We start from the raw sequence: 141,074 nt of genomic DNA, 5'->3' as shown, positions 1-141,074 counted from the left end.
CAGCCGGTACCGACAGCCGGACGCCGCGGCGTGCTTTCGAGACGAAGTTTGTGTTTTGCGTGAGTTCAGCCGGTGTCGTTTAGAGGCTGAAACTTGGTGCCAAGTTCGCTACGGAGGAGCGGGCAAGCGGGCAAGCGGGCTGGCATCTCCGTGGTTGGCGGTGCGAGCTGGAGACACGGGGAACACGGTGACACGGAGTGATTTAAACCCTCAATTAGCGAGCGAGGAGGTCACTGCGGAGCCAGTGGCAGCCATATTAGCGTCATAAAGTGTTATATTAACGTGACGTGATGCGGCGAAGCCACCTGCTTTGACAAAAGAGTTGAGGAACTTAAATTTGAGTCACCAGACAGAGACGGTGCTGATAATACAGCCTCCCACCCCCATCACACACACGCACACACACACACACACACACACACACACACACACACACACACACACACACACACACACAGTGGGATGAGGGTCAGCCCCCATGTGCAGCCTGAGCTCATTATGGTTTAATCAAAGAGTGGGCAGTTTACTGTCTCCACCCAGAACCACGCAAGTTTGTGCCCACTGATTCTCGTGCAGCAGCAGCAACCAGAAGAGCCAGAGCTCTGGGGTTTGGGATCCAGCTTGGACTGAAAACTCGGCTCTGATCTGCCCTCAGTTCAGAACCCAGGAAGGCATAATGAATGGGATGATGTGATCCAGCAAAATGTTAGTTTCTTTCTTTTTATGTCGGATATCGTGCAAAACTATGCACAATTCCAATAGATGTATGCACCATAGCTGGTTGCTGCACACTACCCGTTAGCTGGCTGAAAGGCACCTACGTTAGCTGTGGTCAGTGCCAGGGATAACTTAAAAAAATATTATTCTACAATCTAGAGCAGATAGCCTGACTAATTTCAAGGTTTCCACCAGAAAACTTACTAAGCCAGATGGTTAAAGCACTGGGCAGTCATTCATCCAGCGGCCTGCCGTGTTTTTGAGTAAAAAAATGTTTAATGTTGACAGGAAATTTTAAAATATCACTTATGCATTATTGGAAATTAATATCTAAACACAAACTATAAAGTCTTAAAAAATACAAACATTAAAAAAAAAAACTTAAGTAAATAAGCCATGCTTATCCTGGTGGGGGCACAAGTAAAGCCTGGTGACCCGCCAGGCTTATAACACACTGGAGGAAACCCTGAATTTATTAGTTACCAGCTCAATATGTAGCAAAGTGATCTAATATGCAGGCCGGGATGTGGTTTCAATTAACTATTTTCCCTTTTTAGTGTTTGTTTATGAAAAGTTGTTTTGAAAGTTCAATTCTAGCTGTATGTTGAAGTGATCGATATATGTAGAGGTGTTTAAATGTTGAGTGGGGGTGGGTGAATGTTACTGATTTTATTTTTGTTTTTCTAGGGACAAGGACAATAGGAGAAAAAAAAATCATAATCTTTAAATTTTTAGCCTAAACTATTTTCCAATGTTTGTCTGTAGTTGGGCTTTTGGATACATAAAAACGTAGAATAGTATGAAAACTTGAAAATGCAGAAATAAAATGGAATAAAAGTAAAAAAAAAAAAAAAGAGAGAAATGTTAAGAATCCTTCATCATATTCATCATGGTTTGATCAATGTAAATATGTAAACTAGAACTAGAGACGCAATCCACATCCCTTTAAAAACGCACAGAAACAGTCATTTTAATTTAGTCCAAAACTATTCATGCTACACTTGATGGGTGGTGAACCAAATAAAAAAAAAATGCAACAGCTTTTATATTTTAATTCCTTTACAAGTTCTGCTGCCAATCATGTAAGAGTTGAGCATCTTCTGTTTCACAGTTTCTGTTTGTGCCTCACAGGATCCTCCACTTGAGTGTTGCGGAGCGTTTCCTCTGCAGTCTGCAACGACCGCAGGCCTTTGCGTACTGTGCTTAGATAAATTTTGGTGAGGATTAGAAAAGTCACCCATATATTCTTTAGCATATTATTAATATCCTGCATATCGTCTTGTTGTTAACATGAGTCATCGTTTTGCTTCAAAGCTGTTAATGAATCCACGGGTTCAAGTTTAGGGGCAGAGACGGCTGTTTTCGTAGGTCTAGTTAAAGTCTGCTGCACATTTCAATGAGAGTTTTGACCTTCTGCTTGTTTTGAATGCAAAATAGATGTGCAAACCGTTTCAATTTATACAGACAAGTTGTACAGACTTTTTTTTCCTCCCGTTTCTTCCCTTTTTTCCCCCTTTTATTCGTACAAAAACATGCACTCATCACTGTTTCCATCCTCTCTTCATTACTCTACCTTTAGGTCAAAATTCTATTAAATATTGGACTGATGACAATATGCGACTGTTCCTCAACTTGAGCTGCACAGATTTAGTGAAGAAAGTCGCATATTCATACGTTTCCTGCTCATTAAAGGCTCCATCCCTAACCTGTGGAAGTCGCTAAAGAGGGAAGATGCCTATTTTCAGTTTGAGCAACATGTTTAAAAATGAATATAAAGCAAAAAAGACAACATGGCCTGCAAAATTTATAAGATCTCTTGAAAGAGTGATGAGCAGGACAGCAAGTTGCAAAGTGTATGTAGAATCCTATATTGACTTACACCAACCCTGAAAGAGTTTGCAAATGTTGCTTTTGCAAATGCAAAGAATCGTGAGATGAAGTAAGATTATCCAGCTGTTCTTTTGTCTTACTGTGAAACTTAATCACAAAACAATTTTAGCAACATAGTTACTTGTAGAGTCTGGGTAATCCTAAATCCTTGGATTAATTAACCTTTTTAAGGCATGGTTAATATTTTAGAAATCTTAACTTTATAAGATGTTTAGCAGAGATCTTCACAATCTTTCAATTTTTCAAGCATCTTGCAGAACATCAACATGTAAAGAAAACTTAGTTACTAACTGGTCAAGAAATTAGAAGTGACTAAACATCAGTTAATTTCATATTTGTTTATTTTACTAGCTCAGACACCAACTATAAGTTGATATGTAATTAAAGCGGACATTGGAAATGATATTTTTGCTACCACAGAAGCTAAAATCTACAGTCATTCTTATTGTCTCTCTTGCACGGCTAATCGCCATCAAGGAAAATGAATGGCTCTCCTGGATTGGTTGCTTTGGAAACCCCAGCCAATAGCATCACAAGTAGCAGAGCTCACATAGGTCAACTTCCCAAAATGCATTTCTTTCAAATAGTTTATGCTCTGTGGAAGAAATCCTAATAATTATAGACAAATTTCTGTGAATAATTTGAAGATACTCTCCACAGAAAAAGTCCACAAGTTGGTGAATTAGAGAATACCGAACCGTGACTAGGCAGTGGTCCACTACATCATGAAGACTGAGTCAGTATTTTGCCACAGGTATACTCAATAAACCATTAAAACATTTCCTTAGCAGTAAGAAACTTGAAACTCTTTATATAAATTGTTCTCGGATACTTTTTTTCTCTCGTTGGAGCTATTATAAGAAATATGTTGGAAATTGGGTAACATTATCTGGACATTAACACCAAAAATCTGAGAATTAGAAAAATCCTCTTGTTTTTTTCCTTTCCTATTGATTGAACATGTTGTTTTTAATAAAACAGCTCTAGGATTGCCTGATGTTTTACACTCAGTGAATGTTCACATTTGCTTTGCCTTCTCATGTTCTAAGGAAATGGGCTTTACTGCCCACCTGGTCAATAATTTGACCTTAGCCGTGTTGCTTTACTCACAGCTCAGTGTTGCTCTAGAGTCATTCTCTGCCAAAACACAATGCACATCTATGATGCACTTTTCTGCTGGCCAAGTCTTGTTCCTCCTTAGGGATTTGCTTCTAATTAGGCACTTTGTTCTGTTTATTACAGCCATTCATAACTCGGGTCTTGACACTTGATTTAGGTAGTGAGAAAATGCTGACTCAGAAGTGACCTAACTGTTGCCTTAACAACAAAACTGCACCTAATTTAAAAAGGTTAATTGAATGCATTTGACATTAAAAACGGATTGAGATTATTTGGAGGCATGAGATCCGATACTCCTCCGCTGTCCTCCTCATCATTCACAACGAGCTCCGTCACTTCCACCCCTACACTATTACCACTTGTCCAGGAATCTCCACTTTCACCAAGACAAGCTGCCCTTTAGCAAGGTACACATACTAATACACTTACCGCCACATAAGTGGCGCACGTGGAGGTAATATTGACTAAAGTGAGAACAAGCCGAGTGTCCCCAAGGAGCAATTTGTCCTTGATGCCAGGACGATAATAAGTATAATCTGTTTTCTACTCTCCGTCAGTGAGACGCGGTGTGTTGAATTTGCAAACCTAACTGAACGCGTCTAGAGGTTTCTCTCTTTAGGTTATAATAAGAACTCCTCTCTCGGTCTCTGGGGGTTAGGAGGCAGGAATCACAGTCGCTGTGTCAAGATGGGAGGCACGTTGGATCAGTTGGAGGATACTCTGATCATCATCACTCTTCTTACTGAGCTGAGGGAAACAGGGCCACGGTTATGTAAGCTTGTCATCACGTCTCCAATAAAAATTTAATTCGGTGGCTATACCTCTTCCATTTCATATTCGGTGCAGAAGAAATTCCCACTGCTGTGACGGGATTCTTGCCCCCCGCCCCCAATTTCCACCATTCAGTATGGCTCATAATTGGCTTTTTGCAGAAGGAAGTGGATCACTTGCTCCGTATTGTTTTGTTGTTTCAAGCTGGATTTAGGTTTGGCATTTCTGTGCATTCACTAGCTAAACAAACGTTGTTCTGTTAGTGTCATGGAGGTATTTGGCTTAACCCACTTGGCGAGGGACAAGCGAGATTACAGATCGGTTTACAGTCCACTACACTGGCATTTTACCATTTTTTTTTTCCATTTGTGGGGGGATGGAGGCATGTTCAACACTGTGTACTAAAGAAAGGAAATGAATATTTAAATGAACCTACCTTTAAATGCCAACGTACAAGTACATGAAAAATATAATGCATTAAAACGTATATGTGGCATAAAGCTTGAGCCGTAATCACATGAAATGCACGTAAAACATGAAGTAATAAAGCAGATTTTAGGTTTTATGGCAAAGCTGGCAGAAGTAATGTTTTCAGTCCTGATGCATATGCTGCTCCCTCTTCAGTTTCCAATTATCTGAGGGTTTAAATGGTTCAGACCAGGCCAGAAACTCTGAAATGTCTCTGTATGTCACAGCAAGTGCACCAGTTTTTTGAATATTCACAGTTTTTAACAAATATTTATTATATTGATTGTCTACCAATGGTGATAAAAATCAGTTACTTTTATTTTGACCAGCTCTGAACAGGTCAACTTTTGAAAAATCTGATTTTTTTTTCCTCTTCTTGTTGCAAACTGATTGGATAACTCTCTCTTTTAGCTCTATTATAAATGGATAAAAATATTTTCAACATATATTTTAAAAAAAAAAGTCCGGTAAAGGATGGATGCTCACTTTAAAACTGCTGCTACCTTCAAGGAACATGTAGCATACTTTTACTGATTAATGCCAGCTGTATTTAATTGTTCAATGAGTGCAAGTCTACAGAAATGGACCAAATTATTTGTCATAAGTTTTTAAAATTTCATTGAAGAAAGGAAATCTGTATGTGAACAAGTACAAGTTGGCCTTTTAAGACGAGGCCAGAGTTCTTGTTGCAAAGTGATTTAATGCCGACGGAGAAACTTTAATCGGAAAAACTAATTGCTAACATGAACATAATGCCCTTAACACCCTTTAAACACGCTTCTTTTTAACAGTTTTGCAATAATCAGAATATTTTCTAAAACCAGTTTCTCTGGCTTAAAACTTAATAGGTTCCAGAGATGTTTTGGGGTTTATAGCACCGACACAAAAATCAACAAACTGATGGTTTGAGAGGGTTTTACTGACCACTGTGCACCTGTTCTCAGTAAGATGAGATTTACATGTCTGGGTCAGTCTAAATCAGAAATGAGATCTGCATTAAAGGAATAACAATTTCACAGCTAAGTATTGTCACACTGGCACTGCTGTTCAATTTAGCTGAGCTTCGGCAAAGGTTTTGAAGACTTCCTCAGCAGATCAGTCCGAGAGAATACACAATATTAACATTTGTAATACCAACCGAAAGCGATTGCTACTGCTTTAAAAATAGGGATACTTGCACTTTGTGCAAGTATCCCTTTCAGGGAAATTTCCAGTGACTGTGCCAGTTTCTGAAGACCTGCTCCTTTGTAGATTGAGGTTGGTCAACGACTGAACTGTTTTTGGCAAAACAACAGAAGAATATTTGGAGTCTGTTCCCATCCGAGTGCAGCCGATTTCAATTTGCAGTGATGTGTTCCTCTTGACGGCTTGTTACAATTAGGGATTTAATGAAAGACTTGAAGTGTGTGATTGTTGCTCGATGCATTTTATTATGTTAATATTCTAATTCCTGTTTTTGTATTTAAAGCTGATGTTTCTCCTCAACGCGCTCCTGCCTCTCCTCTCCCTCAGCCTTCTTTTCTTCACTTAACGATGATGTCATCGTGTTAGCATATCACTTCCCTTCCTTCCCTTTTTTTCCCCCCTACCAGATGCAGTCTGTTCTCGTCATTTGGACTTTCCTCAGCGTAGCGTTGAGCTCCAACATTTCAGTCTTGCAGCATTTCTGCCTCGTGTAGGGAGCAGAGTGCATGGGTTGGTTATATTTGGACAAAAAACGTACACAAAGTCTGATTATAATTCCTGAATTCAGGTCAGTAGGAGGGAGACTTTTTTTTTTTTCAATTAGTCTTCATGTAAGCTGTGTGGTATTTGTTCTAACCCCCAATTCTTGCTTTGGTTAAGACGTTTTTACACTGATGCCAGAATATGTCAGAGGGTTCGGACTTTAACGTCAAAAATACACTTCTCCCTGATATTTTTGACTTTTCCTTTTCAAGTATTTAAAGTATTATATTGCAGTGGTTTTGGATGAGGTTTAGTGCTCGATTCAGTACTGAATGTTTTATCTACAGTCCAAGCTTTTCTTCTCGTCATTGACTGGACAACATGCATGCATGCACTAATTCACATAAGTTAGGTCTTTTATTATTATTTTTTTTATCATTTGTTCTCAGAGGAATGGTATGTCTTACAAATAAAAGTAAATCAATTTGTCTCTCTGATCCATATTTGAGATCTCAGGATTATTGCTTCAATGACCAGCACTTTATTTTGTTTTGTAGATGACTTTATAAAGATCTACCATTCCAAGTTTCAGCTGGTGTAGCTGGCTAAACTATAAATGAAAATGCTTCATATTGTTTTACGTTTGTGGAAAAAATACTTCAGAAGAATAGCCCAAAAGTTAATTTTTTTTATTATTTTGTTGTGCACTATGTCAAGGTGGTTTTTTTTCAGCCACAGCACAGATGACCTGAAGAAAGTCCCACTCAGGTGCCCATTACCAGTACAACGAAATGAGACCGTTGAGAAATTTGTGAGGAAACGTATTGTTGGAGAAAACTAAAAGTTTCTCATTCAGGATGAGTTATGCAGCTATAGTCATAAATGGGTTTTCACCAGTCCTGTTCATTTTTATCCCAGCAGGTAAGAACGTTTTTAATCGTAAACGAGGTGTATTGTGGCCGTTGCCTTTTAAATACTCTCATCTTTGGTGAAAGGAAAAAAAAAAAACGTACTGCAGCCTTTTCTGCTGCCATTTTCTAAGTCGGTGAAATATTACACTTTTTAGGGAACAAAAGAATAAATACTACCGCGGTCCTGCTAAGTTCTTGAAGTCTGTTCAAATAAATAAAATTTGCAGAAGTTTAAGACTTAATTGTCCAGGATTTGGGTATCCTGACATTAATCTGTTTCTGAGAGCTATTTGTTTATGCAAGGGTTAATCAATTTAAATAGTTTTTATCAAACTCTATGGATCGTCTTCCAAAACAAATGCATAAATCTAAGGGGAAGCTTTCAAATGTCAATAAAATTAAACGGTGAACTTTCATTTTGATTGAGGATGTGAAAAACACTTTACGAAATTCCTTCATGTTCTTTTAAAAAAAAAGTATATTCCTGAATTACGGTTAATAAAGTTTCTAAGCCTTTTGTGATGGACGTTGTTGCGGCTAACTTGCGTTTTGGGTCCTCTTGGCAGGTGCTGTGTGCAGTCAGGTGGTGGTGCCTCAGAGAGTGAGTGCCGTGCTGGGAAAGAATGTGACTTTAGACTGCCGGGTGGAGGTTGGCACAAACCTGACTCTGACTCAGAGTTCCTGGGAGCGCCGCCTGCCTTCGGGCTCCGTAACCGTGGCGGTGTACAACCCCGAGCTTGGCACCTTCATCCCGCCGGAGTACATCAACCGCTTGCATTTCCGGTCGCCGTCCTCTCGCGATGCCACCATCGTGCTGGAAAACGTGGGCTTCTCAGACGTGGGGATCTACACCTGTAAGGTGGCTACGTTTCCTCTGGGAAACACGCAGGCCTCTACCACCATCAGCGTGCTTGGTACGTATCGTAACGTTAAGTCCTATGTTCTGTAGACTCTTGTCACACGTGGCTGACACTCTTTATTAGCCGGTGCCGTATTGTTCCACATTCTATGAATAATTTAACGAACATAAACAGCAGCAGTTTGGGAAAGATTGCTTCACCACCTCTGTTAATTCTTGACTTTAGGATTTCCATTTTAACCCAATTTAATTTGGGTTTTGGACGTCTCGTTCCAATCCCAAATATGTGATTAAGTTCCTAATGCATTTTTAAATAGTTGGTATTGGAGTCGCTGACAAGCTCAACTCCTCATATCTGTAGTTGATGGAAAGTCATTTTTATGCCTGCTGCACCCTCGGTGAGCCCTGCAGTCAGCAGGTTTTAAAAATCACAGGAAAATCTCCTTTTCTTTTCTGCACAGCTTCCAGAACCGCATCCCATGCCGTGCTCTTAACTTTTGTAGTTTCCTAGGGAACAGACAAAAGTTATGTCAAGACTGATGCCAACTTTTAAACTGATTTTCCCTTAAGGACGCTCCAGTTCTCTAAAGAATAAAGATTGACGACTCAATGTGTAAATCTGAAAGGCTCCATTTGTTTTAAAAGAGGATATTTCCATGTAAATGTAACCAGTTCAGTGATGCACAAAGTTGTTGGCTTTATGGTTCAGTATTTAAGACAAAGTGAATCAAATGTTTACAATCTCAGTTTGAATCTTTGTGTGACTGAAACATTTCTGAATGTTTGGACTGCGGGATGAGGCCGCATTCATCCGATCAGAACTTTTCACAGTTGCTCTATAGAGAAAATGACGACCAGTGGACAAAATGACAGAACGGCTCAGGAATCCGCAAAATAACTGGGCGCCAAATTTCCACATTCCTCATGGAGTTACATCTGTACATGATGCCTGGCCAATCAGATTGACTCTCAAAGTGCTTGCACATTTTCAAGCACACAAGAGTTGACAAACGAGCAACAGAGGAGAAAAGAAACTAAGAGTTTCCTTTTATGCATGAAGTGGTAGATTTCTAAAAATCACAACAGTTGGAGCCAATTAAATGCATTTTAAGTAAAATCAGTTTTTAAATGGTTTGCATGGACTAGGGTTGACCTCTTTATGTAGCTTTCTTTTCAGGGCATATTTAGCAAGACATCTTCGGAGTAAGTCACCTACCTGTAAAACATTTTATTTTTTCCCATAACTCCTTGCTGCTAAGGGAAAATCTCAAGAGCAAAGACAGAGGAACAGAAATCCTGCCGCTCAGGAAGCTCCAGTTTAGTCGGGGTCTACTACCGATCCGTGCATCAGTCATTTGTTCAGATTGTGAGCAATAACAAGTTCAAGGGCTGTGTTTTCAATTTTGCTGAGGGGATTACCCATTTTTCATTTGGGCCAGAAGTTGTCACTGCACAGAGACGCCACGTGTGCATCCACCTTGTGCGTTTTTTTACCAAACGCATCATAAAGGGGGATGGAGACGCCTATTAAAGCTGTTATTGTTTTGTGTGGTGGAATGTATGAAGGATTGAAGTTGATAGTTCAGTAATGACAAAAGTAAAATAAACGGCACAATAAAGCCTTGATGCTGTTGGTAGAATTGGTTTTATTTAGTTTTTTCTCTGGCCGTGTGTTAAACAGTGGAGCCAAAGGTCTACGTTTCCGCCGGCTCGGCCGCTCTGATCGACGGGGGCAACGACACCGTGGTGGCCACCTGCATCGCCGAGCGAGCTCGGCCCCCTGCTGAGGTGTCTTGGGAGTCCAACCTTTTCGGCCAGTCAGAGGTGCAGCTGTTTGACGACGTCAACGGCACGACCAGCACACAGGTGCGCTACATCTGGCAGCCGACGCGCCACGTCCAGGGCCACGCGCTGACCTGCGTGGTGCGTCACCCGGCGCTCCAGAGCGACTTCAGGATCCCCTACCAGCTCAACGTGCATTGTAGGTTTCCATACAATCGTCTGGATTAAGACGGATACTATTAATGTAAAACTATCATTACTGGGTTGAGAAGCTACAATTCAGCAAGTACTGCAACAGCTTTGTTTTCCTTTTTTGCTTTCTAAGCAGTTTTTCTCTTTTTATCCTCACTGTTAATGTTGTCGGCATAATTTAAACTAGCAATTCATTAAGTCTAATATTTTGAATTTTTAGACACCTGGGCAAGATGACAACATTGTATAGAATGGAGCACCCAAACGGGGACTTTATGCTAATTTTGAATGGGAAAACCTCAGCAATCTCAGCTTCAGAGTTATCATCACAGCATATCAGAAATGGTTCTTATGTTTTAAAATTGATATCAAAACCATGCTAATATATTTTGCTCAAACTGGAAATTATTGAACAAAGTTGTGTTTTAAACATGTTTTCCTCTCGCTGCAGTTGCTCCTGATATATCCGTTGTGGGGTATGACGCGGACTGGTATGTGGGCCGAGAGAACGTTCAAATGACGTGCAAAGCCAACGCCAACCCACCGGCTCATCACTTCAGATGGATCAGGTGTGTGTTTCTGTTTAAACTCAATAAGCTTTTTTTTTTTAATTATTTTTCCTGGCCCAATGTAAGGAAATCTAAATCTTTCCATCTTTTAGCACAAGATTTAGTTGCACTTTGTGGCGTTTCTGCAAATGCTCTCAACTCTGCTGACAGTTTCCTTCTATACTCCTTTTAGTCCTGTATGCTTCATAAGCGTAACCTTAAATGTAGAGCCTTTGTAGGATGTTGAGGTTAAGTAAGTTGGTTCAAAATGACAGCCAACACAGGAAAGCATTCACTTACAAAGAGCAGAACGTCAGCTGTCGCATCAATTCCCATCTAAAGGCTTTACTGAAGAGTTTTGTATGAAAGTGTAGCATAAAAAAACGTCTTTTAGTTTTCAGACATCAAAGATGCCGTCTCAGACAGCGAATGGAGAAAATAAGTTTGAAATTTTGCACTTAAACTCTAACCTGTTTACAATCGTAAAGGAACAAATCTGTGTCTATTCTGACATAAATATTACCAGTTACTTTACCTGCAGTAGATAACTTTTGGGGTATAAAGCTGAAACCCAGCCACACAATTATGCTAAGAGTGAATTTAGTGATATTAATGTTGATTTTAAAGTTAGTATAGAATATTTAGAGTGAACTTTGGTGGCTGTCCAGACTTATTCCTGTTTGCAGAATGGACAGAAGAGATACTGGTTCCCAGTCTAAACAAAGTGGAAGGAAAACATTTTTAAAAATAACTGAATCCAGAAGTCTGTGTGCATTTACTGTATGCCTTCCTTTTACAATATCTGTGAATAAAATCTGGGATCTCTTGACGGGACCTGAACAGACATTGAGAGCAGAATGGATCTAAATCCAAATGGGAATCAATGTTCAGATGTAACAAACGGGATCTGAAGAGTATGCACTACGTTGTCCATCAAATAAAATCCCAGGAAGTTGTTTCTGGTTTTAATTTGATGTGGAAAAACTTCAAGTTGTCTGTTCTTTTGTGAATGGCCTCCTGGATGAGGCTCATGCTGCTGCTTGGAATCCTTACTATAGCGTGATTCAGATTTCCTGGTGGGGTGTAGATGAAAGCGGTGCTAAGGCTCAAAGTAACTTGCGTCTCCCTAAAAGTGAGCTCACTGTGTCTGACAACAAACAGAGCCTGGTTTCTATTCTTGGCAGGCCTCTGCTTACTGCAGGGAGGTGCCTCCAAAATGCATAAAAGCGATATAAAACTTCTCTTAAATGCAAACGACAGAAACATGCGTTCATGTTTTTTAATTAAATATGGTTATTGCGTGTCTTGTCTTCTCGTGGTGCCCTGGGCAACAGCCCTCGTGACTCGTATTAAAACCTGCCACTGCCTCAAAGCAAATTAAAGCTGCTGTACGTAACTTTTATTAAAAAAATAAGTTTTAACATGTTGAAACTATCCCCATGTCGTGATGGTATAATACGAGACAGATAATCTGTGAAAAGATCAATATACTCCACCTCCACCCTGTGCTGTCTGAAGAAATGCACCGCTCCCTGTCACAAACAGTCGGATCCAGGAGGACTGTCTCAGTGCTGTCAATCAACCTCATGAACTCGCTTCTCAATGTGCTAACGGCGGAGAAACAACTCGTCGTTACAGGAAAACTGCTTACGTCGGTGGCTACGCTAACTAGCTTGAGCATTTGTGACACTGACGCTGCTGATGGAGAGAAGCTGTAGCGTAGCAGAGAGGTGGGGTGTGAGCAGCGTGCACATTGTCATGATTGACAGCACTATGACTCTCCTCCTGGAAGAAGACAGAGGAGCCCCAGTTAATTTTTTTTTTCAGATTGTTTCATATTCTACAGTCACAACATAGTGTCAGTTTCAACAGATATGTAAAAAAAAAAAAATAGATTTTCCATAAAAGTTGCATAGTGCAGTTTTTACAAGCTACATAAACCTATAAAATGCTTCTTCAGATCAGCTGTTATTACTAGTTTCTGCTGGTGGTTTGTTTCCGGCTTGTCTCTGATGTTCTTCCCTTCTGTGTGCGTTTTGCAGATTGGACAGTGAAATGCCAGACGGCGTGGAAACGAGGAACAGCACGTTGCTTTTCCTGCGTCCCCTTCATCGGAATGACTCTGGCGTTTACAGGTGCGAGGTTGCCAACGACATTAACCTCCGCAGTCGAGATGTGCGCATCCTCATACAAGGTGAGCCGAGTTTATAGACGGGAACACAGCTGACTCCCAGGAAGCTCTGTGCATGCGTGTTCGTCATTGAGGGCATGACACTGACCTTGTCCTTCGAGCTGAAATGTGACACTGTGCCACTCTGAAGCTTTGTGTACAAACTGAACGTATGAAGCAGTCCGTGATGCGGTGTGCTGGAAATGATCTCAGATTTGGACCTAGCTGCATGCAGATTAGCCGTGATTCGCATGAGGCCTCCAGATGTTCAAACAGGGAGTCCCTAGGTCAAACAGCTGCCATTACTTAATTCCTCTTAAAGACCACAGTGCACTGCTTTTCTGCTCTGTCCTGTTGACTTGATGCTGAGGTATGTCATATCTCTGATGTGCATTGTGAGCATGCTCCTCTGGCCTCTCCAAGTCTCTCTCGCCTGTGGAAACTCTCGTCTTGAATGAATCTCAAAGCTGTGATTATTATGGGTTTTTTTTTCCTTTTTAAGTTTCTTTCCTTCTTGTGTTTCTTTTATTTCTGCATGTGTCATGCAAGTAAGAAGCAAAAGCCTGCAGCCTCACTGTGAGATGATGTCCCAGATTCATAAAACATTAACTAGTCCTTTTCAACTCTTATTTATTATTTATCATCCATATTTCATTTTCCTTTGAGAGGACCTGTACGTGCGTGTTTTGTGTGTGCACGTGTCGGTGTTCCCTTCGCTGTATGTGTCGTTGTGGGTTTGCTCGTCTCGTTGTAGAGTTTACGCTCTTGAATACAACAAACCTCTGGGTTCATGTTTCAGGTTTCTAAGCTGGGAGTCTTTGCCTCACATTTGGCCCTGCGCTGAAGTTACAGTATCAAAGTGATTTTTTTTTTCTTTCCATTACTTTAACTGCTTGTGATTATAGCCTTTGGGTTGCCTGTCTGTGGGTATAACCACTAACCCACTTTCCATAAGGAGAGTTTTCTCCGGTGTGGGGAAAGTATACACACAAAATAGGGGCTTGAAAATAATTACATGTGTGCGCTCATGATTAGATATCCAGGTGCAAGGGATGACCCTTACTAGCCTTTTTAAGTATAGTAAAAGTATTTTATTTTTAAATAATGTTTTTTGTGGTTTATTTTTTTGTAATACTCCTTTGTGTAACAGTTTGTAAATCTTAAAATTTCTCTAGTTTGTGACTCTTTGTCTCATAGTACCTCTAACCTGGAGCCAATGGTATTAGAGGGAGAGCAGCATTAATATAATGTTGTTAGAAAGGAACGTCGAATAAAGGGAATAACAGTTTGGTTTGCTTTTCTCTGCAGACGTAACCAGAATTTGGCCAGTGATCATTCAACTCATTTCCAGCTTGACTGGATCTGACTAGTGGCCAGCCGGTCAAAAAAAACGTAAAAATCCCAAAAAGTTTTGACGAGTCAGCACAATGCATTTACTAATAACACTCTTCAGTGTGAATGCTGTTCCTGAGTGAAGACTCAAACTCATGTTCAGAGTCTCTAAGGTTGCATGTAGGAAATTGGACTGGAAACGTAATTGTGTAAATTTAAAGCAGAACACTGCAATAATAGTGTTAATTACAATCAACCTACTTTTGTTTTTGACTCTTAACCACTCTTTTTTTTTTTTTTTATCTTTAGCATCTCAACCTCTAAAATTGTGCCTAAAATTTGAACCAAAAGGCGAAATACATTATTGGTTTGCATAATTTAACGGTCCAGGAAAACACTGGACGCCGGCAAGCAGCCGGTTGTGGTTGCGACGTCACACACATTGATATTGCAAAGCATATTGCCATTCGGTGTACTGTGCAGCCCGAGTAGGAAGCTATTTAAAACTGAACAGCATTTTCTATTTTCTGCTGTTCATTCAGAGCTAAACTTTAGCGAGCGCTGGTCATTTCGCTCCTTCATCATTTCATGCTTTTGCAGTTTTAGCAGTTCCCGTAAAGGAGCAGTCTACCATAGGACATAGATCCATACTTACCTAGGGGATGTTTTGTTGAATTGGCAAAAAAGCAATCTGAGCCACAGTCGACTTCAGGGGATATTAGAAAAGGCTGAATGCATTACAGTCTTTCTTTGGAGGGTTCGACCTCTGTTACGGGACATGCTGGGTTTAGAAATATTACCAAAGTTTTAGAAATATCAGGTCTGCATCATCTGGAAAGGGAATGCTGTACTAAACATGCTAACTATATAACTTTTGAAATAATCTTTTGGCTGTGCAGTGGCAGAGAGGTTAGTATGTCGTCTTGCATAAGAAGCTCCTGTGTTTGGATCCCGTTTCTGTTCTCTCTGCGGTTTCTCTCCTGGTACTCTAGCTTTCTTCTTACAGTTCAAAACCACGGATAGATATCTGTCTATGTAAATAGCTGGTTGTCAAGGCGACCTGCAGCACAGCACGCCAAATGATTTAACTGAAACTTTCAAGATTTATGGTTAAATAGTGTTATCAAACATTAGCTGTGACCTTCTTCCAGCAGCTGCTAGCAGCAGCAGCAGCATGTTCAGTACCTCCATGGAGACGCCAGGAGTTTTTGATTAACGGCTTAAGTAAGAGAAAGTGTTTTAGGAGAGAGCAGTTTCTTTCCTCTGTCGCTTTTTAATGCCTTTTAGTGAATAATCAGGCTGTGAAGAGCCTGAAATCAAAGCAATAGGATGTTTTATAACTCAGACTATTGTTTTAGAGGATGCAGGATTTATACGGGGAAAGTGCTCAAGCCGTTATATAAATAACATTCCCGCCTGCTGACAGTTCAGCAACAGATGACGAGGAATTTCCAGAGACGTCCGACACAGAAAATATGGCTTTAAAATGTGAATGTTTTTATTTGCGTGCTGAGCATCCACTTGATGGCCCTAAAGTTGACTGAGCTCTATATTGCAGGAAAAAGGAAATGGTGCTAGTCCTCCCTTTTTTTAAATTTATTTATTTTCTTTTGTGCAAAAGTCACATCCAAGCTCATTCATTCTTTTTTTGCGTGACAGGATAAAATGTTCTTTAAGACAACACATTTTAAAAACCATTAATTGTGAATTATTGTTGGAAGACAAAAGCTGCAACTCAACTGAACTGTGAATTTTGTGAACATTTCCACTCATGTAGAGAAAAATTTGTCCTTCAAACAGACCAAAGAGAAAGATGATGCGACAGCCACTGCTGGCATTTCAGGGTGTTGATGTTTTTAATTTTAGTGATGAAAATAACTTATGACTTTTCCATCATAAACTTGTTTTTTTTTAAGTACTTCTGAAAGGTTGCTGACTATAAACCAAAACTTTGCTGTACTCAATTCAATCTTCCTGTTATCTGCTAAAGTCGGATCGGGGGCGATGTTCACCAAAACGCCCCACTGCAAGATATAAATTTACATCCGGTGGCAGACGGCTACAAAACAACCAAAACGGAAATGTAGGGAATAGTGAAGGAGCAACATGACCAGCAATTCTTGTTCAGCTCGCTATTGAACATCCAAAAATGTTCCTTATTCTAAATGGCAGCTTTTTTTGGTTTTCTACAAATTTGTTAAAAAACCAACAAAAAAATGCACTGAAAGTAAAGTATGGTGCAATCAATAATTGGAAAAATCGATCTATTGATGCTGGCTGGTTAAGATAAGTTATTTTCAACACGGATCTACTAATTAGTTTTTTTACAACGACTTTCTTCATCTTCTCACAAAGTCGATGACCTTGATTTGAAGTAAAGCCCAGAAAACGAAGCTTAAGACAGAAGTACATCGTTTGGTGTCTCGTTGTTCCCAAACTCCTAACTTTCTCGCAGCTTTAGAAACCCGTGGCCACTATAAGCATATAGACCTTAGATTAGTTGATTATCTGTCCCTTCTTAGTGAAATGCTGATGTAGATGCCATTGACATTTTCTGCTTCTGTCTGTTCATCTCTCCCCTTTCGCCCTCCATCCCCCTCTCACCCTGTTCCCTTCCATTAGATCCTCCTACCATGCCTTCCACCATTACCGCTCCTGTCCTAACCGGCTCTTCCTCCTCCACCTTTGTGGTCGATAAGGGCCACGTCCTCCTGAGCTCCCCCACACTTGAAGCCCTGCCCGAAAGTAATCTTGGTTCCATAGTGGGTGGAGCTGTGGGCGGGGCCTTGTCCCTGCTTCTGGTGTTGTCTGTGGTCGGCGTGTGTTACCTACGGAAACCGCAGACTTTTCACGGCATCTACTACGCCAAGCAGAACCACGGCACTGCTGATCTGCAGAAGGCCGCCGGGCAACACGAACTGCGGCCCACGAAGGCTGGCAGCGGTGCTAGCACCCGGGATCATGACCGGGAGGAGTGGGGCGACCGCGAGCTCAAGCACGAACGAGACCAGCATCGCTATAACGAGTACAACGGGGAAAAGTATCCCGTTAACGGCTACACGAGGGCCATGAGGGAGAGCGGCCGCCTCAACCAGCAACAGACTCCCCGTCAGGAACACGCACAGTTTTCTAGTCCACAGCGGCCCAGGTGCGCCAGATACCCTCACCCACCTAAACGGCAGGGAAACGGCTCCCCCTACCTGTCGGATGACTGCTACGACAGCGGGGCCGACGGCGATTACGTGTCGCACACAGACGGCTCGCTCATCTCACGTAGAGAGTGGTACGTTTGATAAGCTGGATGGTTCTGCAGGAGCAGAAATGCAACTAAGGTTTTGTTTATGAAGAAAACACCTTATTGTACGTGTACACACACCTCAGTTCTAGTTCTCTGCAGCTGGTTTGTTTCCAACTCTTTGGGACTGGATGGTTTGGACTTGGAAACACTGGGAACTCTTCAGTCAGTGTAACATCTTGGTACCTTTATCTGTATAGAAATGAAGTGTGTGCTGTTGCTGCCTTACTACATGGACTGCCACAGTTGATTTAGCATGAATGTCTTTTGAGTTGAAGCCCTGGTGGCTCCTGATAGGTGGCTGCAACAACAATCAAATTATGTTTCAAGCTTTTTCCAGCTGATCATTTCATGCCAACTTTACCAGACTCTGTTGGTTAAAAATGACTCATTTGTTTTGTTAAAATTATCCCAAGAAAATGAGTTGCTTGCAAAGTTCTGTAGCTTCTTGTAAATACATTACTTTAAGTTTCATCTTTATGTTTTGCAAAGATGCTTGATTGAGATTGAAGTACAACATCAGTGAAGCCCTGTAGATAGCTGAACAGTCATTGCTAAAATGTTTCATTTGGTTTAAAATCATTTGGTTGCTGTGAAATTTTTAGTTACAAAATGTTTACTCAAATTAGGTTGTCATGTACTTTATGAGTATTTATGGAGGAGATTCAGAATTTTGCATGGCTCGCCAACCATTTGGTATCTCTTTCTGAGCTGAACGGGTCGGTTGAGCCGATGTGGGACGTACCTAACTTGTTAGCTTTGTCGTGTTTGCACCTGTTTACAAAACCACTAATATTTTCCCTCTGTTTTAAACCAACTTACAGGATTTAAGCAAATAATTTCCTGCACAGGAAGTTCGTTATGCACTAGATTTGTCTCCGTTAACGAATCTGATGGCTTTTGAACTTTAACAGCGATGAAGTGTATTGCACTGCCTGTCCCACAAAACTCAATGACTCATTACACTAATTAGTTTTCATTTGGTCTGCTCTTATGTAAATCACGAGGTAAAAATGTGGGACATAACATGGCTGTAAATGAACTTAAGGAACATTCATCCTGAACTGATGCAGGACAACTTTCGTTTTTCGTTGATCATTAATCCGATGCCATAAAACGAAATAGCAGGGAAATTACTTCCATGATATTTTTAGCTTTTCCTGGGAAAAGTTCCAGGTTAGTTATCCTCATCAGTTAGCCAAGCATGTTCACAGTATCCTGCCGCCTTTTTGTATAATGATGGCTCTGTTTAAGAGTTTGGTCGCTGGCATCAAAAGCATGCCATCAGCAGGATATTGTTTGAAGCAGGCTACTGCAAGGCAACCACCACACGCTGGCCTCCTCATCAAAAACTGCTTTGTTGCATAATTAATTTAGATTTTTCACATTTCATTTTTCTTTTTTTTTTGTCGTAACACTTTTCCACACAAACCACCAACAGTTTTCTTTTCTCCTGTCTGAGCAATTTTACATCATGTGTTGCAGATACAAGCAGAGGCAGTAATAGATGGTAGTTGTTCTCTAACATTCATTCATCCATAGAGCAGAAAAACTTAAACAATGTAGATGCATCAGGTCTGTTTCTCACCTGACTACCGGCACTTTTACTCTTTCACTGCACAGAGACGGAAAATAGTCAGTTGCACTCGTAAAACTGAAACTACAAAAAAATATAACGCTTGAAAATAACACTTTGTTTTTTGTAAATTTACTTGCCAGTTTATACTCTTGAACATGAGTACTGTGACTTATTTTTATTTTTTGTTTTGTTTTTGTACTTGTCAGTGTTATTGGGCTTCACAGCTCCAGTAGTTCAGGTCTCAAACATTCACAAATTAATGTGATGTAAAGTTTTTGTACGCAGAAGAAAAAGCAAAAAAACAAAACAAAAACGGTATCCTAGCACTTGTACCCATTTACTTGACCACATGGAGGAAATCCAAATATTTTTCTTTTCATGTACACTAATTATGAATAAATGCCAACTTTATTAGTATGATCACACCTTTACGGCGCGAGCTGCCAGATGCCGACTCTGTCGAACTTGTATTTAGAAGTAGGGAAGCATTGCCTCACATAAATAACAGTATCATCAGCGTATATAGATAAAATGTATCACTGTTGTGTACAGGGTAGACTAAAATAGAAGAGATGCTTTATTATCAGTAACGGTTGTTAAAATGGGGAAAAAAGTGTAATACAAATTACTTGTCTGGTTGTGAATTTTGTGCAGTGACTAGGCTGCTGAGAGAGAAAACGACCACTTACTGTTGTCAGCAAAGTAGTAGTATTACAATTTATAGAAAGAAGGTGCACACTTTCATAATACCAGAAAAAAACTTGATCTCTGCTTATATAAAAAAAAAAACTTGAGGTAAAAATTCCCATTAAGTTTGCTGCTGCTATGTTAAATCTATTTGAAATGGTTTTTTTTTTTTTTATTGATTTTTTGATAAATCAGTCCTTATCTTTCACAATTGTCCAACTAAACAGAAATGTATGCTGTAAAGACGATTTCAGCTGCCGGGTTAAACGGCCACTTCTTCTCCCTATTGGATTCGTATTGCGTACATGTGGAAAACAGGAAGCACGGCACTCTGAACCCTACTTGTGCTCGCTCCTATATGCACTGAGGAGGAGATTCCTTTAATCGATACGTTTTCAGCTCGGCTCCTCTGTTTCCAGCTCCACGCCTGGATCGATGAAGTTCTTTTGTAACCGAAGTTTTGTATCCAGATCATCAGTAACCTCACCTAAGTTGAGAAATACAACTAGTGCCTTAGATACTTTTTTTGTTTGTTTGGTTGTTTGTTGCTTATGATGGATGTGACGTATTTTCTCTGAATTGTATTTGATTTTGATTTCACTTAGTGCCAGGAGGAATTCTTAGTGCCATATTCACCCAGACGGAGGATGTTGGTTGTATATTTGCAAACCTAGAGGCATTAAAAAAAAAACACTCAGTAAAAGCTTTGAATGAATTTTCCTGTGAAATGAGAGATCTTTAAAGGGGGTTGGTTTATGTAATGTCACCATTGTTTAAAAAAAAAAAAATCTTCAGTGTCACATTAATTTAAAAGAAAAAACTTTTTTCTTTTTTGTATATACAGCAGAAAATGTAAGATTGTGGGAAGGAAAAAAAAAGTCAGTGAAAGCAGTGGAGCATTATTTTGTCAATCCTTTTGAGAAACTATTGTTCAATAAAGCACCTTAGCACCTGTGAGTTTCTTCTTCTCTCTGGAGTGTTTTCAGCTTGCCATTACTCAGACTGCTCAGACTCAGCCTCTTTGTTCATCTATAAATGACATCATCTCAAGCTCCCCAACGCATACTGCTGCATAACTCCCCCACCCCAGCCCCACCCCCTCCAAAAAAGAAAAAAAAGAGAGAAAAATCCAGCGTGTGTATTTGGGACGCTCCACATGATGTAATTCGGAAGCCTTTTTTTTTTTTCTTCTTCCTCCTCCTCCTCTCTCACTTCATCTACTTCATCTCATCTTTGTTTCTATTTAGGCTGAGGATTTATAGTTTTTCCTGTACTGCTGAGCTGTCGGTCTCTGGTATTTCTGTGGTCAGTGTAGACCCTCCTAACGCTCGCCCCTCTCCCCTCCATCAGTTCCCCGCTCGCTTCGTCTCAGGACAGGGAGGCCTTCGCTCCTCTCCTCTCCTCCGCCCCGCTGTCTTTCTCCCCGACGTCTGCCAGCTGGTAAAATTAAACGCTGAGTGTTTCCGACTGGCCCAAAGTCCCCACTCTCCAGCCCATTGACTGTCCCCATGGCAACAAGCTCATCTGGAGCTGCTGATGGAGGCTGTTGTCCGTACCTGGCCACAGAAAGCGGTGGGAGAGGGGCCTGCCGCGGAGCGGAGAGGTTAAATGGGGGGGACAAAAACTGGAGAGAATTAGATGCTCGTTGTGAAAATCTTCCATTTATTCCCCCCCGCCCGCCGCTCAGAGGGTAGAAACCACACCGCCGTGTGACCTTGACTCTTCAAAGGTCACACTTCAAAAGTCTTCATTTCAGCCGACCTGTCCTGCCGCGGAAGGGTTTCCATCTCGGCCGCGGCGGTCGTCACTCTGACCTCAAAGTAGGGCAGGCTCGCACTCCGTCTCGATCTGAAAATAAAATGCCGGAGCAGCTCGGTAACTGTAATGATGTCAGCCGGCGACGCTCTGAGTTTGTTTTGAGACACTTGTGTAGAAGATCAGCAGATTTGCTTTTCGCCTGCGACACAACAGTTTCCAAGGATACTTTTCACGACACACAAAGGGACTAAGCGAACGTCTCAGCCGGCACAGAGGGATGCAGCGCTGACAAGAGCGCGTGTGAGGGAGAGGCTTTGATATCATCTCCTCCCCCCCCAGCACCCTGAAAGAGGTGGGCGCAAATACGAACCCATTATTAAAACTTTCCGCCCCTATCTCCAGCCTCTGTCCCCTGGCCTGCTCATCGTAAGAGAAATAAAAACACGTTTACTCTTGCTTAGGCCTCTTTGGTTAATTCATAAGTCTGCTTCGCTGACCCTCCCCGAGCAACACTGTGCACTTCTGTTGGCCTCAGTGCTGCTGCTGCTTCGTTTTTCCTGTTGTTGCTGGAGAGGCATGCAAAGGACAGAAGGGAGCCAAATCCCAGTGTGGGCACAGTTGATCCACCAGTGATCCAAACCGCTCTCTGGGTGGATGGTGTTTAAAGCAAAACTGCTTGTAAAAAGTTAAACTGTTGTGACTTTTAAACAAAGACTACATAAGCTGTAAATGGACTTCAGGGAAGAGCAGGTCTATGTATGTGAAGGTGCATCTTTAAAATGAATACACACACTGAATTACAGGAATTAGTTTTTGATCGCCAACTCAAATTGTAGTTGGGTTCTATGAGATCTGAATATTTTATAAGACCAATAAGACAAAATTGTCCTAAATTTAGCGGCCTAATGTGCTGTTGGTTTCTGAGATTTTATTTTTTTAGCCTCCTTTATGTTGCCAGTCAGGTGGGCTCTAGATGGCGGTTTCTTGGTCATCAGGCCTGACAATAATTTAAAAAGAAAAGTGCTTCCTTTCTATCATCTTGGATGGATCATTTCCCTTAAGAAATAAAATAATTGCAAACATTATTTTTGGATTTACTCAAATTACCTTTGATACTATTAAAATCTGACAGAAAAAATACTTTTTTTTAATTCTGACTGGACTTTGATTCACAATCCCCCTCAAGCCTGTGGTTATCAGAGTTTCTTGTTCATATTTTTATCTTCCACTAAACTTCCCCTTAATGTTTTCTTGATGCAGCCCTCTGTGAACAGCCAGCTTCTTTTTTATAATTTGACATCCCAGTAGAGGATGTCTGTCTGGACAACTGTCACTTCACCTGTTGAAGTGTTTAAATCACTTACTTTTCTTGGAAACTGAATTCTGGGTTTTGTTTTGTTTGTAGCTAAATGAACAACTGAAATGCATCATTCCATTAGGAATAGCTTCATTATATTATCCTAATTTATTGAGGCCCTTTTTCTCTCCAAGCATGGCGACTTTAACCCAGTTGTGTCCTTCCTCTGTCTTTCTCTCTCTCTAAAAGTCAGCCTTAATGCCTGTGGACAGGCAATAAAGCAGACACCTTGATAAGGTACATTCTTAAAGTCAATTCGATCAACTCAAGAGGCCCTTTTTGTTGTAGTTCACCAGCCATCAAAGGTAATGAAAAGCTTATTAGCCGTTACAGGACGGCATGAAAAGAGGGAGCAAAGGAGGGAGGAAAAAAGTGACTTTCAGTGCAACTATTCAATCTGCATGGTAATTAAACTGTTATTTAAAATTCTCATCTCAGCACGTTATTGATTTTGCCCCCACCTTAGCGACCAAACTAAGTGGAATTGACCATTCCACGTTTTGCCTCCTTCTGTCCTTGTTTGTCCTCCACTTCTTCCTACAGTGGCCTATATTCACAAGCTTTGGGCCAATCGCATCTTATTTGGGCAAAGCCTTCATCTGCGTCTCTTTTAATACATCTTAATCGTGATTAATCCTAATCCTCTCAGTGGACAACATGCAGCATATGCAGACATATGGTCTAACAAAGCTAATTCGTCCAACAATGGAAAAGCACCCAAAACACCAATGGGGCCAAGAGAGGTAACGACTGTCCAAATCAAAATGAATTTGATTTAAACATAAGCAGCAGACACTGCTTCACACGCGGTGAAACAATTTAAACTGTTTGTCCAAAAGTAATAAAATCTACTTCTCAGCATCTTGAATGCTCAGCGGCAGGTTTTAGTCTGCAAGTTGTATTGAAAAGATTTTTAAAAAGTAATGTTTTGGGTCTTTTTTTTTTTTTTGTCTTTAGCTGCAGTTACTTAGTCACGCTTTCGTTTTCAGAAGACAGGTGTATAATTTTGTTCAATTAAGTGAGTAGTAAGTGATTTTAAGTGTTAAACTGTGACAACATGCACTTATTGAATCGCTGGTAAGGATATGCAAAAAGCGTGCAAATAAATTTATATTCCATTGCAGTAACTGGATCTTGCATATCTAAACGTATTTAGGAATCCAGTCTTTAATGCTCGTACATATATGAAGTGGGTAAAATCCCACATTGAGCAGGACTGGTAACAAAATCAGTATGATCCGACAGAGAAAGATGTTTTTGACTATTCCCAACATCATCAGGAGTCTTGGGTCGTCTTTTATGCCCTGATCACTTCAGTTCATCATAAAGGTTTTCTGTAGAAGTTTGTAAAAGACATTGACATTCATGAAATGATTCTATTTACCTGTGTGTTTTAGATCATTGTCCTCCCGAAATATCCTGTGATTTACCCATTTTCAGGTTCAAAATATTTACAATGTTCTCATATTTCTAGGAGTCAATGATGCCTTGTACGCTAACAAAGTTAGCATCACAAATCTTTCAGTGTACCCTTTTTTTTTTACATTTTCATGGTTTGTTTCAGACCAAACACACCTTAAGTGTTGCTGAAAACTTGAAAACTCATCTTTCATCAACTAAACCACGCAGTTCCTCTTAAAGTCCCACTAGGATTAAACTTTTAACTTTCATATTTGTTTGTCTTACTTTTTTTTTTTCTGACACTGCTACAAGCAAATAGCTGGCATGTAGATGATGAATTTAAATCATTTTGTAGAAGAAAAATCTCTCTTGAAAATGAGATTTATTCTGTAGAAATAAAGAAAAAATCATAAATAAAAATAGATAGTTGAAGACCCCAAACCTGAGTTTTTTTTATTATTTCTTTTTTTACTTCAGCTCACCATCCTGCTCACTGAGAGTGGCAGCAGAATAAATATGGCTCCCCATCCAATGTATTGGCCAGTGACAAAAAATTATGTTTTATTCCTTATTATATCCCAAAGAAATAAAGTAAGGGTTTCCGAATTAGAAGTTAGCAAAAATAACTTTAAAAGGTAAAGTGTGTGTGTGTGTGTGTGTGTGTGTGTGTGTGTATATATATATATATGTATATATATATATATATATATATATATATATATATATATATAATGTGTTCAAATTAAAGGCTTAACCTTTGCAAAGTTTTCAGGATTCAGTTATGCTGCCACAATAAAAACTAATTTTATTTTAAGGCTTTTTGAACGTATTTAACTATAAAGTTGTACACAGTTTTAACTTCTGCATAGTGCTCTCTCTGTGTTACTCACGTTTAGAGCATTATCTCTTTTTCATAAGCTTTCTTTTTTGTTTTTGAATATTTCTTGCTCCTTCATCAACACAACCTCAGGGAGACTTTTGATTAGTGCACAAAATATTCTTTTAAATGGTTTCCAAATGTTTATAAAGTGTACAGCTTTTGTGAAAGAGAAACATTAAATATGCTCTCTAGCTGCTTTAGTCTGTTTCAGGTCTGACAGAAGCTGTGTGTGTCTAGTTCGTTCTGATGCACTGGAAGCCTGTGTGTGCTCTGTCTCAGACCAGTCTCAAGCGGAGAGGTCCAACTCCATCGCCGTGGCCGGAGCTGTGATGGGCGCCGTCCTCGCTCTCTTCCTCATCGCTGTCTTCGTCATCGTGATTCTCACAGCTCGGAAAGCCCCTCCGACGGCCTATACCGACAAAGTGTAAGTCCAACAAATAATTCATGCTGGAGAATGTGCTTGGCTAGTTAAATAACGACATGGGACCTCTGGAGGGTTACTGGAGCCCACTGGTAGCTGTGGTTTACTTCTCGCTCCTGTGGAGAGCTCCGCGCCCCGGAGCAGGAAACACTGCGGGATCAGGTTGAAGGGCGGGAGATCGTCTTTGTCTTGGCACCAAGCCTTTGTCCTACTTTTGCTCCAAATGTGTCTGCAGTCCACCAGCTGCCACGTTTAATATAAGAGCAAAGAGGAACTTTAGGGTTAAATTATTTACACTCTGTCTCGGAGTAATGTGACTGATGTGAAACACTTTCTGAGTCAGTGCCATGTTTTTTTCTTATAGATAATAAAATCACAGGGAGCTTCTAGGTGGAAGGTGGACCTTCATTACTTTTTGCAGAAAGCAGGAACGTTTTTATTATGAAGACAGCATTAACTCGTGAACATTTTCTGAACAGCAGCGCTTACAATTAAGCTGAAGAGCTAAGCGCCTCACCTTATGTCACTTTTGAGATGATTCACTCCTTTCCATTACTTTAACACACTCCAGAGAAATCTCTGATTTAGGAGGGTAGATCATAATGATAAATACTTATGTAGGCCAGCTGTTGGAAAAATATTAACCTGTTCTCAGATATTATAAAACTGCCATTGTCCTGACTAACAACCACTGTATTGTGGTTCCGGTTCAGTCTCGATATTCCAGGTTCCTTAGTGAACAGAGGAACTGTCATTTTGGATCAGGAATGGCCGATCCAACACTGTAGGCAATTGTTATTGTTTTGGTATGCTGCAGCATTAGGAGAGAACCCCAAACCCTGAAAAACAGACTGACACCAGAAATAGCCTTCCACTTAGATTTGCCCTCTGCACAGTCAGGCAAGTACCGTTCTCCACAAAACCCAGAAAGATCCACACAGACAGGTCAACATATGGTTGCTTTAGAGTCCAGTGGCAGTACTTAGGTTTTACACCACTCCCTCTCATGGAAATTGAGTCGATAGAAGCGCTTTGTGACTTGTTCTTGAACTAAATTGAAGGCCGCAGTCTGTCTGTCTGTAGATTGCAGATTTTCGACACTGTTAGCCTTGCGCAAAGTGTCTCACTTTAGCTAACAGTTAGCTAACAGTTAACTGTCAAACTGTTGTTAGCTAACAGTTAGCTAACAGTTAACTATCAAACTGTCAAATTGTTAGCTAATAATTTGACAGTTTAACAGCTGTTAGCTAATAGCTAACTCTGTTAGCCTTGTCAAACGTAAAGCTAACAGTGTTGCCAGCTAAATGTTGCCTTTTGTATTAGGAATCAGACATTCATTATTTAGTCTTGAAAGTCTAAAAATGTTTAATAAATGGCTTTATAACCTTTCAGGTGTAAAGATTGACTGTTTCTCGATCTCTTTTTGAATTTCTCTAGATCAGGGGATGATAAGTTGCTTGACATTTTTCAGCCTACTTATTCATCACGACTATTCAAGTTATTTCTTTATTGTACAACGAAAATACACTAATTATTAAGGGACTTTCCACAGATTGGTTTAGATTGAATCTCCCTCTTCATATAACGGGGCAAAAAAAAGGGTTCTTATGCGTCATTTAAAGCTCAAAATAAAATGACATTCCTGCCAATTATGAGTGCATGTAATTTCATGTCAACCCAGAAACTTTTCGATGGGTATAAATATGGGACTGACAACCCACCCACTCCCCATTACATCTTCCTGTCCTCTGTTCATGTCTACATCATGTCAGTGACAACTCAAAGTGATTTAAAAGACGTCTCCGGTTCATGTCTGAGGCGGACCCGGCAGCATGGAGACCAGCTCAGCACCCCTGCATCACCGCGCTGACACTACAAAACGCTCGGTCCGGCCATGTGCCGCGCCGGGGTGGTCAATGCCACGACAAACTTAGCATCTTAAGTGTGACCGTGGTCGGAAGTCCCAGTGGAATGAGGTGGAAGTGGTGGGGGAGAGGAGAGGCGGGAGTGGACGCACGCCTCGTCTCTCTCCTTCATCACGCCCAGCCGTGAGTGTAGGACAGCAGGTCACGGAGAGCACCGACTGTAATCTGTGTACGAGAGGGGGGGAAAGCAGCGCTAGGCGACACACAGAGGTGGAAAAATTGATGCCTACCGTGACATCTTTTTTATGAATTGCCAAGGTCAGTTTCTAGGTTTTTGGTTTAGCGGAGGATGGGGATTTCAGGAAATAACGGAGCGACTGTAACGTCCACGTCACGTGGGAGTCCAGATGAACAGCTGTCGGAAATCTTCAGATTTACTGCCACGTGCAGGAGGAGTCCATCACCTTTAGCTTTATGGAGGCCGCTGTCCCTCTGACAGGGATACCTGAGCAATTTTATTGACTTACAACAAACTCTGGTAACTAATATCAGACAAGATTGCCTCTTACTCAACAGATTTGTTCAAGCTGCAGAAAACCTGAGCGTTATATTTCCCAAAACGCATCCAGCCTTGCCTAGAAAACGCTCACCTCTCTCTCACCTCTGGTTATTAATTTGTAACCTTAATAACATCGGCTTGATTAAAAACTTATTCCTGTAAGCAGCCATCCTGAACATGATTCAAAAGTTAATTTCCTTTATAAACACTCTCTGCTTTGACTGTTTTATTCATTCTGATTAAAAAGATCCTCTCCTTTCTGCCATGTCTCTTTTTTTCCTTTCTCTGCCAAGGATTGACCTTCCTCCGACTCACAAGCCGCCGCCTCCGTATTCGGAGAGAGCACCGGCTGTTCCTCTGGGAGTCCACGCATCACAAGTGGCCTGGCTGTGTCAGGTAAACCCCGCCACCTCGCTGCAGCCGACTCAGAGGCGTGTGTGAGGAGAGACCACTTTGTTTGCTCATGATGAGTCACAGCAAATAGTCAGAATAATAATAATTAAAACAACAACAACAAGACAAGTGGGTTGTGTCATTATCTGAGGTTTTTAAGTGCTGAGACCTAATGGCTTTCCTCATTTCATATAAAGCATGATTAATTTTTAATCTGTGTTCTTAGCATGTTCTTTTTTTAGACTCGCATGTGGAGTTGTTTTTGAGTCATACAAATCTAATTTACTCTTTTTCAGGAATTGCAAACTATTTCAATAATCTTGGTATCAAAATGAAGCTAGCATTTGGGAGGACTCAATCAAAAGTGTAAGCAGCTGCTACAGTTTCAGAGAAAATGAGCATAGAACATAAAATAATTTTGCTTGCATTATCCAGTATTCTAACTTTTTAAAAATATCATAAATGAGGCTGCAAGCTTTTGTAAATTATAGATTCACTTGTGGACATTACTGTGTAAGCACTGACGCATCTGTGGTGAACAACAGCAAATTTTAGAAATGTTTTTGTAAAAGCAAAAATAAAATATCTAGACAATTTGCACTTGGCACAGGCTGACACAAGTTGACACCGTCTACAAAACTGGGGATTTTCAGTGTTTTTACTTACTAAACGTAATACACTTAAGTTTACACGTTTAATATTGCTTATTTTTGAACCCTTTTTTAATATACACATCTGTTGTTTTTGTCCAGCTATAATTAAGCAATAAGAAATTGTTTTAGAAATCCAGTGTAAAAAAGAGAAGAAAAATAACAAATGTAGGCACATTTTACCCAAATTAAAAAAGAAAAACAAAACACCAAAATATATACTTTTTTGGCACTACCAGAGCTCCCTACAGTATCTTTTTGGTGAAGGTTCCTGGTCACTGATGTCTGTCCTGCAGCCCATGGGGATAAACTCAAACACTCAAATGCTTTTTATCAGCTTCTAGCCAAGACTCTGACGTTTCTGTTGATCCCAGAAATGTCTCTAGCTGAGCAGCAACGAGTGCAGGGAACAAAGTCAAAATCTGCTTGGGATGTTGTTTTTCAAACCCGCTTCATTCTGACTTGCAGGCTCGTAGAGCGGACCAGAGGTTTGAGCAGCGCCCGCCCGCAGCAGCGAGGCCCATACCACCGTCGGCCCAGCAGCGCCACTCCCGCCTGGAGTGGGTGTGCCATCAAAGCGGGACGGACCGGGTGTACATCAACCACCGTGAGCACTACGTGTGACAGATCTCCTACATGCAGTCCACTAATCACCCGAGCAGCAACCCAGCATATGTGCTTCACCTGATTCACCGAGCCATCAATCCGCAGGAGAGGAGAGGACAGGTGGCAGCGACGGAGGGAAATGTCTCACTGTGCAGGCAGCTTTTATTACATATTACTCCAAAAAAAAAAAAAAAAAAGTTAGGCATGTTGAGGGAACAGCCTGTTCTTGATGCGAGCCGTTTCCAGGCTCTCTCTGAAATAGGCTGTGCTGTGAATTTGTAGCTGTAGAAAGCCACGGATGGCACAGAACAAAAGTGAAATCAGGGGAACAGCCAGTACTGCTCCCTAAATGTCAGACTTTCTTTTCTCCAGCTTGGCTGTGTCAGACATTCAGCTTTTCTTTTTTTTTTAAACATTTTTTAAAAAAACAACCTCGCCTATAATACAATACAATGGATAATTATTTAAAATGGAAATCTGTGGCATTTTATTTATACTCAGACTCACAAACAGACCAAACCTCAGAGATCCAGCGAGATTCAATCTATGAGCTTTTGAATATGGATATAGAAAATATGTGTTAGAATGTGTAGGCTTTGGATAGATTTAACTTTTTCTAGTGCAATGAGAAAGTTTTCACACACAGTGAAATTTAATCGCATGTTCTCGGATTACAACCACGAACCTGAGTATATTTTATTGTGTTTCTACACCAAGTAGCTCATAATTGTGAAGACGAAGTGAATACATGGTTTTCAAAGCCTCTGGAAATGTGTCCAGCCACCTAGAGTCGATACTTTTACTGGATGTATTTTAGGATACATATCTACCAGCTCTGCATGTTGAGAAGACAATATTTTTGCCCCTTTTATTTATTTTTTTGCCCACATCAGTATCTTGTTGAATCTAAGATTCCAATCTGGACTTTGTCTATGCCAAACATGCTTCAGTCTAAATCGTTTTATTGTCATTTTTGCTGTTTATTTATGGGGGTTGGTTGTCTTGTTGGATCTCCACACCATTTTTCTTTATGTTGTTTTTTTGGGGGGATTCCTCCATATTCAGCTCTTAACTCTGACTGGCTTTCCGTTCCCCACCTTCTTCAAATCAGTGCTACAATCATGCTGGTTTGTGCAGCAAAAAATTTCGTTTGTGCTGCTGTCCTATTGAAATTAAGGTAATTTATTAGTCTCCCATAGGAGACATTTGTTTAGGAAGGAGAGGCAAAACTGCAATGCAACAATAAAAACAGCACATGCAAAAAGGAGAATAGCTATAAATACTTAAACATAAAAACACAAATGTCAGATTGTGTTTGGCTTTGAAGATAATGAGAATTTTAAAGGTAATTTTGATTTCATAAAAGTGGGGGAGGGGGAACTGGTTGACCTTTTGACCTTTAAACTTTCATTAATATCTTCAAAGCCAAAGCAGCACAAACAAAAAATGTTGCTGCACAAACATTTGATAGCAATTTTGTCTGATTTGAAGATGGTGTGGGGGTGGGAAACATCCCCACCCACATCCCCACATCTTGATACTACCACCACCGTGCATCACTGTAGTTCTAGATTGTAAATCAAAGTAAATCTGATATCTGGATAGAGAAAATGTCACTTGTCAAGATGACAACTGTCAGTTTCATTAGTGAAAAATAATAAAAAACCATGCATCACTTAAACTTTTATTTTTTAATAATTATGAGCTACTATCGTGTTTCACATAGAATCTCATTAAAATACATTAAAGTTTGTTGCAATGTGATAAAATGTGGTCCTTTTTCAAGGCACTGTAAACTTAACCCTTTACTTATCAGACACTAGAGGTGTGACATCAGCTGTGTAGGAATCTATAGTCAAAGTGAATCAGAGTTTGAGTTTTAATGTGCCGTTCTTCTAAATAACTAACCTGTCTAAGTGCCGTTTGGGGGTCTTACTGACCTCCACAACCCACTGTAACAATGACATAATCCACTGTGAAGAGCTGAATATAAGCTATGTTCCTGTGTGATGTATTTACATGTATTAAAATGCACATTTTCTACCAGCTGGGTCTCGGTGTGACGCACGAAAATTACAAACGCGGCACGTAAAGAGAGAAAACAGTCAAAAACGTGATTGATTTTGAACTGCTGTGAAACGTCAAGCGGCTCCACATGAGCGTGTTCAGTGAGCTTTTTAAGTAAATACTGACAAATGGAAGCTCTGAGTCACGATTTAAGGCAATAAGAGAAGCTGGCCTTGAAGATATGAAAGAGAGCGTGAATTGACGCTAGTTTTTTTTTTTTTCTTTTTTCCTCTTTTAAAAAGAAAAAGAATCTCAAGGTCACCAACACATTGCCGTGGCTCCCAGACAAAGATGTTTTTTTATTATTAAATACTGGGAACATTTTAAAAAGGGCCATTTACTAATAATGAGCTAGACGCTGCAATGAAATCATGTTGAAAGTGTTTGGTGTGTTATCTTAGATCACTCACAGCTCTGGCACAGTAGCACCTTTCCAAGATTGACACCTAGTGGTTAAATGTGCTTCTGCAGCTTTAAATGACGGTAAATTGTATGTTTTCTATTTTTTTTATTTTTGCATTAATAATTAAAGCTAGATTTATTCTCAGCTTGAGGTGCAATTCTTTTAAACACAGAAGTTGCAACAAAAAGCTGAGCTCCAGCGACCCATGTTGAATTTTTTTATAGGCACAACACACTTGTATAGCAAATACTTTTCTTTATTGGGGAACAACATTCCAGTAGGAAATAATACAAATGGTAAGTACCAATAGAAATATTGTAAACCAAAAACAAAAAAAAGTCACATCAGCGATGATATCTGCAGTGATTAAATTGTTAGAAAATCACGATTAAGTTTTACAGTGTATAATTGTACATGCTGTAAAACCAATTTAACACAAACAAACTTTCAGGACTTTCTATTTATTCCATGGCACCAAAAGTGAAGAAAATGCAGGTTGAATGGAAAGCACTGATGGAAAAACGAGACGAGTGAAAACACCGAGAGCCGAAATGTCGCAGATCTACATCCCCACATCACAAGAGATGACAGAAAGAAAAAAGAACATGTTAATGTAGTACATATGAATATGTAGATATATACTACACACTGTATGTATTTTAAGCTCATTAAGACACAATAGTTTGAGTGCAGCTTCGTTTTCACATTGATTTGATATGCATAAAGCAGGTTTCTGACGAGGAAATTGCACTGAAATACCCACACACTGGCTCAGTGTTGGCAGCTAGCTGTCAGTAAGAAAAGTCCCCACATTTACTAGATTTAAAAGTGAGTTTACAACTTAGAGGGGTGAAAATTTTCAGGTCACAAGCGTCGATGTGTTTTACAGTACATTAGAGATCAGTAGAAACTATAGTGCATTATTTTGAAGTGGAAGAAGGTTGTTAAAATAGACATCAACAAAGGAAACAAAATGTGAGCTTTTTTTTTTTTTGCTCAGCCAGATTGGACAAAAAAAAAAAAAAAACATGTTAACACAGATTCTCATTCTAACTCATGGATATGCTTTGATTTGAACAAATCCATTTTAGATTTCACCCTCGACTCCCACATCATTATGCTGCCACCAACATGCGTAACCCTTGAGATGGAGTTTACATTTTGCATTCAATGCTGGTCTCATGTGAGACCTTGTATGGTTTCCCTTCAACTTCACAATTATGCACTATTTGGTGTTGGTCTGTCTCTCAAAATCCTAATAAAACAAGCAGAAATCTCAGGTTGTAACGTGACAAAATGTGAAACAGTTCAAGATTTTAGTGTTTTGAGATCCAAGCTGGTATCCAGCTGAATCTGTGGGGTTCCAGTGGAGCGCCACAAATCCAGATGGTCGAGATCAGAAAGTATGAGTTCAGCTAACTGAAGCAGAAGTGTTGGTTATGAACAATAATAATAAAAAAACCTTAAACAATTTTAGTCCTTCTTCTGGAAGGTTTCTGTGGGATATTCATGGAAACGACCGCATTGGACGTATAAATATATTCACATGAAATAAAACGACCACATGAAGTGATCTTGCACCAGGAATTAGAGTTATATAAAATGTAAAGTCTTGTATAAGTGGATTTGTTTGTTTACTGAGATGTTCTCGACCGGCAGTTTTGTTTGTTGTTGTTTTTGCTCACGAAATTATTCGGTAAATCAGAGCTAGTCGATCTGACGGTCAGCATTGTTTTCAGCACTGCCTCCTGGTGTTCAAACGGTGAACTACAAGTTACAGCAGAAGCGATAAAGTTCACTTTTCTAAACAAAATAATTTAAACTAATCCCTCGGATTTAGTGCTTTAACTGAAAATCATTGTTTTACATGAACTCTTAAGATAAACGATTATGAAAGCAAGAAAAAAGAGCCTGATTAAAATAAATTTGCTAACTAAGCAAAGTGTGATTTGCTTTTTAAGTGTTTCCAAAGTTGTTTAAACTTAAGTTTAGAGCTTGATAATAAGCAACCTGTATATATGTATGTGAAGGTATATGTTGTCACCATTTGTAGAAATTGACAGTGCAAACTGGTAACATTAATGTTGCCCACAGAGAGCATCTCAGTAAATAACATTTCCCACTTCATCCTCTGCCCGTCCCTCTCTGTGTGTGAATGGCAACTTTGTTTTCTCTGTCGGCATCAATTAAATCTTGCTCCCATAAACAATCACAGTGGAGAGATGGAAATGAGCAGCCCCACCGGCGGCCCCACAGAGGACGAACGCTTTCTAAATCCCAAATTCCTTCAGTGTGCAACCAAAAAGTTACTTGGACTTGGGTTTCTGTTTGATGGCGGGAGCAGCTGGGGGTGCAGGCTTGGAGGCAGGGGCAGCAGAGGGTCTCACCATCTCATACAAACTGTCAAACCTGCAACGAGGCAATGCACAGTGAGAAAGATACCAGTAGCTTGGCATTATTGTCACAAAAACAACGTGTTTTATGTAGCGGGTCACTTACAGATTTCTGATTTTCTTCACAAACGCTCTGAACGCTCTGACAACCTTCCTTATCCGGACCTGGCAACAAAACGAGAAGTTAGTATCCCTAAAGCAAATCTAACTTTAACAAAAATAAATAAAATGCTTACCTGTTGTTTTTTGTATAACAGAGGAAGGGAGAAAACCGCAATCACAGCTGGAAGCAAAAACAAAACAGAATCAAGCTAAAACGCAAGGATGAATAAATCTTTTGTTACCAGATCAGGAGAGAGAGTTTAAAGTGTGAAGCAGGAGTTTGGAGTTGGTTTATTTAAATATTGGCTAATGTTTCTCACCAGCTATGATCAGAGTCAGCCCATTGGTGGCGATGCCCACGTACGTCAGCAGATAGAGGAGCAACACAAACTGAGGGACAGAAGATGAATCATTAGATCGTTAAGAAGATATTATGTAGCTGGAAGGTAAACAAGTGGATGTTCCAACACAAACCAAACAGTTTAATTTACAAAACCAGACCTGCACCAATCAGGTTCTTTCTGACTGAATTCAGATTTTGATTGATTTGTTTTTTGTTTTGTTGGGTTTTTTTCTTCTTCTTTTTTTTTAAATCTTATTTAGCATTGGCTGGAATATTTATACAGATTTTTTTTTTAATAAACTCAAAAACTGCACATCAGAGTACATGCTGTTAGTTGAGCTGTTTACAGACAGAAAATGAGGCCATTTTTTGAATAAAGGAGATCACATTTTTTGTATTGGAACTGCCCATTGATTGATTGGTGATCAGCTCTGATCCTGTAGTTTTAAAAGTACAGAAGTGTAATATACACCAACATCATAGATCATATTGTGGGAGGTTTTGCTCTTTTTTAGCATTTTTAAAAATAAATTGGCATTTATTTTAAAAATATAATATTTGCACTGTTTTTCTCTTTCTAACCTCGTTGCCAAGTTTAAATAAAAGTCGTACAGCGCCTTATACTGTATTTTGTAAACCCAGGTAACAATGTGTACAAAATGGTTGTTATGGAGACACTGAGATTTAACAGTTTTTTTATTTTCTTGCCATCCTTACTTTGTAGATGCTCTCATATTTTGATGCCATGTTTTCTTGTCTTTTGAATTCCATTTTGAATTCTAACTTAATGAATTATATTTCTATGTTAAAGCGTATTTATACATACGGAAACAGCTTTTAGGACTTTGAGAGTGTGTGAGATTATGCTCTTATAGTAAAATATATAGAGGCTAAAAATGTTTTTCTGCTACCACTAGAGGGTGCCAAACATTTTCAAATCCAACACCTTTGCTCGTGAATCTATCTTTTTAAAAGTATTTTAAAAGTATTCACAGATCGTTTTTTTTTATCACGTGACAACCACATCCTTTTTAGTTTTATTAAGATTTTATATAAAAGACCAACACAAAGTACCACATGGCTCTGATTTGGAAGTAAATTATACATAATAACCACTTTGTTTTTTTTAATAAAAGTCTAAAAATTGTGGTGTTTCACTTCAAATACTGATAAAGATCTTTTGGGATATGCCTCTACCCAATTTTCACATGTGCAGCCAGAAAGTGTTTTTCTGTTCTTCATTGCAAACTAGTTTGTGTTGGTCGGTTACATAATTAAAATACCTCAAAGGTTGATGTTATAACATGATAAAATGTGACAAAGTTCACTGTTCTAAAGCACTATACACATATAGCTATATACAGTGTGTATTATCATATGTTTGATTATTATCACTCTCAGACCTTAATAGAGTCTATCACGTTCTCGATGAAGAGAAGGCGTTTAATCTCTGTGACGGCAAAGGCGACCAGCAGCACCACCTCTTCGACCAGCATCACCGTCTCCTCATCGGTCAGAGAGCCGTCGTAATCCAGATACGACCTGGGCACAAAATCGCAAACGTGGAACGCAAGGAGGGCGTTAATCCTGACGCCTTTTCCCAAAATCAGGAGAAACGTGAACATTTCTGCAGTGGAGGAGGAGATCCAGTGAACATTCAAGAACGAATGAAGACCAACTCACTGGAAGGGGTGAACACCAGGGTTCCAGCGCAGCACTTCCAGTAGTTTGTAGTAAAGACGGAGCGTGGCAGTGGTGCACATGATGGCCAGGCACACGTGAGAGAGCACAGTGATGGCGCTCAGCTGGAAGAGGCTGGCCAGGCACATCACCAGCCCCGTAAATACCACACCGGTCCACCGCATGTTCCTCCAATACACCAGATCCATGACTGCAAAACACAGTTACCTGCAATCAGCTGCACTGTTCTAAGAAGTAGTCAAACTTAAATATTTCAGACCCTCAAACTAATATTATTTGTCAAAGAAAACTTGATTACAAGCAACATTTAGTTTTTTGGGGATTTTTAAAATGTTGATTTCATCAACATTTTGCATTCATGTTTTTATACAGCACTGCTTTATTTCTGCCACATTGGAGGGTCTGTTTAAAGTCCACATGACTTAATGTTGGAGAATTTCAAACATTAAGTTTGAAATTATATATATATATATATATATATATATATATATATATATACTGCCTGCAATATCTTTTATTGCAGGCAGATGTGAAATCTGCCTGCAATAAAAGATAAATAAGGCAGTCTATCGCTTTGCCCTGAGCCATACATCCCTGTGGTTGCATAACATAAATTAGAGAATAAACTGCAGTAAATGTCACACTAACAATATGATGGGACCGTAAAAATGACACAAAGTCAGAACAATACCAGAAGGAAATAGGGGAAATCACAGTTTTTATCTATTATGGTTTTTATTCCCTGGGATTGCACAACACAAATTTAACTTTCTCCATAATTGTTATCGTGTTTTATTCTAAATAAGAACTCAGATAAACAATGCATAAAAGCTCCAAAATATGTTTTTCTAATTTTGCTACAAAGCTGTAAAGCAAGAGTTTGCATTATTTTTATTGGTGTTCTGTTGAGAGAATATGAGAAGTCAGTATTTTACCAGTAGTAACATTGTCGCATCTCTTCTTTTACAAAACAAACACAGAGCTAGCTAGCACCTTGTCAGAGCTGGGCCAATAATACAGCTGCTTATTGTAGCTTGTTTCATTACTGACTCAATAATGAAACATGACAAACAAATAATGGCATGGCAGTTCAAATGGATGTTATTTTGTTAATTTTTGTATAGTCTTATTCTTCTTATTCCTACTTATTTATTTGATGGTTAATAAGTCTGAGAACACCATCCGAACTTTGCAGTAGCAAAGTTGCAGCATCATGTTGCAACTTTCTAGTTTGCCAGAGGAGTGATGGGTCACAAAATAGAGGAAAGAACATTATGTGGAAATGCTGATGCCACGTCTCAACTCATCTGCCAGGAAGTTAGTGTTTGGGTCTTCGAAATGGCTAATGGCTGAAAACATTCTAGCAAATTAGTCACAAAATGGCCACACAAAGTCCAACAAGGACTCTGGAGTGGCCGTCACAAAGCTCTGATCTAAAGTCCAAACCTGACTCAGTTACACCAGTTCTGTCAGGAGGAATGGGCCAAAACCCCAGCAAACTATTGTGAGAAAATTGTAGGAAGAAGCCCAAAACATTTGACCGAAGTTACACAGAAAATCTGCAAAATAAAAAGAAAATGCTTCAAAACATCTAAATCCAATGAAAGTTAAAAAATATATTTCTAATTGTTGTGTCATTCAGCAAATATGAATCATTCTGGTGATCCAAAACAAATTAAAACAGAAAAAGTTTAGTTCCATCTTGAAGTGAGAGAACAAGGTTATAAGCGTGTCTTTTTTTATACACTGTACACAAATGTTTCGGTTTCAATTATGTCCACTGTTGGTAAGATATTTACTACTCGCAACCTTTCAACAGAATCCCATTTAAGAAATTGAGCTATCCCTTTAAATGGAGCTGCCTTGTTTCGGATGATTCCAAAATGCTGTGTGACTCAGTCCTCTAGTGGCAGCGGTCCGCTATTCAGCCGCACCACTCAGATCAGGTTCATCTTCAAAACAAACTAAATGCGACGCGTATCATTATGTCTGCGACGGACCGGACCAGACCGTCACGCATGCAACCTACACTGGTTTTGTCAAGGAAAACAGAAAAATATTTAACAGTCATGAAAAATAAAACAATCTTCTGAATTTAAATTAAGAAATACAGCAGATTTAAGAAGAACAAAATAAAAATACAAATGTCTGGAGCTATTTATAATGTGTGATGATAGGCTCTGAATAAAGGTGTAAAATATTATCTAGGATCCTATATCAAATACTCAGCTTCCCAAAGATCTGACAACTACTTTAAAACTGGAGATCATTATCTTTCCTATAAAAAGAGTTGGGAATCTCACAGATTAGCGAGTTCAGCTTAAAGTCAAACAAGTTGCATTTCAAACAACGGGGGATGAAATACCACAACGTGCTCAAACGAGATAAAATGTAGCTATTTCATTGAATTTACACTCAGGACTGAGCCGACCCACTCTCACTTTAGCTGGAGCACCAATTAAGTTGTTTCCCACAGCGTGGCAAAGACACACCAAACTACACACTAATCCTAAAAACAAATGTAAGTAGCAAGTCAAACATCGTTGTCAATATCTTCTTCTTCAAAATGAATTGGGATAACCTGGGTCTCATTTAGACGAGTCCCTTTTCTGCCCACATGCTGGACTCTGAGTTCAACCTGGACCTCTTAAATCTGCCTAAAGGAGAAACGGAGAACCCGTCGCTTCCCTCCACCTCACAGCTGTTCTCCCGATTCTCTAAGCTTTTAGCTGCCGCTTGTTATTTCCTTACGTTTGGAGGCCATTTCGGCGGCGGTGCTGCTTGCTCCCCTCTCTTCCCTGAGCTTCCACCGTTGGCTTGCACCCCAGGCTTTTTTTGGCCTTCCCAGCTCCGTCAGCAGTATAAGGCTGCCCCGGCCTAATTTTATCCCATGCTGGATACACCCTATGACGACTCACTCACACACACACTGAAAACTGGGAACCTGAGACATGTCCCCTCAGCTTCCTGGGACCCTCCTGCCCTCTCGGTCAGCGTGTGAGAGGCCTCTGCGCCTGTCCAGAGCAGCCAGGAGCAGCTTCTGATGTGAAATTTATCACTGATCAGGATTCATGAGGGAACAGCCCAGGTCTGTAGGCACCAGCTGCACTCTGCAGCACTGATGACAAACTGATGAATTTCAGATTGAGGCTGACTCAAGCTGTAGATGGAAACGGCATCACAGGAGTTCAGGGTCTAAATGTAAATAGATTCGGCTGAGTCACTTTTAGGTTTGTGCTTTAAATTGTGTCTCTTTGAGCCAAATTTTAGTTTCTATTTCAATGTTCACACTGACTTGTTTGACTCCGTTTTGACGATACTTTCCCTTTAATAAAATTTTTAATATGAAAATTATTGCACCTTGAGGGAAATTTTTGGATATTGTGTGGGAAAGCATAATAAAATAATCAGGACATTATAGGCTCAAATATTTTTGAAATCTAAAGTATATTTTAAAAAAAATGCATGACAGGTTTTATTCAGACTTGCATTAATTATTTGAGAAAGGAAACCAAAATGGAAAAGCTGTAAGTGGAAAAACTGAGTACGCCCATGCTGCCTCCAAGGGATCTGCCACCGATTCGACCAACCAAAATAAAAGATATTTGACCCACAGCAAAAGTTGGGCAGAAACTGGTTAATTAACGCATTTCTCCAAACGGCAACAAATTTATTACAGAACAGCAGAAAGAAAAAATAACTTAAGTGTTGCTTTGGGTCAAAGTCCAGACCTCAGCTTGATTGAAAGCTTGTGCATACTAAAAACAAGGTGTACTTAGTTTTTTTTTTCTCACAGCTTTTTGTTCATACTTGGCTTTTGCTGAGGAAATATTGCCAATGTTGAAGTAAAGAGGCATTCATCCTCTTTACTCTGTAATGTCATGATTTTCTTTTGCCTTCTTCTTTGTTAGTTTTGTATCACATCAAAACTAACAAAATAACAACAAATAACATTTAAAAAATAGTCTTTAAGGCTAATTCCATAACATGCAACTGTTTCACTTAGATAACTTGCCATTTTTATCTAACTGTAATGTATTTTTGTCTCTTTTATGCCTGTATTTAACTATAATTCTTGTAACTGTGTTTGATACTTGCTGCTGCTCCTGGTATTTCTTGAAAAAAGATGTTTTGAAGCTCAATGGGATTTAAATAAACGTTAAATATGCAGATTATGAGTAGCACTAAAGCAACAAATGACTATTTAGAGGAAATCAAAACTCAGGTAATGGGTTATTTTCTTTGCTCTTCTGCAACCAGCAGCCTGTTGTAAATTACACATCCATCGTTGTCGAAGCACATCAAGCTACATGATTATTTACAGAGGGAGGCGCCGTCATTCTGGCTGACCCCACAGGTTTGAGCTGTTGTCTGAGAAACGCCACCAAGGAAAGCAGCTGTCAGTCACAGCAGGTTGCATAATCATGAGAAAACAAAATCTGTTCATTTAGATTAGAATAAACACAGAGGGGATTTTGGTCCTAAAGCTACAACAGCTTATTCCATTAAGTTCTTATATATTTTTCCCGTTTTTTTTTATTTTTATTTTTTTCAATGGAAAACTGATTCTCTGTGTAGTCAGAACCAAGCGATACCAACAAATGTATAATTTAATTTAAATCTCCAATCCACGAGCTTTGTAGCTTTCCAGAACCTCACAAGAGGATTCATCCCCTGAACCTGAACACATTTTGCAACATTGCATCAAATTTTTATATATTTTATTAGGGTTTTAAGTAGGAAATGTGATGCACAACTGTACCATGTGAAGAAACTTCTGGCACAAACTGGCATTCATCCTCTTTACTCTGACAAACCTAAATAAAATCCACTCACCCAACCAACAGAGTCCGTAAGTGGGTAATAAAATCTTGGAATCGAGATAGGGTTAGAGTTAGGGTACCCTAACCCCATTAACGCAGAATAATGTTATAAAATCCAGTAACTGAAACAATAATATGGTTGCTAATATCCTTTATGGCAATGAGGGCTGTTATTAAAACTTTCTTCTCCCCTTTCTGTGAGTCACTGAAATCTATATCAAGTCTGAGCATCAGGTTCGTTCAAAAGGCCGAATTCAGCAGGGCGCCTGCTGTTTCTTGCCAAATTAGCAATTTCCCAGCCAGCATGCCTGGGGCCTGCGGGTTCCACGATGGCCCCACATGGGTTTGCCCATGTAGGGCCACAGCCCACATGGGCCCTACATGGGCCCTAAATGGACAAACCCATGTGGGCCACCACCATATAGGGCCCATGTAGGGCCCATGTGGGCTGTGGCCTTACATGGGCAAACCCATGTGGGGCCATAGTGGAACCTGCGGACAAACCCATATGGGACCCATATGGCCTGCCCTCCTTTTCCCCACATAGGGCCCACCTAGGAATGCTGGCAGGGTTGTATAATAAAAACTGTCACTTTGTTGTGACATTATAGTGTAAAACAGCTAATGTGCGAAAAATTCCAGCACCTGGTTAGAAACAACCAATCAAAACCAAGGAGGAGGGTCTTAGCGCTGCCAATCACTCTGCTCACCACCTCCCCCTATGCTCTCTGCTGGGTTACAGCTGATTCACCACAATGGAGCGTGTCGAGAATGCTGTCATCTGACAATGATGGATAAATGGTTTTCCTGGAATGTTAAGTCGCTTCTTCACCATAAGCACATTTAGCAGAATGAACACAAGGTTTATTGGCAGCACTAAAACATTTGACCTGACTGGTTGGTTTTTAATGGGAGCGACAACAGTGTCACTGGGAGGAGGCGGAGGAGCTCAGTTTTTTCACAGATTATCTGTCTCGTGCTAAACTGTCACAATATAGTGACAGTTTTATCAAATATGTACAAAAAAAGATTTTTTTTTTTAAACAGAGGTTACAAACTGTAGCTTTAAGTTGGAGCAGCAGATCAAACAGAAGGTACTAATTACAGAAAATCACAGTGGGGTGAAAGCTCACCTTTCATGTTTTATCTGAAAACATAAAAGCCGTTCATTAGTCAGTTATGTGCTACCTTGTGTTGGTCTAACAAATCAAATTTTTATCGAATGCATTGCACTTTGTGGTTCTAACGTGATGGAAAATGTAAAGTTTCAGGGGTTTCATGTTTGTGAACTGGCACACAAAACAAGAAGAAGAAGCTCAGACAGATGCACGAAAAGCTATTATGCAAAAAAAAAAAACGTTAAACACCCACGAAGCAATAATGATTCAATTCTAGTTAAAGACTTGAGCTCGTCTTTACACATAATTACACAATGGCTGCAGCTTAAATTACAGGCTTTATTTTAGGGGGCACATGTGTCACCATGGCAAATGTTTTAAAAAAGGAAACAAAATAAAGTGTAATATCACTTTAAAGAGACCATCCACACCAGAGTCTCACCATCGAATCACAGGCTCCCTAAATGGCCGACAGCCCTTTAATCCACAAGCCTATAATCCCGGCCGATCAAAGGTTGAGATTACCATCATCATGGGAGGGCCAGAGCTGCAGATAGGAGGACATTGACAGAGGGAGAGCAACAGAGAAAGAGATTGGTGCACACAAATAGCCAGCCAATCACAGCGGAGGCAGGGAAAATAACAAGGCCGGGGGGGAGAGCTGGAGAAAGAGGGTAGAGCTATGAAAAAGCGAGGGAGAAGGTGAAATCACAGTCACACAGAGAAGACACCAAAAAACAAAGAAGAGAGAGGAAGGATGAGGGGAGGAGAGTGCGCTGATCAGTGAGGTCTCCAGAGGGGAAGACGAAAGGAGATGAGCAGCGAGAGGGAGGGGAGCAGAGCATCCATCAGCTGAGGCAGCCATGCTCTGAGCCCTGGAGCAGCAGGGCTACGCAGACACTGCACAGGCCCAGAGTCAGGCCCGAATCCCGGCCCTGCGTCCCATCCACAAGCACCAGAGCCGGGACAAGCGAAGATCACACCCTCACCAGCTGCGCATAGGAGCCATGAGGACGGCCAGGAAGGGCAACGTGGAGATGCCTGCATTCGTGCGGCAGCTGGTCAAAGAAACAGAGAAGAGGGTCAGCTCTTTCTTCAAAGGGGGCCGTGGGGGGGCGTCAGACGGGGAGCAGAGGGGGGAGGGGGAGAAGGAGGAGGTGATCCCCAGCCCATACCTGGACCGGCCGGTGTTGGACAAGCTGACCGAGGAGGGCTGCGCCCGCTGGGGCCTCACCTACGCCCTGGGGAGCATGCAGGGCTGGAGGGCCAATATGGAGGACTTCCACAACTGCGTGCCGCAGCTGGGAGGAGAGCTCGCCGAGTGGAGCTTCTTTGCCGTGTTCGACGGCCACGCTGGCAGCACGGTGGCCCAGTACTGCTCCCAGCACCTTCTGGGGCACATCATGGGCATAGGTAAGAGATTTCACACTGAACATGCGATGAAGGCTTGTACTGTTTTGGTTGTTTTTTTTTTTCAGTCTCAGTTTACACCCATTTGTGCGTACAGGTGGGGTCGGACCTGAGGACAACCCTGAAAAGGTGAAGGGGGCCATCATAGAGGGCTTCATGCAGACAGACAAACACCTGCACTCTGTGGCCCGGCGAGAAGGCTGGGAGAGAGGCGGCACCACCGTGGTGTCCACCCTCCTCTCCCCATACTACATCTACTTCGGCAACTGTGGCGACTCCAGGGCCGTGCTGTGCCGGTCGGGGCAGGTGTGTTTCTCCACCGAGGACCACAAACCGTACAGCCCTCTGGAGAAGGAGCGCATCGAAAGCGCCGGCGGGTCGGTGTCCCTTCAGAGGATCAACGGTTCCCTGGCTGTGTCCCGAGCTTTGGGGGACTTCAGCTACAAAGGGGCAGAAAACCGGACCCCCAGCCAGCAGATGGTCTCGCCAGAGCCAGAGGTGTGTGTGGTGGAGCGCTCGCCCATGGACGAGTTCCTGGTGCTGGCCTGCGACGGCGTGTGGGACACCATCAGCAACGAAGAGCTCTGCGCTTTCGTCCACAACCGGCTGCAGGTCTGCACTGACCTGAGGGATGTCTGCACTCAAGTCATCGACCTCTGTCTGTACAAGGTCAGAGTGACATCTGTGCATGTTGCTTCAGGTTTAGCATGGTCCTACTGTGATGAGAGCAACAGAGACTTTTAGTTACAGCACAAACCAAAACAAGAGGTTCATGTAAAGTTACGTTATTCTGTAGATTTTATCCCTGATCTAAAGGTTCTAAGTTCAGCTTAGAGCAACATTGTCAGTCGATGTTCAGACTGTGTCATGTTTAAAATAATCAATAACTGTTTAACAAGTTGACAGATTTTAATTTGACAGGCTAGTTGGCTCAGCAGGAACTTAAACATCTTGGATTTGATTTTTCCTGAAATAAAATCAAATGTCACTGTGCAAAGGGCATTAAGATTGTGTTTTTAAGAAATGTAATGCAATTTGAAAAACACAGGTAAAAAAAATACAAACAAAACTAATCAAAAATACTTGAATATATAGAAATAGTTTTGCAAACTCAGTAAAAGATTAGGTTTAAAAATCAACCTTTTTAAGCTTAATATAGTGTTATAATGTCATTCCCTTATCAAAACACACCTGGAGTGTTGCCTTCATTCTTCCATGCATGTTGAGAAATCCTTGAATCTCTCATGGCAGCCATTCTCACAAGTGCCTCCTCCACTCAGCTCCTTCAGACTAGCAGCAGCAGCAATTAGCAAACACCTGGTGGAACTGCACATCTGCTGCGCTCATTATACAACCTACTTCTCAGTGAAATGTTCCTAAGAACAATGTTAAATGTTTATAGAGGAATGTCGCTATGACAACATGCTTAAAGTGGAGCGTCGGAGAGAGCAGGAGTTTCTTAAAGAGACAGAGGCCTATTGTCAAGGCAAAGTCAAATTTCTTTTAAGTCATGTTTGATATGTAAAGCATTTTATAACAACTGAAGATAGCGTAGTTACTTGATTGTGGTTTAAAATGGTACTATTATGCCTGGAAAATAGATAATACTGTCTTTTTCAGACAAGCAATTAGAAGATGGATGCTTACAAAGACACATAATGCAATTATCAGAGTTTTGTGTTTTGGGCCAGTTCCAATTTTCTCATTAAGTCCTCCAATATCTGATGATGAAGCAATGACATTCAATTTTTTTTTCTGACCATGATTTCATTGGTTAATTATTAGCGTTAAGAGGAGAGGCAACTTCACACTGTGTGTGCTCTGCTCAACCTTCCTGCCTAAAGTCTTGCTCTCTCCCTCACTCTCTTGTGTCTTCATTAAATCCCAGGCATGCCAATAGTTTTTAATATCTATGTGCCTCCTCTGATTTAATTTAAACACTCCAGTGACTCTGACAGCAGCTGTCCAACTGAGTTTTCTTCACTGAGCAACAACGTCCACATTGCAGAGTGTTGCTGTGTGAGCAACCTGATTGGTTTTATTTATACAAGTTAATAGAAATATACCTATTTGTGTTGTTGCATTCTTGTGGACACTACTGAGAATCTCTGGTTTGGAAAGCCATGATACTGCCTGAAAATCCAGCGCTGATCTCTACTAAAGCTTCCAGTTCATTTACGCTGCAGCTGCTCTTCGTGGTACAATAGTCCACTCATCGCTTCTAAATAGACTGCAGGAGTGTCCGAAGATGTTACATTGATTTCTGCTGGATCCCCAGTCAAATGGATCCATTTCAGAAACTATCACTGATTACATCCTGAAAATCTTTAGGTATACAAGATTTGATCCTTTGTAGAAAGATATTCTCACAAATAAACACACATTCTTACTCCCATGATGCACCCTGCTGTCGGGACATCATGTCTCAGTTATGTAACACAGCTTCAGTTTGGATGTGCAGCACAACCTCAAAAATGCCATGCTCGGTTTACATTTTCCTGCTTCACTCCATCCGTGTGACAGAGGTGAAACTCACCCATCTCTAAAGTGACTCACGCAGGACGAGAGAGCGTCCTGTGTGCTGACATTTGTGAGGTCAGCCATCATTACCCGCCCCGTGCTGACGCTGCTTTGCTCTGCTTCACAGGGCAGCTTGGACAACATCAGCATCATCTTGCTCTGCTTCCCGGGCGCCCCCCAGCTGTCAGCAGAAGCATTACACCAGGAGGCCGAGCTGGAGGACCTGCTGGAATCCAAAGTGGCAGGTTTGTTGGGGGAGTAAACTTTATAATGCAAGAGTGGCTTACTCTGTTTTTTAACTTTAATTAATGTGCTTGTTCAAATTTAAACCCATGGTTTTCTCAAACCTTCCTACTACAACTACAATATCTACATTTATAAACCCAAACATAGATAAAATTGTGTATTGGCAATTATGTGCCACATTGATTATGATGCAGAGTTAAGAAGACCTTACCTTTGTCACAACTCCTTGATTGTATTGTACAGCTGCCTCCTGTTTCAGTGGAGCAGGAAGCTTTGGATAATTAAAGCTGTTGAGTATGTAACATGCACTGTTTAAAAAAATAAAGCGTTTCTAACTTTCGGTAACATACCAACAGCTGTGGTTGCTAGAATTTTACGCTGAAGTCCGTAGAATACGGTAAAATTCTATGGTAACCAGCTTCTTTTACTGTAAATTAGAGACATTTTATGTGTTTTTAGTGTGGACAGCTCTGGAGAGGCTAACGCATTTCTTTGACATGACGAAAAATTAAATGGCATAGGAATCACAACTCAGATGCCGCTTTTACAGTAGACTGAATATTTTTGACGTGAAGGTTTTTTTCACCTGTTTTGAAAAAAATAAAAATAAAAAATAAAAAAAAATCTACATTTATGTCGCACAATCTGTGAAGTTCTTGTCAAACAATGTTGTAATACATGTGCCATGCCAGCATGTGATGCTAAAGACCAATATAATGGCATCAAATTTCAAATGAAGAAGAGACAGACCTTTGCTGCTGGTTTGGCCTAAGGGGGATAAGTAACTTTTTGTGTTTTTGAGCACAAAAATTATCATAGGCATTCATAAGGTGGACCTTTACATTGTTGCTTTTGATTATCTCCACACTATGTTTAAAAATATCTATCCATTTAAAAGTTTAACAATACATGTAGATCCACTGCTATGGAATCAACATGTGCTATTCGTGTGTTCCAGGGATGATCTAATAACTTAATGTAATGCTAGACAATGCAAACAGCACTGATGGAAATTAGGGTGCGTTCACACTGCAGCCTGAAGTGACCCAATTCCGATTTTTTGGCAATTCCGATTTTTTTGCCAGGGCCGTTCACACTGCCAGTAATGGGCAAAGGACCTGAAAGTGTCCCGCATGCTCACTAGAGGGCGCAATAGCGTCAGTGTTCTCAATGTTCTGTCAACCGCCATAAAAAGAAGAAGTGCTCAGTGTTTGCGGAAGTAAACATGGAAGCTAACGGTGGAGCTTAGCTTACACATTTGAAGTTGTTGTCCGGCCGGAGCAGCATATTAACAACTTAATCCTCATATAGTCCGTCATTGTTGTTGTTTTTCTTCCCGGTTGCGCGTATCAGGATGCAGAATACTGAGATTTGTTGAGAATCAGTGACGTTCAGTTCGGATGAATGCCGCCTGGACGTTAGGTCGCATTTGAATCGGATACGTGTCGGATATGGGTCGCATTCGAAATAGAATCCGACCTGTGCTGTTCACACTGCCATGAAAAGATCGGATACAGGTCGCATTACGTCAAAAAATCGGAATTGGGTCACTTCAGGCTGCAGTGTGAACGCACCCTTATTCACCTCCTCGAAGTTGTTCCACCGGTTGACAGCTCGGCCTACTATTTTTTCCAATAGAAATAACATAAAAAATAAACACAAGAAATGGTATAATAAAATGAAAAAGCAGATACAAGATAACAATAATGTTGAATTGCAATTCATTAAAATGCTGCCCAATACAAAAGGTGATTCGCAACAAGCAAACTAAAGGAGCATAAATACAATTTTAAGGAAATGCCACACTAAAAGAGGAGGGCAGGGCTATAGGCATTCAGAAATACCCCAAAAGGCCTATTAAAAGGAAAGCCAACCATCATACTCTCCAACAAACGTACAACATTAATTGTTTTTCATAGAGTTCGGCGACTTACCTGGCAGAGTACTTCAAATAAAAAGTGCTAATAAGAATAGTGAGAAGACAACCAAACATAAGAAATTAAAGAGATGGTGTGATTTGAACGCACCACATCTCTTTAATTGTGATGTAGTTCTGTAGTACCAACAGAACTACAGAACAAAGCAGTTTACTTCAAAAGTGAAAGTGCACAAAGTATGGAGGCGTTTGCTGAAAGTGCTCACGCGAGTGTTTCTGTGTCCTGATGTCTGACAGAAATCTATGACGAGTTGTCTGCCTCCGGGGAGGAGCCTGACCTGCTGTCTGTCCTCACAGTCCTGGCGTCCACCGTCATTCCTGGCTTACCTCCAGGTGGAGGCATACAGAGCAAGTAAGGCAGCCCAAAATGTAACCTAAAGTGTCTACATGTAAAATCAAAGCTACACTTATACACTGGTTACAAAAAAAAAACATGTCATGTTTGTGTGTTACAGGAGAAACTGTATTATCTCTGCTTACTATCATCAAAGAGAGACACACAACCCTGCAGTACCAAATGTGAGTCCACACTAAACCGTTTTCTCACTGAAATCCATCTATTTTATTTTAATATGCAAAATATGCCTCTGTTTTCAACATTACTTGTCTTAACAGGCTCTGGGAAGTTCATGAGACCCTGAAGTGGATACTCTCTGACTCAGAGGGACTGTAATAAAATGTGAATATTAAACTGTTTCCTCATGTGTGCACTCTGACCATAAGGGGGATTCACGTGACCTGACAAAGGTGTTTGTTTACATCATGCTCGCAGGCGGCATCTTGTTAAAACAAATGCAATGCACAAAGAGATCTAATAAAGCCTAAAACTTTATATTTGTACCAGACGGATATTTTGTAAAACGTACTCGGACACAGAGCAAGGAATGAACCTATGCCTCTAATTCAGTGAACACACAGCACAGCTAATCAATTCAAAGGACAGATCAGTACAACCGGATTAAAAGCAACTGTGACACTGTACATTTTCATCGGATAAATAAAACAGGACTATTTGATACACATGACGTATTTTAAAGAAAATTTTAAAGTAAACATGTTTGGAATTGAACAGTTAATTGTCAACGCTAGTGAGCATGCAAATGGCCATTTGTTCCTACAGGAAATAGTAATAAAAGGGGGTCAGGGAACTCATTTATGTTTCTTATTGCTGGTGATAAGTAAATAATTACAAATATTTTATTATACATACATAAAGGAAAAAAATACATTTCACAAACCAGAAGATAATTTTTTTCTTTCTAAAGTGGTTAATAATAATGTCTGTATTTTTATTGTTACTGCAGAAAAAAACATTTGCTTATCAGGAAGTTTAGCCAGAACATATCCAGACAATGGCCTAAATCTGAATTTAATGACAACTCAAATTTCTACATGGCCATGTTCATGCATTTACCAACTTTCTAAAGATTTTGAAATTGTCTGTGAAATGTATTTTTTCAGTGAACTGATCATGTCCTGTGCTGCCTTATTCTTCTCTCATATGGTAGATAAAACATCAGCAACAAACAACAGAACGGGTCAGTTTCCGTATTGGTTCTTTTATCTACATCGTTCTGTATCATCCTGTTACGTTTGTTTATCATTTTCTGTGTTTAAACATTAAATGATGAGAGTAAAGATTTTAATCTGAATAAAGAACATATGACTCACTTTTTGTTTTCCTGTTGATTTTGTGCATTTTTTTTCACCTGTGGGAAATAAGCAATCTTCACTTTTAAGGTCGTTTCATTTTTGTGAGACAGAATAACGGACAAAAATAATAGCTGGGAAAAACAAATTGCATTAATGTTAAAACGTATTTGCATTTGTATTCAAATAAATATTTGATGCTGGAATTCTGTCTTCCACATTTTGAACATATCATACAACATATCTACAAGGACACAAAAAGTGGTTGAAGAAGAAACACAATAAGTGTTTGGACCGGAGTCCAACAGAAAATGTGCGCAGGGAGCTGAAGCTTTAAGTCACCAAGCAGCGGCAAAGAGAAATAAAAGATTTAAAGCTAGTTTAATGAGGAGTGAGCTAAACTCCCTCCTGAGATGTGTGCAAACTCAGTGAGCAGCAACAGAAAAAGTCTTCCTGCAACACTTGTCAAAAAAAAAGAAACAATCCGACAAGTACTAAAATCTGTTTTCGTGGAGATTTGACACTTCTTTGATTGACAAATGGTAGATTTTTAACATTTATTTACAATTATTTTTCCGGATTCTGTCTCACAACAATAAAATAAAACTCCCAAACTTACTAAAAATGTTTCTTTATCGAAACAAAAATCTAAGAAAAAGACTTTGAACTGTTAAAATAAAATGTCTGTTAAAAACACGCCACATCAACGCTACGTGCCATAGATGGATGCTTCTTTCCTTGCATAGTAAAGGATCTCTTAAGAGTTCGCTGCGGATCGCTTAAGCTTTTCTCTCTGTGTTTATATGATGGCGTGACTACTTATGTGGCACTTATTGACACAGGAGTGTCCTTTGCGAGCCACATTTGATTAGATGTTCTCTGCTCAAAACCCTGGATCTTCTTCAAGATGACTATGAATTTAAATGACTTCTAAGATGGGTGCTTTGTGAGCAATGGACAAATTAAAATGTCTCCTTTCTGCTGTTTGCTAGCCTTTCTATAGTTCTGCTGGAGCTATTTTTAAATACAGGTCACACTTGAATTACTTTACGTTTGAAATGGATAACTAAGAAGCGATGGTAGATATTGCGTTTGCACGTTATTAACTACTGTGATCCGATAGAACCCTCTCTGTTCTGTGAGGTCCAGCAACATGTGCAGCGTTCTTCAAATCAGCAGCCTCCTTTAAGTGGTCCTCCACGGCTTCTTTCGCCTGATTGCTTTGGTATGAGTCAGTCACTTGAGGACTTCGGGCCCCTCTTCACAAGTCTTTTTTAAGCTAAAAATTTCTCCTTTTTTTTCTCGCCTCGCCGAATAAAATCATCACTTACTTGCATTGCAGAGTTCACTATGAAAGTCCGCTGTTCTCTCAACTGAACTAATCTACTGCACTCGGGGCAAAAACAGTCAAAATTCACATGATTTGGTTGCAGATCGGACAAAGCTAATGGTTTTCTAGAGAGCCCAAAGCAATGACGCTATCTATCCACACTGGTTTCCTGCAGGCGGTTGTTCATGATTCCCAAGGCCCCCACCCCTCCGGAAAACCCGTTCTGGTGCCCGTAGCTCTGCCGGGGCCCTTGGTGAGCAGTTTCACTCAGCTGCTTTTGCAGCAGCGCCAGAGACACCTTATTGGACACCATGAACTCATTGACAGAGATCATCTCTCCGGACAGACGACGGCCCAGATGCACTTCCGCCCCCGGGCCAGCGTCTGTCTCGCTGTCACACACACTTTCCACAGAGCCGTCCGTGTAGCGCTGCCTTCCCATGGGGAACTGGGCGGAAACAGGCTGCACAGCGTTGCGTTTCACTCGCTTGAGTCTGAGGCGTGCCGCCGGACCCCTCTGGCTTTGCTTTTTACCTCGGAGGCAGGGGCAGGAACAGAGCTTGCGTTGCCCAGAGCAGGCCAGCTTCCCCAGGATCCAGTTGAGAGTTTGCTTGATAATGATAGAAATGACATTGAACAGCGAGTAGATGCAGCACACTCCCATTAGGATGAAAAGGCAGTTTCCGAGCCGGTAGGCCCCTTGGGATTCATAGCGCTCCCTCTGACTGCTCACCAGGTCCCCAAAGCCGATGGTGCTGAATGCAACAAAGCAGAAGTAGAGGGAGTCGACGTAGCTCCAGTTCTCCATGGTGCTGTACAGGGTGGAGGCGCTGCAGGCGATCACAACAGACGCCAGTCCCAGAATCAGCATCACGTAATAGACCGACGGTTTCCAGCCTTCCAGGCTGTCCTCTTCACCAGATGACTCCTCTCTGCTCGACGCCACGCCCGCTCCTCCGCACCTCAGCCGCCGTTCATGACACCAGCGCATGATGTATGCCAACATGGTGATGATCCTTTCGAGGAAGAGGTTGAAGAAGAGGATGGTGGCTGCACAGCCAATGAGGCCATAGAAGATGAGGAATATCTTTCCGGCGATGGTCGCCGGTGTGGTCATGCCAAAACCTGGAAAGGACAAAATGAGTGTTAAAAAAAACTGAGTGAAGTTTTTATTTTTTTATATCAAACTAAATTGTTGTGAAAAGTTTGAGCAGCCAAAAATATTTGCTTGCGCCGTGATCGTTTTACGAAAATGTTCCCAGAGGTCATCAAAGGTCGACCAGTCCACCACATTTACAAAATCAAACTAAATATGGTATCAATCAACTGTGCTACAAACATTTAAATTGCACAAAGCAGCACAAACGTAGCACAAGGAATCTATATCCATTTTGTGTGGTTACGTTTATCTCTTTTGACCTCTAGAACGTTTTTATTATTCTAATCTTTTTACTGCACAAACCAGCACAACTGTAGCACAGTAGACTGATATCATACCCTGTTTGATTTTGTAAACATAGATGGGCCGGCTGACCTTTAATGACCTCATCAAATGTCATTTTTACTTACAACATTTTTTGCTACACAAAAGCTTGACACCAATTTTGTTAGATTTGAAGAAAACCCCAGCACCCTCTTCAAACATTACTCAGGTAAAGTCAGCGGTGGCAGTATCTTTACAATTATTGACTCAGTTACCGAAGATCTAAGAGAAATTAAAGTGTATAAAAGCTACATTACCAATAGTAGAGACCACAGTGCCCACAAAGTAAAAAGCTCCAGAAAAGTCCCAGCGTGGCCTCAACTCGTCCACTCTGATCCCCGCTCCGTTCGCCTGCTCATACTGCCGCAGCAGGGTGTGCAGGGCGCCCAGGTTGACCCTGTACCGCCTCGTGAAGTTCTCCAGCTGCTGCTTCCAGAGAAGCCGGGCGCGGATCTCAAACGGGTACTCCAAAGCCGAGAAGATAGCTGCTCCGCACAGCAAGTAGAGAAGGATGAGGCCGGCCAGCAGGCAGAAGCGAGCGTTGTCTTCATTCAGGGGAGCCCGGGAGCAGCAGCAGCAGCAGCAGCCACCTGCAGCCCTCCTCTGAGCCATGAGCACAGCCGACGCACAGAGACGCCACTGCAGAAGCATGCACCTCCACCCCTCCGCCAGGGCCCCCCAAGTCAAACACGGTTTACTTGCATTTTTGCAAGGAAAGCCAGTTGAAAAGGATCAATGTGCTGAGGGCTGCTTTGATTATTTCATTGTGGAAAATCTGGAACAACACACAAAAAAAGATGCAGATCAATCAGTGGCTGTTGCAAATGTAAAACTTTTAGATGATTTAGATTAATCTTTGCCATGTCTAAATAAATCAAAGTGAAAACATGACTGACTTTGACTGAATTAGAACTTCATAAGGATTATAAGAGTGGAAAATTAACACTTAAAGAAAAAAAAAACGTTTACAAAATCATAACATTTTACATGCATGTCAAAGATTGTTAAACAAATAAAGTATAAAACCTGTTTTTATCCTACCTGGATGCTGAGGGTCCGCTCCCCAGAGCGCAGCTGGTTAGTGTGCGCGTCTTCCATGTGTGTGCTGAACAATGACAAGAAGCCTCTTGAGTTTTGTGTGTGTTTGTCTGCGTGTGTGTGTGTGTGTGTGTGTGTGTGTCTGTCTGATGTTTCATCTGTCACATGGTGACATCATCATCTCCTATAAAAACCATCTTCTTTTGACCCCGCCCTGAGTGATATAGTTCTCTCTTCATTATTAAAGTCCTTCTCTTGATTTTACACATTTACCAAATCCCAGATTGGCCAAACCGGACTAAAAAAAAACGACACTCATATAATTGTTAATTAAGACATTTGATTGTGCCGGCTATCCAGACACAAATGGCTTTCTTCTAATTAAACAGGAATAATTAAAACTATTAAAACCACTGTGTGAAAACAAGTTTGGCAGATCACTTTAATAACATCAGAGTGTTGAAATATTATTTTCCGCCTCTGGTTTTAGGATCATGATGCAGCTTGTAGAGCCACTAAGTGGCTTTTTGTTGTTCTGCAGACTGTGTGGGAGGATGTACTGAGCATGAGCATCAGGTTTTCTGTCTGTTCATCCCTTTAATCTTGTCTGGTGCTGCAGGTAAGGGCACAGGTTCCCCTCCCCGCCAGCCCACTGATGACAGCATTGGGCAGGTGTGGAAGACACACTGCCCATCTGCCTCAATATGAAGAGAGCCACTGGTCTTTGCTTAGTGCTATTTTTCAAAAAGTTACACAGCAAAAGAAAATAATGCAATTATATTCTTTCTTTTGTGGGGATGTTTAACTGAGCAAACCAGCAAAGCAACATGCAGGCGTTTGCACCCATTTTTGCAAGTTTTGAAAACTGATCATATTTTGTTTTAATAGTATGCATGCACATTTTGACATATTAAAATCTCCAACTGCAATGTAGTTTGTTTTTTTTTTCATTTTAAGAGAAGGAACAACACTTCCCAGTGTCTCCAAGATCCGTAGGACATTAGGGACAAACGCCATCATGACGACTAACGAACACAGCAGATAAGTCAGAGAGAAATATGGGGAAGATTAAAACAGGCACCAAACAATCTCCCATTTCACAAAGCTCTGTTCAATCCATCATTCAAAAAATGTGTATGGCAAAACTGCAATCTTACCATGACGTGGCCGATGGAGAGCATCAGCCACGGAGAGCATTAACCAGACATGCAGTCTAGAATCTGATGGCAGATCTGAAGGAGCTGCAGAGAGCTACAGCTCAGGTGACAAATCAAATCGATCATACTCTCAGCTGCACCTCACAAATCTGGCCCTGTTTGAAATTTCTAAAAAGAAACCCATTTCTAAAAATCATAGCAAAACACACACACAAAAAAAATACCATAAGAAGTCCTGTTTGCAGTATTCCACAAGCCACTAAGAGGACACAGCAAACATGGTAGAAGATGCTCGAGTTGGATTAAAGTTGTTTAGTATGCCATATGTCATTGTGGCGATTGACCTTATTCCTCAAGTATTTCTATCAATAAATGTTTGTGTTGGTAAAACAACTCTCCACTCAGAGAAGTTCTATTTGTAGGTTATAATTGGGGAAGTCTGTGTTTCCTGAAATAGCCTACAGGTCAAAGGAAGACAGTGGGCAGTGTGTGGGGAGGTCAGACATCTGCTGCAGAGGCTGCAGACGGTGTTTGGTCCTGTTTCAGTGGTAGTTTGAGTAGGTGTGATTATCGCAAACACTAGATTAGGTGAAACATCAAAGATCATTTCAACATTTTTGCAGGTGTCTTTCAATAAAACAATCCCTACAAAAAATTATTCTCTGCTCCAGAAATACAGGACATCACAAATGCTTGCCATCATTTCTACAGAATTTTGTGGAACTGTTCAAGCAGACTTTTTACTTTAAATGCCATTACATTCAAATGAGGACTGTATTTTTCACTAAGTCGAGTCCAGACACATATAACGTCTTGTTTTAAATAAATGTTATGCTTGTATCTCAAGTTTTTGTTTCTGTGCTAAGATTTAATGCCATAATGCACAAATATTCTCCCTCCACTGCTTGAATCCTTCTCTCTGCACTCACATTTTCTGTTCTTACAATAAAAATGTGTTCTGTTAGGCCATGAACATAGTATTATTTCCTATGTTTGGGTATTTCAATATAAATCCTACAAAACTAAAACTTACAGTAAGCAATGTACACATATTTTAGGAATAGGTTAAAGGACTGCTATTGATGAGTTATACAATTTACTGTATAATTATGATGACCTCCTGATGGCACTAAAGGCTCAGCAGATAATAACATAAAAACAACAAAGCTTGTGTACAAACAAGATATCTCACTTGAACAAACTATATGTTTTCGTCTGGTGCATTTGTAATAAAAACAAGCTTGTTCTTTATTCGTTTAAGCTAATCACAGTGGGTAGAGTGTCTAGAAATTGAGTAGAGATGCTTCTACTTCTTCATAATATTAGCTAATTGTAAGTACAAAGTATAGTTTATATTTTTTTATTTCAAATAATTGCTCAAGTAAATGTAACTGAGTAAAATACAATTAGTATTCACTGTGTTCCTGTTTCTGACTCATGCGCATCTCCTTACCAAGTGGTCTTGTTTTGGTAATGTCTCTCCGGTGCCTCTAGGTGTCAGTATTGCGCTTGGTGAACAACAAGTCTCGGGAGGCAGAGGTAGATCATCACTGACGAAGAAGAATTTAACGGTTCCCGGTTGTCGAACCGCTCTGGTGTCCGCTGTGGTTCACCGATGGATTACAACCTGTTTGGGACCTGAAAGCAATCCCAGTTTACTGCCTTCAGGTTTCATTGAGCTCTGTAAGCGAGCTCCTGTCGACGGTTTCCCAACAGCTATGCTTTGACAGCTTGACACGGTCAGTAATCACTGCAACTCAAGGTACTGTTAATCTACAATTGTTTGTTTGCTGTGTTTTCAATCTGAACACGTTTACGCGACCCAAATGCGTCCATTTTCAAGCCAAATGTATTGCAAATTTAAATAATTAGCCCTAACTATTTAGTGATGTCCGTGCTAGCTACACTTAGCTAACGTTGGTCAGTTAATTTGACTGCAGCGGACGCGGTAACAGTCGCTAGCTGACCGCTGGTCAGAAGCTGAAGATGAAAACATTTGCATATCAGCAGCTTATTATCAGCTTTCCAGAGCCTGTGTTAAAACAAAGTTATTGTCTTTATATGTTTCAAGTTCACTTAGTTTAATACTGCGATTAAAAATGTTTACAGACTCGCTGTGACCAGAGAAAGTGAAGTGAAGCGCAATAATCCTAATAGGACTGTACGCCACATTGATGATGTAGTTAATAACTTATTCCCTAAAATCATCACTTCCGATGTTAAAAGAGTACCTTACGTTTTATACATATTTTTCATTTTTATTTTCACAGGATAAATGAAAATGTCAAGTCTTAAACATCGATTCTGCTCACTACTGCCCCATGTGGTGATTTTGAATAGAACAGAATAGAAAACTGGGAAATTTTATAGATGGATAAATAGAGGAAATTGTTACCTAGTTAATATTAGCTTAATAGATATACACAGTACAAAACCCCTTATATCATTTTTTTACAGATAAATATAAATCAGAGATATAGAAAAGCTTGGCTGTGATTGCAACCTATAACAGAGCATGTCTGATGAGATTTACACAATTTGTTCAATTTGCCAACTTTTAACAAGTATAATTAACATTTACCTAAAATTTAAAGTACAGTACCAGCTGGGGGAAAAAAATAATTTCCCTTTAACGAACAGGTTGTGCCTGTTGTATATACATTTTACAGAGATTTTTTTGGAAAGTAAAGTACATATTTTAATGGTGATCAGGCTCATAGTCATGCTCTAAATACTCTTTGAAGCTCCTTTTGTGTAAACTATAATGCAGCTGGCAGATAAAGTAACCAATTCCTGTTCTGTTTTATCAATCACTATTAATTTGTATTTGTTGATTAAAGACAATTTTGCATCATTCTCTCCAGTGCAGGTCCAGAGAGATGGAAGACGGCTCCGAGTTGATGGAGGACATCGTGTTTCGAGGAGTGGAGTTTTCTGTGAAGATCGAACTGGATAAGAATTTGCTGATTGTGGAAATCTCTGACTCTGTGACAGCAGATCAGTGGCGGGGGGAGTTTGATCCTGCGTGTAAGTGGTTTATTTAAATAACACATGTCATTTATGACACAGATTGTGCTTTGTGTTTATATTTTTGTTCTTTTTCCTTCCGTTAGACATTGAAGATCTCACTCGCAAAACTGGCAACTTCAAACAGTTTCCTATTTTCTGCAGCATGTTGGAATCTGCTGTGAGGAAGGTGCAGTGCTGTATTTTTTTAATATATACTGCTCAAAAAAATAAAGGGAACATTTCACTTTAATTTTGTGTGTGGCTCCAAATCCAGGCCTCCATTGGTTAATAAATTTGATTTCCATTGATGATTTTTGTGTGATTTTGTTGTCAGCACATTCAACTTTGTACAGAACAAAGTATTCAATGAGAATATTTCATTCATTCAGATCTAGGATGTGTTATTTGAGTGTTCCCTTTATTTTTTTTGAGCAGTGTGTATATATATATATATATATATATATATTTTTTTTTAAATATATATATATGTATATATCCTAACTGTTTAGAGCTTGAGTAGTAATGGTAGAAAAATAGAAACAGACAGGCTTGCTTGGGGCGACGCTGGCCGATGAGGAGGGTCGTTCACTGGAGTTCAGTGTTTCCAGTTGAATGAGAAATGTTCTGCTCTCTCGAGCTGACAGAGATTCTACACGTCCGATTTTTCAAACGTTGTTTGTTAGCTGCTTCAAACAGAAAAAAAATGAACACACTGACGATAGTAGAAGAAAAGCACTCGAATCCCACCAGATGAACAAATCCAGTTCAAATTACTCAACATATAAAACAATTATAACAATAAAAACAATTATATAAAACAACAGTTTTATATTACTCAACATATAAAACAATTTTTACAAAATGAACAACAGCATCCACAGACGCGTGTCTGCTACTTGTCTACATTGTTGCCTGATGTTGCAAATTCACATCAAACAACCACTCAGACTAATGCTGTTCAACACACACAGCGGGACATGTTGGAGACACTTTATTACCTTCTTACATGAGAAGTTGTGCTTATTTTAGCTACTAAGGACTTACGTTTAATTTTGTTGAATTTGACATTTTCAAATTAGTATTTGAGACTTCATTTTGGAATGTTTTGAAAAGCAAAATAAATAAGATAAAATTAATTATTTCAGACTATATGGAGTTAAACGTGTTCATGCTTATAACAGGAAATGATTGAGCAGTGTTTGAGATGCGTGTTTATCAGATGATGAAACGAAACGGGCTCCATCTAACTACAGTTTCTCCTTCCAGACGAGTGATTCTGTCACCCTTGACCTCCTGACCTATGCTGACCTTGAGCTGCTGCGTAACAGAAAAGCGGGAGTGGTCAGTCGTCCTCGTGGCCACCAGCAGCAGTCGGCTCTCACCGCCAAGCGATACCTCATCCTCATCTACACAGTGGAGTTTGACAGGTTTGGATCTCCGTATGGAATGTTGTTCTGTCCTCCCTTGGACCTAGATTTAATTTTGAATCGTTGCATTTAATTGTGTTGTATCGGTAGGATACACTACCCTTTGCCATTGCCGTATGTGGGAAAGCCTGACCCAGCTAGCCTGCAGAAGGAGATCCGAGCCCTCAGGGCTGAGATCAGCGCGCTCACCTCCCATGGAGGCGGCAAGTCTACAGATCTGGAAATGCACCGGCTTCGACAAGAGTAGGTCGCTTTAATCTCTCTGTTGTATTCAGGAGTCTGTGTAGGATTTTCATCTTTTATTGTATTTTTTTTAAAACATTTTTTATTCTCCTCCTCCTCTATTCTAAATACTTATTTTTGTCACATTAACTCCCCCAAAAAATACATCAGATTTTTGGTTTTGGTGACAAGATAAAGTGAATATTTATTCATCACACTTTGTGATGTGAGAATTTTAATGCTTGGTAGTTCAACAAGAGCATTCTGTTCGATCCTGATGGAAAAAGAAACATCAGCTGATACTGACTTGCTAGTTTTCAGCCAAAATTATTGTAATTATACAGCAGGTTTAATGCTGTAATTGAAAGCATAAAAAAATTTTAAGAAGGAGAATGTTTCTGTAAAAGTATAGCAAGTAAATGGCTTTCTGTGAGTACTTAAAATGAGCAAAAAAATAACAGTAATGTTGTTTTGTTTTGTTTTTTGACACCACTGTTTTCCCTTAAGGCTCGCTGCAGTGAAAGAAGAAAAGGAAGCCATGGCCAAGGCTCTGGAGAGACTGCAAATGAGTGGGAGTGGCTCTGGACTGGGCAGAGGAGATTGGAGGGTCAAAGACGTGGTGCGGACGCTGGAGGAGCAGCTCATCAAGGAGAGGGCCAAAAGTCAACGCTCCACTAGCAAAAGGTGCCAAGAACAGCGACTCCTAATGGAGCAGGTGAAAGTTCACTGGGTGACATCGCTGATGTTTACTGTGTTTCTCCGTTGGTTTTTAACCTTCCTCCTTTGTTTTCCAGTTGGAGGAGCTGAGAGCTTCAGAGTGTGCGCTCCGCCTGCGGGTCAAGAGTCTCACCAGTGAGCTGGCGTTCCTACGGCGAGGGTTAGACAATCTAAGCGTGTACTATATCTTTACTTTCCTTCTCTTTCATTCATTCATTTCCCTTCATTGTGGACGGAGCATTCAGCCCGTGAGGATTCACTGAGTGTTTACGTTCTGCAGCAGAGTGACGCCCGTTTCGGGTCGCGTCAGCTCTCGAGTCGACGGGGAAGTCTATCGGTCGCTGTCGCGTGAGAGGAGCTCTGGATACGGAGGGGTCAGGGCCCGCTCCGGGTCCAGAGAGCGGCTGGAGGACAGAAGACTGAGGTCAGGGGAGAGGGAAAGAAGGTCGGATTCATCGGGACCACGTCCTCACATGCTGAGGCCGTCGCCTTCGCCCACCAGTACGTACTGCTGATTATTTAAGGTGATGGAAAAAATATTGTTTCAAGTACAACTGGAGCACAGCATTAATGCAACAAGATCATCGATACCCTGGCGCCAGTTATCCATAGTTAAATCAGCAAATTGAGCAAGGATTACGTACCTTGAGACAAAGCAACACTCAACAATTAAACTGAATTTAGAAGAACTACTCCATTTGTTTTTGTTTTTGCACAAGAAAATATATAATGTGAATGTCTTTATAAATTATTTTTCAGTCAGATTAATCATCCCCAATCTCTTGTACTGTGTCACCGTGTGTCTCGCAGGGTCTCGGGTTCCTCGCTTTGACCCGACTGCCTACATCCAGGACAGGCAGCGCAGGCAGAGAGAGGCAGAACTCAAAAAGTTGGTTCCCATACATTTTCCCTTTTTACTGACTCTGTATTCGGTACAGCAGGTGAATTTATTATTTTTAATTTATTGTTTTTTATCGCCAGACAGCGGAAGGTGCGACGGGAAATCCTGAATTCCCCGGTGCTCCCGGAGCGGGGCCGCTCCCGGTCCAGGGAGGCTTATCCTCAGGCGGTCCGGGCCGGAAGCAGAGGCAGGAGCCTGTCGCTGGAGCGCCGAGGCAGCAGGAACTCCTCTGACAGCTCATTAGCAGACATGGATGAAATGGCCAAAACGCTTTTCAGGTACTGGCACTGCACTGGAAATGAGTCTTCAGAAAAGTGTCTCAGCTATTTTAATCCTTCATTCTTTTTACAGGGGAAGAAAACAGACATACAACGGACCTAATATAGTGAGTAATTAACTCGATAATGAGTGGGTAAATGTGGACTATGTTTGAGAAAGGAAAAAAATGGATTAAATGAGGTTACAAAATCATCAGAGCTATAAAAACAGTACTTATGATTAATCCATTTGTGCCTTTTTCCCCCTTCTGCATGTAAAATTAATGGTTTCTTGTTTCCATTTCCTGTTTCAGTCTCGAGGCCTTTTTACCAGAAAGCCATTAAGTAGCACTCCAACACACAGAATAAAAGACAAAGGTAACTTCATTAATTCATTTTTTTTTTCTTTTGAAAGGGGCACTATTATGGAAAATTGACATTTTTTTTTAGCTTTATGTTATAATGTTATTCCCTCTTGGAAAACACACCTGGAGTTGCTTTGATTCTTTCATGCATGTTTGAGAAATAATTGAATCTCCCATGGCAACCATTCAGCTGTGCAAAACATTCTGCTCCTTCAGACTAGCCAGCAGCAATTAGCAAAAACCTGGTTGAACTGCTCATCATTTGAGCTCATAACAGCTACTTCTCACTGAAACACTGGTAAAAACAATACTAAAGGATTAGCCCAATTAAAGAGACAGAGGCCCAATTTCAAGGTGTTAAATTAGGAAGTAAAATTTCTCTTAAGTCGTATATTTGATATATAAATTTTAGCACAATGTGGCCGGAAAACACTTAATAAAGTCTCGGTTGATGCCATTTGTGTAGTAATCATTCGATGTCCAAACCACAGAGAGCTCCATAGACACTGGGGCTGAGCTGTCAGAGATCGATGCGAGGCTGCAGGCGCTTCAGGAATACATGAGGGACCTGGACACGGGACACTAGACGGCTGCGGGAGCCGCGTGTGAGCCAGGCAGTCTGAGGAGGAACACATCCTGGATCAAACAGCAACAGCTGGTTGTGTTTCTAGCGAGACTAAAGCTCCCTCTGGAGGCTGATCGCCATTACTGCAGGTATCCACAACCATCACTGTGAAGGTCACTGGACTGTTTTTATGTGATTTTTTTTTTAATGTCCTAAATTCTTAAATAATTTAAATGTGACTGATTCTATGTGGAAATTGTAGGTCGTTTTAAAGTTGGCCAAACTTGTGCATGTTTGCAGGCGTTTTGGTTGATGATTATTTTATTTAGAGTTTGTTTTTTTTAACTATTATGATACATTAAAAGTGCAGCGTTAGGCGTCTTTTTGTGTTTACAATGCTTCATCCGTCCTCAGTACAGAATAGGGAAGATAAATGGGTCATATGTCTCTCATCACAGTGTGCCGTCATAATATATACATTTCTACATATTATCTCTGGAGATGACTAAATCTGTTGTATTGTTTTTATTGTCATTTTGAACATGGTCTTTCTCTCCAATGCATGCTGGGATAGATTCCAGGGGCAATGTCAAAGCAGATTTGCATGCTGCCAAAAGCATACCTGTTAAAATGTGATTCCTGCCAAAGTTTTATTTTTTTTATTTTGTTTTCTTTTGTTTGAATCTGAAGGTTCCCAGTGTATTTTACCATTATAACTGATCCACATGTGCATTATTATTGAAGTTTTACTTGTTTTGGTCCCATTTCGATAAACCCAAACCTTGTGTGGGAAAGTAACCTGGGCTGACTTAAAGCTGTTTACAAACCGCAAAATGGCCAAATTTTTTTAACCAAATTGTGTGCAAACTGACTGTTACTGTTATTTTTGTTTTTCCTATTTGCCTTTTGTATCTCCTAAAGATTATAAGAAATACAACCTCTGAGGAAAAAAATGCTTGTATTTTGTCTCGGTGGTCTTTATTTCTGTCGGGAATAAATGAACACAGTTTAAGTGAAAGGCTGTTAGTGGGATTTTTGGCATCTTGGGGTTTAAAATAAAAAAAGCAGCACATCGAAAATAATTCACTTTAAATACCGATCAGAGGTATCATTGCAAAAGTACAAAAGTTTATTTTATGAGAAAAGGTTTCTTAACAGGAACACTAAAATAACATTTGTGAACAATCTTAATTTAAAATGCATAGCACGTCCAAGTCAAACTGCCACAGTGGATTACATGGTAATGCAGCATAAAAACAGTGTTAAGGATTTCTACAGGGTTCAGTTATACATTCATTTATTTAGTCAAGAAGAAATGAAGCTAAGTGACTAAAGTAGCAAAGAACAAAACATCCGTTTTCGCATTAAGGCTCGGATCGCGTCTAGCCAGGCTGGGTTGAAGTGTTCAGAGTAACGGGACTCACAAGAGTTCGTCGACTGTTGAGTAAGGCCTGAATCTGGAACGTGAGCTGAGGAAAGAGGATTGAAATGTCAAAGTGGCCATTTGTACAAACCTGTACTGACAAGGAACATTCGCTAACACACGAGTGACTTACGGACTGATGCTGTGCCAGAGAGTCTTGATAAAAGGATTGGGTGATGTCCCGTCTGTTCACGTCAGACTGCCTCCAGAGCTCAGCTTTGATCTGCAGCTCCGCCTCAGGTAGGAAGGGGTACTGCTGCCCCTGTAGGAGAAAAATGCAGTCGATGAATATTCAAGAGACGTCTCCTTCTATTGTACCTACTTTATTCAGTTCAGAGTCTTGTGATAGAGTGGATAAGAGGTGAAATATAAATTCTTTCTTGAAGGCCAGTTCTCTAATAAACATAATTTAGCATTGAATAATGTTATTTACTACTTTAAAATGGACGTCAACCTGTCTACAACCGACTCAAAGCAATGACCTTTCCTGCCGAGCTGCATATGTTCATGTATGTATGTCCTTTTAAGATAATATTTTTTAAAACTTCTGGCTCGTTGTATTCTCTCGTCCTCCTGGATTCAGTGATGCCATGCGTGGAAATAAAAGCCACAGAGATAACAATCAGTGCTCCACGTACATTTTCAGAGTTTATTCCGACATTTAAAAGTGTAAAATCACATCGACAACACAGACACTCCAAACACACTAAAACAGACATTAATTTACCTGAGACAAGTAGAAAAGTAGGAAAGGGAAAAAACGTGTTTTTTGGAGATGTGGCTGCAAATAGCAAATCTGATTCGTTCCTCTGGGGCCCATACTTTTATTCAAAAAGGGTGTTTTCTTTGTTTTAATTCATGCAATTAAGCGATTAAGGCGTGTTGTTCTCCTTGTACAGCTACAACTAGTTTCAAGTTACTAAGTTGGGGACGTCCAAAGCAATTTTATTACCTTCTGAGAGCTGTTTAATTTCAGGGCTTCTCTTTCTAGACAAGGGAGACCAAAGGTCATTACAGCAGGCTCTTCTCATGCCAGTTTGAAATGTGATGTTGCTCCTAATGCCTGGTTGGAACAAAGCCTCTAGTTTTACTAGAGTTCAACAAAAGGCATCTTGATTTTATTGCCTTCCAGAGCACCTATCCAAACACAGACCCTTGTAATAATTTTAACAGTGGCAGAGAGAGCATGGCACCGTCAAGTTATTCAGAACTTCTCCATCCTCTTAGATATAAGCACCGATTTGACGAATTAAAACACTTATAGAGTATTCCTGAGCATTTTCAATAGAAGCACATTCATTCTAGACATTTTCTAATTAATGTTATAATAGTTTTGATTATATGTTTGGCTCCCTACCAGTGCTGTTAATATAAAACTACAAATTAGACTAGTTCAAGCTCAAGTCTACTAATTAAATTACAATTAATAAAAGTATTATGTGTTGTTAGTGTGTTTTTCCTTAAGTTTTTAGTATTTCTCTGTGGGAGACTCGTCTCCTCCCCTGCCTGTGAGCCAGAGTTAATTTATGACGTGGCTCCTTCCTCATAACAGACATTCTTTTCTGCAGGGCTAACTTAAAGCCCTCTTACTCAAACTAAACCTGCTCAATCCACCTTTTTCACATGTGGTAAGATTAACTGTATTAAACACTAAGAATATTACATTTTTCTCAGCAGTCCTTTAGTGAGTCGTTCATATTTTGTCTTGATTTTAATGGTTCGGATTTAAGCTGATATATATTACAGTTCCCCTCCCAGCCTGAAAACAAGCTAATGCTACTTTATCGCCGCTACGATGTTAATTAGTACGAGAACATCTGGTTAGCTATCAGTCTATTTCTTGCTGTTACATCTCCTGTATTTCACCCACATTAAGGAGCCGTTCTTAAGGTTCACAAGCACTGCAAACAGGAAAACACAGGGTTTCTATGCTGTCTGAAAAGTAGGAAATCTAAGTATTTTTCACATGTGGATAAATGTGAAAAATATCCACGCATGTGATTTTAACAAACTCTTATGATGAGCCACATGGTGATTGCCCAGGGTGGTATCAGAAAGGGCGACACACAACTACCATATCAAAAACAGAAACCGTTCAGTTGTACCCTGAATACGTTTGGGTATTTTTTGTTTCTTGCTTTCATGCATGTGCAGACGCTTGGGAAGGTGGCGCCCCCTGCTGGCCATTCAATTGAGATCGTGCTGAGAACCTCAGCAAACCAGCAGTCAAAAAAAAAATATTTGAGTTCACTCACCAGTCGCAACATGTAGTCCTCTATAGAGGGAATCCTCATATTCTGCAGGGTCAGGAAAGCCAGTGACACATTTGCTCTGCTTTTGTTGAGTATTTCCTGCAAAGACGTATGAACGTTTTTTTTAGATTCCGAATATAAGTTGTATCAATTCTCAGATAATTTTTCCATTTCTTTTTTCGCACCAGTAGCTGCTCATTGGTCTTCTTCTGCAATCTGTCCTGGCTTGAGCTGACTGGGAGTTTGGCTGTGTTTGACTGGTGAAAAACAAGATAAAACATTTAAATGCACCAGATATAAACAGTCTGACGTAAACTGTGTCTTTATCAATCATCTTTTAGGATAGTAGCATTACCTCGGCTTCGTACTCGGCCCACGCAGCTTTGCGCTCGGCTTCGCTGAGCTCCTCCTCGTGCTTGTGGTCCAGCAGGGATTCATGCTCATGGTAAGACACTATCCGGTCTTTACAGATATCCATCAGCTCTGCTAGGATGCTGTCCTGAGAAACAAACGTGTACAATTTTTTTTTAAGTGGTGTAAAAAAAAAAAAAAAAAAAGCTGGCCTTTCTGTGATCATTTGAAGATGGTGAAGTCACCTTCGGGAGAATCGGTGTCGGTCTCTTGCTCTTCTTAGAGTTTGGATCATCGAGCAGGTCCGGCTCAAATGTATAGAGTTCAGTCAGCTCATGGAAAGTGAAGTGTCTTTCAATCTGCTGATGATCTACGACTCGATAGGACAGAGACTGCTTGGTCACCTGCCGATCGTAGATCTTCTCCTCCATCGTTCCCTGGTGACAACCAGACCATTTTTTTAAAAATTATTTCACAAATAACTTGCTAAAGCATTTATTTAGATATATTTTATTCAGGCCCGATCTTTACCTGAGCCAACAAGCGGTACACAAACACTTGTTTCAGCTGGCCGAAGCGATACACCCTGTAGATGCTCTGTATGTCGTGTGAAGGGTTCCACGAAGCGTCAAAGATGACGACCCTGTTGGCAGCCACAAGGTTGATCCCAAGTGATCCGGCTCTCGTCGAAATCAGAAACAGTCTGCCACTGAAATCATTAAACATTTAAATTACAGTAGGGAATGTTTTTTTTTTTTTTTTTTTAAGCATAATCAACAACAAGGGACAAAGAGTACCGGAAGTTGTCAGCATCATTAAACTCATCCGCCCATTTCTTCCTCGATGAGGCACTGACAGAGCCATCAAGTCGATAGTAATCCACGTTTTTAATCCAGCTGCCCTCTGATTAGTTAAGAAAGCACAAAAATCAACAACTGAGAAAAACATCCAGTTAAAATGTCCCTTCCTTTCTTACCTTTGATGGATGACAACGGGTCTCTGGCATTGTGAGAAGCTGCGAGGAAATCCTCAATCAGGTTCAGTGAGATCAAGGACTGACTGAACACCAGCCTAAGAAGGTAAAAACGGGTTTGGATGTGAGGAACCATCAGAACGGCAGCACTGCTGGTCAAATATATTCTCTTTCAGAACCTTTTCAAAGTTTTTACACCCCGTGAGGCAAACGAACACAAAGTGGCACATACGTGAGAAGCAGAAGGGAGAGGATGTCTAGTTTGAAATGAAAATCTGCAGAGTGATAATTGTGTTTAACCCCCTTTACTAAGACAACCTTAAATAAAATCCAATGTCACCGCCGGTTTTCTAACATCATCTGATTTTAATTTGTACAACAAATTCTGTAAACAATCTTCAATGTAATTACAGTTTTTGTTTTAATCAAATCAATAAAATCTCATGCTGCAGTTTTAGTCTGGTACATGAAGAAATATGTAAAAGTTCAAGGGGTTTGTTTTAAAAAAGAATCGTACACTTTGTCATCCAGGTTTTCAGCCATCCGGAGGATTTCAAACAAGAGCACCATTTTCCCAGAATGCTCCATGATTCTGGCGTCTCTTTCAGACAGCAGATGCCGGTACCAGGCTTCAACGGGACTCTGAGACCTCGAGCTGCTGGATGATTTCTCGCCTACAAAGAGGAGAAAAGAGAAGAAACTCTGGTTGAAACTTCTCTAAGTTTTAGGATCAGGGTTCAGTGACATGAGGCTGCAATACCTTCCACCACTCGAACAGTTTGGGGTCCGTCAGTAGACATGGTACTGAGTCCATTGACATTTTGTTCATTTCCTTTGTTCTGTTTCAATCCACTGTTTCATAAAAACACATTACAGGATAAAGAAAAGCTTTCTGATTATCATCGTGAAGGAAAACCGTGAAAGCATTAAAAAAAGACTAATTCACCTCTCCGCCACAATCGTCTCTACGTTGATCATCTGCTGTTTCTTCTTATAAAAATTCTTCTGTAATCAAATAAAGAGTCTGAGTTAATCAAGGTCAAACCAGTGAGGTGTTGACTCAGTGTGGTTGCCCTACCTTCCTGCTTTCTTTGCCAAGATCGCTGAGGTGAAGACACCATGGATGAGTCCAGATTCGGCTGAGGACCTGAAAATCCCTGAAAAGGTTGGCGCCAGTTTTCAGGGGTTTTTGCCTAATTGCTGAGCCCTCATCTGAAAATAAGAACATTTTCTATTAATATGATTCTGGTAAAACGCCTGCATCTGGAGATAATTTACAGTGTCGTGATTGTATTTACAATATGTTTAAAAAGCAAAAGTTCCAACAAAAGTGAACCCTTCCGGTACGGTTTGACTGATTGGTGGTTATTTAGTGGTAAACATGTCCTTACTTGCAACTTGGTCGAGGTAGTAGCGATACAGCTTATACTGAAGTGGGGAGATCCTCACCAGCAGCACATACTCGTGTTTTGGAGGCAGAAACTGAGTTAGCTCAGAGTAATCTCTTCTCTAAGAAAACGGAAAACTGACTCAGCTTTCAGAAAGCGGAAACGTAGCATACAACTACCACCCAGCAGGTTGTTGTTGTTGTTGTTCTTCTTCTCACCTGCACACATCCAGCTAAAACCGCATGAAGAACATGAGCGCGCTTCTTCATGATCCGCACGTCTCTTGGGGTGGAGTCGGCACACTGGCCGTTCTGCATGGGGTTGATGAAGCGGTTTCTGAACTCACTCAGGGAGCCCAGGAGGTTCTTCTTGATGAAATTTACCATGCAGTGGTCTGCAAAGGCACAACAGGTCAGAGGAGTGTCAACTAAAGGTTCTACAAAGTAACCTAAACGGCGTTTTTTAGCTGTGCTAGAGTTGTTTCATTTGAGGACCTACACTCAACGAGGTTGTTCTGAAGCGGCGTACCCGTCAGCACCACTCTCCTCTGGGTCTTGATGCCGTTCATGGCTTTGGAGATGCATGACGATTCATTACGAAGAATGTGACCCTCGTCACAAATCACAAAGTCCGGACCTGAAAAGAAAACGACAATAAACGAGGAGATGAATGGGAAATAAAGCCGGAGAGCGCTACATGATGGCCATTCCTCTAGAGCACCTGGATCTACTAATGCGCTCTTCAGCTCCTTGTTCCACTCCTCGCTGGAGGCTTTGGAGTTCTGGGACAGGTTGCGGTACATCTCATACCCCATTATCATGACCCCTCCGTCTCTCTGCCACGTCTGCAGAGCTCTGAGACGTTCCGGAAGATGCTTCAGATTAGCCATCTCTGAAACCTGGATCAAAAGGTTTGTTTGTATCATGCCAACATGTGGACCGCCGGTCATTTATCTGTCATACCTTAACTCTATCTTCTCCAAGGCTGTGCTGCCATCTCTTGAATTCACTGACCCAGTTGAGGACGGTATTAAGTGGACAAACGACCAAGGCTGTTCTGAACTTCAGGTTTGATGACAGCAGCACTGTGTGAAGGAAGGCCACCACCTGGAAGAGAGATTGAAAATGAGAGTAGTTCAGGAAGAGTGCTGGAGTTTTTTTTTTTTTTTTGCAAACGGCAACATTATGAGTTTAATATGTTTGGTTTCCTTCAACACTGAAGGGTCTAAAAATGTTTAATTCCTGTTCCTCACCTGCAGAGTCTTTCCCAAACCCATGCAGTGCGCCAGGACGCAGCCTGATCCGGGGGAAGAGTTGGCCTTCTTCACCGACTCACAGCAGCTGTCCCAAATAAACTGGACACCTAGAAGAGCACAACACCGATGTGGTAGGAAACTTTTCACTCGTGTTTTGTGACGTTCCTACAAAGTATAGAGGCGCGACCGCAATCGATATGAACATGAGTGTGAAACTCCCACCTTTCAGAGTCCTGAAGCTTTCAGATGTGTTTTAAATAAATCAATGGCTGCAACTGACAATTACTTCAGGAATCGATTAATCTCGTCATTGTTCTGTTAATCAGATTATTTAAAAATGACTCTTTCTACTGATGTTTTTTAGACTTTTTTATACAATATTAGAAATACGCTAAATGGTTTTTAAAAATCAATTCCCTTTTTAAAAAAGAAAATAAACACTTTATTGCCTAAAATGCAATAACATATTCATTTAGTGAAATTGAACTGAGTGAAGTTCAGGCTAAAACATATTTGTAGACAAATGTCTTTATCTTGATACGTTTTTGGCTTAATTACTGCTTTGAATGTGTTTTTTTCCCCAGTTAACAATTAACTATTAAAGCTGCTTGATGATTATTTCAATAATTGATTAATCTAATTAATCCAATTAGTAATTTCAGCTCTAAAACCTGCAGGACACCGGCCCTTTGCAGTTTGGGACCCCTGGCTAATAACGTCACCAAAATGTTTATTTCAGTAATTCAATTGAAAAAGTAAAACTCATTTCTATAGATCTGAGTTTGGTGACTCTTGAAGAATCGACTCGTCAGTAACCATTTGAATTAGGAGAGCAGAAAGCTAATATATTTCTCTTTTTCAAGTGAAAGACTGAAATAAAATCATGGTTAACTAACTCGGGTGCTTTTGCAGCTAATAGAGTCAAATACAAGCTAACCGTCCACTTGGTGAGGCTTCAGGCTCGTAACCAGGTTCCTGTGCACCTGAACGAGCGGCATCTTGGTCTCTTCGTCCTGGTCCAGGACCAGCTTGGTTGTGACGGGACATTCCACTTGAGACAACTCATCTGGGATTACAGTTATCTGGTGAGCAATGACAAACAGTCAGCAGATTTTTTCAGAACAAGAAAAAACACAGGCCAAATATATGTGAAGCCTCAACGATACAACTAGCAAGTTTAACTTTCAAATCAAAGTTTATAGGGATAATGGTTGCACCTCTCTCCAGTCCTCCATCTGTTGCGATCTGTCCGCCAAACGCTGACGTCTCTGCTCTTCCTCTCTGAGGGCTTCTTGAGTCTCGGCACGGAGATTCTCGTCGTCAATAATTTTGCGGATCTTTTTGCGTCCTTTTGGGGTGCCTTTACTTTCGCTGTTCTCCTCATTTGCATCCTCTTCGTCGCTCTGCTCAAGTTTTCCCAAAACCCCCCACAAGGTAAAATAAAAGACCTCATTTTCCTCAACCCAAGGATAAAATCTGGAGATAATGGTGTGAGATGTGTGAAGCAGAAAGAAGTGATGCTGCTACCTTCTCAATACTGGAGTCAGACAGTAAAATGCAGGGCACTTGCTTGTTCAGTTCAAAACTACAAGTTGCTTCCTTTTCTTGTTTGCTTGATCTGGTGCAAAAAGAGAAAAGAATTAGATATTTCTCCATGTGTACCAATTTATCTACAATTAGAATAAAAATACCATTACTAATGTCTTTTTTTTACTCTTTGATGTGCAATTTTGTTTTTACAATTCTTTTAGCTGCACTGATTTAAACGCGGGAAGACGATGAACCTAAACAAAGTGTGAGTATGTAAACATTTGAACCCGTTTGAGAAATTCAATATAAAATTAAAAGTTTATGAAAAACACTGCTGCATGATCCTTTCAACCTCAAAAGTAACATGTGTCTTTAATATGATTTCCATCATGAACTCATTTCCGGCAGCACAGGAGCAACAATGCTGAAACGTTTTTTTTATCTTTTCTTCATCTTGGAGCATTTCTCTACCAAAGACGACGGTAAAAATGAAATGTACCTCTCGATCCCGTCTTCAGCAGGATCATCCTCAGACTCACTCAGCTCCTCGCTCATCTCCGTCTCTTCGCTACCTTCACTACAAGTCTCACTACCAGCTTGACAAGGGATAAAAACTAAACATTAGAGCAGCGTTTACGTTCCTCCTCCACCTACATCGGTGCAATTTGTGCGCTTGCTTACAAAACAGACGTTTCCTCCTGGTTCTTCCTTTGCTCTTCTGCATCCCTACTTCACCCTCAGGTTCTGTCTTGTCACTGGAAGCTCCCTCATCTAAAGTGAGTTTGTGGCGGAGAAGGTGGTGCCTGGACTTTGGCTCATCGAGCATGCTGTCTGATGACTCTGAAGCCAGGTCTTCTCCTGCACAGAAATATATTCTACCATCATATCCACCTGGCAAACAGGCAGGACTCCAGGTGGATGCTTTACGCTCAGCGCTGAGTCAGCACTAAAAGCTGGATTTGTTTCTTCTTTACAAAAAGCCGAAAGACTTACTGTGAGCATCTGCTGCATTATCGTCCTCATTGCCTTGACTAGGTTCCCCGTCGCCATCTGATTCAGACGGATCCTCCTGAGTTTCCCCTTCGGAAGAAATGTCCCCATCCGAAGAGAGGTTGGCTTTAATTTGGGCCAATAGCAATTGCTTAGCGATTCTTTTAAAAGTAGAACACAAGGAAAAAGGCACCTGTAGTTTACTTTACAATTACTTAAATAATTTTAACAGATTTAATATATAATCAAAGATAAATAGCAACAACAGAGGAGGAAAATGTGGATGAAATCTCTATAAAATATCTGCTACTTTGCTAATGGCTGTCCCTGCACTGCTTTAACGTACAAACTCAAAACGGTGTGAACAGACTAACTGGATTAATTACTTTTATAGAAATTTCAGATGATGTTCCACCTTAAACCTTTGCAAAAGTTACAAATAGGTCAGCTCTAACAATAAGGCAACTAAGATAGAAACATAAGAAATAAAAAAGAGGCAGAGGCATTTTAAACGTAAATATTTATTACAGCAATTAAGGTTCACAGACAAAATAAAAACGAAAAAAAAAAGTCTTTGCATTTTTCTTGTTTTTAAGCAAAACAGGGGATCACAAGTCTTTTTTTTTCATGCTTGTAACACTTTTTTTCCCCAAGTGAAAAGTCACAATGATTTCAGATGTAGCCCACTTTACTCAACCTTTTCGAAATACTGATCAACTCTGAACAAAGGGGGCAAAAACTTAAACTTATAAAGAAAAAAAGTATTCTATAATTCTCTTTTTTAAAAAAGGCACAAAACTGCTTAACTGAGAAGTTTGTAAAAAAAAAAAAATTACGTAGAATAAAAAGTTACCTCGCCCGTTTTTTTCAATCTCTGATGGAAAATAAAAACAAAACAAAAAAATAGGAAATGATCCCAAAAAGTAATAAAAAATAAATAAGGCCAGTTTACAAATGTAAAAAGCGTTTGGTTTCAATACTACATGGTGTTAGGAAGGATCAAAAGTATGTACAGCTACAAAAAAATATATACATGAGCTCCTGTAATGACTAGTAATCACCAGAAGTCCGTACTTCATGAGATGGACTTTGAGTTTATCAAAGTTCTCAGACAGGTCAGACCCGGATCTGAAGGTGGGGTTTAAATGCTTGCCACGCCCAGTTTTTTCCACAAGCGTTACAAGATGATTAGATCTGAATATGTTAACATAAAAAAAATAATACAGTACAGTAGTTACAGCAGAGGTAAAAGACGACGAGCACCTTCAGTCTTGATTTAACTTAGAAAAAAAGACAATCTAAATAGCAAACACTTATGAGGGTCACTATCACTCATGGGTTGCCCGGGACAACCGCATGCGTTTCTACAATATCCTTTTAAAGTTTAAGCAAAAAACCACAAACAATATGAAGCTCACATTTCTGCTGACCATTTTTATCTACATGTACTAAACACTACCACTACAACTAAAACAGAGGGATGGCAGACAGATAGATAGATAGAGGCCTAAAGTCCCAGATTAAGCGACAGTTTCCTAACAGCATTGTTTTCACTGCTGTGCTGTCAGAAAATCCAACCTGGAAAAACACGAGAGACAAACATGGATGTCGTTAAAGGGATTGTGGAGGTTTAGGTTGCTTTACATTTTAAAAGTCGTGTTTCACAGCCCACTCTCAATTCCCAGTATATACAAAGTTGCCGGTAATTTCTGAAAGGACTGACCTGGAAGAAAAAGTCTTCACCTGCGTAACTGCAATTAAAAACGATTGGTTTTCCAGTTAGGCAGAATTTGGGTTGGGATTGGTTTTTAATGGTCAGCAGAAATGTATACTCTGTGTATAGAAAGTGGTTGCAAAACATGAAGAACACCAGTTCAGGAAAGAGTCAGGAAATCCTGCTTTAGACAAGAGTTGACCAAATATTTAAATATGAATGAAATATGAATAAATTATATATGTATAAAACAGAAATGCATTTAAATAAAAGATGGATTGTGCCAACTAGATTCCATTTCTTTCTATGTAAAGATCTCCATAAAGACGTTTTTTTTTTTAACTTTGGTAAAAAAAAAATTGTATATCATAAATAACTAATTAATTGTCATTAGTAAACTTTGCAGGCTAACAACATGAGCTTGTATTTAATGCAATTGTGTGGGTGCTATTGTTAACCAATAATCATAGTTTATGAAATGTTTTCAGTCTTGTTGCTTCATTGATATAACTTTATATTGCATAGATACTTCATTTAAAATTCATATATTCATTTAGAGTATGTTTCTTCATAACAGTATTGTAAACTATTTCACAGGTTCTCAATTAAATTAATATTAAAAGAAGAAGAGTGAGGTGTGCACATGTATGGGGAGCAGGACTTTGCCAACTACTTATTGCCAACATTCCTACTGCAACACAATCCTCAGAATGATTTATCCAGTCCTGACTGGTCAAAGTTTTCTTAGAGAGGAGAGTAAAGACAAAACAAGAGACGTGAAGCTGTTCACGTATGAACTTGTAATTAATAAAAAAAATGTAACTTTTGATTTTGTATTTTCTTCTTTTTGCTTGTAACAGTTAATCACTAGGTAAAATAAAACAGAGTGTGTCTGGAAGGTATCAACAAAGTGTGGCAACATGGAGCTTTTCTCCAAGCGTTGGTATGTGAAGGTCATCTTGGAGAGTGGGAGTGGGATGTTTAAAAAAAACAAAAAGTAGACATTTTGTGTCTGCCTGCAAGCAGCCACAGCTCTGTGGAGCATCGATATTGCTCTCCTTGTTGTAACATGATGTAATAAAACTCTCGAGACAAAGAATTCAGTTCTCGTCGTCTTATTTAACAGAAAACTGCATCAGAAACTGCTGAAGCTACTTCAAATGCAACACTATGAAAAGAAAGGAAAAACTTTCTAGCAGTGCAGCGTATTTGTAAAGTGAACAGCATCTTCAACATTCTCAAATGTTTTCTATTTTCAAGCTTATATCTAGAAATAGAAAAAGCAGACACAAAGTTGGAAGTTCAAAAGAAAACTTTGGGTTGAAGGGACCAAAGATTTTCTATCTACTGCCGTTGTGTTAAGAGAACGTAGTGAAACTTTCTGGTATTCACTGTTAGCATCTCCTCTTCTGAGCAAGGACTCTCTGTGCTTAAATGTGTAAAATGGAAAAGTAATACAAAGTCATGGCTTTGTGCTACCAAGAGTAGTTTGCATTGAAATAAATAGCAAATCTCACTGTGCTGCAACTTGCATTCACACTCCCACTAGAGAAGGTGAGAATGTGCAAAATAGTGAATTATCATGAGAAAGCAAATAGCTATTTGTTCCTATAAGATAATTTTCTTGTAGGAATGAAATATAGGCTCTGATCATCCTTGAGATTCTTACTTTGAAGAGACAAAGGAAGTAGTTGTCAAGTTGTCCTTTTGTGCTGACTGAGCTAATAAAGCTAGCACATCAGACTAGCTCAAAAAAGCACAGAAAAAGCTCCCACTTTTTAAATCGTTTATCAGACGGCATTTTGGATTGACAGTCGATTAAGACATGGCGACACAGTGACTGAGAAGAATAAAATGATTTGCTAACACTGAGAAAAAGGTGACTGGCTAACCGTAGGTCACCTACTTCACTGATGTCGGCATCTGCTAAAGGGTTGTTTCACAGTTTTAAATGAGTCACGACTGCCTTTGATCACTTCTGCTTAAAAATACTAAATCTGAGACACTAAACGGCAAATGTTTTGCTGTATGAACGCACTGCTAATTGTATGCATGTAAATTTTGTTGTGCTCTCCCCTTTTAAGTGTTTTAGCACTTTCAGACTAACATCATAAAAAAAGAAATTGTTCTTGATGTTTTGCCTGATGAAATAAAGGTTTAACTAACATGAACCATTACCTCGCCTTCAGAGATGATGCATCATTATGCCTATTATGTTGTATTGTGACTGACGGCACACAAGGTGCACAAACACACTGAGTGTAAGTATTATCAAGTCAAATTGATATTATTACTCACGGTGTCCAAGAAAAAATACGCCATTGGGTTAAATGACGAAGCCATTTCAGTTAAATCAGGACTATTACTCAGGAAGTAAAACCAACAACGGTTGTATAATTTATGATAATAAAACTCAAAGCCAGTAATCATCAGTTGCTGATGCGTGTTTGGTAAGAGTCAGGCTAATTCTTCAGCAAATGAGTCCAAGATTGTTGTATGAAAAAGGTCCTTATGAGCAAATTAATGCACCAGTGTCAATTTCAACTATGCTGACCTGTTGTAACATAGTGATTATGAGGTGAGAAAGTAAAAGGTGTATATGCGGTGAAAACAACATGTATCAAAAGTTGAATGAAATCATTAAACTTAATTTTGAAATGGATATTGTATCATCTTCTCAAAACTCAACTCACACCAGAATCATGACACAATTCAGGCCCAGGCGAAGTATAAAGTTTTCAACAGACCTGCAACTACACCCGACTTTCTCCAATTCTCCAAAATAAAACTTAATCTGCATTTTCAAGTATTTTCTAAATATATTAAATTCATTTTGCATTCTGTTGGAGTAGAAGATATATCACATTTTTGCATGCAGGTCTCAAACTTTATACTTAATCTGTAAATAAAATTCAATCTGCTTTAGGTACTGTCACTGGTGGATAAAACATATGCGCATTGTGAACAGATTCAGTGACATTTTACTTAAATCAAATCACAACGAATGAAAAATCTGTGCTTCATAAACAGACAAGTTGGCAAAGGTGGGAAAAAAAAAGCCTTCACTCGTTTGAGTTTATGTTCCTGCAAGTTAAAGTCTACTACTGGAGTTATCTAAGCATACAGGGAAGAAAATCAAATAGTATATCGTAAAAAATGTATGTAACTTCTGTAATTAGATTATTATAAAGGCAATTTAAGACAGAGACAATATAGATAAAAAGTCACAAAGTTGATATATATGTAGAAGTTCTTCTGCTAAAATGTGTATTTGACTGTCGGAGCCCTGCAGCTACGTTTAGGCCGTGTCTGAAAAGACCGTAACTCAGTTCTAATGACTTGGATGTTCCCAGATTTGGCGCGGAAACCAGGATTTGGAGTTGCATCCTTTCTTTTACAGCTATACTCTTTTACAAACTCGACTTCCGGGCTTTTCGAACCGTACCTATTTTCAGGATCTTCATCATCTTCTGCTGCCCATGAGGGCCCAGACTGCTCTTCATCTCCTTGGGGGGAAAAGAAGAAAATATAATTTGCAGACTGAGTCTGTTATTACCCAAAACAAGGTATTCGTTACCTGCAAAAACTGACACAGGACACAAGGTTATGTTCAGAGTGAAATAAAGAAACTCCTTTATTTACAACCCACTAAGTCAATAGCTTGTCTTTCAAAGCACTAATTGCTGTAAGTTTTATGGAATGTTTCAGACATATAAAGCAAGAAAGCTCTGTCTATCTTTCTTTGTAAAACATCTCAAGGCGAGTCAGATTTATTCAGGGAGGCCCTCTAAACATCAATTATCAAGTCTTTCCACAGAATCCCAATTAGATTTATGTTTGGATTTTGACAATGCCCTTCTGAATATGCTTAGAAATAAACACCAGTCTGTTGTAGCCTTGACTGTGTGCTTTAAATAATTTTCCTGTACTGCCACCACAAATGGTTTCTCAAGGCAAGACGCAGTGTTGGGATCCAGCCAAACAGTGTTTTGTTTGTAGGTTAGAAATGTTTTTTTCAGTCTCATCTGACCAGAGTACCTTCATATTCCACATGTGGCCCTTACATGGCTTTTTGCATTTAGGTTTCTTATACCATTCTTTTAAAACCGGCTTTTGTTTTTACCACATTTGCAGAGTTCACAACTAATATTTGTCTTTCTATTCAATCTCGCCCAATATGTTGAGGATCTCTGCAGCTCATCCAGTTATCACATGCCTCTTCGTCAAGTTTATCTTTATGGTGTAATTTTATACCATTTTATAAATGTTAAATACCTCTCTTCTCTTTTAGATTACACAAATAGCCTTGTCATAAGATTGGTCAACTGCCCTCACACAGACAAACCCTTACACTGTCATAAAACAGCAGGGGATGAATCCTTAATGCCCGGGACTAATCATTGTGTTACTTTCCCGTATCCAAAACAATCAAAGGGCTTCTCTTTAACATCAAACACACAAAGACATTTTCTTAACAACAGACAAATGGCAAGACCATCTGTGTTGAGCTCCACAAAATCTTTAGTGCATAACAATCCTAACCTTCACATGAATCAATTTGTTACTTCTTCTCATCTAGATTCCTGTAAAAGTATCTTTTCCTCAACAATTTCAGCAACAAGGCAGTTCAAACGAGCTTCAGGTGGAGAAAACCCCCCCCCGAAATAACCAAGAAACATTACATTACAGTGGCATAATAAGGAGGATTACTGAAAAGTTGTAAAATGTTTCAGTTATAAACCATTAAAGGCAATTCTAGGGGGGCACCTGGCGCCTTTGCCCAAATCAGAAACTGCCAGTGCATAGACGACTTTCTGGAGATTTTATCTCAAACTTTTCTTGTGCATTTCTGTCAAAAGTTTGGTAAATCCGACCTGCAACTTACCTTTCACAATTAATGTTCCTCTACAGTAAAATTTAAATTAGAAATTAGTTTACTATTCATAATTAGGCCTGTCACGATAAATTTTGCTAAGCGATTAATTGTCTCAAAAATTATTGCGATAAACGATAATATTATTAGAAGACCATTTTAAGCTGATGTAATGGATGTAATGCAAGAGATATAATGCCAAAAATAAATACATTTCACTTTCAAAAGAACACTTAACACTGGAACTGGTAAACATAACAAAACAACCAAAAATTAAAATAAAATGGACTCTCAGTCTCCGTTAACAAAAAATGCATTTGAATAAAAACTAAACACAACATATGACACATTTTTCATCCAGTGTCATCAATAGAAACAGGCAGGAAGAAACTATAAAGCCGATACATTAAAATAAGGTCAATAACTTTCATTCATAATGCGATTAATTGATTAATTATCGTGACCGGCCTATTAAATCATAATAAAGGATATAAGTTCAGTAAGAAAAGGTAATAGCAGACAGATTAGAGAAGCTCACCTGAGGATTGCTGGAATGCTGCTACTCCAAGTGACGCCACATTTTCTGTGATCGGTTTCATCTTCTGATCACTTACGTCGCTGCCAGAGTCGTCTTCTTGTTCATCATCGCTCAACGAGGATGACGAATCAGTCACATCCTGATGGTGTTTCCCTTTGGACTTGCTAGCTTGCATCCTCTTCTGCTTTCTCACCACGCCTTCCTCTTCTCTTCTCATGAGATGAGGCTTCCCGATCGACCTCACCGTATTTAAGTTTTGTATTTCCTTCTGAGAGTCTTGATCATCACTTGAGAAATCTGTCCCGCTCTCCTGTCGAGCCTTAACTACTCTGCTGCCCGATTCTGATTCAGATGAGCGGTCCAGCATCTTGCGTTTTCGTCGCAGCTTCTCCGGCGACATAGGACTGTTCTTGGTGAGCCAAAACAGGCATTTCTTGGCCACCTTGTCCGGAGGTGCTTGGTTTCCGTCTTCGTCGCTCTGAGGTTCGTCTGAGCTGTGCGTCATCGCTGCCCGCTCAAGAAGGGCGGCAGGTACTTCATCTGAATCTGAATCATCTCTTGACCGGCTCAAAGTTTGCTCGTCATTACCCGTGGCAGGCACTGTGTCGGGCGTCTCCTCGGGTTCAGAGTCACTCTCGCTATCTACGCCTGAAAGTGACGGTTTGATTATGATGTCACTTTGTCTCCGCAACGGAGTCGTCTTCAAACGAGGGGATCGTCTGTTGCCTTGTTTCTCCTTCAGCAAGATCGGCGTACTAGCAGCGTCAATGCTCATCTGTCTCTCATCCTTAGGACTTCCAACAACCTGTTCTTCCAATGCATCCTTTTCCTTAGATTTATTTTCCTCCTCAGGGAAGTTTTCATCCAACTTTGAGACATTGGCTGATTCTTTCTGCTCCACAGGTACAGGTGTAAGTTGTACAATTAGCTTTTTAGACATGTCTACCTCGCTTGAAGATGATGTCAGGCCGATGTTTTCAGAACTTGAATCTAGTTCCTTCTCAGAACAGTCATTTGTGAGGTCAATGTATCCTTTGGAGTCAGAGTCATTGTCTTCAAAGTGCTCAGCTGCCAGTTTCTGCAAGCTACTTAAGCGTCTTTTATCAGACTTATCCAGCTCAATGTCTGAATTTCTCATAAGACGTTTGCAGTCACTGCTGAGGATATTTTCCCAATTGCTCCCAACATCCAGGTCCCTAAATTCCTCCTTAAGGCTGTCTTCCAGTGCGGTCAGAGACTTTCGCAGGCCTTTCACTACAGCTAAAAAGGAGTTCAAATACACAGCGCGAACACTGGGCGTAGGCTTGCTTGTTGTTACCGTCTCAATGAAACTGATGAATGTTTGGTTTAAGGCATTTGTTGAGTCTACCAGATGTTTTGCCTTTTTAGTAACATCCTTAGAAACTTGCAGATTGTTGTAGTTAAAGATCACATTTCCGTCCATGCCACTGTGGTCCCATTTATCCAAAGGAATGTTCTGCGCAGAGCGTTGTGACAGTATGCGGTACAGTTCAGACTTCTCCGGCTCCGCTCGGTTCCTCCTCCGCTGATGAGGCCACAGGGGCTCCACATTTTCCAGGACGGTGTCGCAGGCCATCACCAGGTCAAAAAGCGGCTCTGGGCTGCACACGTAGCAATACCATTTGCTCTCCAAGATGCTGGAGAGCTCCTTCCTGCCCAAATTTCTAAGAATGCATTTCTTGCAGAAAGCATTACTACAGTAGTCACAGCAGATCAAGTTGCCTCCTTCAGCACACCACCTACATGGAAAACATAGCAAACGAGGTAAACAGCTTATTGTGTAATGTCCTTGATATTTCAATTGAAATAGTATACTACATACAAGAAATCTCACCTGCATTGCTCATCCATGCCGTCTCTATCCTTACTGATATCGTCACTTGAGTAATAATTGTAGCATGACTAATGAAAGAAAACAAATTGTTAGTTTGTAATATGATATGTGCAGCCTACAAATCTGCCAGCTGTTTAGAAACTTAGACATTTATGACTTCCATATTTAAATCTTCAAAGGGTTACATATTTTATATAGGTCAAAGTTTCTTAGTACCGCACCACAAGAAAAAAAAACAACTCTGTGGTCTTCCATTGTTGTTTATACAGCCAAACTTTACAGCCATAAAACAGCATACAGACACCTCAATCTCTTGATCTACAGCTACATAAATATACTTTCCGCCCAACCTCAATATACCAAACAAAGCATAAGTACTGACTACGAGACTGATGACATTCCAAGGTAAAGAACGTAAGAAGTCTTTGCTTCATGGGGGTAGAACAAATGCTCAAATCACTGGTAAATGTAAGGCAAGTTTGTGTAGCACAGTTTATTTCGAAGGTAATGCAAAATATATAATCCAGAGTGCTATACAGAAAAATAAAGTCAAAATAGTTTCTTCTTGCCGTAACTGTTTTGCTCGATTTGAAGATTTACCAACTCTGCAATGGTAAACCGGTAAAGAGCAGAAGGTTCTGTTGAGCCATGTAGGACATCAATGGAGCATTTCTGAGACAAACTCAACAACTCCATTACAATACAATCAAAAAGCTCTTTAACTAACGTAATTTTGTTCAAAAAGACACACTAGGCACAGAAATAATTTGAGTTTTTATTCCAGCTAATGAACATTCAAACTACAGTTTCTCAGAAAATGTATATATTTTTTATGCAATATGGATTTTTTAAATAAAATGGAATATTCTAAGATAGATTGAAAAGCTCTAAGACATATATTTTATTATTTTGCCTTTTCATATATTATTATGAAAGCAGGTTAATTACGGTTTTCCTGTCAACACTGTGAATCAAATTAACCGGAGTAAAATTCAGTGAATGCAAGTAATTCAGAGTCAGTCTGAAAATGTTATCCAAAATTTGTACGAGTGCTTGTTATAAAGAAAGAAACAGAAAAGAAGCAAAGTGGGAATGTTTTATATTAACGATGTTAACCTTACTCCAGTAAATCAAAATATTCTGATAATCACTCCATCATCACCATAAAATAAAAAAACACAACATGCTATTAAGAATGTTTGCCAATGATGCTAATCAGCTGACTATAATGAATCAATCATTCATAATCTTTTTTGCTTTGATTATTTTCTTGCTCTGAGGTGCCAGGATGTAGACTTACCTTGCAAATAAGCACTTTCAGAACCGGATGTTGATAAAGGAAATCTCTCCGGAAATGGTTAACTTGTCGGCCACACGCAGTACAACACACAATTCCCACATGTTGCCCTCCTGGGAAACGACAACTCTATCATTAGCAACAATGCTGTTATACAAATCATTTGTTGGATCATGGATCTACTTGAAAACACGACTGAATATTTATAGCAACGTAAGAGTGAGATGTTTTAAAGCAAACTGACAAAAATGAGTTTTTATACATAAAGTGAAATGAAAAATCCACTTTCCAACAAGTATAAGACCACAAAACACTGCTCTTTTAATTAAATCAAATTACTAAAGTCACAAATGGGTTATTAATAATATTACCTCTACTGCTCATAAAAATAAGAAGGATTTAATTTGTGTAGAGGCTGACCTGCACGTTTCCTTGAAAATTCTTTCCGAAGTACTCCTGGCTTGCGACTACGAAATTCTGGACCTCTGAATTCATCTCTTCCGTTGTCCACTGGCTCAGGTCTCACCAACACCGTACCTGTCAAAGCAAGAGGTTAAATCCAACAACAAAGCAGAAAAGGGACGGCAGGGAAAAACTGCAACACCTACCTTTAGGCAATCTAGTAACGTCAAGGTGACCATTTGAGCTGACGGGCATCTCAAAGTCTTCACTTGCATTTGATTCGCCAGATTCATCCAGTCCGGAGTGCTTTACAACTACTGAGGGTTTTCTAAAATATCAGTAAAAGTAAAAAATAAATTAAAATGCTAATTACAAAACTTTGCAACAATTATCAAGGTTGAAATTTAAATATTTTCCCTCATTTATCCATTTGGGTGGTAAATAAAAACTTTTCACATTAACTTGACTGGTAGAAATGAAGATTAAACTCACCTTTTCGAATATCTAGTGTCCAAACCAGCCTGCAAAATAAGAAATTGTAGGTTTAGTCTCAAGGAATTTCTATTTTTTAAGCCATAAGCAAGCTGCACGTTTAAGTTTACAAAAATGCAGCAGAATTAATAAACTAAATTCTATAGTTGAAAGATATTAAAACTAAATGTCTTTGTTAGCTATTCCAAGATTAGTCGACATGTAGATTGTAGATAGATATGCTGGTCTTTAAACTATTTTGCAGTAGGAATAGGTGAAGTAGAAAATTAAACTACTTAAGCTTCAGATATTTGTGACAATAATTTTTATTTTTACAAATTTCAAAATATTTCCCAAATTAGAAAAAGTTACCTTGCATTAAATTTGACCAATTTCATCAAAAAATCTCATGAAGTAGTGAAGCTGTGTTGCTTAAGGGTAATCAGTAATGACTTCATTTAAAATACGAGTTCAAGGAACAATCTGTGAAAACATTTTAAAAAATAGACGCTGCAAAGATAAAAATCCTAATTTCACTGAACAGTTTTTGGGATTTACAAATGACACCAATTGAAGTTTATAGTTTCCAATCACACGACCAGTCAGGAATAATGATTTTGTTCAAATTATTGGTTTTCCCACGGTGTTCAACACGTTAACTATCCAAAGCTTATTTACCTCTGTAACATTATCCACTCTTGAGTTCTCCACAGAAAACCGTTTGTTTATCTGACCTGTAAACAGAAGATCAGTAATGTTTTTAAAAATATTATTACAAAGTTACCAGTGCTTTTTATTGAGTTTATAAAAAAAACATGTACCATGACATCCATCTGATGTTGGAATGTCATATCTGTCCTCGATGCTGGAATGAACCAAATATTCATGAAGCTTGTCGACCAATAAATTCAGCTTGTTGCTGGAGGTTCCTCTGAAAAGTAGAAAATAGCAGGTATTGTAAGAGATTTATTATCTACAGCACTATGATTGTAGCTCAACTGACACTGGTATATTTTAGATTTTTTCCCCCTTTAGAATATTGAGAGACAATGTTTTAAAATCTTTCATCATCAGAGAGCAAATAATGAATGAAACCTAACAGGATTTTTTTCCCCTCTTGTAGCAAACTATGCATGCCTTGTAACTGCATATTTAGACAAAAAGAATGCAAACAGACTTCAGTCAAATGTTTTTGAGTAATGGCCAACCATGCACCAGTAAAGAAGGAATCAGAAGGCAACAAAGACTGCAGCTGAGCATCAACAAAGCATTTTTTCTCATAACTCACAGCTACATATATTCATGCCTTCAAACTTTGCTTTAACGTAGTAAATACAACAATGGTTCAACCAATCTTTGGCCTTTTCTAGCCAATATTGCTATTTTCTTTGTGGTCTGACCTGCTGATTCAGAGTTTTGACAAACTGCATTTCCCCCACAGCAAATCATGATATAATAAAAGAGAAAAACACATATTTTTTGATAGTGTGGCAGTTTTTAATCCAAAAGAAAGAGATTACAAAACTATCCACATCATTGCATCAAAGAGGCATACTCACTCCTTTTGGTCTTTCATTATTATCAGTTACTAAAATGGTTCAATAACTCTTGGATTGTTTCAAATCAGATGTGAGCATCTACACAACAAGAATCCATGCATGTGGTTTCTTACATTGTTGGCATGGAAAGTGCAATTTCCTGATACATTGCAATGCAATAATCACAAAATCTTAACAACTGGTCAGACAAAACTTCTTTTTTTAAAGGTTTTGTTGGCTCTAGTGGCCTTTATTTGAAAGTAGTTTGACAGGAAAGAGGGTAATGAGAGAGAGGGAAGACATGCGGCAAATGTCACCAGGCCGGGAATCGAACCTGCAACCACCATCAAACGGGACACAAGGTGTTATGGAACCAGGAGTCAGAAATTGATTTATTTAGTTTAGGGCTGAAATGATTCCTCGAATGATTCGAGTACCTCGATTACTAAAATTCCTCGAGGAAAATTTACCTGCCTCGAAGCTTCGTTAATTTATGTTTTATTAGTTAGCGCACCGTGTTCCGGCCGGGACTTCATTTGCGTTGCGCGGAGCTCTCACTTCCGCCTCTGAGTTGTTGACAAAAGCTAAGTCTCAGCGGCATAAAGTCCAATCTTCAAGATTGGCCCGTGGGGATTTTATTGATTGATGATAATGCCCGACTTTTTATCGTTTTTGGGGAACCAATAAGCATCCTTAAAATGACTGGGGGAATGCCTGGAGTACGGCAGCATTTCTCCTCCGGGGCTGCTGGTTGAAAGCGAACGGCGGGAAGAGCGCTGAGGTGAGCGGATAGCCTGAACAGGGCGGGCGGCTGAGTAGCTGATGCTTACCGTGGAAATGTAGCTTTACCGACGAACCGCACAATAAATTTCATATCCCGGTCTGAAGAAACGGGTGGCAGAGCGCATCGTACATGGCTGGTAGATGAGTTTCTGAGTGTGACCAGTGAAGGTGTCGTAAATATCCCGTATTGCTTCCCCCCGTGTTCGTCCCCCGGTCTAACGGTTCGTCAGTCCGCTGGTCTATTTCCTCCCCTCCACCCCATCTTACGTTCGTTCATTCGCCCTCTCCTCCCACTCCAGGCGGCATTTCCCGTATTTTCAAACCCAAAGCGTGACAGGTTAGGTGGCAAGGTGAGTTTAATTAATCCATTAAACTCACTGAAGATGAATACATAAACTAAAAGCTGGATTGTAGACATTTTTTATAAGCATATTTGTGAGCCTGCCTCTTTGTTATTAAATTCAATATAATTTCAGATTTTTCTATAACTTTTCTTCTGGTTAACTTAGAAAGTGAGCTATTATTGTTACAGGTTAGTTTTCTAAACTACAAAAAAGCAACTGTTAGGGATGCTCAAATATGAACAATTGGACTGATATTGATATCTGATAGTAACACCGGTATTAAGCCAGATTTACCAATATTTCATTTTATAATTTTTTTTATCCGATTACTCGATTAATCGTAAGAATAATCGATAGATTACTCGATTACTAAAATATTCGTTTACAACAGCCCTAATTTAGTTAAAAGTCATGTGAAATGTTGAGTCTGACACCATGTAGGCTTGTTATTCCTCTCAAAGTGTCACCTCTTTAAGAGTGCTTGAGATCTAGACAATGTGCAGAAAATATACTCATGAAGGCATACCAGTACTAAATATTTAATTCAGCACAGTTCTTTGACATCAATAATGAAATAACAATATATTTGCTACATATTGTGCACCCTTATGTGGAAAACTAATCAACGATGCCCATCTATTCCGAGCTGAATGGTACATCTCCAGTAAAATAAATTATATTCATTAGAAGCAACCATGACGACACTCGACACTAACTACAACACATCAGCAGGTCCAACCTTTGCTGGAAAAAGAAATCAGCAACTCATAAAGAAATGCTGTGAAAAGCGCAGAGTCTCTAAATTTCCAGAATAACTTGGATAATAGAACATCTAAGTGAACACAAGCTATTTATGACTAATTCATAACCATGGTCCATTGAAGTGTTGTTTTAATAAACTACCCTACAGTATGTTATTCAGGATTTGTAAACACTAAACACCCATAAAACCAAGGCATCTCTTGATCAAAATATCGAACAGAGAGCTTAGCTCAGTCAAAGGAAAAATTAGATTATATAGCAGTGGTTGTCGCCGAAACGTAACTACATTGTGGCTAAATTCCTTCTCTAATAAAGGGAAGCTGCAGACTGAGCTTAAATTATTTATTTTTGATGAATTTATGCTCCTCGTTAGCTTAGCTGTTAGCTAATTCCGCTAGCAGTGAGCTAAGCTACTTTATCGTTATACTTGCTAGCACCAAGAGACGCCCCCCATTTCAAACTTTAGTAATTACCTTAAAGCGGACATGTCGGAAAGCAGCAGAACAACAGGAGTCGTTCAAAAAATTTCACATTGCTTTAGGGTTCATTTCACTAAATTGCCAAAGAAAAACTGTGGCGCTAATTAGCCCTCAGTGAGGAAGCAAAGTGGAAAAAAACATGTCTTGTTCTAGCTCTTTTTACAAGATTGAAATATCGCCACCTTCCGTCGGGAGTAAGAATGGATGCCTTCTCCATCTTCTTCTTCTTCTTCTTCTTCTGCTGCTGCTGCTGCTGCTGCTGCTGCTTCTTCTTCTTCGTCGTCTTGAATTTTATTAGCGGTTGGCAAGAAACGATAAGGTCGCATTATCGCCACCTACTGATATGGAGTATGGCTCAAAATGTCTTAATTTATAAAAGTTTTAGTGTATTCTGTCAACTAATTAAGATGTGAATTATTTTACTATATGAATTTTCCTGTGAAATATTTATTAAATTAGAAGTTTCTTTATTTTTTCTAAATTCCTCCAACATTAATCTCATTTCTACCTCATATATTCTTCAAACTAAAATAATATGCTCTATTGTCTCATTTCCTTCATAATATTGACATTTTGTGTATTCTGAGTAATGAGCTGTTAAGTGCAGTATATGCATATCTTAATCTTACTAATAGTATTTCTTCTCTTCTGTTTCTCCTCCCTGCTCTAATTTCTCTTTCTCTTTTGAATCTGATGATACGACTTTTATCTTTATTCCATTCTTTCTGTCACTTCTCCCTCTTTTTTTGTTTAATTATACTTTTTGCTTCTGTTTTTAATGCATAACCTGAAGAACATTACAAAAATTTTCTGACAGCTTTAGTTTTGATATTGTGTCTTCCGTATTTGTCTATTTATATTATTAAAAATTATTGTATTATAATTTGTTTAAAACAATTTTAATTTAAGAAAAACATAAAGATTACCTTTGTCATTTGAAATATAATTATTTCTAATATGAACTGTGAATGAGAAATACAAAAAATGAGCATGTTAAATAGTTTTTTAACTGAAGGAGTTTTAGACAAATATGGTGCATAACCCTACAAATTAAACCAATTCATGGTGTTTTATTTTGATTTTGTGTGACAAATAATTAAGAAATAGAAGGAAAATAATTTCAAAATTCTACGCATTTTTGTTCTTTTTAGCACTGCTCCCAAAAATCCTGTCCCTTTTTTAGTTATTTTTATACCACCCTTCCACAACAAATGTAATTTGCAGGCACTTTACATGAAAAAAAAAACAGGTGAAATTATTGCCAACAATACAGAGATACACACTAATCAAATTAATATTAATATAAATTTATCAGAATTAATACACAGTTCAGCGTGAGACTGACTCCGACGCTAAACAGTCATATTCGGTGTTAACATTTTTGGCCTTATTGGCCTTCCATAAAGGAGGTGAGGTCACCATCAGGGCGGGGTCAAAATTCCTGCTGTCTACTTTTGTCTCTACGTGGAGGAGGCAGGGCTGCAAAGCTGGACGCTGTCTGGAATTTCAGTAGCACCGACATCGTGAGTACCAATTTTATGGGAAATTGTTTTTGACCAGTAACTTCTCACTGCTTTATTTTGTCCTTTGGAGGGAGTGGGGGGTTATTTTTTTATGCCATGGTCTTAGTGTAGACAGCCACCATCCTCTGTATCACAGGGATGGATTATCAGGAATAAAAGGGATAGTTTCCTGCCTGTAAAACTTTCATGTCCGTCGCTAGCTGACTAGCTTTAGCTCCACTGCTTGTTCATCATTACCACCCTCCTCATCCTTGCGCACATTTAGCACTAAACTCATCAAGGAGCGTGAACACCCTTTACTTTATTTCCGAGTGGTAACTTTTCAGAGGATGTAACTTGCGCACACATCAAAAATGAACAACTGGAGACTGAACATGGGAGGAGTTTTGTTTGTGCAAGTTTGCGTTTTAACATTTGTACAAAAGGATATTCTTGGTAGCGTTTGAAATATGCTCGTATAGTAGTAAAAATGTCAGGGGAGAAAAGGAGGCGGCTCAACCACAAACTGACTGGAGGAAGCTAGGTGGAGCCTGCACCATTCAGCTTCTATCGTGTTTTTCTTTAAGCTTCCCACCATTCAGGTTGATATGTCATGTAATACACTTATTTTTTCCTTCTTCTAAAGTTTGTGCTCTGTCTTCTCGCGATAACAAAGCTATTTTTTTCTTTTTAATTGGTTGAGTCCACTCCCTTCTGAGTGGTGTCTTTATTTGTAAGATAAGACACAATAGTTGGAATAAAAAAAAACCCATTTAGTATTAGATTGACCCCCCCCCACCCCCACCCCCCACCCCCACACACACACACACACACACACTTTTTGAATTGAAAACATGTCTGTGTAAACTTGTTTACTGTCCTGAGTGATTCACCAGATTTTCCCTAAAGTCATTTTGGGGCCTGCAGCTCACTTACATCTGGGATCCCACTTGTGGATGAGCGGCTGGAACAAGGTTGAACAACAAGTCTGTTTGAGCCCCTCCACAAAACCCACATAACACATCACTGGAGAAATATTATGACTTTACAAGGAGTGTGTTGTGAAAACAATTCCCCAGCAGTGCACTCAATACGCTCCTAAGTAGCTGTTTGCTTTTGATGGTGTCAGCAATGCAGACAATAAATTTATTTTTTGTTATTTTAATAAAAACTGTGTGTGTTTGTGATGTTAAGGCTGAAATGTGATGTAAGTTTCCTTGTTCGTACAGTGTCTGTGTTTTTAAATGCAGACATTATGAGTTCGATGTTATCGCTTGGAGGACAAACCAGACTGTCAGGAAGGGGTGGTGAAAGGTTTTTTTTTTTTCCCAGCGGTGCTGCTCACACCCATATGTGTATGTGTGTGTGTTTTGTGCTTGAACAGGTTGCTCTGCTTTCTGCACGGTCAGGTGTTCTCACCTTGTTGTTCAGCACAAGAGCAGCGATTAGCCTACATGTTGGTTTATAATAATATGCAGCTTTTTACAGTGAAAACATTTTAAATTGTTCTAAAATTCTGCTTACGCATCACTATAAATATTTCTAAAAAAAAAAATTTAGCAACATCTATTTGCTTTTATTTAAACATAACTGCTTTTCCTGCTGCTAAAATAATACAGGATTAAAGTTGTATAATTGTTTGTTTTTGGGTTTTTTTTACCAATTATTTTTAAACAGACTTCCTTTAAAAAAGTGCTCTGATTAGCATGTAGCTTGCCAACTGTGGTTTTAAAACACTGCTACCTTAATTTTAAAAATAATGGGTGTGGCTCTTTTTTTGCATTTACATAATGACTGTCTCTTGTAAGCAAAGGAAATGTTTTGTGTCTTGTTTTTTAGTCAACTGGCTAATCGTGTCCATAAACAGGTGTGGGAGGGGCAGCTCCGTTTCATACAGGCAGTGAAAACTCCCGTCACTTTATTCAGGCAAATATTTCTATTTGGCGATGGCCTCCGCCTAAAGACGACATTTTGACTCCTGATCAAACCAACATTGCATCGGTGTAATCTCCCAGTTGTTGATGTTCATGGTCGAACCATGGGCGGTTCTAAATGGGGGCCCAGCAGGGGCCGGTGCCCCAGTAGAACTAGTTCCTCTAATAAAGAGATCGTAATAAATCAGTTTCTTATGGTGCTGTGTGCTGGCACAGAAACTGTAGCTAATTGGTTCTTTGGACTAATTTCATTTTTTACCTTTACAGTTTTACTTTACCAGAAAATTAAAGATGAAAGTGTTGCACTAATCCCCCCACCAACCAGTAAATATGGTCTAGAACCGCCACTGGGTAGAATATTAGCTGATTAGAGAAAAATACTTTAAATTGTTAAAGCGATGACAAATTTCCTCCCAAATGGACAAATGATCTGTGCAAAACATCCTCTTCTAAACTACCTTTTTTAAATGTTTAGACACCAGCAACTAAAACTGCAAATCAACCACATCAATGCAGCAGTAACCCATTAAGGCATGTGTACAATATTGATTGTTTTTTTGTGTGAAACTTTATCTCTACTTGCTCAAAGCCTCTTCCAGAAACTGCTTGCATGGCTTCACAGAAACCTGCACTGTCTGGCTGCGGTGTATTTAAAGGATCATATTTTACAATGCTTTTGTTGAGTAATGGCAAACATGTGCAGGTGTGGCTGCTTACCTGTGGCCAACCCGACTGATTCAACGACACCTACAGTAACCTGCTTAATGACATTCTCAAGTTTCTGTTTTCGTTTGTGTGGATTCTCATTTTGGCACCTTGGGCAGAACATGGTTTTTGACATGTTTCATTATTTAATAAGCATTCATTTAATGGCTTGTCTGGGCTGAAGAGAGCAGGCGGTGGTTAAGAGTTGTAGAAAAGCGTGTGGAGGGAGAGCTTTATTTGAATATTTCCATGATGTGTTATCATTCATCTTTGCTTTATGGTATTGGCCTACTGGTGTTACTCCTGCAGCTGCGCTTGGTATCAGAGTTGTGTAAACTCGCCCCACGCAGTGCGTGCTGTCGTCCTCACCTGTCGCACCGTAGGTCTGTGCTTAACTTGTCCTTGGCTCACAGCCTTTAAAAGGAAACAAGAGTCTGGTGCGGCAGAGCGTTTGGTGACTCAGTTTGCCTCACATCTGCAGCCGATTGCGACTCGGTTTAAAAAAAAAAAAAAGGCGTCCGTGTCCTCACAGACGCTGTAGGGTGTGTGCATATGAGCGTGACCGCACTCGGGAAGGGTGCCCGCTCTATTTGTGTGCCTCACATTTCCCACGTAAATGCGAACGAGGCGCAGGCCGGGGCGGGGTGTGTCGGCCCTTCCCATTGAACTCCTCCATCTGGGTGCAGCCCTTCGCTTTTTAATTGGCTCCAGCGAGTGAATCAAAGGCGACTGTAAAGCACATCAGGGTGCTTCTTTTTTTTTGTCTTGACAATTAAATGCTGCTGTTTGGAGTGAAATATGGCAGCATAACAGATAATTCAGGGTAAACTGAGCTGAAGAGGAAAGCTGGCTACCAGCTGCTTTAACACATGTGACCTGGGATGTTGAAAACGATTGAATTTAAGATTTTTATTTTATGTTATCTCTATCCATACTTTTTTTGTTCAGATTCTGTCTTGTGCTTTAGTGAGGGCTTTAAAAAAAGTCATAGCAGGATCACTCCTTACTACCTAATTCTACTTTTGCAGCCACACAAAGATTTGTTTTTCAGTTATGATTTTAAGTTGATCAAAATAATTATTGCCAATATTTGCTGAGCAGACGGATAAAATGAAAGAGTTGCCCAGTTCAAATGCTATAGAGACTCTACTCAGATTAAGGAGATCCAATGATGAAAACATTTGCACTTGAAATACAAGTCAGTTAAGTCACAATATCCACCTCTTCCAGATTTTGATCAAATTTCCCTCATATTTCTCTTTGTGTGAACCATTTTTATTCATCATTTAATAAATACTAACCTACTGGGACAGTGTTTCCCAATTCCTCTAGGCTCCCTGCGCTTCATGTTTCAGACATTTTCCCACTTCAGCTCACCTGAATTTATTTGATAGCTGATTAATGTGTTTTTGCTGAAATGCAGTCATTTGAATCAGGTGTTTGAAGCAGGGAAACGGCTAAAATATGCAGTAATGCTTGAGGAATGGGGTTGGGGAAACACCGCATTAAAAATATGACTGAATGCTCTTACTATGCAGTCTGTTGGTACAACATGATGTAATTCGTGTACTGAAGTAGCCTATCTGAGGTAAAGTCATCATGACTTTTCTCAGAGGAGCTTGTGTTTTTGCGATGCTTTGACTGCATGCAAAGACGCACGCGCTCCCAAAAAGACTTTTATTTTTCTAAAATTTATTAGGATGAATACCAATGGTTTCTACAAATTCTGTAAAAGTATATCATTTTAGTTTAGCAAGTGTGAAAAACGAGTATGTGAAAAAAATCTTAATGGAAAGGTAATTTTGTTTATCTGCTGACCTTATTTTGGCTAACTGGATGGAAACTCTGGTTTTAATCCAACACAGTTTGGTTTCTGAGTTGCGATCGTAAGACGCCACTTTACTGCTCTTTTTCTTGAACTGGATTCAATATGGCTACCTTAAATGCATCATTACATCTATCCCCCGTCTGTACCAGCATCTGGGGGGCACAGAAGGTATTTCTGGTTGCACACTGTGATTTTTCCTGTCTGTATTCTAATATAGATTTGAACTGATTCTTGTTTGTCCTGATGGAAATAGCTCTTTACGCTGCAGAGTCCGAGGCCAGTTTCAGCATTGTTTTACTTGTGGGTGGGTGAAACGCTACAAAGTGACGTCATAAAAAGTCTTAAAAGAAAACTGTCTAATTTTCAGTTTAGCCTTTATCAGCCAACTATTGGCATCCTGTCGGGCCTCTCCATTCAGGCAGCTGATGAAGCATGTAGTTGGTGAGGAGTTTTCGCCGTCCAGCTGTCAGAAAGGGACCAACTGTCTTTCGGAGCCTGACACTTGGGACGCCTTTCCTAGCGTGGCTCAGGATTTATTACCGCTGTTTGTCCCCGGCGCTTACAGACCCCCTATTCTTCTGTGCGGCCGGCGATCCGACTCACATTTGTCTGCCGCCATCTGTGCCCTTGCTTCATGTACTTAACCCCTGTCCCGTTTCCAGCCTCGTCTCTGCTGAGGGCAGCAGCAGGACGAGGGACGGCGAGTGAGGTAATGTTTTGTCAGCCTCCTCTTGTAGCCGGGTTTGTCCTCAGCAGACACTTTTTTTTTTTTTTTTTCACATCCTTTAGGGAAAAAAAGTTAAATATAGCAACGCTGGCATCGCCGTTTTTCCTAATAGTTGGAGGGGTTTGACTTGCCCTGATTTAGAGTTGCTTTGCAGAAAGAGCAGAGAAACCAACATTGTTGGTATTTTGGATAATTAAAGATCTCCTGTTGTTTTTTGAATCCGTCTGCACTTTGGGCTTAATTCATCCCTTTGTTTTGTCTGTAGGAAAAGCTTTGTTGGAACTGAGTCACATCTCACAGGCCACATGGTTGTTGAATCATCTTTTTTTTTAACCACTATTATTAGTTTCATTCAGGGGAGGATGCAGGGCTTTGTTCATTGTCAACTTGCTCCTGATTTGCCAAAACAATGTGCTTCATTCTTTAAAAAAAGAAAAAAAAATGACCTCCAAGTCTGATTGGTCAGGATTAACTTGCAGAATTTCCTAATAAGGTTTTAAAAATGTTGTGCTCTCGGCACAACTACGGTGACGGATTGCTGGCTAATTTGCTGTAATGGCAAAAATATATTCAGTTTGATTATCGTGGAGCAGTTTTATTCTAAAAAAAAAAAAAAACAGTTTGATTCCCGTTGAGCTGGAAAATAAACTTCGCCTTGTTCACACCAACACTTGTTTTTTAGGAGGAATGCCGCCATTCCGGTTTGGCCGCAGAGATGCAGTCATACTCCCTCACACTCACACCTCTCAGTGAAGTGAAGCCCGATCTGCCCTGGCCTCGAGCATTCCTGCGCCGGGAAAAAGGCCTGACCCAAAAAAAAAAAAAAAAATCCCCCTTTTTTTTTCTCTCTCTGGGATTTTTAGACGGTTACTTTGCCTCAGAGGAGGTTGGGAACACAGAGGTTTTTGTTCTGCTAAATAACCAGTTTTTGGGGCCTGCGTCCTCGCGTGTCAAAGCGTGTAACTTTTCTGGGTTAAAAGGATTTTAGGGCTGCTTTTTTTTATCATTTCCTGTTGTGACAAAACCCAAAACGGCTCTGATGGCTTTTAATTACAGCTGCTGGGTACACATGCTGACTTTTTTTTTTTTATTTTAAAAGAACGAAGCTTACTTATAAGGGGGGGGGACTGATTTATCAGAAAAATATCTGAATGCTTGGCTCTCCTGGTCGTTATCAGTGCTAGCTTGTGCTGCACAATAGAGCAAACAGGAAATTACTATGATTGGTTTAAACAAACATGGTTGGGGGGGAAAGGAGGGGAGCTGAAAGGAGTAGCTGATGTAATTAACAGAGCTGGAGGAGGCGGGACTGTTGAGCTGGAGATCAGGGGAGTAACTCTTAGGTTTTGTGGAATAATGACGCGTCTAGGTGAACACGCTAAAGGCTCTGCAAAGCATAACATAATCTAACTTCCTGTTGTTTTTAAGACCCTGGTGATGATGACTCTGTTCTCTCCGCAGTCGCACCTTTCTCCGACTGACCACGGCTGGTCACTCACAGAAAAATGTCCGTAAAAATAACGCAAGATGAGGCGGAGGAGATGAGGGCGATGTTCGACAGCATTGGTAAGTCGTTCAGTTTGGCTGCAGTTTCTACATATTGATGAATGTAGCTGTGTTTATTTTTGCAGCCCCTGGCGCTCCTTTAGTTTGTTTGCCATGGCCGTCTTTGTTTTTTCTTAAGAAAGCTGCATTCGCCGTTTTTGTAAGCAGGGGAAAAATTTGGTAGCGTTCCTTCAGCCGGCTGACCAGCAGTGCACAGCAACACTTAGTGGAGGTGGAGCGGTTTCTCCATACCTCGGATAGCTGGAGAAAACTCCAGTCAGTCCTGAACTTTTTCTGTTATTTTATAAACCTGTGAGGAGTTTCAGGATGTGTCGCCATGGGTTTCATCCCAGGTCTGGCGTTGTGAAATGTGCTGTAGAGTCATCTGGATCCTCTGCCTCTGTTTTTTCCTCCAGATCTGGACAAAAATGGATATATTTCTGATAATGAGCTTGGCGACCTTCTTACACAGAGCGGCCACCCCCAACCAGGATACATGATCCGGGAAATCCTGCAGAAACTTGACCGCAACAAGGACAACAAAATCAGCTTTGATGAGTTTTTGTCGGTAAGCTAAAGTGAAGCTTGTAGTGAATATTTTAATGCTAAATATTTTAGGTTCTGAACTATAACATCATGCACTGTTTTTCTTTCATTTGAGTTTGGAAGATGGAAGAGGGAAAGTAAAACAAACTATAAACTGGGGTGAAGGTTGGAGTCCAGACTTAAATCTATTCAAGAATTAATGGAAAAACTTTTTGTCCAATTTGAACCGGAGATTTTATTTTATTTTTTTTAAGAATAGGCAGATTATTCAGTCTCCACATGTATAAACTCATTAGACATACCCTTTGAACCTTTTTACATTTTCTCTCATTTGAATTTCAAACAGCATAAATACTTTTCAAGGAACTTTATGGGATTCCTGTAATGGAAGTGAATCATATGAGTTTGACAAAACATCACTTAAGATGTTTTTACCCTTCACAGTGCAAGCTAAATACATGGTAAGGATGAAAACATGCACATTTTGCAGATGTTAGTGGCGCTTTATCATCATTTGGTCGACGTCGTCTTGTTGCGGTGACCTCTGTCACTTGGAGTCAATGGGTAACTTAAGTTGGCTGTGTGCTGCTTGTGGTAAAGCCTGCTGTGGCTTTTTAAACATTTTGAGTAATGCCAAGCTGAATGGCTCATTGTGGTCACACCAACGCCTGTGAGGCTGAGCTCACTGATCCAGCACTGATAGCCTCCGCAGCAGGAAGTATCCAGCATTTCACTCGTTGACACTTGCTGTGACACATCCATTACAACCTTGGATGTTTTAAATAGTTTCCTCAACTTCTGTGGAGAGCCGTTTAAGGTTTAGATCTGTTGGGGAAATTAAATCCTAATCTCTAAAGTGATCCTTGATTCATCCCTAAAGAAACTGATTTATGCTCTAAAAATTTAACTTGGCTTTACGTCAGGGGTTTTATGCTGTTAAGACGGAAAATGTTCAGATTTTATATATATATATATATATATATATATATATATATATATATATATTTAGCTGTAGTCTTGACAGCATGAATGCTCCTAACATAAAATCAGTTGTCTAAGTCACCACATATTTACATCAGTTAGTGAAACTGTAATGCTAAACTGTGCAAAATATTGATGGCTTTAATCATGTTTTGAAATATAATTATCTTTATTAGCACAAGATGTTTCATTATTACCACAGTGAATTGATTCTCCTGGTATATTATAATCAATATATTAACTATTACGTCTGTGAGCAAACTATCCAGTGTTTCTCATGCAAATTATTGCATTACATATTATTTTTACTCTTAATAGCATGGATTTACTGGCATCAACTCATTCAATTTAAAGGTTTTATGAAACACTGAGGCTTTATAACAAAATATGCAAGACAAGTTTCTGTCTTGAAGCAAGCTTATATTGTGTTTTTCCTTTACTTTTTGCTCTAAATGTGTCTCTGAAAGCAGTCGCATCCTAAATTTTGCAATGTAAGTTTTAATAATTGGACTGGTGTGATGCAATAAAACGGCTTCTTGGTGGAGCTTTCTTTTTAAAAATCTATGCTAAATTAGCCTGTGTTGGCCCGAAGCATTGAGAGCCTACTACTGTCAGTTTGAGTTACTGCATTCAGAAATGATGCGCACGTGATGCAGCGGCACCTGAGGGCATTTTCCACATTCAACACGCACCTGTCGCTGACGTGTGCAAAATGCATCACTTCAGGCTTTAAATAACTGCTGGATTACTACATTAAAACTGTATTGTATGTTAGTCACGCTACTGAAATGATTTACATGCGAGAGGCTGATCAGAGTCAAACTGGAGGATGCAAAACCCTGACGAGGGTCCAGATCAGTTAGTATGTGTGTTTATTTTATACACCCCGACGTGTTTTTCTTACAAGTCGGCCTGTTTTAAAAGTGGATAAAAATTGTTTTATAGAGGTGGTCATACTTGCTAATGAATTTATCAAGATCATCGTTTAATTTTGTTTCATCTCTTAAATCCACTGAATGCAGCAAAAGTAGATTTTTATCCTTCATGTGCAGCTTTGACATTTTTTTGACATTTTTGTTACATTTTTATTTAAATGGATAGTGACAGTGGAATCTGTTTTTTATTTGGAGATTGGATTTACAACTTACACTTTTACAACTTCATAAAGCAACATGTTTTCAATGTGGCCTGACGTGAAAAAAGAAACGAGGTTTGTGTTTTCAGCATTATCTCTTGTGTCGGGTAGTGAAAGCATTTATTGTACAAATTAAAAGCTTGAACACACTTCTGTGCAAATACCGAACAAGCAGATGTGGAGAGACTCGGTTGGTATGTTCAGCTCTGCAACAAACTATGAACATAACAGCGATTCTGTGAACAGAGCAAAGTACAAAATGGATTTATGTCTCTTGGTATTTATATAAAGCGATGCTGTGTAAACCTAATTTGCTGTGAACATTTGCACAGTGAATTTGGTCAGTGTGTGATTGATGGCAACCTTTATTGTACTGTGAATAAAACAAGTTAGTCATGTTTTGAGTATTTTTCCACTTCTGAGGTAAAATCCCTCATAAGGTTGGTCCGTTTGCAGCAGATATGATTAGTTTTACTTTGCTTGGAACTACCAGTTTTATATACTTTAGTCTGTTTTTGTTCAAGTTGTCCAAAACACTCATCTTTGTTAAACAGATAACCAGTCCTCTTCCAGTGCAGATCTACATTGAATGGACTCGCTTATCTTTCTGATTATTCTTTCTTATTGTGTCAGATCGTCAAGGAGCTGAAGGGCAGTCAAGTTGCAAAAACATTCCTCAAGGCCATCAACAAAAAAGAGGGCATCCTGGCGATTGGCGGGACATCGGAGCTGTCGAGCGAAGGCACACAACACTCGTACTCCGGTATGTGACTCCACTGTTTGTTGTGAGCTGTTGACTTTGAACCCTGTGCGTTTCAGTTCCAGAGAAAGAAACCTAAGGCTGAAGCGAACCTCTGCAATGGACATTGTTGATGATAAAGTGCAATTGAATTTAATTCATTTAGTTTTTTTATAGTACATATGGAGAGCTAATGTTATACCACAGCACTTTATAATACAAGTCCAAAAGATTAGTTCATATATTAATATTTAAAGTCACACATTACTGTTTAATCAATGCAATACCAACTTCAGTTAGTCACATAATGGCAATTGATAAAAAAATAAATATATGTAAGAAAGTCCAGCTAATTATAAGCAACTGTTGTCTTTTTGTGTCAACCATTCATTCAGAACAAACATGTAGCAACAGTGGGAAGATATTCTAATAATTTGTTTATACGGGAAGTCATTCCTGACAGTGTATATCCCATTACATCAGTGGCACCCATGCTGTGGTCAAATATTTACCTGTGAATATATTGTTTTTAGAATGCAAAAAGTGGAAAGAAATGTCTTCTTGCACAGCTGGTGGGACTTGGCACTCAAACACGTAAAGCAGAGAGAGCATTATTGATGTTACTAATAGTTTACTGATAGTTTTAATCGGTGGATCTTTCCAGCTCAGAGTCACAAAGCAACTGAGCTTGGAGTACTTTCCACGGGAACAAAATGGATTAGAATTACTCACACCTTGAATGGAAATAGAAAAATGGAGCAAAAAACTGATTTAATGGAAACAGATAATGCATAAATGAAGGTGTTTTCTTTTTTTTTTTTTTTTTTTTTACAAATTTGGTGCCCACATTCACTCTTACAGAGGAGGAACGATACGCTTTTGTGAACTGGATCAACACAGCTCTGGAAAAGGATCCCGACTGTCAACATGTCCTGCCCATGGATCCCAACACAGACGCTCTGTTCAAGACTGTGGGAGACGGCATTGTGCTCTGGTGAGTCCCCGTCTCACAGCAGCCCAAGGTCACCTGCTCTCCTCTGCAACCTAACTTTATGGTTGTATTCTGGGTAGATGATAATGTATGAAAAGATCATCGTGTAACTATAGTAATGCTGAATGATGATTTTTGTGTGTGTTTATTTAAAGAAATTCAGTTAAATTGTTATAAAGGGATAAATATCTATACTTGTTTTTCCAACATTAGAGTGGCTTAAACACAAAAGTATTTAAATTAAATTGGAAACGGGGATATGAATGTGTTTTGATAATTGGGCTGCAATGTACAGAGCTCCAAAAATGTCTAAATTATAAACTTCTCACCTGCAGTGGTAGTGGATTAAAATGAATAAACCTGAATCTTAGTCAATCTGAATCTGCTCCAAGCAGAAATGGCAACATATGATTATTATGAATACATGTTATCTCCTATTTTCATGAAAATATTAGATAAGAAAGGGTTTGTTGAGCCCTAAAAATCTTGTCTCTTTTTCTTTGCACATCTTTTTTGGAATTCAAATGGATATTCCAGCAAACTTATCAGTTTGTTTTTTTTTTTTTTTATTTTCAAACAGCAAAATGATCAACCTGTCAGTGCCAGACACCATCGACGAGAGAACAATCAATAAGAAGAAGCTGACCCCATTTACAACACAGGTAAGTCCCACTGGTTACCAGAGGAATCCCATCAAAGTTTCCTGCAGGTGCTGAAACATCCGACTCGTGCTCTCCAGGAAAACCTGAACCTGGCTCTGAACTCGGCGTCTGCCATCGGCTGCCACGTGGTGAACATCGGCGCTTTGGACCTGAAAGAAGGGAAGCCCCATCTGGTGCTGGGCCTCCTGTGGCAGATCATCAAGATTGGCCTCTTTGCCGACATCGAGCTCAGCAGAAATGAAGGTATCGGGAGAGGTTACAATTGCATAACGCCTGCTTAAGCCCCCTCACCAGGGCTCAGTTGTCGAGTAGATTAACGGATGATTATCGCCCGTCCCCAGCGCTTGCGGCCTTGCTGAGGGACGGAGAAACCCTGGAGGACCTGATGAAGCTGTCGCCGGAGGAGCTGCTGTTGCGCTGGGCCAACTTTCACCTGGAGAACGCTGGCTATCCAAAGATCAACAACTTCAGTTCAGACATCAAGGTAACGGTGGTCTAATTTTATATTTAAACGTCAAATTAAGAAAAAAGGAGTCAGGATTTAAAGGAGAGGATGTGGGATTTTTAAACCCGTCATCAAACTGCACATGACCAGTAACTAAGTCCACCAACACAGCAGACACCAGCAAAGGTAGCTCATACTTATGTTTACCCAACCTCACCCACATGCCCACCTCAGCTGCTCCTTTAGTAGGAATGAAGGTGTAATCTGATCTGGTGATTCAAAGTTCAGCGTAGTCATTAAATTTAAAATAACATCAGTTTCTTTGCCAACGTGTTTTTAAGGAAGAAATAATTAGTTGAGATTGGCCTTAAAATGGCTGTTTTAACAATTGTATGCTTTGATCTGGCTGCATGTTCAGGGTTGTTGTCCCGAGCCTCGAGAATGCGCTTGTCTAAGCTGCAACTTATTTATGGGCTTCAGAAGAAAGGATGCTAAATGCAAATGTTTTACACACTTTTCAGATTCTTATTTGTAAAAGATTTTAAAATCTGTGGATGTCTTTCCGTGATCGTATAAAATCCCACCAAAACTTTTACTTTAAAATTGTTTTCTTATTCAGCTTTTTTTCTGTATAAAGACCCAGATAACTTATTGATTAATTATATTTTTGTTCCTAGGACTCAAAGGCCTATTTCCACCTTCTGAATCAAATCTCCCCTAAAGGCACAGAGGAGAATCAGCCACGCATCGACATCAACATGGCAGGCTTCAACGTAAGCACATTGACCTCCCACAGCCGAGCCTCTCCACGCGTTGCCAACTGTGCTGCAGTTCTCACCCGAACACGTGTGTGTGTGTGTCTTTTCAGGAGAAAGACGACTTGAAGAGGGCAGAAGCTATGCTGCAGCAGGCCGACCGGCTCGGCTGTCGACAGTTTGTCACCCCAACTGACGTCGTCAGTGGGAACCCCAAACTCAACCTTGCCTTCGTGGCCAATCTGTTCAACAAATACCCAGCGCTGACCAAACCGGAGAACGAGGACATCGACTGGGACCTTCTGGGGGATGGTATGGAAAATAAAGCCTCAGAATTAAATTGCAACAACAAAAGTCTGTGTGTAATGCAGAGACTCTCTCTGGCGGTCATCACTTTCGTTCTATTTCATCCCTACTTGCTGAAAGAAGCACCCGGGCTTTAGTGATGCAAGGTCCGAAGCACTGAATCACTAAAGCCAATTTCTGCAGTTGTACCACTGATGGTATGCAGAGAGGGCGAACATGAGATGTGTCAAAGCGGCCAGCACACCCTCTGGTGTTTGTAAGCTTTACAGAGGAAGTCACCTGCATGATGTCGTGCATAGAGCCGTCACCGAACCCGCTGAGACGAAGGGAGTGAGCCAGCTTCACTCTGCGAGTACACTGCACCTCCTCCTCCACTTCTGAAGCGACAGGCAGCCAAAGACAACACATCCTCCTCTGCAGCCAACTCAGGCATGGGTGGAGAAGAGAACCCAGTCACTGCCATCGACGTGTCCAACTGGCGTGCCTGGAAAAAAAAAAAAAAAAGATTTAATTTCCGGCAGTTCTGCAGACAACTACTCAACTCTTGTGGAAAGGCCCTGATCAGACGACTCTCACCTCTTCTTAGAAGGAGCCACAGTGACCATGTTCTCCACCGGGTGATCATGCCCAAGGCAGGCAAGACTCAAAGTTGGCTAAAATTGGGAGAGGGGGAGAAAAAAAACAAACAAAAAAAAAACACTGCCATCACATTCAGCAAAACAACAAACTTGGAGAGGCTAACACCATTGGCTAAGCTCTGATTGTAAACAGTATGTATATCACAACACAGTCAGAAGCTGTGAGTTGGGAGAGGCGGCGGAAACGCCGTTATCGCCAACAAACATCACAATTAGCATAAATGAAGATAAACCCATCGTAGCCCCTATGAATGCGATGCACCGCTACTCAGACCAACAGGCGATTGAGCGTCCGTTGAAATCATCCAAAAGGCTGATTGCAATGAAAAACGAACTGCATTGCAGAGCGTTGGATGACATCAGACCATGTAGCCTCTGATCAGCTGATGCATCACAAGTGTTGGTATTACTACTCAAACGGAAACATTCGGTCCTTTCAGCATCGCTCTCTGGCAGTCAGTGGAGATGAAATAAAACTGTTTTTAGGTTTCTGCCATTGATGAGTCAGATACTTTTTATTCCAAAATGTAGTAACGTCTGCTCTCTGGCTTTGTTAGTCATACGCCACATACAATGAAGACTATTATAAAACACGATCAGCAGTCACAATTAAGTCCTCTAAATCCCACAATCCTGTCTGGATTAGGTGAGACGAGAGAAGAGAGAACATTCAGAAACTGGATGAACTCCCTCGGCGTGAGCCCCACTGTGAACCATCTGTATGTGTAAGTATCGCCCACAGAAACGAACCACAAACCCAATTTGAGGACTCTGACATGGACGGGTCCGATGTTGACTGATGTACTGGCTGTTGCAGAGATTTGCAGGATGCCATGGTGATCCTTCAGCTCTACGAGAGAATCAAAGTGGAGGTAGATTGGAACAACAAGGTCAACAAGCCGCCTTATCCCAAACTGGGGACAAATATGAAAAAGGTAGTTTGTCAGAGTCCTTTCAGTTTTGTTTCCAGGCTTTTGCCGTCTTGTGTTGACGCTTGTGTTGTCTCCCCACCACCACCACCACCACCCTCAGTTGGAGAATTGTAACTACGCAGTGGAGCTGGGCAAAACAACCAAGTTTTCTCTTGTTGGCATCGGCGGGCAGGACTTGAACGATGGCAATCCTACCCTGACTCTGGCACTGGTGTGGCAGCTCATGAGGAGGTAATAATGCATCATAATGTCACAATTAGGCCTGAATGAAGCTTAAGCACACCTTTTCTTTCTTTTTTTTTTTTAACTTGGAACATAATCACCTATGAAGAAATTCAAAATTTGACAAAGTATCCGTAGCATCAGTCATTTCTGTATTCAAAATAATCAGGTTGTTTATTAGCATAATGCAGGAAATGATCAGCTTGTTGGGAAATAATCACATCATGAGAGCATGACTGTACACCAGTGTTTTTTTTTGTTTTTGTTTTTTATTAAATGTCATAACAGTATCTTTCAAATGTATTAACACCCCCAGAACATTAGCAGTATTAACAACCTCATCGCACTTCAAATAACTACACATTTTAAAGGCATAGATGGAGATGGTGCTGCTTTAAATTGTGTAGTACGATTAGTGATACCAATTTATGGTTTTCAGTAGACATGTGATTAATATCAGTAGATAGAATATTCACTGAAATCTGAATCAAAATGGCAAAGAATTCTGGGAAATGTAGGCAGAGGAAAGGCTTTTGCTGCTCAACCTCTGGCGTTTAGCTTAGCAAGGTTGGTGACCTCAATTAGGTCACCCATTCTTTGGTCACCTAGCAATGGCTAGCTCACCCATTCTTTGGTTACCTAGCAACGACTAGCTCGCCCATTCTTTGGTTACCTAGCAACAACCTGTTGCGTATCCAGCAGCAGCAGTTTAAGGTTTCACCGTTGTCTCATAACTGCTGGAAATAATAAAAAAAATATTTAAAAAAAAAACGGCGTAGAGTGAAAACAGTTTGGCAGTTTTCAGATATTTAAAACAAAAACTACTCAATAGTTATTGATATTAAAAATTTTCTCTATTGTCCGACATGAAACGCTTGTATTGTGATAAGTTTTTCAGCCATATAGCCCAGCCCCAACTTTCACTGTTTTTCAGTGGACATGAGCTTGTAGAAAGAGGCTGCTCAAATTGACTGTAAAAATCAAAATGGTGTCCACATTAATGTGGATTATTTTTTTTATTAATTAAAGCAGACCCTGTCCTCGTTTGTTTTTGATATTTCATTCTTTGCACTTTCACTTTCTGGTCATGGTCATAACAAATGTGCTGCTTCTTTTAGATACACATTGAATGTACTGGAGGAACTGGGTGATGGAGAGAAAGTAAATGATGACATCATTGTAAGATGGGTGAACAAAACATTGGCAGAGGCTGGAAAATCTACCAAGATTTCAAGTTTTAAGGTAAATCCTCCTGGTTGGATTGTGGAAATAATTACGGTCCTTTTTTTGTTGTTGTTGTGGGGTTTGGTTGATTTGTTGTAATCTCTGTGTTTATGTTCAGGACAAGGAGATAAGCAGCAGTCTGGCAGTGCTGGAGCTGATTGATGCCATTCAACCTGGGAGCATCAACTTTGACCTGGTTAAAACCGGCAGACTCTCTGAAGACGACAAACTGGACAATGCCAAGTAAGAATTCAGCGAAAAATGTGAAACGGAGTTAAGATGCGGTTTCATTAACTGACCCTGGATTTACAAAAGTTTTTGTGTTACATTTTCTGTCCTCCTGTTATGATGGCTTCATTTCTTTTAACGAAATGCCAGAAGGATTGGGGTTTCTCCAGCTGTATGGAGCTTTGAGTAAAGTTGCATCAGCCCCTCCCCAACTTGTTGCTGCTGTTGATCAATGAATATTTTTTTTTCTCTATAAAGAACACATCTACAAAAAAAAGTGTTAACAGGGATATTTACTTGAAAATTAAAACTATATTTAGCAAGTGGTGTGTAACACTAATTCTGCAAAACAGAGTAGGGTTTTTCTTCTGTAAAAATAAATAATCTTATGAAAATTATACTCTGTGCTTCCTCTGGTCATCTTAGCTTTGAGTGTAGCTAATGATTTCAAAGTGTGCAACATGATCTGAAACACCAATACTGACAAAAACAAATAAATGTTTGAGTGGCCAAACTTTTTGACAGCCTGAATTTAATCATGATGCCTTAAAAAGTTTTTCATTTAACTGGATCCTGTTCTATATTTTGTGGTAATGCCATCAATTATTACTACTTTTTAGTGGTAAAACCATGAAATTGGTATTTTGTTTAACTCAAGGTTGTCATACCAATGAATGTTTCACACCAGACCAGTGATGTTGCTAACATGTGAATAGCTAACCTCAGTAAACACCCTTTTCCTCTGCAGATATGCCATTTCTATGGCGAGGAAGATCGGCGCTCGTGTCTACGCCCTGCCAGAGGACCTGGTGGAGGTCAAGCCAAAAATGGTGATGACGGTCTTTGCCTGCTTGATGGGACGAGGGATGAAGCGCGCCTAAGCGAGCTGCTCGGATCACAGGGACACTTAACACTTCCCCAAACAAAAAAAAAAAAACAATTAGCATTTTGAAAGAGCTTCCTCGACCGAAGAAATGAAGATTTGTTTTGGTTTTGTTTTTTTTTGTTTGTTTTGTTTTTTTGCCTTAATGAGTCAGAATCATACACTTGCATGCACCCTCTACCTCTTCTCATACACAGAGGTGTTTTCTGAAGGATCCTTTTTATTGAAGGTGAAGCTTCAGGATGGAAAATCTCCAGAGGCGACGCTTATCAACCTTCTACGCTCATTTATAAGAATGCTGTCCCCCCCTATAAAAATATGCATAACATACCAGCTGCAAGGTTGTTTACATATTTCTATCCTGGCTGACAAGTCGATTATCTCCTCGACCAAGCAACAGACATTCCTGAGTGCTTTACCTTTGAATATATGCATCAGAAGGCCAAAAGTAAGTCAGAGAGGTTTAAAGTTTGGGTGGAGGACACGTTAAAAGAAGAAAACCGATGCTCAAACATGTTCTCTTTCTTGATGGCATGCGAGTGTTTCAGTAGAGGGGACTCTGCTGACGTCTACATATCAGAAAACAGAAGCCATGAGGTCAGTGTGTGGTGATGACCTGTGGGAGGAAATGCTATTTGTATTGCCTCGTAATCTTTTTTTTTTCTTTTTCTTGGGATTATCATGCAACATGCTGTAAATGCTGTCTTTAAGGATGTCTGATTTGTGTTGCATTGGGATTTTTTTTTTTTTTTTGTATTTCTGTGTCCGTTCGATGGTGAGCAGGCTGACTTGACTCTCCTGGCTTCATGCTGTGCCTTCAACTATCAAAAGATGATTTGTATTTGTGCTCTGAGGGTTTCTCTTTGTTTTCTGCTCATATTAAACATTACCAAATACAGTTACTTCATTCCAAGTAGCTTGATGATGTGCTATGACGACGGCCAAATTGAAATTGGTCTTTTGTTCATGTCTATTCTCCCAAGTAAGTGCTTTACATGTAACAATAAACATGATTTTGAAAGCGGCTGCTGTGTGTGGTCTTTGCTGTTTGTTTTTTAAAAGAACTTTTGTAAGAAGTTGTGGCAGAACTTTGAAGTGAAACTTAGTTTGTATCATACTCGGATTTTCTGCTGAACAAATGTATATAATTTTGCTTTTCTGAAATGGTAGCATTTGCAAAGCTCCGATATGTCATAAAAGCAATACAAATAAATAGTCAGGGACTTTTTTTTTTAATGCATTTTCAATGCATTTCACAAAAGTATTTGGACACCTGATTTGATTGAACTGTTCGTGCTTATCTACAGCAAAGTAACCCCAGAGCATGATGCTGCCACTACCATGCTTCACTGCAGGTAAGGCGTTATTTTTGGTGACGTGGTTTCTCTGTGCTGGATTTTTCTTTTGGAAAACTGAGTTATCGTCAATCCATGCTTGATGGTCTGATACGAAAAGCTTTGGTGGCTCTTCAGACTGTCATGGAATGAACAGACACATTTCAGAGCAACTTTTATGATTCAACGGTTTACCTCATTTTCCTTTTACTACTTCTCCTTCCTCTTATCTCAGTTTCTGTTGCCGTCCTTCCCTCTTTTTCCTCATAAAACCTGTCATCTGTCTGACAAAGCAAACTGTGAGCAAGAGTGATTGTGTGTTTGATCTGTTGTCTTTTCCCAGTGCAGCGGGGAGTAGACGAGGTAGACTGCAGGTCGCTGTTCACTGACTCGGATCTCGGATGCCTGCGAATTCCTCCGGGCTTTGCTCCTCGTAAAGTCTTTCAAGGCTCTGATTACAGCTCCGGCACCTGCCTTCGTGCTGCTTGATGAGGAGGCTGTCTCGTGTGGCCTTCATCGTCCGTGCTTTATCGTTTCAGCTCTTTTCAGATGGGAACATTTGGAGCTAAAGTTTCAATTTGTCTGCTGAAGAAGAACTTTGTACATTGTTGCCTAGGAAACGTTTTCAGTAAATGTTTCCCACAGAGGCGACGTTCAGGTGTAACAGAATTTATGGGTTCACACAAAATTTTAAGTGTTAAGTGTATAAAAAAATGAGATTAATAATATATTGTACATGATTATAGCATAAAAATATAACTATCATATATTTTATCAAATGTTCAGAACGGTATGTGTAGCAAATGTTTATGTTTTTAAAACATAATTTACAGTACAGAGATTTCCCAGAAGAGCAGAAATGTTTTAAAAAAATCTAATAAAAACTTAACAGCTTGATGATTGGTTCAGAATCACTTTATTTTAATTAATTGAAGATTTCCCCAAATAAGAAGCTTTCTACTGGATAGACTTCAGATTCACGCTTAACACAAAAAAATCTCTTTTGGTTTAATTTCCCTTTGTCTTATCGGAACGGCATGTATAAAATTGGTCATATTTCTACACTACACTATTATAATTGATCCTGTTCATAAACATGTATTAATAGTTTATTTAAAAAAAAATCCCTGATGAGATTCAGAATTTCCACTTTAAATCAGTAAACCTGCCTCAGAGTTGGCCCACACCATGATACCGCCATCACCAGTTTAAATCGCATCTTTTTTTTTTTTACTTTTTTTTTTTAAATAGTATATTTTTATTTTTATATTTTATTTTTTTCAAATATAATCCTTACATGCAGGACTCAGAGAAATACATCTCAACAGTACTCTGTAAAAACTTTTTTTTTTTTTAGGATTTATTAGATATTTAATTCACTTTTCACATCCAGGCACTTCGCCCATTGTTTTTGGTAGAATAGATCCAGTTAAGGCAGAACATGTTAATGGATAATATTTTTCAAGTCTTCCTACGGATTCTTAGCTTCACTTAATTCTGAACTTGAACTAGGCCATTTCAACTCATCACTTTACTCTGATCTGAACCATTCCACTGTAGGGCCGGTCAGCTCCATCCATCCTCCTTTATCTACTTTGACCAGCTTCTCTGCTGCCGCTGAAGAAAAGCATCCCTACAGCATGATGCTGCCACCACCATGTTTTGCAATTTAGATGGTTTGTTTGGTCAGAAAATTGCTGTTTTAGTCTATCCATGCACTTAGACACCTTGAGCAAATAATTCTGTAAGAAAAAGGCGAAAAGGAATGTATATTTTTTGCAGAAAATACGTTTGCATTTCTTAGATTTTTTGTGTGTGTGTGTGTGTGTATTTGTTTTTCTACTAACATGACAAGAATAGATCCAGATTTATTGAAAATGTATATTTCCCCAAAGATTTCTCACATCCAGAGAAAGCTCTGAAAGCCCCACCCCGCCTTTACCTCCTAACCTACCTGTCTACTCTCATCGGAGGACGAGCGCAGCCACGTGTTCACACCTCTGACTGGAACACCTTTCAAAGCCTCACAGAACACCATTTCAAAATAACTGTGTTTTAGGAGTGTTTTCATTCGCTCGCAGCTTTGTCGGAGGCGCTTTGCTCCGGATGACGGAGTCTTCAGGTAACTAAAGGAAACCTAAGGTAAGAGTCACTGATTGTGCAACTGCTTTGCAGTGAATGAAGACGGTGAAGTTCTGCCGCAGCTCTGTCAGCAGGAATAAAAGTAATGTTTATATCAATCAGAATTTATCTCCAGCTTCACAAAATGTAGACATTCGAGCCATTTCAACAATTAGTTCTTTTAAAGCTGAGTTTGGCTGAGTGATAACTTCTGGTGGTTCAACCCGGATGCCCCTGTGATGTAATGATGAGCCGCAGTTTGCGCGCGCACTCAGCACGCTGGTTTCCTGAGTGATGAAGGTCCGGAGGGAGAGCTGCTGATAGGCCCGCTCAGCTGGAGAGGTTCAGTCTGACCGAAGCCGTGTTTTCGTTAATGATCTACCAATTAGTCACACAGCGGTAACAGTTGTCTAAACAGCTCCTCGTCTGTCTGTCTGTCTGTCTGTGCCGCAGGGTGGAAATGCGTTACGGGCCACACATGTAACTGGTAGGGGGGATAAAGTGCTTCCACTTGGTGGAGAGGGTTGGAAAGTTTCACCTAAACTCTCCAAAAGGTTCGGTTCACGACTTTTAGTCTTGGATGTTTTCTTATAGATCAAACTGTCAGTTCTTTGAAGCCAGCAGACAGACTGCTGGTACATTTTAAATACGTTTGTTTGATGAGGCAAATGTTGTTAGCAACAAGTTGCACAGTAAAAAAAAAAAAAAAACTGCTTTAAGTAACATTTAAATATGATTCATGAAATAAATATCAGAAATCCACGAGATACATTCAATTAAAATTGTTTGAAATTGAATAAATTATAATACATTTAAATACTAAATAAACAAAAAATTGCATGAATTTAATAGAATAAATAATTAAAATGTACATCTTTAGAGAAAAATTTATTTATATTAATATCAAGTAAAAGAGGTAATAATAAGTAAATATAAGTACTTGCTGTAGTTTTTGTGGTATTAATAAAAAATCTATTAAAATATAGAACAATTAAGGTCTGCTTTTTTCATGCAGTTCTACAGAAGGTAATAAAATGCTCTTTGGAAAAAAAAAAACAGAAAACTTGTCTGTCCTGGTTTAAAGGAGCTAATGGTTTTTCCACAAGTCTTTTTTTCAGGAAGCATAAAATAAGAAAAGAATGCAAAACAACAAGAAAAAAAAATCTTAGGCAGCACATTTTTCCCATCAGACCAACATAGAGAGTTGTAAATTGCTCAGTTCCTGTTTTGTATATGCGTCCCTCACCGCGACAACTGAGCCGTCACTTGACAGATGCTGGTTGGGGACTGCAGACGGTCTCCGTTGGCCAACATCCCCTGACTATAAACTGACATTATGCACCATAAACACTTTCCTCTGCTGCAACAGCTCTGCAGAGAAACAGGGAACACTCCTAATGACAGCATGGGTTGAATGGCAACAAGTGAGGCTTCAACACTGCTGTTTGTCCTCCGTGACAGAACCTGAGGATGACAGGCCAGGTGCCAGAGAGAGACCGGTCGCCCCACAACCTGTCAGTGAAGACAACCTTGGAGGAAGAGATCGAGAGGGCTGAAAGTAAACTTAGCAGGTAAGAAAAAGTCAGTTTTATAAAAGCAGCACATGAAACGAATAACGAGAGTTTTACTTTTCTGTTTTGTTGTTTTTGTACCAGGGTGCCATCGGTCTGCGATGACACGTCATCAGAGCTGCAACGAGTCGCCGCTCTCGACCCCGACGGACGCAGTTCGGAGGATTCTTTTCAGAGGAATGGGGCCATTTCAAGGTGACACTGTAGCGTCGCGGCAATTACATTTTAGCATTTTTGCCAGAGTTTCTGAATTGTTAGATGTGAACATCAGCAGCATTGTTTGGCACTTACATCGATGTGCCTGACAAATGAGTCAAATCATTGTAATACGGCCACAATTTATCAAACCTTTCTCTATCAGAGATTATTTGTTGTTTCAGTCTGCAAATCCATGTAATTTCTGTGCTACTCTGGGATAAGGTTTCACATGAACGGCAATTTCTGTGTCATTTTCATGATTTCCGTGAAGCTTAAAGGGGATTTTTTTGCTTTGCACGTGTCTTAGACTGGTGAAACTGGTGGTGAGGCTGAGGGAATGGGCACACAGGAGCCTGGTGGAGGAGGAGGAGCGACCAGACTCCTTCCTGGAACGCTTTCGCGGCCCGGAGCTGAGAACAGCCCCTAGTCGCAACAGCATCACCCAACCAGATGCCAATGGCAACAATGCCAAAGGGATCTTGAGGTATTCCTGACTGGGTTAGGGTTGAAATTTCTAATTAGGTCAGAAGACACCCTGTTCTATCTATTGTGTTGTCTTGAGATTTTAACTCGATGATACTGCTTTGTAAAATGGTGTTCTGTTAGTCAATGCTACATTTTAAAACAAAATAACTTTTCCGAGAGAAATTTCCATGGGGATTTAACTAATGTATCATTTGTCTGCTCCTCATACTTCCAGGAAGAGGTGGGAATTGTTAGTTGTCTCACCATCTGATGACGCCTACTACCGTTGGCTGTTTGTCATTGCTATTGCAGTCCTCTACAATTGGCTCCTTGTGATTGCAAGGTATTATAATTCCCACAGTCGGCTACCTCCGGCCCTGCAGTTGGGTAATAAATGCAGTGATCTGTACAGTCCAGCCCTTTGATTGGAGCACTAAATTATTTGGACCTTTTTATGTTCCCAGGGCATGCTTTGACAAACTGCAGGTGAGCATTTACATCTGCTGGCTGGTGCTGGACTACATCTCCGATACTGTCTACATACTGGACAGTTTTGTGCGTCTACGGACAGGTAATCCAATAAAAACACTCCCTTTTTCTTTTACATATTTGTCAAAGCTGTCTAACTAAATTTCCTCTCCGTCTACGTTGTTTAAGGTTTTCTGGAACAAGGCCTCCTGGTGAAGGACCACGCCAAGCTAAGAGACAGTTACGTCCGAACGTTACAGTTCAAGCTTGACGTGGTGTCCATCCTGCCCACTGATCTGGTGTACATTTACACTGGCATCCACACTCCTCAGCTCCGATTCAATCGCCTGCTGCGCTTCCCTCGCATGTTTGAATTCTTTGACCGGACAGAAACACGCACCAACTACCCCAACATCTTCCGGATCTGCAACTTGGTGCTCTACATCCTGGTCATCATTCACTGGAATGCCTGCATCTACTACGCTATATCCAAGTCTTTGGGGTTTGGTTCAGACACGTGGGTCTTTCCAAACATCTCCAAACCAGAGTACTCGTCCTTAACAAGAAGCTATGTCTACTGTTTGTACTGGTCAACCCTCACTCTTACCACCATTGGAGAAATGCCTGCACCTGTGCGAGATGAGGAGTACTTGTTTGTGGTCTTTGACTTCCTTGTTGGAGTGCTGATCTTTGCAACAATTGTGGGAAATATAGGCTCCATGATAGCCAACATGAACGCCACCAGGGCTGAGTTTCAGGCTCGAATTGACGCTATCAAACACTACATGCACTTCCGCAAGGTCAGCAGAGAGCTGGAGACGCGCGTCATCAAGTGGTTCGACTACCTGTGGACCAACCAAAAAGCCGTAGACGAGCAGGAGGTGCTGAAGAACCTGCCCAACAAACTGCGCGCCGAGATTGCCATCAACGTACACCTTGAGACACTCAAGAAAGTACGCATTTTTCAAGACTGTGAGGCCGGACTGCTAGTGGAGCTTGTGCTCAAACTACGTCCGCAGGTTTTTAGTCCAGGAGACTACATCTGCAGGAAAGGAGACATTGGTAAGGAGATGTATATCATTAAAGAGGGGAAGCTGGCAGTCGTAGCTGACGATGGGGTCACGCAGTATGCTCTCCTCACTGCTGGAAGCTGCTTTGGGGAGATCAGCATTTTGAACATAAGGGGTAGTAAAATGGGGAATCGCCGCACAGCTAACATCCGAAGCTTGGGATACTCTGACCTCTTCTGCCTCTCCAAGGACGACCTAATGGAGGCAGTGACAGAGTATCCAGATGCTAAAACAGTGCTAGAGGACAGGGGTAGGGAGATCCTTAAGAAGGAAGGGCTTCTTGATGAGAATGCGGAGAAGGGCGGGCTACAGAAGGAGGACGCAGAGGAGAAGGTGGAGAGACTGGAGTCCTCTCTGGACACCCTACAGACTCGTTTTGCCCGTCTGCTGACTGAGTACACAGACACTCAGCAGCGGCTAAAGCAGCGAATCACTCTGCTGGAGCGGCACCTGAACCAAACTGACTGCGGCGCAGAGGCAAACAATGACACGGATGCCAGCACACAAATGGCAAGTGGAAGTGGCCCCGATGGTTTTGGCGGTACAAATGGGTCACCACATCAAAACGATATTCAGACTCGGAACAGAAACAGGAAAACATTACAACACTGATACTTTCAACATCAGACTTCAGCCATTCATTCATCCACTCACTGGATGAATCATGGAGGATGGAGCCTGTCTCCAGGGGTCAATGGCCTGAAGGCGGAGTACGTCCTGGACAGATCACCAGTCCATCACAGGGCAGCACAGAGACACATTGGGCAAATAGCCATGCATGTGCACACAGCAGGATAATTTAAAGTGGGCAATTAAGCTAAAATGCATGTTTCTGCTCTGCTGGAGGCAGACGGAACATCTTCACACACCATTGCCCTTTTACTGTTTTCTTGCAGTTTACAATTTAAAGAAATATCTGCATTTCAATCAACATGAAAACAAAATACACAACACCAGAACCCAGCTAACTTTGAGTTATTGTACAAACGAACGGCCAAGAGCTGAATGCATGTGCAAAGGTTGACTTCAAGTTTCAAACCAGCTCAAGCTGAATAAATGTTACAGAGTACATAAACAACAAGTACAAGATACTCTGGGATTTCTTTATATCTTCCTTGATCACCTGTGAGTGTCATGTTTGTTTTCATCAACAGAGACATTCAGTTCCCTCTACATGTCATCTATTATGCTTTGGTACTCTTCAAATGAACTCCTTCTGCTACTCCAGGGAACCAAAGGCCTAAGGAGATATTGTGCATGGTGATTAGTTGTCACAAACAAACAATTTCCAGTGCCCCTCTTTCTAAGGTACTAACATTCAGCTTTTTCACATTTACAATTACAATCACAAAATGCCCTTTTAAAGGAAATTTACACCACAGACCAACACAAAGGGAATGATTGTGGAGCAGAAGGAAATTCTTTACAATGAAGATCTTTGGAAAAGTGAACTTTTATTCACCCCCCCCCCCCCCTTGCTCCGATACCCCAAAATAAGGACTAGTGACTTTAGAAATTACCCAAATAGTAAATAAAATCCACAAGTATAAACTTACCCTTTCAACTGTGAAACAGGGTGGGGAAAGGGTCATGCTGTGGAGATGCTAATCTTTAACAGGGATTAGGAGATCGGTCAGAGTTGGGGCACTGGATTTAAATATTTGTAATAAAAATTTTTAATTTCTTGCAAATGTACAAAATTACTCTATTGCATAAAATCCCAATAAAATACATTGACATTTGGGATTGTAACATATAAAAAAGGTTTATTAATACCTGTGCGATGCACTGTAAATCTGTATCAATGTTGTTGACTGTTTCTTAAAGGTTGCATTTACAAAGTTTGTGCCATGAAAATGTTTTGCTGAAAAAACAGACTTTCTTTTTAAAAAAAAAAAAAAAAAAAGAAATGATTCATCTTCGGACACTCGATATTGATTGTTTGCAAAAGCTTTGTGTTCTACCTTCTAACCCAACAAAAACGAGTGAGGTCCTGTATACTGACTTCCATCCATTTATTTGAGGAAAGTTGCACTTTGAAGTAAAAGGCCGGGGATTTTCCAGTTTTTCAGCCTTTGCATTCCTGGACACACATGAGCAGTGTTGATAAGAGGAGCTGGAACAATGCCTCACAGCAGCAGAGCTGAAGAGAGCTGGTAACAATAAAGAGGCAGGAGCTGCTGAATCCATATCCTGCCAGAAAGGCACTGATGATATCAAGCATCTTGAATCAATCTTCACTCAGCTACAGAATGGTAAAAGAAGGGTTTCTAAACTCTTAAATATATGCATCATGGGACATTTCAATAGACATTTAAGATGAAGAACTATGATAATGATCATAATGTAGAGCAAATGTGCAAAGGATTTTTTTGTTCATTACTTGTTTTCCTTGTGTGCATCTCCGCATGTTGTTTTATGAATAAACTTTAAACGGTTCTTGTTTTGCATTAAGGTTGTCAAGTTGCTGAACTTCTTTGAAGGGTTCGACGTGACGTTTCAGAGGAAAGTAAATAGTTTTTTATTCAGCTCCACAGGAACCAAGGAGGGGTCAGGGTGAAATAAAAGTAAACAATCCATTCTTTCTGTTTAGTAAAGCTGTTAACGCCTGCATGTTTTTGTGAATTACCATAGTTCTGGATTTTTCTAGCTTGGAGTATGACTTGTTTTAATTACATTTATTTTGTTGATGGAAGGCTGTGGTTTTGGTTTTACAGCACAGTCTGCCTTTTGCACATATTTTAATAAATAATTGGTCCCAATTTACTACCATTTCATATAAGCTATTTCTACATTAAATCCTCAAATTTCACTTTAATTGAGGTGGTTCGCCCAGGGCGCCAAACAGGCTAGGACCGTCTCTGGTGACGAGAACTGCAAGTATCCTTTCATCAATCTGTCTTAAAGTTGCAGCAGCAACTGCAGTAATTAAAAAGTTACACAATTAAATTTTTAAACAGTTTCTTTCTGAAGAATGCAACATTTTATGCCGTTAGGACCAAACTCTGGCAGATTAAATTTTAAAATTATTTTTGATTCAACCAAGAGGCGTTTAAGTGCAAAACTTTAATAATGCTTTCAGTCAGAAGAAAAATTTTAGAGAAAAAATGTTACTTTAAATTTTCATCTGGCAGGAGGATGAATGATTTTGAACTGTAAAACTATGAAAGTGTAAAATATCAATCCGGAGTCAAACTTACCAGTTACACCGAACCAAAATAATTAAAAACTACATATGTTTGGGAAAGTTTTTTGGTTTTTTTTGCTTTATAAGAGAGAAAATGTTTTACTTAACCAGCCTAGCCTGACAGGTTTAAAGATGAGATTTAATTAAGTGTTCAGTTTTTAGAAGTTCATGTTTTCAAATCACATTTGGAATAAAAACGTATACATTTGTCCCCAATAAGTCAGTCTGGTGGCTTTGCAACAGTAGAGGAAAAAAAGAGAAAGTTTGTACTTATTGCTTTGTAGCTAATCAAACCATCTCACACACATTTTGTGATTGTGTTGTTGGTGTGAAATTAGCTTACTGAAAAGTACCATTAAGGAATTTCATGCCGCTGATTTTATTCCCATTCAAGATCTAAATCCTGCTTTCCTGGTTCACCGTGTTTTCCTCAACTCAGACGTTGTTTCTGAATTAAAGACGAATGTGGCCGAACGACCCAACTTTTGGGCTGTGAGATGAGAGTACATAATTTCATATTAATCTTTAAAACGGGATGGGCCTAAGCGTTTGGTGTGAATGCTGCAATACTTCCACAAACCACTAGGTGGCGATTTAGTTTTAAATGCTTTGACATTGGGCCAATTCACAGAAAAAATAACTACGAAAGTCTTGTAAAGCTTCATCTGCACACCGTTATTTTACACCAACATTTCTTGAGTATAATTAAAAGGAGGTGAAGTACCAGCAGCAGAATTTATACCAGTTTAAGAACATTGTGTTCAGTACATCCATACAAACCTTTCAGTCATTTAAGCCTCCAGGAAGATCTTTTTTAATAAACATAGATCTTCTGATTAGATTGTAGCAACTCTTACTAAGTTTATCATGAAAGCCTCATTGATCATCCAGATTGTTCTAGTTAACAGTGATTTCTTCATTATTTAAGTGTGCTGAAAACACTTAGCTATCTCCTTACAGTTCTCTCCAGCGTGGGTATCAGTTTCCTTTTGAGAGAGCAGAACAGCTGCTCAGCTAAACGTGTATCAAGCAATGTCTAACCACAGGCTAATTAAACCATATAAAGCTAAGGAAGTGTGGATAACTGTTTGGCCAAATTTTACCTTTATATTTTTTTTAATGCAGCCAAGAAATATTTTTAAAACAAAGAAACAACTTATCTAGTGTTTTCCAGGTAATCCACAGCAAAACTTTTGAGTAAATGTACATAATTAGCGTTCTGTGCCTTTAAATGGCTGCTCCAACACTTCTGTCAACCCACTTGGCAGGTGCAGCATATCACATGTACCAGACAACTAGTCCAGGGTGCTTAGTGGACTCTCAATGGATACCATACTAAACACACATATTGCAGTTTAAAAAATATATATAAAAAATCTGAATAAATACAAAAAACACATACACAAAATTAGGCTTCTAAATATAACTATATTTTTGTGACCATTTAAAAACCGCAGTTGAAAAATCAAACAGTGTCACTGGGACACACTGCACTGACTATATAAATCCGATGGATACAACAAAGTGAGAAAAGAAAGGCCTTCATGGTAAACACACGTTTTTAACTGCTTCATGTGTCAACTAAGCATAAATATTTCATCAGAGTGTACCTCTGTTCAGGATACTTCTGATTCCTGTAGAAATTAGACAAAAACTAAGATTCTCCCAGAATGACTGTTGATTGAATGTAAAGATAGAGCAGAAATGATGTCGGGCTGTTTATATCTATCAGAGCTTTCGAGGCTGCAACATGCTATCTGTGCATTGATTGGCTGAGAGTATCCGCTGGGAATCAAGCGTGGGCTAACGCATCCGCATGTGCAGGCTGTGCTTGGGTCCGTCCACCCGCTCCAACTTCTCAAAGTGTTTCCTTGCGTTTCGGATGTTGATGAGCGTTGCTGCAGACGCTAAAAAACAAAGAAAATAAAAAAAGATGGTGAATATTGCAAAACGTGTTCACATCTTATATTGTAACCCACCAACACTGATGTACTTACGAATAGAGGGGTCTGACATGATCACCATGACGTAAGTGTTGGAGGTGAAGACGTCGATAAAGGCCGCAAAGTTGGAGTTTCTAACTTCCATGCTTTGGAACGAAGCTGCGAGTTTACTGAAACAACAAGACAGACGAAGCGACTAAATACGAGAAAAATTGACAGAAAACGTTCAGCGGATCACGCGCAACGTGAACTTACCTACAGCTGAGCTTGAACTGTTTGATGATGTTACTGATCTTCTCAAACCTGTGAGCGTCACGCTGCTCTTTGCACTGATAGTGGGAGATTACCTACATGGGCAAACCGCATACGTACATCGACATGCTTTACATTCCCAGATCCAAATCTAGGCTGCTGAAAACACACAATCTTACCAAGCATTTTAAGTCTCGTTTTCAGTGCAAATATCTTTGTAAACTTTAAGACAAAACTAATTTAAAAGTAACTTATCGGCAAGATACAGGAGCTTGATTGAAGTAAATAATTCCTTAATATTGGTGAAAAAGTACTTGTTTCATTGGCAGATAATTTCGCTTATAACATGGGGAAATTGTCTTGTTATAAGTAAATGTATCTGCCAATGGAACAGGTGCTTTTTAAGCAATATTAAGTAATTATTTACTTAAAACAACCTCCTACATCTTGGTGAAAAGATACTTGTAAGTTAGTCTTTACTTATTTCAAGTGTAATACGATATTTGCACTACAAACAAGACTAAAAATGCTTGGTAAGGTTTTGTGTTTTTGCAGTGAGACAGAAACGAAAGGTCGCTCTCACCAGGAAAGTGGCTCTCTCAAACAGAAGAACCTCATCTGCTTCTATGATCTGTGCAAAATTTCTCAGATTCGTCTCCAGCTGCTGGACGTTTGGGATGAGTTGATAAACTATGCTGGACCAGGCCTGCAGAGACATTTTAACGAGCTTCTTACAAAGGCGACTTTATCGGTTGATATAATGAAAAACAAAAATAGCATTCAATCAAGTCAACTCACCTTGTACAATGTTTCATCCCAGATTGATGTCCTGAAGCACGTGCAAGCCAAAGGTCTAGACAGCCGCTTCAGGTCTTCTTCACGCTCCTTAAAGATCTGTAAAAGCAAAAAGGAAGTGGCATCACAAAAACCAAGGAAAAGAGCAGAAAGACTACAAATGACAACACACCAGCCCCATGGTGACGTATGGGGGTGGCGGCATCATGCTGTGGGAATACTTCTCTTTAATGCTTCAAAAACCTCACTGTCATATTTGATTCTATCTCAAGTTTCACAAACCACATTAATAATATAATTATTTTTGTGTGTCTGCAACCGTACTGAGCTCAGTTCTGGCTCTGCTGGAGGTTTCTTCCCGGTAAAGGTGAGTTTATATCTTTAATTAGACAGAAACGTTTAACTATATAGAATAATTAACTGAGCTTAATGCACCGTTTGATAACGAGGCTCAATGGGAACATGTTACTGAATTGAAGTCATTTTTTGTAACATGCCTCGAGATTTCATTTATTGTGAAATGGCGCTCTATAAATAAACTGAACTGAATTGGTTTTAAGGTTCTCTTAGTATACACAAGTTAGTTTTCATGAAGACTGATAAATAAATCGTAAAATATTGTCACATCTATTCAGCCTGGTTTGGAGTGGCAGTGTACAGCCATTATCGCTTATAGATTATGATGATATTTCAATTGTAGCAACTTGTGGTTTATTATTTTATCGCTGATAAGACTGTTAGCATTCACAGAAAGTACTGATGTTTTAAGATTTTTTTTTCTTTATTATTATTCCAGATTTTACCATCATTTATGTTCATTAGGTTAAATGTAGGTTTGTTTTTTGTTGGGTTTTCTTTTTTTAACAAATCATATTTTCTCATTTCACCTCGCTAATTTAATGCACACAATTTAGTTCCCAGAGTTTCTCATTCTGTAGATTTGATCGATTTCTTTCACTTTTAATTTGTCATTCTTTATTACCACTAACCACCCGTTTTATTTGTCCGTTTAGGTTACTTAAATGTTTCTTCTCTTCCGAGTAAATGGTTGTTTTTAACCTCAGTAAAACGTGTTCTTACACTTGACTGACAGAAAGTACTGTTGGTGCAGCAAAGGCTTGTAAGGCAGTGGCTCATGCTCACCAAATCTCTCTGGTCTTCCTGGACCAGGTCCATTTTGTGCACCAGACAGAACACTTTGGCATCAGGCGAGTTCTGCAGGATGGCCTCCAGACACGACTGGTAGTAGTGCATGTCTTTCTCCAGCTCACGGCTCTCAACGTCAAACACATAAATAAGGACCTCGACATTTCTGAAAATGTTGTCCCTCTGACTCGTGAAATAGTTCTCCATAAACGTGTCTTGTCTGGTGGATAAAAAGATATATATCACTAGTGAAGTCATAGCAGAGGAAAAATAAAGACTAATGTTGAGATAGGGTTTACCCTCCGCAGTCCCACAAATTTAGAACCAGATTGCCCAGAAACCGAACATGGGAGTGCTCCACATCAACTAGAGTTAACAAAAAAAAAGCAGGTTGATTTTAATTAAAAACAATCAAAACACCAGTCAGTCATGATTTATCTTTAAATAAGTTCAGTTTAGTACTTACTTGTAGCTCCGAGGCGACGTGTGTCCCGAGCTATGTAGTTGGCAAAGATGATTGACCTCATGCTGGTCTTTCCAGACCCACTTTTCCCCATCAGTAACACCTAACAACAAACCAGAATATCTCAGCAAACAAAGTCGAAAACTAAGTAGAGGTCCTGAAACTACACGGCCAGCTTCACCTTTTTCTTCATCGCTGAGCTTGACATCCCCCTGAGGAGACACGGTTGTGAAGATTTTCCTGAGCTGCAGGTCAGATGACTTCGGTCTGTTTCTGCAGCACTTCTCCTGCGGAGCAGTTTCACCCAGCTGTTATTACAGCCCCCATCAAAAGTTACATCGTTAAACCCGTAAATTATCACAAACATGTGTGTATATTTACAGTTCAAATCCAGCTCGACACAGAAAATAGTACAATTCGCCTAATACGTTAATTTAATCGATCTGTCCTGCTACGAAAAATCACTTTAGCTAATGCTAACTACGCTAACAATGTTAGCCTACCAAACTGAGCAGCGAAGCTGTCCTAGTTAAAGTTTTGTGTCGTGTTTTATACTTACTCCTAAATGACTTAGCAGCTACTGGTGTCCAGGTAAACTTAGAGAACGGTTTATATTTGTTTTAGAGGACACAGCTCTAATCATTACTAAATGAGAGCAGGGTGAAGTAAAAAATCAGCTGCTTCCTGTTTACGCGAAAGTCACATGATGATCGATTTGCTAAATGCCCTGAGTTTTGTCTTCCAGGCAGTTTTTAATTATTTAACCAATTGATAGGATTGATTTTTATCGATCCGTTTAGATAAATAATGCTCAAGCACAAAGTCAGAGCTGTTAAAGGCAAATATAACAGAAATGCTGGAGAATTAATTTTGATCAACAGTTAACGCCTAGCAAAACAAACGCAAGGGGAAAATATTCAAGCGATGCTGGTTTCTACAAATGTTAAAAAATTGAAACGAAGAATGTTCTTTGTTAAAACAGTCTGAATTGAAGTCAAATGAAAGAAAAAGAAAAAAGAAAAAGAAAAAAACAAAACAAAAGTTCCGCGGAGGTGCCACTAGAGGGAAGTGAACAGATTAAATAGTCAAACCTTATAAAACTCTAAGACTTTGTACTGCTGTGCTGGGGTCTTCAGTTTGACAGCAGCCACATTTGGCTCTTAATAAGCTACTAAATAATAAACTGATAAACGCTTTAAAACACACTGAAACCGAAATTACTTGTTTAGTCAGCTTTTCTGTGTTTTATGAAATTGTTGCATCATATTTCCACTGTGAAATTAAAAATGTGGTGCAATTAACTTTAATCTCTAATCACAAAATGTGCTTTTCTTATTTTCAAGAAAATTCATTTGTTGCCCTTTGTTAAGTTTCAAATGTAACCCTTTCCTCTAATATCTACTGTCTTATTATTATTATTATTATTATTATTATTATTATTATTATTATTATTATTATTATTATTATTAAAGCACAATCTTAAAACAAATTGATATATTGTGCTTTTTCAAATGGTGGTTTGTAGCTGCGGATAAAACTGATTTAGCAGGACACAATGGATGTTAGAGATTGACTTTTGGGGTTGAAGCTCCGTATAAGGTTTTTTGAGAGGGATTCTTCAATGGCTTCAACATCTACATTTTTTTTTACACTTAATTTATTAGTTACTAAACATCTGGCACAATGTGTGAATAAAACTTCAGTGAAACACACAAAGACAAGCAGAATTCAGATAAATAAAGTAGCAAATCTCGAGCCTTTGGACTTTACACTGAGTGTAAACACTCTGTATGATAATGAGAAATGGGACATGGCCTCATCTACATACCAGTTCACTGTTTGACCAGTCAGGAGAAAAAGACCACAGCAATAACTATCCCATAAACTAAGATTGTATAATATAATCGTTAAAGTTTGTTTGTCTTGTGATAAAACTGTGGTCTTCAGAAGTGAGCCAGAGGGAAAGTTAACAAAAACATCCAACACCAACTTTTTAGTTGACTCAGAATATGCTAAAGTGGGTTATAACTGGCAATAACAGGTGTGGTGTGTTGGACCTTAAAAAATAATATCCAGAGCTGCTTTTTTTGTTTGTTTCATAAACAAACAGACTTTAAAAGCACAGCTGGACAATGTAGTATGGATTACTAGAGTAGTATGGAGACTCTAGAAAAATAAATAGCAGTCTAAAAAAAAAAAAAAGAGCAATTCTGTTAGTGAGCATTTGGGTCTGTGACATCTGAAGAGGTGCCAGAAAGGAGCTAATCAGTCGCCATCATTGAATATAACAAAAGAAAAACTCTAAAGTATTTGAGAGAAAAAAAAGGTTCAGTCTTACTTGTGCCAGATACTGACTCTGAAGAGAACAGTGACAGTGATTGTCACTTTAACTAGTACAAATATATTTATGTTGCTCTGTGAATCTTTTTGACTGGTTCTGTAAACATTCAATGTCACATGCTGTTTTTATTTTAATTATGTAAAGCACTTTGAAATGCCTTGCTGCTGAAATGTGCTATACAAATAAAATTTGATTGATGATTGATTGATTTACGGCTCAAATGTTTGGCTGCAGCCAAACAGAGCACAACTAAATGCCGATTTTGAATAGAAATTTGTGAATAAGGAGAGAAAAAACACAAATTCATGTATTACAACAAACTCTGATCAGTCCCCTTGTCACCAGAAACATGAACATATAAAACTTTATTTACAGACACCGTTGATTGGATAAACAACTATTTGCAATGAATGAATTAAATATTTTCCATATGGTGTCAAACTACATCTAAAATGAGTTTGATTTATTTTATTTTTTTAAATGTGTGGCAAAAACATTGTGGTCTTTCACAATGCGCGTAAAAAATAAAACTTTTCTCACATGAATTATTATGGAAAATGGATTTTATGCAGTTAATTTTTAAACTGGGCATTAACAACAACTACATTTAAGAAAATGCAGACAATTTGTAAGGGTATTATAAAACTTTATTGTTCATTCTCTTATTTTTAACCCTTCCCAAACGAAGTAAATGAAGGTGAAAAGAGACGCAGACATAGAACCTCCTGGAAATATTGATCATAAAGAAAATAGAGTGAATCAACACAAAAAGTCAGTTCACCAATAACAAGAAAGCTTTCAACAGTCCTTGAAATGTATTATGCATATATTCTGCCCCAAGTATGCACACCTGAATGGGAAAAAAAAGTACTATTATACAAAACCTCGAGAGCTTATCTGAAAATGAATGATAAATAAAAAGGTAATAATTTCTTTTGATTTTATTACTGTCAACATTGTAAGTATGAATAAATATATATTTTTTCCACAAACATCAAATTTTTGATTCCATTAAAAATGTTCCAATTACAATTTTTTAATTTCGTTTTTATTAATATGAAGCTGGAAATCAAAAAGCCAACAGGCGCCGTAAGTTTAAGGGAACAATTACTCTTTACAGTTGCTTCTCACCAGACAGAAAATGCAAAGAGGAGGGAAAAGCAGACATGATGTCTAGAAGAGGGCGTTATAGTCAGGTAGTGTCTATCAGGTGTGTAGAACGGTTCTCGTTCTGCTCTTCACATCTGATCTCTGAGCTTGGCGAGCCTTTGAGACAGTTCGTCCTGTGAACAATAAACAGTTCAAAAGAGTAAAGAAGAGAGCATATTTTACATTTAACTTAACATTTATGAGTGACCATCATATTATAATTTAGTTTTCTTATAAAATAAATACTTAATTGTTTAGATTTAACAAGCAAACGTGACAGAATACCTGTTCTGCAGAGGCTACGCTGGTACCCACAGATCCTGTCTGTCCTTGAGGGAGCTCCATGTTCAGGTCCAATCTGAACAGAAAGCAAAAGCGTACCATTATATATAGGCCTGTCATAATAATCAATAAATGAATTAATCTCATGAAAAATTAAAACAAACTCAATTATTTCCATTGGCATTTCTCTTTTTTTTCTCTCTTTCTACCAAAAACTGGATAAAAGTCTTCAGTTTGGTGCTTTGGTCTCAACTATCCCTTTTTTTAAAGGATAATTTTGTTTACAAAGACTTAAAAATGTATTTTATTTGTTGTTTTGTTTATTTATTTTGGATATTTAAAATGTCTTCCAGGTTCCAGTGTTAAATGTTCAATAGAATTTGAAGTTTATCGAACTTTTAGAATGTGCTCTTGCATTATTACTATGCTATTACCATTATATTACTTAAAAACGGTTTCAAAACAACAATGTTATCGTTTATCACGATAACTTCTGGAACAACTTATCGATCGGCCAAATTTGTTATTGTGACAGTCCTTATGAATTATGTTCATAAGACTCACCTAAACATCCACAAATAACATCAAAACACAATATATCATTGATAAAATTAATGAACACAATGTGATTTAATTTATCCAACAAATAATATTAGGACAGAAATGAGTGGTTACCCTGCTTCATCTGCCATTTCATGCAGCAACGACTCCACTTGATTCTGCAACACACATTACATATTACATTCATGCAAGCAGTTCTTAAACGGAGCACGAGAAAAAGCTGAGCAGAGAAAGTCACCTGTGGTGTTGTGAGAGTCGTCGTGCTGCTCATGGTGTCTTCCATCTGAGCAGTCTGAACATCCAGAGTTTCAAACTGATGTTCAAATTTGTCCATGAGAGCTGAAATCTGCAACAAAAAAGCACCACCAAGGTTTAAAATATGTTACTTCCATTAAAATGCGTGAATATATACCATTTAGTTGGAGGTACCTTTTCGAGATTCATACTCTTCAGAGTGGCGTCCATGCCTTTCACCACTCCGGCCATAGATTTTGTGACCTGTGAGATGAAACCAAAGAAAAAGCTGCCATTATTTTGCCACATGGACGTGGAGACGTTAACTGAAGCAGCGTGCAGCGCACCTGGTTCATTGTAACCGCCGTCTGGACTCTCGCTGCCACGGCGTCGACTCTGGCGCTCATCCTCAGGAAGTTCACAGACTGATTCTTCTGTCTGATGGCGTTCTCTGCGTGGATCCTCGCCACTTCCATGTTCCCCTTCTGGATGGCCTGAACACAACAAAAAGCTTTGATGAAGCTCTGAATAGCCAGCGTTGACAGCTGGCCTGATGAGTGAAACACAGCTTACCTTCTTGACTTTTGCCTTCTCTAATTTTTCCTCTTTGTCACATTTCTTTGAATTTCTTTGGAGCTCTTTGGCAGCAAACTTTAGATTGAAGAGATTTTCTGAGAAACAAAGTTAAAGAACAACAACACAAAGCAAGAGGACCAGCAGAAAAAAAAATCTCTCTTTTATTGATTGGCCTGACCACTGATTAGGCCACTGCAATCTAAAATCTAAAATTTTGTCCCATCACTGAACGCACCAAATAGGCTAAAACAGGTTGGACTGAGAACATAACTTAGAGAGGAAGTTAACAAAGAAGAAAAAAACCTCCAAGTTAGATATTTTCAATATCAGTGAGGTGTTTGAAAATTAATTCGCATAAAGAATAAAAGTTATAAGAAGCTTCTTAAGAGAAAACTGTATTTTCATTCAGTCATTTAATTTGTTTAAGCTGCCACAACAGGGAGGAAGACTTCAGATAAGATTCTTAAAGATAAGATTCTTACATGTCAATCTGACAACTATTCTGTTGTGAAATAATGTTGAAATCCTGTTTAAGTTGCAAGGCTATGCAACCGACTTGTCTGACAGAGGATATTGCTGAATCTGTAGATTGCAGATTGAAACTAGCTTTGTCATGCTAGCTTTCTCGACATAATATAAATAATCAACCACAATAAAAGGGTTTCTTCAGGTTCAAATAGTGTTACAATACATTAATAAATGCTATCACAGATCAGCAAACAAGAGCTTTTTCCTCTTACTTATTCAGATGAACAATTATTTGCTTCCAAATAAAGCAAGGGGAGAAAACACCATAAATTATTATTATTATTATTATCACATTTAGGATGTTTTAATTGTACTGTGAAGCCAGAATTTGTTGTAATCTGACAAAATTATAAGTTTGAAATGTAAAGCAAAGTTTTGAGGTCTGTTAAAGAACAGATTAATTTTGTATGAATTTTCTGTCCCATAAAGTGACTTTTCTAATTGTATTTGTAGATTTTTCAGTGGTGCAACTTTGGACAGTTTTTTACAAATAAATGTTTTCTGTCTTAATTTTAATTCTAATGTATCTATTTTATTCCTAGGGCAGGACAGGTTTCAATTTATCAAGAAAGTCAAGTTAAACATCTCTGATCAGTGCATCTTTACTTTGTTTTCCAGCATGACATCATCCAGCTCTGCATATTGTACAGCATTACGTAATCTGTCCACAAGAGAGCACAATTAGGTGATTTCCCAACTGAAAAATATTACCTTTATCATCTTTTAAAAAAAATAAAATAAAATGAATGAGAACAAAGATTATGTTTGAATTTAGTGAGAATAAACCAACAAATTTATTTTGTTGGTTTAGGAACTAAACTGGCATAGTTCCTAAACTATGCCAGTTTAGGAAGAATCTCTGAGTATCTGATTACTAACTGGGTAATAAGTAAGTCGTTTATATCCAAACGATAAGCCAAGTTATTATTTTGACCTAAAATTCACACATTTTCAATGACTACAGAAGTGGCTTATAGCTTTGTTTTGGTAAACACAAACGAAGCTTGTGTTTATCAAACTATACAACTAGTTTACTATCTATTTACGGGCTTTTATGTGATTCTCAAAAATATACAGTTTACCATATAAAACAAATATAAGGATACTACAGGTATCAACTTAAACTATTGTAGGGAAAACTATAGAAAACGCTGTGGTGTACGGTATCAAGTTTTATGTTTTCCGATGTTAGCTTAGAGGCCTTAAACGCAGCTCTGCCAAAGATTACAGACGTCTGAAGAAATTCAGTAATGTTTAACTTATTAAATAGGCTACTTTATTAAACTTTCAGTAATGCCTGATACACACTGTAACGTCTCAAATGTCAGTGACAAATATATCTCATAATTTAAAGGAGCTACCGTGTTGCGTTAAACGCTTTAGCCACTGCCTTCTGTGTCGTTACGCCGCACTTCTCTCCCATTTTCACCGCTTTTAAAGGATACTTTCCATGCTCGGCATCTTTAATGGCTTCTTCGGAGACCCAACAATAAAATTCTAGCGAAAAATCCACAAATAAACTGGTCAAAAAAGAAAAAGTTGTTGAACGTTGCACTCCTCTGTTTCGGTCCTGTCGCCCTCTTCCGCACTTCCTGGTGTCTTACCAAAATATCAACTACGTCATTGTCACGTGGTGTAGGTATTCCATTCAAACGTCACGAGCGAGATGCCTCCGCCTCTTTTCCCAAATGTGAATGAAAATATATTATAAAAATCAATAAAACAGAGACAAACACGTTAGAAGAACACGTTAACAGTAAAATTGCGGAAACACTGGCTGAAAACATAAAGGGAATGCGGGCAGCGGGGTGAAAGTGGACGTGCCGCTGCGGTGGGCGGTGAAAGCGCCTGTCTGATGATTAGATTTACTGTGTGGATCACGGAGGAGAGGGAGGATGACTCACTCCGTCTGATGTGAGGTTCACCCCGCAACAGCTCGGCAGTGCGGTGGCACGCCGGCGGTTCAGGCTGACATGTCCGCTGTAATCCAGCAATACAAGGAAAACTTTATCAAAGTATTAAGCTGCCCCCTTTTCCGAGAACAAACGGGTACGGGCTTTGTTTGAAACTTGAGTGTTTCGTCACTTGATAGTTAGAGTGACCCGTGGAGTCGTGATTCACCGTGAATTTCGTGACGGCTAATTGCCATGGAAACAGTGCTGCTGCGCTGAGAGGAAATTGTCCGTATTAACTTCAGCTTCAACCTTTCCAACAGGGTCGGATAAACCTGTTGGATACCTTAATATATATATTTTTTCTTATATATTCTTTTGTCTTGGCTTTACTTTTTCTTTTTTCTTTTTTCTTTTTTTTTTTACTGTAATTTGACAACCAATCAGGTGAGTTCTTAAATTTGTTACTGTCGTAGTGCAAACGCAGTTAACGCTTTTTTTCTTTGAGTGTCTTGTCTAGTTTGAGTAAAAATAATCGCTTGGTAATTTGCTAGATGTTGCATATATATCTGTATTAGGCTACATAGATTTTTGTTGACATGTTTGAATTAGAAAATTTCATTTAGAGAATAAAAACTGCAAGATTTAGAAAAAACTAAAGCAAAAGTGGGGTCTGCGAAATTCTCAAAGCAGAATCTATCAGTACGTTATTGTGCTAAATTATATCGAATGCAACAATCTATATGTCAAGTTCACTGGCAGAGGATTTTATGGCCCTGATGCCACGTCAAGTGGTGCATTTCGGGTTGTTTTTGCGCACATGGAAAGAATCCAGGAGAGCCAATGAGTGATGCTTTGTTCAGTGGCTGTATGAGTCATATAGTCTTATCTATAAAGAAGCCAAGTGGCAGAGGAGCAGTCCTGCTGCAGGACCGAGCTGATGTAACCCCTGAGATGCACTAGAGGCTGCTGTGGGCCACGAGTCCCGGTGCCCCGGGTGGCTACCTCCCACTGACTGTATTTGCACGGGTGGAAAACCAAATACTGACACTGACCTCACACAGACTATTTGTGCAGAAAGAGCTGCTGTGTGTTAGATTCTCAAACCATATATACGTGAACGAATTAGACAAAATCAGCAATGGCGTAGTCTAACAATTTCTTGCAAATAAATGTCATTGAAGGAATAAAAAGAAAAAACCTATTAATAGTAACCAATGACTTTCTGTTGTCCCATATAAATATGAGATGACACAGTTGGCTGGTGTTGTTGCACAGCACCCCCCCCCCCTTCTCTCTCTCTACTTCCTCTTCTGAGAGGAGGGAGATGTTGCTCCCAGCTCTCCGTCTAACGGGTGAATTGAGTTTCCTAAATCTGCCGAGATTTACCCTACCCAGAACTGAAGTAAACTCTGTTTAAGCTGGGTGCGAGAAAGACTAGCCTGGTTTCTGACGACCTTCATCCAGATGTCCCACCCTTTTTCACCCTGTGAATTAGCCAGATAGAGCAGCCCAGAATCAGCTAGTTTCACAGAGCACACCTGTTAACGGTCGCTCTTTCTCTTATTACAACTTGCACTTGTTATTGAACCAGGTTGGTTTTAGTGACTCGGGCGAGTCCCAAGGGTGTTGTTTTAGTTTTGGCTAAAAGCAACCTATAAAACATTTTCCACTTTCTCCTCCCAGAATCAAACTTCATAGCTATTCTACAACCATCAAAGAACTTTAAGGTGACTCATTAACTGAATGTCCACAACATCTTTTAGATTTTCTTAATGCTAATTATTTTATTAGTAAGGCAATTTTGCAAGGGTCAGTACAGCTTAAATCAGTAGCAGAAATAATCAAATAAGTAAAATCAATAATCTAGCCTATCTTTCCCTAATGCTGACACTGTGAACTAAAAAAGAAAAACTTTGAGAGAGACGGACGGAGTTTGGCATTTTGAACCCCAGAACTGGCCTGATGATGAAAAAGGCGTTGCAGCAGCAGGAGGCTCCCAGTACAGGAAGAGTACTGAGTCAGAGCGGCAGGTCTCGGGCCTCAGGGTGACTTCCTCATGCTCGTAGCGGCCCTCTCCTTCTTGTCTTGCAGCTCTGTAGCTCCTTTCTCCTCGTCTCACCATCTTTCTGGTCCTTCGAGATGTAGAAGGGCTGGTCTCATGGAAGGAACCCAGTTCTTCCTCTTTGCCTTTGTTCTTTATCTTTGTCTTTATCTTCATCTTTGCCTTGGTCTTTGTCTTTGGCTTTGTCTTTGGGGTCTCGAACCCAGCTGAGAAAAGTGCGATTTGAAGCCACATGTTGCGGGGCTAACGGGTTGGTCCCCATGTGCAGAACAGTCTTCGGTTCTGTGGCCCCGGCTCTTCTTCAGCTGCAGAGTTCTTTGTCCATCTCGATCTTGGCTCGAAGCTGCCTGAAGGATCCAACCAAAGACTCCTCTTTGCACTCACCTTATAAAGGGTTAATCCACCCTTTTGGTGCATTTGCATTGGCTAGCTTTGTTGCTGTGCCTGTTTCATTGGCTGACTGCTTGGACCGATAATCTCATATCCATCACCATCTTTGGACATGACCTGATGTCTGTTCTAATGTCCCCGAGTTGCTCAACAGCCCTCTTGTGTCTAACCTTCTCTTAGGTAAGTTGAAGTTTAGCAATAAGGCGTTGGACACCTCCGCTCTCCCATCAGTTCCTCTTTCCCCCTGACCTTTCACCTACCATCTACCTCCAACACAACATCAGTGACCTTTAGTTACAGTTACACATTTCACCACATTTCAAGTTCAATGTCAAAATCACATTTATAACCTTTTAGTTTATCTGGTTTAGCATTCATTTATAATATTATAATAATCATTACTTATTAGTTACTCTTATAATCATAATGTGAGTTATTACAGACATTTCTGAAAAGAAACCAAGAATAATTCATTATTCTAATCATTTGACACCATGTTACAGTTACTTCTTTCTCCTTTAAGTACTTCCATAAGTATAAGTGTAAATATTCTTATAATCAAACCAGCATCAACCACCGGTTAAACCAATATTAATTATCGGCTTAATCATAAGTTATCATTATTAATTTAAGTATTTTACTCTGGGTTTTATCCAATTACTCAAAATGTCTAGTTTTTATTCCTTAAACCTTTAGTGCTCAAAATGAGCAGTCTGAACTATTTTTAACCACTGCATGCTGGAAACTTCCTCTTTTTCCAGGAAACCTGCTTTTCCTGTTTCATAACTCTCCTTCTGCCTGACTATGATTTTTTTATGATTATATAGAAAAAAGTAGAATTAAAGCAGGACACAATAACACACACACAACCAGATTAATTTTATTACCATCTGACTCTACTGTTGGGTCTTGATGTCACCTGTGTAATCAGTTTTAAAGATAACTTTATTTATTGTTATTATTAAACTAAAATCTCCAGCATGGGGAAGTGGGATGAGCTCGACTTTTCTCGACACTGGATGAGGATTCATGTTTTCCTTGCCAGCATGCACACTCAGCAGGACAACGAGGGAGGTTAAAACAATACGTTAAGAATCTCCTAAGCTTACTGCTGGAGAATTACAGCAAAAAAGTGGCATTTTGGTTTCACCAAGTCTCCATAAAAATCATCAGACACCATCTACATGCCAAGTAGTTGCTTGGAAGTGATGCCAGAAAATAGGATTTTCTACCATCACAAATGTAAATGTGATTTTGCTAAAGTGTTTGCCTTGATTCCATGTGTTTGGCTCAGATGAGACTTGAGTGTTTTTGGGAATAAGTACGATACATATATGTAAAGCATCTTATGTCCTGTGTCCTGTTTTAGACGTGTCCCTGCATGTGAGTCAAATGGCTGAACTAATCTCCTCTGCCCAAGTCATTAGCAAATTTGCTAAATTTGCTCCAATTTTATTAAATATAACAGCGGGGGGAAGAGAGAAAAAAAATCAAAATGTAAATTCTGAAATGGCCTATCACAGTTATTGCAAACCATAATTGTGTAAATTGAATAACTATTTGAAAAATTAATTCTGTATTTTCTCAGTTTGACATTACAATTTGTGATTAGTGTTTTACGTGACAAAAAAGCAACTCCTAAGAAAATATTTGAGGGGAAAGTACCCCCCCGCCCCCCCCCCCACACACACACACTCTAAGTGTACTATATTTGAAAATTATGTTTTTCCACACTTTTCAGCTTGAGATCATCCTACTGTAATAAAAGATGGACTATTTAAAGGCAATGACTAATCTTTGCCAGAGGTGCTAATTATTGAGGCCTGCAGTGTATATTTAAAATGCTAGAAAGTATAACAAAATAGAAATTATTATCACTAAAGATAAAGATGTGAATATGGAATTGCATCCTAATGATTCAGACATGGAACAAAAATTAAAATCTCCCTGTATAAACTAAAAACGACTCCACAAAAAGCAAAGATAGTGGTTTTCTAATCCAAAATTTGTTTTATAAAAATATCAAACCTTTTTCATCAGATGGTCAATGTGTGATATAAACGACAGGCCTCTCTTTTTACAGGTAAGGACAATGGAGCATAAAACTGAAAAGAGATTCCACAACTTGACCCACGAGCAAGTCCAGGCTCTCGACAAAGTGCTGACTGAGGTGATCCCGATCCACGGGCGAGGAAATTTCCCCACACTGCAGGTGAGAGCCAAAGACATCATTCGTGTGGTGAAAGATCGACTGGCGGAGAGGGACATCCAGGTCAAAGATATACGCCTCAACGGAGCCACCGCCAGCCACGTCCTGGTGAGCGATAACGGCCTGGGCTACAGAGACTTGGACATCATATTTGGAGTAGAGCTGCCCAGGCAGGAGGACTTCCAGGTGATTAAGGAGGTGGTGCTGGGCAGCCTGCGGGACCTCCTCCCATGTGGGGTTAACAGACGGAAGATCACCTGCCTCACCATGAAGGAAGCATATGTGCAAAAGATGGTGAAAGTGTTCAACGAGCACGACAGATGGAGCCTGATCTTGCTCTCCAACAACAGATCCAAAACGGTGGGGCTCAGATTCGTTAGCTCCCTCCGGAGGCAGTTTGAATTCAGTGTGGACTCCTTTCAAATAATACTAGATCGCATGCTGGAGTCTTACTGGGAGAGTGACAGGAGAGAAGAAGGAAAACTGCCCCTGAATGCCAGGAATTCATCAAAGAGGCACAGCAGCAAAGACAATAACAAGATACAAGAACAATCGAGCAGTCGTCAAGATGTCAAAGAGGATGCTGAAAAAGATGGAGCGATGGCAACTGACGCAGGCCCTCCGAGCCCGGATGAAGCCGATTCTCCATTTGAGCTTAAAGATGAAGAAACGGATCATGCAGATGGAAAGTATGAGGCGAAAGGACCTGAGGGAATCGGCCTACAGCAGGTGGAGGATGATGTGGGTGGCTGCGAGGGGGTCCATTCAGAGGAAGACATGTCAGAGGTATTTGAGCTTTGTGAAGAAAGCACAGAACAAAAAGAACTGTTGGATGGTGATTATCCCTCGGAAGCATCATCAAAAGCTTTTTTCCCCGACACAAGAGATCCATTAATGACACACCCATGTTTAAAACTACAGACAACTGAAGAAGTGTCCACAATAAACACTGATCCATCAACTTCCGAAGAAATAGCTCATTTTGAGACAAGTACAAAGTTAGAGGTAAACATCGTGAACTGCAAGATGGAAAACACCCCAACTCTGCAAGATTCCCTCTGTGAATACTCCTTTCCTCCCCCGGCTAAAAAAACTTGCAGCACATCACAGGACATTGTGCCAGACTACTGCCCTTCTCCAAAACTGCAAAGGAAAATGTCACGGAAGCTGATCAGCCAGCCTGAAAAGTGGTCCTTACTTACGGACGTGTCAGACCTTACAACTCAGCTCTTCCCGCCAATAGAGGTAGTGAAACCTCTTCAGCCAAAATCCCCTGTACCTGACAGCGTAGACCTTCGTGGCTCAAACGTTTTATGTCCCGAATCAGAACATTTTGAGGGTAAGGACACTCTTACTGTTCCTTCATACAGTCCAGAACTTACACCTCAGGAAGGTGCAGGCTCGTCTGATTCTCCAGAACAAACTGTGAAGCCAAAACACTTCAAGAAACCTCCTGATTTAAAGACTCAAAGAACCGTGGTTTTAACGCCTCAAGTTGATGATCAAGGACCTGAACTTTTTGACACTGTTCCAAATAGTGTCCCTTGTGTTGGTGTAGAAAGTGAGCCCGTCATCGCCGTTGAGGCAGAGTGCATGTACGGAGACTTTGAGCAGGCGATGGACCACCTTCGCCAACGCCTCATTGCCACCCACAACCCAGAGGAGATCCGTGGAGGGGGGCTGCTGAAGTACAGCGATCTGCTGGTGAGGAACTTCCGGCCAGCCAGCGAGACTGAAATCAAGTCCTTGGAGCGTTACATGTGCTCCCGCTTCTTTATCGACTTCCCCGACGTAAGCGAGCAGCAGCGTAAGATCGAGGCCTACTTGCAGTGCCACTTCATCGGCAGCGAGGAGGCGAGCAAGTACGACTACCTGATGACCCTGCGGCGCGTGATAGACGAAAGCACGGTGTGTTTGATGGGACATGAGAGGAGGCAGACCCTCAATATGATCACTGTCCTTGCTCTGAGGGTTCTGGGGGAGCAGAACGCCATCCCCAACACGGCAAACGTTACTTGCTTCTACCAGCCAGCGCCATACGTGTCAGAGCCAATTTACAACAGTTACTACATCCCTCAGGCCCAGCCGCCACTTGTCTACCACCCGTACCCTCTGCATGTTCACATGCAATCTGGCCTCGTTTAGCCAAGATGGCACGCTGGCATGAAGGCATGCACTTTAGCATGGCGCTCTGCAATCAGAGGCATGCGTGGAAGTTTTAGCAACAACAGGCAACAAAACGTTGCAGTGTTGTTTAAAGTTTTAAAATCCCTCCTGCTTATAACGGATACTGGGTGGCCAGGGCTGAGGCGGACTCAGAGGCTCTTTTTAAGAAGAGCCCAAGAAAAGAAACACGAGAGCTTGTTGAGAGGATTTCATGAAATCTGAGGGGACCTGTTGTACGGCTGGTCCAGTTCAGTTCTGGAGTACTGATTACCCTCCTGCATTGAAGGCATCGTAATATGTCTACATGATAAACACCTTTAACCTATTAAGTGTAATCTGTTGCTTGTTGGCTACAAGGATCTTGAAACCTTGGTCTGGGAAAAAGTTTGAGTCAATCGCTGAATCCTGTGGGGTACAAACACTATAACTGTTTTGTGAATCGTTCGTCTGAACCACATTCAGCGATCCCATACCTGTGTACACATTGTTTAGAGATAAGATGCCGTTTACTGTGGGGTTAGATTAGACAGTGGTGCTTCCATAATGTGGTAAATTATGTATTAGTGGATGTGAATTGTGAACACATTGTGTAATAAGGATGCAGTAGCTGAAGGCAGTTAGAGAATAAATAAACCAGATTTAAAAGATTTGAATAAATTGCTTCTGGTAAAGTGATTACAGCACTGAAAAACAACATGCATTTATGAATCGTTTAGATATCAATTATGTAAGTGAACCTCTTTAGATGTGAAACATTGCTCACATATGAGGCGACTGTAAAAACACCTGAGTTCAGACTTCACAGCACTGTGAAACCAAAGAGAAAGTGTGGCGTCTGCACCAGTCTGTTGGGAATATTTTTATTTTATTTTTTTTTTTATAGAGTCCCGTTGTGGGAGCTTGTAGGTAATTTAAGAGTCACCATTGCTGACATTCAAAGCACAAAGTTATTATTCAGGACTTGGTATCTCCAGATGGCCATGTTTGACAAAAAAACGCTCCTTCTGGAGCGTTACTTTTCCTGGTAAAACTCAACGGCTGATTGATTAAACCTGCAAAAGGCTTCTCGGCATCGTAACTGAATGAATGTCTTGGACTCTCATTACAGTTTCTGCATAAAGAACAAAAAAATAACTGAAGTTATGAACTAATAATTATCTAATCAAAGTGTGCAAATGTCAGATTTGATCTGATGACTTCTTCAACGTGTCTCTGATTATGATTGAAAAGAGCCCTCATATTACACTTTCATTGGGACCCTTGATTAAAGACGCATCAAAAGCTTTAAACTAATTATTTATTAGAAAAATAAAATACATTTGAAACGTTTATTTATTCAGTGTAAGACAAAAAAAATGTTTTTGACAAGGAATAATTACTTGCCCAAACTCACCATTCGGCTGCACTACTAACAATCCCAAAATATAAATGTCTCTGAAGCATTTTCACAATTTATTCTCTACTTTTAATGAATAATCCATTACATGTTGTTTAAATGGGCTATAAATAAAATGTGACAGAGTCCCAATAAAAAACAGGAGAAAATGCTGTTCAACTGAAAGACAGACCCTTATTTTAAAAAATACAGACATAATATGGCTCGATGCTCATTTCAAATCAGTCAATGTAATCAATGCTGCTGCAATAAAAAAAAATGTTTTATTCTATTTATTTATCTTTACATATGTACAGATAGCTAGTGTGAAATATGTGGTCTAGGTAGAAAACTCCTGCTAATTCATCCTGTTTCAGAAATTTCATCAGTGATTTTCTTTTAAAAAGTGTAAATCAGTTTCTTCTAAAATATTTCACACAATTTATGAGAGACGAAACTTTATTCAAAAAAGTGCGTTGCCCAAACTTGTCAGCTCATCTTCGTCTCATCTGGGTTTGACATGAGTTGATTGTGGTTGACGAAAATATGTTAAACTCCATCAGAATTAGGTAATCGCATCTTATTCAAGAGGAGCAGGAGTGACTGCAAAGTGATGTATAAAACGGAAATACTTTTACCTTTTGTGAGATTTAACCATGAAGATTCAAACTTTGACAGAGAAAACGCACGTTTATAGCTCCAACATCTAAAAAGAAAAAGAAAAGTGTGATTTGATATATTCCACTCATAAGTATCAGATGCAGTGTGGTAAAATTTAGATAGAACATATTTTTAATGCCTTTTTTTTTTTCTTCATATGAAACAAGTCGATAACGTCCAATTCAGCAACTGTTCCTCTTGTCCTTTCTAACCAGTGAGACATTGTGATACTTGCCAGGTTTTATCGGTCGTTTTTTTTTTTTTTTTGTCACATTTTCTTTGAGCTACTGCTTCGTCTCGTTCCTCTTTAGGGAAGCATCACAGAGATTTGCTGCGATATGAAAGTCTTGAATGCATGTTTTCATGAGAACATTTGGAAGGAAATATGCCAATTCTCTGGCGAAGTGAAATCCTCTTCTTCGTCATCCCCAGACGGAGATTTTTGCTGGGTGTGAGACATTGCTGCAGTCATGAACGTACACTGTTTGGGGGTTTTCTGCCTGCTGTCCTGTGCAAAAAAAAAAAGGAAAAAAAAATGTATGTGCAGCCGTCTCATTGTGTGTTTAGTGTTTGTGAACAACAACAACAACAAAAAAGACAAAGTGAAGCACAGGTTAGAGCAGGCAGGTACCCACACTGACACTGAAGCACAATGTAAATGCACTTAGGTATTGTTGAGTATTGACTGTGTTTGACATGCTTGTGATCCTCCAGCTCACTATCGATAATGATAACGTGTGTAAGTTGTCCCTCCTCGTAGCTTCGATATGGTCGTATTTATCTTTGGGGTTCGTTACGTGTCGTTGAGAAACACTTCTTGCTGTAAAGACACTCAGATGTTCCTGTTATGAAATCTTGACGCTCAAATTGTTGTCATTGCGTTAATAAATGTAACACAACCGCTCGGTGTCTGGTGTCTTCTCTCCCGGTGGAGCGTGTTTGGCCAGCTGTTTTATTTCCTCAAGCTTGGAGGTTCGTTGTTTGGGTAATCAGCTTAATTTGCAACAGCCCTGCTTTGAGGGAATCTCAGGCACTTTGCAGCATGTTCAGATGAAATGCAGGAAATGTTACAGACAGATGAACTGGGGCGCTCCTAGAGAAGGCAAATTAATAAATAATTCATGTTTATTTATTGGGTTTTTATTGTAGAAGGTGACAGTTCCAATCACTGGATTTGATATTCTACTGATGAATTTGAATCTTTTTTTTTTTTTTTAATGGAGAAGTACTGAAAACAACAGAGATTTAAAAAAAAATAAAATATTGGATGGACAAGTTTGATTTTATCGAGTCGATAACCTTTGATATATTTGTGGCTAGATGTGTGACCACTTTCAATCTGTTAAGCTGTGAATTTCCATCTTCAATATTTCATCCACCAGCACCCGATTACAGTTTGTGGTGAAGCAGAGCCCTCAGCATCATGCTTCCACCACCTATCACACTTGCTGCAGTGATTTTTGGGTTTAAAATTCTCCCATGAACTCCTCCAAAATACCTCAGAGATCTCACTGAAAACCTTTTTTTTTTTTTTTTTTTTTTGGTTATGCGAGCAGCTGCACTTTTCTATCTAGCATCTTTTTTTTATTTCTTCTTTTTTTTTGGGTTGTCATATTGATTTAAAACAGACTTCAGTGTTCCAGCATCTTTCCATTTGTGACTCATCTGAACCTTGGTGGTTCCTGAGTATTTTCAGTTAATTTCTTTTTAGTCTGAGATTATCAGTTTGTGTGAAATGAACTTGAACATAGCAGCAGCAGGACAACGATCCCAGACTGTGAAACTGCCTGTGAAATTAATACTAGACAAATTTAAATTAACTCTGCCATAGCCATCAAAAGTGTGCGGTTGAGAGGAGAAAAGTGTTATTGAACCCTTATCATTTTAGCCTCGTGTCGATCAGAGAAAATCTACAGTAAATCAAAACTTATTCACCCACGCAGTGTTGTTTGTTGTACATGTATTTATGGAAAATGAAATGTTCAAATTTATCACTGAAAGCCCTATTTTATTAAGACGATCATACCAGCAATAAGTCAGTGTGAGCTGGTCACAATGTTAAGTCTGAAAAATCACCATTTTCTGCAACTGAATCCATAAAAAAAAAAAAGAATAATTTGCCAAATGTTCAACATCTGCTGCATTTGTAAGTAACATTAAAAACTCCTTCTGAAACGAAAGGTCAGCCTTTCTAGTGACGTGTTCCTCCAGACAGATCCTCACTCTGACCTTTCTTCATGTATGAATCCACGCTAATTCCAATCATCTCCCAGCTCTGCTACTGGTAGGTGTGGCGGCTCAAAGTGCGTCACAGCGTAACCTTGTTTATTCCTCGGCTGACTCACCCTCTGCTTTCAGAGCATTAACGCTGCTACAAAGAGTACATTCAAGTTTATCCGTTCGCGTCAGAAAAATTGACAGACCCA

General features: G+C 39.7%; 11 protein-coding genes and 1 long non-coding RNA gene across 13 annotated transcripts in view; 7 read left to right on the top strand and 5 right to left on the bottom strand.

Moving 5' to 3' along the window:
* nectin3b (nectin cell adhesion molecule 3b) overlaps positions 1-20,945 on the top strand; it is a 21,765-nt gene extending 820 nt beyond the window's left edge. The window contains exons 2-6 of the mRNA XM_014989230.2: positions 8,111-8,458; positions 10,085-10,384; positions 10,829-10,946; positions 12,968-13,119; positions 17,050-20,945. Coding sequence (XP_014844716.2) covers positions 8,111-8,458; positions 10,085-10,384; positions 10,829-10,946; positions 12,968-13,119; positions 17,050-17,720 — 1,589 coding nt within the window. The 3' untranslated portion in view covers positions 17,721-20,945. The remainder of the gene's footprint in view (positions 1-8,110; positions 8,459-10,084; positions 10,385-10,828; positions 10,947-12,967; positions 13,120-17,049) is intronic.
* Positions 20,946-27,715: 6,770 nt separating this feature from the next.
* Positions 27,716-32,453, top strand: LOC148155422 (uncharacterized). Its single transcript, XR_015765299.1, has 3 exons — positions 27,716-27,988; positions 28,523-28,625; positions 29,741-32,453. It is a non-coding gene; the product is annotated as an uncharacterized LOC148155422 (long non-coding RNA).
* A 130-nt stretch (positions 32,454-32,583) lies between these two features.
* Positions 32,584-39,993, bottom strand: rtn2b (reticulon 2b). Its single transcript, XM_014996860.2, has 7 exons — positions 39,639-39,993; positions 36,870-37,077; positions 36,590-36,728; positions 35,164-35,233; positions 34,978-35,024; positions 34,848-34,906; positions 32,584-34,757 (listed from the first exon to the last, which is right to left on the bottom strand). Exons 1-7 carry the CDS (start codon positions 39,649-39,651, stop codon positions 34,655-34,657), a joined length of 639 nt encoding a protein of 212 aa, XP_014852346.1. The 5' UTR covers positions 39,652-39,993; the 3' UTR covers positions 32,584-34,654.
* A 3,712-nt stretch (positions 39,994-43,705) lies between these two features.
* Positions 43,706-49,573, top strand: ppm1nb (protein phosphatase, Mg2+/Mn2+ dependent, 1Nb (putative)). The gene is made up of 6 exons (XM_014996859.2): positions 43,706-44,241; positions 44,336-44,907; positions 46,886-47,003; positions 49,178-49,292; positions 49,396-49,459; positions 49,556-49,573. Exons 1-6 carry the CDS (start codon positions 43,836-43,838, stop codon positions 49,571-49,573), a joined length of 1,293 nt encoding a protein of 430 aa, XP_014852345.2. The 5' UTR covers positions 43,706-43,835.
* A 1,151-nt stretch (positions 49,574-50,724) lies between these two features.
* On the bottom strand, positions 50,725-54,054 carry kcnk12l (potassium channel, subfamily K, member 12 like). The gene is made up of 2 exons (XM_014996862.2): positions 53,661-54,054; positions 50,725-53,045 (listed from the first exon to the last, which is right to left on the bottom strand). Exons 1-2 carry the CDS (start codon positions 54,052-54,054, stop codon positions 52,069-52,071), a joined length of 1,371 nt encoding a protein of 456 aa, XP_014852348.2. The 3' UTR covers positions 50,725-52,068.
* A 3,072-nt stretch (positions 54,055-57,126) lies between these two features.
* Positions 57,127-64,079, top strand: ccdc61 (coiled-coil domain containing 61). Of its 2 annotated transcripts, none has more exons than XM_014996856.2 (13): positions 57,127-57,337; positions 58,463-58,625; positions 58,712-58,794; positions 59,874-60,034; positions 60,125-60,277; positions 60,764-60,971; positions 61,051-61,151; positions 61,254-61,474; positions 61,784-61,862; positions 61,955-62,152; positions 62,226-62,259; positions 62,446-62,509; positions 62,988-64,079. In XM_014996856.2, exons 2-13 carry the CDS (start codon positions 58,478-58,480, stop codon positions 63,080-63,082), a joined length of 1,545 nt encoding a protein of 514 aa, XP_014852342.2. In that variant the 5' UTR covers positions 57,127-57,337; positions 58,463-58,477; the 3' UTR covers positions 63,083-64,079. The 2 variants fall into 2 exon arrangements, with proteins under 2 accessions (XP_014852342.2, XP_087868651.1); XM_088012525.1 differs by having other exon boundaries at positions 57,128-57,337; positions 61,051-61,133.
* An 88-nt stretch (positions 64,080-64,167) lies between these two features.
* LOC106923642 (chromatin remodeler ATRX-like) lies at positions 64,168-88,499 on the bottom strand. Its single transcript, XM_014996852.2, has 35 exons — positions 88,274-88,499; positions 85,195-85,304; positions 85,052-85,107; positions 84,395-84,423; positions 84,109-84,230; positions 83,921-84,037; positions 83,504-83,613; positions 82,204-82,271; positions 80,349-82,108; positions 78,383-78,443; positions 73,227-73,384; positions 72,915-73,091; positions 72,733-72,829; positions 72,231-72,321; positions 71,921-72,106; positions 71,641-71,785; positions 70,701-70,810; positions 70,411-70,554; positions 70,169-70,346; positions 69,947-70,084; positions 69,667-69,842; positions 69,452-69,569; positions 69,139-69,272; positions 69,007-69,065; positions 68,821-68,912; positions 68,578-68,734; positions 68,064-68,158; positions 67,885-67,990; positions 67,619-67,796; positions 67,333-67,524; positions 67,092-67,235; positions 66,922-66,993; positions 66,740-66,835; positions 64,618-64,746; positions 64,168-64,530 (listed from the first exon to the last, which is right to left on the bottom strand). Exons 1-35 carry the CDS (start codon positions 88,285-88,287, stop codon positions 64,444-64,446), a joined length of 5,706 nt encoding a protein of 1,901 aa, XP_014852338.2. The 5' UTR covers positions 88,288-88,499; the 3' UTR covers positions 64,168-64,443.
* Positions 88,500-89,691: 1,192 nt separating this feature from the next.
* On the top strand, positions 89,692-108,231 carry pls3 (plastin 3 (T isoform)). Its single transcript, XM_014996851.2, has 16 exons — positions 89,692-89,802; positions 96,437-96,541; positions 96,937-97,088; positions 99,816-99,945; positions 100,783-100,915; positions 101,493-101,574; positions 101,652-101,817; positions 101,916-102,058; positions 102,697-102,792; positions 102,888-103,086; positions 104,365-104,443; positions 104,536-104,653; positions 104,751-104,881; positions 105,991-106,114; positions 106,215-106,339; positions 107,073-108,231. The coding sequence occupies exons 2-16, from the start codon at positions 96,481-96,483 to the stop codon at positions 107,203-107,205; spliced, it is 1,872 nt and encodes a 623-aa protein (XP_014852337.1). The 5' UTR covers positions 89,692-89,802; positions 96,437-96,480; the 3' UTR covers positions 107,206-108,231.
* Positions 108,232-111,551: 3,320 nt separating this feature from the next.
* Positions 111,552-116,884, top strand: LOC106923639 (cyclic nucleotide-gated cation channel-like). Its single transcript, XM_014996847.2, has 6 exons — positions 111,552-112,233; positions 112,318-112,428; positions 112,739-112,915; positions 113,132-113,239; positions 113,361-113,467; positions 113,554-116,884. The coding sequence occupies exons 1-6, from the start codon at positions 112,133-112,135 to the stop codon at positions 115,044-115,046; spliced, it is 2,097 nt and encodes a 698-aa protein (XP_014852333.2). The 5' UTR covers positions 111,552-112,132; the 3' UTR covers positions 115,047-116,884.
* A 2,145-nt stretch (positions 116,885-119,029) lies between these two features.
* Positions 119,030-122,937, bottom strand: rraga (Ras-related GTP binding A). The gene is made up of 10 exons (XM_014996849.2): positions 122,780-122,937; positions 122,402-122,507; positions 122,224-122,323; positions 122,057-122,123; positions 121,755-121,977; positions 120,615-120,710; positions 120,400-120,522; positions 119,820-119,911; positions 119,619-119,734; positions 119,030-119,528 (listed from the first exon to the last, which is right to left on the bottom strand). The coding sequence occupies exons 2-10, from the start codon at positions 122,426-122,428 to the stop codon at positions 119,425-119,427; spliced, it is 948 nt and encodes a 315-aa protein (XP_014852335.1). The 5' UTR covers positions 122,429-122,507; positions 122,780-122,937; the 3' UTR covers positions 119,030-119,424.
* Positions 122,938-125,186: 2,249 nt separating this feature from the next.
* On the bottom strand, positions 125,187-129,533 carry chmp1b (charged multivesicular body protein 1B). Its single transcript, XM_014996845.2, has 8 exons — positions 129,337-129,533; positions 127,361-127,458; positions 127,135-127,281; positions 126,983-127,051; positions 126,792-126,899; positions 126,668-126,711; positions 125,996-126,068; positions 125,187-125,844 (listed from the first exon to the last, which is right to left on the bottom strand). Exons 1-8 carry the CDS (start codon positions 129,350-129,352, stop codon positions 125,800-125,802), a joined length of 600 nt encoding a protein of 199 aa, XP_014852331.1. The 5' UTR covers positions 129,353-129,533; the 3' UTR covers positions 125,187-125,799.
* A 4,797-nt stretch (positions 129,534-134,330) lies between these two features.
* Positions 134,331-136,920, top strand: LOC106923637 (terminal nucleotidyltransferase 5D-like). The gene has a single exon (XM_014996844.2). It carries the CDS (start codon positions 134,331-134,333, stop codon positions 136,590-136,592), a length of 2,262 nt encoding a protein of 753 aa, XP_014852330.1. The 3' UTR covers positions 136,593-136,920.
* The last annotated feature ends 4,154 nt before the right edge of the window (positions 136,921-141,074 follow it).

The sequence above is a fragment of the Poecilia mexicana genome, unplaced genomic scaffold, assembly GCF_051168715.1.
Source record: "Poecilia mexicana isolate PSO_F unplaced genomic scaffold, ASM5116871v1 scaffold_14, whole genome shotgun sequence".
Classification (NCBI taxonomy): domain Eukaryota; kingdom Metazoa; phylum Chordata; class Actinopteri; order Cyprinodontiformes; family Poeciliidae; genus Poecilia; species Poecilia mexicana.
This window is presented reverse-complemented; position numbering and strand designations above follow the sequence as displayed.

Excerpts from the sequence above, each read along its gene's own strand:
- rtn2b (XM_014996860.2), bottom strand. Across the intron at positions 35,025-35,163 it reads GCTGACTCTGATCATAGCTG|CTGTGATTGCGGTTTTCTCC; the intron begins GTGAGAAACATT and ends TTTTGCTTCCAG. Across the intron at positions 34,758-34,847 it reads GTGAAGAAAATCAGAAATCT|GTTTGACAGTTTGTATGAGA; the intron begins GTAAGTGACCCG and ends GCCTCGTTGCAG.
- ppm1nb (XM_014996859.2), top strand. The coding sequence starts at position 43,836 with ATGAGGACGGCCAGGAAGGGCAACGTGGAGATGCCTGCATTCGTGCGG. Across the intron at positions 44,242-44,335 it reads GGGGCACATCATGGGCATAG|GTGGGGTCGGACCTGAGGAC; the intron begins GTAAGAGATTTC and ends TTGTGCGTACAG. Across the intron at positions 44,908-46,885 it reads TCGACCTCTGTCTGTACAAG|GGCAGCTTGGACAACATCAG; the intron begins GTCAGAGTGACA and ends TCTGCTTCACAG.
- kcnk12l (XM_014996862.2), bottom strand. The coding sequence starts at position 54,054 with ATGCTTCTGCAGTGGCGTCTCTGTGCGTCGGCTGTGCTCATGGCTCAG. Across the intron at positions 53,046-53,660 it reads CACTGTGGTCTCTACTATTG|GTTTTGGCATGACCACACCG; the intron begins GTAATGTAGCTT and ends TGTCCTTTCCAG.
- ccdc61 (XM_014996856.2), top strand. The coding sequence starts at position 58,478 with ATGGAAGACGGCTCCGAGTTGATGGAGGACATCGTGTTTCGAGGAGTG. Across the intron at positions 60,972-61,050 it reads AGCGACTCCTAATGGAGCAG|TTGGAGGAGCTGAGAGCTTC; the intron begins GTGAAAGTTCAC and ends TTTGTTTTCCAG. Across the intron at positions 61,152-61,253 it reads GGGTTAGACAATCTAAGCGT|CAGAGTGACGCCCGTTTCGG; the intron begins GTACTATATCTT and ends TACGTTCTGCAG.
- LOC106923642 (XM_014996852.2), bottom strand. Across the intron at positions 85,108-85,194 it reads AACATCAGATGGATGTCATG|GTCAGATAAACAAACGGTTT; the intron begins GTACATGTTTTT and ends TTCTGTTTACAG. Across the intron at positions 73,092-73,226 it reads TAATGCAGCAGATGCTCACA|GAGAAGACCTGGCTTCAGAG; the intron begins GTAAGTCTTTCG and ends ATTTCTGTGCAG.
- pls3 (XM_014996851.2), top strand. The coding sequence starts at position 96,481 with ATGTCCGTAAAAATAACGCAAGATGAGGCGGAGGAGATGAGGGCGATG. Across the intron at positions 101,575-101,651 it reads TGACCCCATTTACAACACAG|GAAAACCTGAACCTGGCTCT; the intron begins GTAAGTCCCACT and ends CGTGCTCTCCAG. Across the intron at positions 101,818-101,915 it reads CGAGCTCAGCAGAAATGAAG|CGCTTGCGGCCTTGCTGAGG; the intron begins GTATCGGGAGAG and ends GCCCGTCCCCAG.
- LOC106923639 (XM_014996847.2), top strand. The coding sequence starts at position 112,133 with ATGACAGGCCAGGTGCCAGAGAGAGACCGGTCGCCCCACAACCTGTCA. Across the intron at positions 112,234-112,317 it reads GCTGAAAGTAAACTTAGCAG|GGTGCCATCGGTCTGCGATG; the intron begins GTAAGAAAAAGT and ends TTTTTGTACCAG. Across the intron at positions 113,468-113,553 it reads TTTTGTGCGTCTACGGACAG|GTTTTCTGGAACAAGGCCTC; the intron begins GTAATCCAATAA and ends ACGTTGTTTAAG.
- rraga (XM_014996849.2), bottom strand. The coding sequence starts at position 122,428 with ATGTCAAGCTCAGCGATGAAGAAAAAG. Across the intron at positions 122,124-122,223 it reads ACGTCGCCTCGGAGCTACAA|TTGATGTGGAGCACTCCCAT; the intron begins GTAAGTACTAAA and ends TGTTAACTCTAG. Across the intron at positions 119,529-119,618 it reads CATGTCAGACCCCTCTATTC|CGTCTGCAGCAACGCTCATC; the intron begins GTAAGTACATCA and ends TTTGTTTTTTAG.
- chmp1b (XM_014996845.2), bottom strand. Across the intron at positions 127,282-127,360 it reads AGAAGGCAAAAGTCAAGAAG|GCCATCCAGAAGGGGAACAT; the intron begins GTAAGCTGTGTT and ends TGTTGTGTTCAG. Across the intron at positions 125,845-125,995 it reads GCGTAGCCTCTGCAGAACAG|GACGAACTGTCTCAAAGGCT; the intron begins GTATTCTGTCAC and ends TATTGTTCACAG.
- LOC106923637 (XM_014996844.2), top strand. The coding sequence starts at position 134,331 with ATGGAGCATAAAACTGAAAAGAGATTCCACAACTTGACCCACGAGCAA.